This window comes from Cyclopterus lumpus, chromosome 23 (assembly GCF_009769545.1).
Source record: "Cyclopterus lumpus isolate fCycLum1 chromosome 23, fCycLum1.pri, whole genome shotgun sequence".
Lineage (NCBI taxonomy): Eukaryota > Metazoa > Chordata > Actinopteri > Perciformes > Cyclopteridae > Cyclopterus > Cyclopterus lumpus.
This window is the reverse complement of record NC_046988.1, coordinates 7114783-7258961: the sequence shown is the minus strand read 5'-3', so window position 1 is coordinate 7258961 and position 144179 is coordinate 7114783. Positions and strand designations below refer to the sequence as shown.

Genomic DNA, 144179 nt, shown 5'->3' with positions numbered 1-144179 from the left:
AAGGAATATTAAGCTGTCACCCATGAAGCAACATAGGATTCTGAATATCATATAGTCATGTGTATCTTATTTTCAACAAATCCAATGAAAAGGCAAAAACAAATGGTGAATGCAGTATTGCTTGTGTAGCCAAAGCCCAATATAGCTCCTTTTTGTCTAAAAACAATTAAAAACATATAAATTAGCCACAGCAATGCACTAGTTGATATACTCCCCCGTTATGATGAACATTGACACTGAAGTTTATTTTAAATCAATTCCAAATAAACTGGGCTGCTGCTGAGAATATTCTTGGCATGCGAAATTACTGAAAATAGTCGCCAAAAATGCACAATTTGTTCCTGTTTGAGTGATTGAATATGATTACGCTTTTTTTCAACACCAAATTCAAAGCATATCTCCACACGGCTTTCGTCATGAAGATGCGTTGAGCAGGCGGCTAGAGGCTAACAGTGCTAACAGCATGAACAGTGCAAATAATGGAAACAGTGACGGGGCAGACTGTGATCACTTTGGGGGAAAGTGAGGGTGGGCATTACGCTTCCACGATGAAGACGTGTGTCGGGACGGCATCATCAGCGGTAACTGCTGTAGGAGGGCAGTGCAGAGCGACTGGCCATTAGCCACCATGGGATATTCTCAGCTCAGGTAGACATTGCTACACTATGTAATTATATTCCAAATAGTTGTTTGTTGCTATATTAATACTCTAAGTTTTAAATTGAGCACCTTTAAAAAAAAAAAAGATATGTCTTTAGTAGGAACCAATGGGTTGTGGGTGGAAAGCCACAGGTCAAAGAAGACATGAGCACTAACCTGTCTTTTATTGGGATTCTTTGATAGTAACATTCATCCAAAGTTACGTTTTGTCATTCATCGTAAAATTGTTCTATTGCAGGTCTAATGAGACTATACTGCATACCTGAGTAAACTCTGTTACTGTCCTTCACAGTCCCGCTCTGGGAACTCAGTTAAATCCAGTTCTGCTCTGCTCACCAAAGCTGGATTAGGTTTAGCAGAGCAGAAAAAGTGTGGAATCATAAGTCTTGCAGCAAACTCCTTCAACAAGATAACCTTTATAACTGTCGTTGGTTTCAATAAATATGATGTGTTTTTACAAAGGATCAGTACATACATTCGACCTCTGGATTAGCTGGGTGGCACACAAGTGGGCAGAAATATGTGAGTTTCACTGTGTTTTATAGGCATGAATAATAAACTCAGACACTAAGTATTCAACAATTACCACAAAAAGGGTTTCTGTCATTTTCCTGCCAGATGTGTTGTACAGGCGTTGCCTATGTGAAGCATTCACCTCGACACTCAATTATGAGTTTTATGTCAATTATGTCTACAGATGTACTCTGTGAGATAGGTCACGTTTAATTGGCAGAGTTCAGTCCAAATTCCCATGCATTTACTGAATAGTATTATTTCACACACACACACACACACTCATTATTGAAGATTGTTGTATTCCCCTGAAGCGAAGCCTCATCATATATGCACACTTAAAATTCTCTTTAGACACTGCTTCAACAAGTTGAGTCTAATCTCTTTAGAGTATTGTCTGCAGACAGAGAGGGGTGCGTGAAAGCTGGGCATGACTTCATGCAACTTGATTCTGGAAGATTCCTCCTCTGCTTTGAGCTGTGAAGGTGATTGCAGCATTTACATCTAAAATAAACTTGTTTTCTTTAAAGTGTGATGGATACACAGTCATACAAGCGGAAACATATGTCCAGCTCTGATGCATTCAAAAAGTTGCTCAGTCCCATATCTACTCTTTTGACCCCATTCCCCATCTCCCTCTATCTCTGTCTCTGTGGTCCCCGAAAGGTTCAAAAGGCAATTGTAGACAGCTGCTGCCCTTTGACCTTCAGGGGTTGGCTTGTTCCTAACAATCCCACATGCATGTAAAGCATCTCTCCAGGCCAGACACACACTCACCACTCACAGGGTTGTCTTTTGTTTTCAAGAGACATGATCTCTCTGAGCTTCTGTGTATTCATGACATATATATATATATATATTTCTGATATATATTCAATTCAATTCAATTTCAATTCAGTTTATTTTGTATAGCCCAATATCACAAATTACAAATTTGCCTCAGAGGGCTTTACAATCTCTACACATACGACATCCCTGTCCCAGGACCTCACATCGAATCAGGAATATGCAATCTTTATAATCAATACATTATGTATTGTATCTTAATAACATACAATATGTACAATCTGATGTCATACACTTCTTTGTTCTTAGATTTCCAACCATGACCAAAAGCCTTTGTAATTATGTTAAGAAAAAAAAGTCTAAATTGTGGGTCAAAGATTTGTTTGTTTCTATGAGATTATCGACTCATATTTCTACATGTGTATCCGTAGTTCTCTTTATGTTGAATATTGGATTTACTGTGACACTATGTCTTCTTGAGTACAGTGAAGAGAGCTGGTTTTGTTCATTATTTTGACATCCTTTGTGGGCTTCAGAGTGGTAATTGGACACACACTCATGACTAATTCTTGCAGCCCAGACTTCTGCTGCATCTCAATTATCTGCTCTGATGCAGCTTGTCCACACAAACCAGCCCCTCGTGCTGAAACCGCTGTTTTCTTCCGTTGTCATGACAGCTCGTACCTCAGTCGGAGACGGGAAGTCGCGTGGTTTATGAAATGAATTTATCATGACAAAAACTGTCCGCAAGATGCAAAGTGCCAAGTCTGTATGCAATGAGGGTTTGGATGAGTGTACTAGGGTGCGTTTCTGTCTTGTGCACACCTTGGCTTGTCTTGTCTATGTACATCTCTGCTCTGCGTGTGTGCATGTGACTGTATGTATGTTTGTATGTCTAAAAGGCTTGGCACAGGGCAGACCTTTTTGTAGTTGGCAGCAGTGGGCACTCTGCCCAGCTTGTATGGTTTATGGATGCAAATCATAGTTACATTAGCCTCCAGCCAAAGAGAGACTGCCCATCTTCCTGGTGTGAAACTCCAACAAATGTGCCAACACTGACAGCAATAAACAGAAACTGATACAAGCATCAAATACGTCTGACACGAATCGCATGCTTTCAGTCTATCAATAGTTACGTTACTGCCACACAAAAGGAGGCAGGAGAGCAAACGAAATGCCAGCATGAGCAATCTAGCATCCAAGTCTGATTTCACGCTACAGCAGCGGGTGACATGTCTTGATTCTGAAAGTTTAATTGTAAAATGTTCCAAAGTGTAGGTGGTCAAAGTTCAGCTCGGAGTTACAAATACATTTCAGACAAAAAGATTCTACCATCTCCGTGTTTAACTCGAGCTAATGGTCTTACTGTAATATACCCACCAGTTATACGGCACACTGTATAAAGAAATAATCAATTCAGAATTTAAAACTGAAAGCCTCAACTTTACATAATTAAAGTGCCATGTGAGAAATAGCACAATTAACAGAGTGCCTTACAACCAGCGGCTAAAGTAATGTTTGATTCTCATAACCTCTGTAATGGAACCAGTGGAGCAAAAAAAAGAGTAGGTGGAGAAATGAAGATTTCAGAAATGCATTAAATCTGTATTTCATTAAATTAGAAGTAAAAGCTCCTTGAAAAGCTGCCACAAGGCATGAATGGTGAATGACCATGGCTTCTCCAAACAGAATATTAATAGGTTATTATACTCACTTGTACCTCCATTTCGTACATCATCAGTGGCCTCAGCAGCACAACACAGTAGTTATGGAATTGATATGGCTTTTAAAAAAAATGGAACTGTCCCAAAAAAAGATGTCTTTATAGTTCTTTTATTTTCAATCTGCATTATGGAAGAAAAGTTTCATCCATAAGAAGCTCTGGTTAAACCGAGGGTGTATAATTATCTGTGAGGGAGATTTGTCAGTAAAGTTGGGATTCCTAATGAATGAGGACCACACACACACACACCGTCTTAAGACATAAATATTGAGACGTACATACCTTTATGCAGACATTTTAATTCTTATTTTGCCTTCCATATGTTCTCCCACTCAGCCATAGTAATCCAACTCATACATCCTTCCTTCTCATCCCTTGATGGGTTTGCTAATTCACGGTGCTTTTGTTACCTCATTTTCATTCTCCCTCTTCTTCTTTCTCTCGACGCCCAATGCACATGGTTGTGTTGTGGTTAGCCTACAGCGTGAGTTTAATCAAATCTCACTTTGGTGCTGGCACCAGGCTACGGGGGATTTAGGCCCAGTTGGAGAAGGAGAGCAATTAGCTGAGACAAGGCTTGTTAATAGTCCCCATCTGAATACCCCCAACAGGACCAAAACCCCTTCTTTTTTTAATGACACCTGCCGCTGAAAAACAGTTAGGCCTGTTCACCCTTGATGTAACTGAGCCAGGGAAGCTATTAAGACTTAGGTGGTGAACGTTTACAGTGTACCATATTGATGTTGTAGAGATGCCGTTCTTCTCTCTAAAGTGCAATCAGTATCGACACTGGTAGCTTATCTCCACACTGAGGCTCAGTATCAGAGGAGAGCACTACAGAGAGATTTATGAGACACCTTTGACTGTCTGGTGAGAGTGGTCCTGATTCACAGCCTCTCCTGAACCTCCTTAACATATTCTTAGGGTCAGCGGCAGGGCAGTGCCTACCTCAGACGCCCCTGGGGCCAAACCAGAATATACCACCTCAATTTTACAATTTGATCCCCTAAGACTGCAGAGTGAACATTAAGAAAGTTAACATACGTCAGTGGGGTTGTATTTAAAGCATGTACCACTTTTGCAGGAATTGAAACCGTTTCGCTCAATGTGACATCTGGGAAGTATTCTGACATTAATTTCTTATAGCTTTGAAGTTCAATCAGCCCGCTATATGTCTCATTGCAAGAGGAGGATGGAATTCTGGTCCATTTATAGCACATGTGTTTGAGGAAAGGCTTGATGGTCAAGTTTAGCTACTGATTTAATTGTTGCAATTTATTAGATCTGTATGTTCTGTATATGCAAATGCATGCTTTCCAGGTCTTTTTAAAAAAAAACAGATGTAGCTACAGCAGACAAGTCATTAACTAGATGAATGGAGATAGAGACTACTTTAGAAGCCACTGTCATATAAATAGATCCTATAGAGTATGTATTACAATAGCATCATTGCATATGTTCACATCTCTACACCATCTCAATCTATATCGCAGCCGGAACCCACTGTTGTGCCCATCTTAAGACGATGTGTGTGTCTGTGTGTGTGTGTGTGTGTGTGTGTGTGTGTGTGTGTGTGTGTGTGTGTGTGTGTGTGTGTTGAGTTATAGCATGTCACGACTGACAGCTGGCTAAACCCAATTAAACTAGTCACCGCATTCCACCATTAAAGGTGACCCTATGCCCCTCAACACAGACCAACTGAGAGAGGCTTGTAAAACATGACAGATTTATCATCTTGCCGCTCCTTTCAGTTTTACTCTACAAGCTATTTCTGTTGGGTTTATGTGTGAGTATACACACTTTGACGACAGAGGTATGTGATGAATACGTTTGGTGCTCTTATCATCTGATATTGTGCCTGTTTTACGTTAGATGAATACATAATCTCTTGTTTCGATTAATGGAATATTGTGTAAGGGTAGAGTGCAAATCACAGTCGTTTAAAAAAAATTAAATAAGTATTTATTGCCAGATGAAATGAGCAGTAAAAGACTGGGTTGGTAAGGCGTCAAATCTTGAATGCTATTTCCACCACTATGGATTTTGGCTCCACTATGTGGCAAAAAACTGTTTATGGGTAGATTTGCAAATTCTTTACTGAAGGATTATTCAATGTACAGTATGATTGTAGGAAATGGCAAACTTAAAAGCCCTTAACATCATTTTACTTAACTGCTTATTCTGTTACCTTGAGGTGAAAGCTCGGCTTTCTGTGACTGCGCCTCCATTCACTAAATGCATGCACTGTCGAACAGTAGTATGTCAAAGCTCATTAGTAACCTCCCACTTCTCTCTATATCTGTCTCTTTCTTGGTCTATTTCTCTCTCTCTCTCTCTCTCTCTCTCTCTCTGAGCCAACAGGTTGCAGCAGCTTCACCCCCACCCCTCTTCTCAAACTTTTCTGTGCTACACCAGAGCCCAGGAAATAAAGTCTCTGTCATTCACCAACTACACACATTCAGACACACCCACCTCCTCTTTCACGCAGACACACCGATACGCACATTGATTCCCATGTACCATTCAGTCGATTATCTCTGATAGCGTTGTCTGCAGGAGTACAATATCAGTTCCAGACATTTTTTTCCCCTCTTACTTGGATGAAACCTTTTTGTGTATTTTAGGGGATATTTTCCTCCCTTCGACCGTCAAGAGGTCCCCTGGATTAGGAAGATAACAATGATTCACTTGTCTGCAGTGGTAAGTGAGATTGTATGGGCCCACTTTAGGTCCGTAGTCAAAACCCATAACTTTAACTGCACTTTAATATGGTGCTTTACTGAGAGTTTTGAATTCATAACTGCCCAGATACCCTTGTTACAGCCTAAGTGTCTGGACATGGGCCAACACCTTTTATACTGAGCCTTTACTGCTGCTCCTTAAAGTATAATTTCTCCTTAAATAGCATTTCTGTCTGATATTAATGTTTGCTGTTTGTTCATTTTCTTGTTACCTGAATTGCTTTCATGTGATAAGGTACATTAATTTCCTCAAATGTGCCATTTCAATCTAAGAAAATGCACTTACCAACACACAGCCCGTGTCCATGCAGTGCAGATGTCCTGAATGCATGTATGTGTGTGTTTGTCTTTAGCATGAGCACTCCTGCTTCTCTGCAGGAGTTAATGCAACCATGTTTACACCTCAAAACGCAATAGGAGCATAAAAACGAGATATCATTCATTTTACAGTCATGTCAGCTCTAGTGTAGTCATGAATAACAAGCGAATGGCAGGATGTTTGTAAGAGCGTTGTCAGGAGATCAAACTATGTAGAATGAGTTGTGGATTTTTCCTTCCCATGCTTAGACTTGTCTGCATTGGCCGACAGCAAATGCAAAGGAAAATTGAGACAGTATGGTGTGTGTGTGTGTGTGTGTGTGTGTGTGTGTGTGTGCGTGCTTTGATTTCTTTTAGCTGTAGATCTGAATTTCATTGCACCAAAGACGTTAGCTATCATACATTGTAGTCCTGAGCTGTGTCTGTGTGTGTGTCTGTGTCTTTTCACTGTTACCAGTTTCCCACCTGCAGGGATAATCCATCCTGTGAAGTGGTGAGGTGGAAAATGCCATTATGTAGAAATAGCTGACGTGCAGTTAGACTTGCAAGTGTGTGATATGTGAGCGAGTGCGTGTGTGTGTGTGTGTGTGCGAGAAAAGGAGATAGGGAACAGTGAGGGACTATCAGGGCCAGAGACAGTAAACTTAATTTTGCAACATTATTTAATCCTCTCGGGGCGGTGATAAACTAAAGGCCTGGGTCACACAATAGTCTGGACAAAGTGCTTGTGATCCCAGCGTGGTGTGAGTGATGGATGCAGTGTTGTGCACGTGCTTTTTGATGTGGGATCATTGCAGGCATGTAGTCTGACTTGAGCTTATGATCACAAACAAGGGCACATTGAGGTGTTGTTGGAATGAGCTGAGATTTGTAGCATGACTTCATGAATGGCAATGCCTTTCTGTCAGTTGGGAAGTAACTTCCACACAGAAATACCTCAACAACTATCGTATTGATTGCCATGGAATTGTGTGCAGGTAGCCGTGGTCCCTTGTAGATGAAATGCAATAACTTTTTCTCTCTCCCGACTATTCCTGTAGAAATTTGACATTATGTTGGTGGCATAAATAAACATTTTTGCCCAATGATTTGGTGTTTGACAAAATACCTGCAAAACTAACTCCCATCATCCTCATTCGTTCTGTCTGCTTCGTGCCAACTGGCAAATGTTAGCATGCTAACAAGCAAAACTAAGACAGTGAACATGGTAAACATAATACCTGTGGACTAGCATGTCCGCATATTGAAGTTAGCATTTACCTCAAAACACAGCTGTGTCGCAGAGCTGCTGGCATGGCAGCAGACTCATAGTCCTGTTGCAATTTCTGTAGGGGTGGGTCATGTTTTACTTTATTGAATCTTTTCAAAATCGTTTTGAAAACCAAAAACTCTTTTATTTTTTTGCAATATTTTTGCACATTGCTGAACATCAGGCTCTGCAGCGTGCCTCAGGAGACTTCTGCCACCTTTGGCCTATGACGGCATGAAAATAAAATGCTTCCAAAAATAATCTCGTCAAATTTTAGCCATTTGCCTGCTGCTTTGATGAATAACATGTAAACCTATTTCAAACTCCCGCTGTAGCTACAAGAAAGTAACTGTGTACTTCTGCAGTCTCTGTCATACATCAGGAGACCCATTTATCCTCTCTCTGCACTTCACTAATAAGAAGATGCATGCTGAGACAGATCTTAGATATGCATTGGTATGTGAGGGGGGGTGGGGGGGTGGGGGGGGGGGTGGGATGTGTAGTTGGCTGTGATGCATCAGAGTTCAAGCAGTCAGCACTCACTTGTAAACCAGTCAGCCTGAAGCCATGCTGGCTTTGTCAGACTCAGAACAGGTGGTCAAATCACACTGAGGAAACTTATGGAATTATGATTGTTTCACATGTAGTTTTTATGGCTCAATCATAATAATTTATTTTGAGGAAACATTTGAAGTGATGTATTGGCGGATAGCTTGATCAATGTGAATATTTTCATATTGTGTATAGTGAGGGCAGATCGCTCTTTGATAAATTTGCAAAAAAACACATGCTCATGCAGCACAGACACAGTTAGCAAGCTAATGTAAAACACCCCAGCACAAACTATTTCTGAGATCTGTTAATGCGTTGAGTGTGTTGCTCTCTGATTCCTGTTATTGCTGCATGAGTTCTTCGCCATGTAAGTGTTGGATTTACTCTACTTAGGCATTGATTATGCTCTTATGCTGAATGTTGTTGTCGCCTTTTTTGTCGCCTATTGATACATTTCTGTGGCCTTCTGTATTCATTTAACACTCAATTCTTAAGATGTATTGAAGTGTACTATTGAGCAGCACGAATGCTGTAAAGACACACTACAATATGCTAGTATTATTGCAGTATACTTCAATACTTGCTTTTATAACTCACCTTCCAAGGTGCACACATCTCAGGGACAATATGACGGTAAAGCAGCTGCAATGTTTCAATAGGACTGAATTGCATCCACTCAGTATTGTATGCCAAGTCATACAGTGTAGCCTTGGGGCTCATATCATTCATGCTAACCTGTCTGTCAAGAAATAAAAAGAGGATTCTGTATTTCTGTAGTCCAGAGTGTTATTGGACCTCCATTTACTCTGGGACAGCTAATGCTCTCTTTTCGTCGACAGTAGATTGCTGTGAAGAACAACTAAATGTACTCATGTCATTTCTTTGAAAAGCTTCCAGCCTAAAGATCGTCTCCAAATAAAGATCTTCAAAAACATTATCGCATATACAGTATAAGCAGAAAAACAACACGGGGTATACATTTCAGATCTCAGATAATTCACAAGGTTCCTTTTGTACCACAAATTCACGATGGTGTCACACAAAACATAACAGATGGAAACTGGAGTTGAACACTTGGTTGTCCGTTACAGATTTGCCATGGGGCTACATTTCTTTGACCAAGTGCAATGTAGAAAGCACAGTCACACATCAGAAGCGATTAGCCTTAGCCCTGTAGATAATCACCTCTGCATTGTGTGTGCAGGGCATTGCAGGCCCTCAGGGAGATTAGCTAATCCTCAATCTTGGACAGGTGCACATCGGGCAGAGGTTTGACTGACCAGGCCAGATATCTTTTGTACCTGTAGACTCATACAAGAGCTTCCTTGAACCTGTCACACCGCTTGAATTTACTGATGAGGACTGTGTTTGAAAAATAATGTATTATTATTATTATTATTATTATTATTATTATTATTATTATTATTATTATTATTATTAGTGTTATATGAGTCACATATGATGTATGATGAGATCTTTAAGGACATTTGCATATACAGTATTCAAAACTTTAGCTATTCACATGTATTAATGTGTACAAGACCAGAAGTTTGTTACTATTATGTTTTAGTACGGTAACAAAAAGGTTTTTCTCAATTATGAGCAGTGTGGACAGTGCCATCCATCCAGGTCAACCTGCAGGTTGAGTTGGCAGAAACTCTGCCATGTAAGACAGTCATATCGGATTATTGGTGTAATACCTTTTAACGTTCATGTATGTTCATAATGTTTACACTTCCCTATAACTGCCTTTAATAACTGGGTTGTTGACAGTTTCAAATACTTTTTAATGCTTTTATTTCCAAAGTTTCATCGGAATCTATGGTAAAACTGTTAATAATGATTTCCTAAATGGTGACAATAATAATAATTACAGAATTTTAAAAAAATAGTTGTATTTATCTTTAATAGTGTGGCTTATTCCATATAATTGCAAATTATCAGTTGTAGATGGTCAAGTTTCATGAAAGGTTTTTATTGACCTGACCTGACAATGATTATTAATCAGTATGTCTGAAAATCTTCCCTCTATGTACTGCAGGTATGCAAGAAACTAATTTACAAATACAAAATACATGTTACATTTCATCTTTTCATGCCTCTAATGACTATTTTTCCACTCTCTATTCATCTGTGTGCTTTCAGATAACAGGAAAGAAGAGCTGGAATTGATGATTGTGGAGTGGAATTTAAGCAGGGGATTTGTGAAGAGAAGAACTGGTAGAAGGAGGAGCAGGTGATCGAAGGAGGAAGAGTATGGGCCGCTGCTCTGTGTGGATCTTTCTACTGTCCCTTTCTCTCTCTCATCAAAGCGCCACAGCACAAGCTGAAGGTAACGGTCGACAATCCTACATCCGAAGGATACACTCAAACACATTCCTGAATTTGCCTCAAATGATACTCTCCTATATTCTTTTCATATACCGATAAAGCTCCATCAAGCTTTTTTCTTTTTTTTTCTCTTTGTTTCGCTCTGTGTTTTTTTTTTGTGATACTGCCCTCTCGCAACATCAGTCTGGCACCTTCAGTAATTCTGAGTCAACAACATATGTCTGATTGTCAGAAATGTGCACAGATCTGTGAATTAGATGAATTGAAGAAGATTGAATGCTCAGGCCAAAGAGAGGGCAAGTGCTCAATGAACACAGTCTGAGCGAGTGCTCCATCATTAAATCTCCACACATGGATTGATCCACGGGGCGGACACTAACCCCGCTCCACTTTCTCTCCAGACTGTTAAACATCTGCTCGCCTCGTGTACAGTACAGCACTCTGTCTGCCAGCCTGTCAAACCCATCTCCTCGATACAGAACCTTAGCCTCAGGTGCTATTGGAGGTCGCCTAAAAGGTCAATGAGCCAATCGAAAGTTATATTTCCACTACATGGAATGTGGTTGGCAGAAAGTGATTGGGAAAGTTGTTGGGCAGAATTATGGAAGGATATAAATAGCCCAAGGCCACATACTGTTACCATTTAACTGTAACCATTGTTTATTCTTGACAGTGTTAATCCACATGACATCATATATCATCATATGATGTCATGACATATGTCTGGCAACCCTGAGGGCCGAGGGTTTCATAGTCGACACACAAGTAGGGGCATGTGGTCGATTTCAAATGAATGAGCCGACTGACACCTTAAAGTTCCATTCATTATTTATGTTTTAATATCAACAATTGATTAAATGCCTGTGTGAAATGTGAAGAACCTTCAGAGAATGTTCATCCAATTCTACTTCTCTATGGAGCTTTCTAATCTCTTTTAGGTCAGTGAGTTTGTTTTACAGGTAACAAATTGAATGTCAGGTGGCCATAAACACGACTCCAAATTAATTACTCCATGTATGCTGGATGTGTAAATATAATAGACATTTAACATGTCAGCCATAACGACCTGATAACTTAATTTGGCGGTATTGGCAGAGCCGGCCCCAAGCATTAAATGTATAACTTTTACAATATCTTAACTAATACTATTTGTATACGATTATTTCAAAAATATTACAGAAAAGGCCCACAACAACACAACTATGTAGCCTATTAAGTATGCCCTATTTTCTGGCTTGCAAGCAGCATCACCCCTGTGCATCACCATAGTACTTATAAAACAGACTTAAGAAGTTCAGGTGTTTAGGAAATAAGCTACAGCACAGTTTTTGAGAAATACTGTTTCTCTTTTAAATGTGATCTGCACAGCTTAATCTGAAAGACATAAAGCTAAGCAGTGTATTTGTGCGTGTATAAACATAATGATTGTTGGTGGAAGAGGCTGCGATGCGAGTGGCCACCAGCTGAAATCAGGGTCAATTCTGACAAAAAGAGCCACCGCAGTGCATTAAAACCTGCACTGGGCAGCAGTATTATGCTTTAAACATCACACCTACTAATCACCTTATCACGTATCAACTTATGATACAATGTGGCGAACGTCTTAGCAAACGGTTACTGTATTTACACATGCAGCAGTCACAGAGCAACATTAGCATTCACTTGGAGTCATGTTCCTGGTCACCCAACAAGCCAATATTCATTCTCCTCTTATCTTTTCTCTCTTCTCCACCAACTCCCGAGGGAAATATCTGCACCGCTGTGTTCATCTGCTAGTTGTTAACTTTCTTATTCTGTCGTTTGTTGCTGGCCAGGTAGTCTAAAAAGATGCACAAATGCTCATAGGGGTATGCTATTCTATGTATTATAGGGAGTAATAATGCAATACACACAAGGCCACAATAAATCCACAAAAGATTTAGTCAAGTCGACAAAATGATAATTTTAGTTCAGAATCAAGTTGAATCAAATCAGAAAGAAACAACCTATATTTAAGAAAAAAATGACATAATTCCTGATATGTGATTCAGAAACAGCACTCAATGCAGAATTGTTCTCTCTCATTGATCCAAGTGTCAGCCAGCTGGTTAGTGTGTATGTGGTTCTCTCGATAACCGTTCAACATACTGGATTGCATTAAATTCGAATTAGAACCACACCATAAAGAGGAGAGTAGTAGATTTAAACCCCCTGACTGTCCAATAATAATAATACTTCCAATTTATATAGCGCTTTTCTAGACACTCAAAAGACGCTTAACATGTCACTGGTAACACATCTTGGAGTAACAATTGCACATTTGTCACATTTCATTAACATTTTCTCTCCTTCTCTGCTCCTGCTATTACTTTCTTCTTATTATTATTATTAGATTTTCTGCAGCATATGCTCTATCCAGTGAGCTACATCTAAGGTGTAAATCAATGGTCTAACAGGTGTACACAACCTTTGAGATATCAGCATAGATAACCTTCAAGAAAACCATTTCTAATCCCTGAGCATGTGATGTCTTCTTATCCTTGCCTTGTGGTTTTCACCTGCCTGCCCAGACAGACAAACCACTGGATAATTTATCTCGTTTTCCACCTCAGTCTGTCGGTCTGACAGGGACCAGCCTCCAGTTGCTTCCTTGTTCAAAGCCTCTGCAATGTTTTGATGTTTGACAGAAATATGTGGAGTAGAAAATGTATCCCAATAGATGGAAAAGCCACATGTATATTCAAAGATGGTTGGTGGTCAACACAGAATGGTGCGGATCAACATTGTTAAATCCTGCATCAGTGGTTTTTACTGTGTTTTTGCATCAGTGTTAAATCCACTATTGCAAAAATACATGACAATAAAGCTATTTGTAGACAGAGATAGTAGCTCAGCACCAGACACGGATATTTTGTTTTCTTGGTGTGTGGCCAGAGATGTATAGGTGTGTGAGGGAGAACATAATGTTAGGTCGCCATGGGCTGGAGACATATGTCTCCCCCAGTGAATCCTGGGATTCTAGCCAAAGGAAGAAGGGTGAGATAATAGAGGTGGGAAAGCTCTGTAATGAAATAGAGGACACCAGAGAAGCTGAGTTATCACTTACAGAACAATCAGTGGTGCCTATCTCTTATTCACGAGCCTAATCAATGCTGTCGTCATTGTGGTTTATTGCATATGTAATGCCAGAATATTGACTCAGAGGGCGTTTGCACATACAGCAGATTTCTGTGAGGAGTGTGTGCGTTTGCTGGTACAGTACTGTATATCTATGTGGGAATATGTGCAGGGGTGTGCATCTGAGACAGAGTTGCAAGGGCTAATGTGTGTGTGTGAGTGTGTGTGTGAGTGTGTGAGTGTGTGAGTGTGTGTGTGAGTGTGGTCAATGCATCAGCGTACTTTTTTTTGTGCATCTGGCTTTTTAACTACACATTATAACGCATCTGAATCCTGCCAAACGCAGCAGATCCTTATGTTAAAAACGTTTGCTCGAGCGAGGGGACTGACCCTGATTTTTGGGTGTGTTTACCTTATTATTCTAAGCGTTCCTCTTCGCTGTACTAAAGTTTTATTGCTGGAGTGCTCAGAATATTGATAGTCTCTTTGGCTCACTTGTGTCTCATTAAACATTCATGGGGATTTGTGCGGTGCTCTGGCTGCATGACAGAAGCAAGTAAAAGGAAAAATCTCATCATGATGGAACAAGAGTGCCATCTGGTGGTCAGTTTTGCAATAGTTAAGAAGTTAAAAAAATAATGACTTTGAATTGTCCTAACTTATTTGATTGTAAAAGGTTAGGGAAAGAGCATACAGCTATCTGGATTTTTTTAACATGCACCCCCCTGCACCTCACTCTTTGTCATTTGTGCGCCCACTAATTCACGCATTGTTCTTCCCTCAGCATGCAAGACGGTGGGGCAGGCAGACATAGTGTTTCTGGTGGATGAGTCGTGGAGTGTAGGACTGGCCAGCTTCACCAGGGTCAAAGACTTCATCTCAACCATCATCTCCTCCTTCCAGACTAGTGTGATGGGCAATGAGGGGGTCCGCTTCGGAGTCACTGTATTTGGCGATGTGCCAAGGTAAAACTCAACTATAAACACGAGCACAACATATCAATGAGTTACACACAGTACAGCTCCATTAGTCTAACTAGTCGCCATCACGTCCGACTCATTTAACTTTACCACAGGTGATTATTACACCAGAAAGACTCTTTTCTCAAACAAAATGTTTTGTTGACTTCTTTTTTTATTGTATTATACCAGACATTTACATGCTTAGAGGCTAAGGAACCTTATTCAGAGAAGATATACACATAAAATAATGTTTGTATTAGCTATTCCATTATTTCGCTGTAATTTGTTCTTTGTAGGATGCAGATTGCTTTGACAGACTACAACTCACTGGAGGAGGTTCTCAGAGCCATCAAAGACCTCCGCTATGAGGGTGGATCCAGGAGGATTGGCAATGCCCTCCAGTTTCTGGTTGACCCCGTGTTCAGCCCCGTCCTGAGTCGAGACCACGCCCCAAAGGTACAATGCTTCAACCAGGGAGATGTGAAAATCAATCCAGGGTGACTGCGTATATGGATTGCATAGAAAAAGCTACCCTTGAAACATTGTCACAAACTGACTACGCCTAATGTTACGTAATTAGGTCATATCAAGCAGGAGCAAAAGGCAAAAGAGGTACTTTGACTTCTTTTATGCATGTTAATAACTGAAAGGCTTAAATCTTGTTAAATATATGACAAAGTGTGAACACACAAGCAACATGGAAATTATTCAGGATTACAACCCACACTACTCCTTCCAGCTGGCCACTGACGTGCATATATTGTGTATGTTATGGCCTTGTGTGAAAGGAAATGACTAGTCTGTACACGTTCCAAAGAACATTGTGGAGAATAAAAAACAAAACAAACTGGTCTACTATTTTCACACCACTGTGATTTGGATTAAACGGTTGCGCTTGGGATACAAACTGAGAGTATGTCTGGTAGAAAGTTACAACGGGCAGAATTCTTTGCTTACCATTGGTTACACTCAACATGCTCAATCGACTGAATGGCTGTCGATAAAAGGACCACTCGCACCCACAGTGCCAGGCACTCAATACCAATTGATGGTCTGAGATTAACCTGCTTTGCCACGGGATCCTAAATGATTATGCATCAAACTGGTACTGGTCTTAACTTTGGACCCCGACCCAATTGCCATCGTCATCAACTTCTTTAAACTTGTCTCATAAGTGCGTGGTCAAATATCCAATTGCTCTTCCAACAGCTTTCCACTTCTGTCAGCTAAATGTCTCTGAAAGTCGAACACTGTAGTGTTGTCTCAGTATAAAACAGCTGGATAGCGTTCCAATCCCCTCTCTATCTCCGAGTGTGCGTGTGAATCATCGTGCAGCAGCACACTTGACGTGGGAAGGCAGAGAATTGAGGATTAGGCTGATATATTGAATTTTACAGCCAGAATACAAACAGAAAAGTAGCTTCATTTTCGTATCGATCATATCTTCTTCATTGATGGGGGGATGAACTTTGGATGAACTGGTCAATTTTTCCTTGATGGGCAAATTATCAGTTTCCGTTGTAAACCAGCATCATTGAATTCCACTTCTTGAATTATTTAATTACGTATTAAATTATGAGCTAAACCATCTCAAATATCTGTTACGGCTTTTTGAGCAGAGCTCTGATTGCAAGGATATGTTCTTTTTACCCAGAGGAAGATGTGTGTGGAAGAGGGATAAACCTTGCAAACCATAGATGTATCAAAACACACACAAAAATTGTTGTTGACACAAACATTTTCACAAAATGACAGGTATAGAAACCGAGCGTCATGCTGGTATTATATGCAAATCATGAACTTATTGTTGGATATAGATAATTGCGTGAGAAAGATGTTGTTACATTATGTTTAGTGATTTTGCCTACGTATTTTATTTTTTTCTATCTCTATTGTTACAGATTGCTGTTATGATCACAAACGGACGTTCAGACGACCAGGTCGCTGCCGCAGCCAGAGCTGTAGCCGACAATGGGATTTCTCTCTTTGCAGTGGGTGAGTGGGGAAGTTGGTATTGTGAATTCCTTCAACACCCTCACTGCAGCGGCCTCTCACATTTTATCCAAGCTTTGCTGGCTTATCTGCAGTGTTTGTAGTCAGAAATTCATGTCCTACATTTGAATTCATTGGATTCAGTGTGGGTATTTGTGAACGTGTGATAGATTCTTGTTTCTGGGTGTACCCATGCAGGTATATGCACTGTATATGCATGCGCAAACTTAACAACATCTATTAAATATGTATTCGGCTCCTATACTGCGTATGTAAAAGTTCACTTTCTCATACTACGCCTTTCCCCCACTCATGAAAGTGTACTTACACATATCTTTCCCTCTTTCTCCTACACACACACACACACACACACACACACACACACAAACGCATGAGCATACAAGCCAACAACGTACTCTCTTCAGCTGGGAGCGGTGCAATAATTACTGCTCATTAGCCGATGGTGTGGTAATCGCAGCCATTATTCATTAGACGATTCAGTGTCCTCCATCTGCACCTCTGACACTGCGGCTTGCTCCTCTCCTTCATCACTCCCGCGTGCACTACTAGTGCAAAACCAATATGCCTATAGAGCCTGTACACCACTGATAACACATTTGTTGCAAACAGAAGAAAATAAATGCACATCTTGTTCAGGTGCAGATTTCACATAAAGGTAATTGGGAATTAACTCTCCCAGAGTCTTTATCGGCTGCCATAACTTGACACAAGTGCCAAGAAGCGTTTTTAAATGGCTGCGTTTGTCGACAGTATACGTATGTGTATGTGTTTGTATATTATTTTGTACATGCTGTGACCAGGTGTTAGGGGAGCTGATGAGTCAGAGCTGAGGAGGATCGTGTCAGAGCCACATGAGGAGCACACATTAATGTGCACTGACTACGCTCTCCTTCAAACCATCCTTCCCAAACTGTCACGCAGAGTGTGTTTTACTGCCTCTGAACCACCACTTCCTGTGAAAACCTCCCCGCCTGGTGAGTCAATACACACGCAGTATGAAAGCAAAGTCTATCATAACAAGCTTGGATATCCTTTCAAAGATGCCTTCATACTGACAGCTGTTTGCCTTTTTATGTTGATGGTTCATAGCTTGAAGAGTAAAATGTTTAATAGTTTTCTTTATTTCACTCTGCCATGCACTTTTCACATTAAGATGTATTTATCTTGCTGACAAATTTTACATCCAGACCAACACATATATGTTTCTTCACTTCCTTCTTCCCGCACCTTCTCCCAATCCTAGTTGAAAAACGTGTGGTGGGTCCCAGAGACCTGCAAGTTAGCGAGTTGGCCCACAGCTCTCTCAGACTGACATGGAGCGAGGCCACAGGAGATGTCACCGGATATCGTCTCCTGGTCTACCCTCTCAGGACCAGTGGACACCTCCCCCTACAACAGAGACACGTGAGGGATTACGCATATGCATGATAATAATTGAGCTGGACTGTAACAGAACATAGTCTTTTTTTACGACCCAAAAACATCCACTACAATACATCCCTCAATTCTTCATCCTCAGGACTGCACATGACCACAATTGCATGTGACCTTTGTGACCAGCACTAACATGCAGTGAGTCATCTCTGAATGCAGCCTGAGTGATTTGTGAACATTCCACCTGTGTGGCTTTCCACAGCTCTCCACAACAATGCATTAATGGGACCAGTACGATATCCACTTCCCTATCAACATCGGCGCTTCTGTGTTTATGCTTGTGTACACTGTTTCCATGATAATACTGTGGTTATACCCTTGACAGACAGATAATTATGATACGGGACCAAAAGAGGAATATTTTGTACAACATGCCACCTAATTTGAATAAAATGGAGATGATGGTATTGGACAGAAGTGGTTTACTGAGGTAGAACAGGAAGAAGAGATAAACATTTATTACATTTTAAGACAAGATTTATTCTAGTGCACATTTCTGAGAAGTGTATCTCTCATTGCATTGTATCCACTCTCTCTCTCTCTCTCTCTCACACACAAACATGCACACACTCCTTTCATTCTGCTGTCTTCCCTGGGTGTGACAGGTTGATCTGAAGGCAGATGTAAGCACGGCAGTAGTGACGGAGCTGAGTCCTAAAACAGACTATTCCCTTACTGTCTACGCCATCTACCCCAGCCTCATCGGAGACTCAGCAACAATCGCCGTCCAGACAAGTAGGTGTCACGCGCCATTACATGCTCATGCACCTTTTAGAAAATACACAAGTAGCCTACTTCTGCACATTTGTTCAGGATTTACCTTGCTTCACTGATCAACAATTGATCCTTGCCTTGTAGCCCCTTTGCCTCAGGTGTCAAACTTCCGCGTTATTGAGGAGGGCCTGTTCTCTCTACGCTTGGGCTGGACGCACCCTCTAGGGAAGCTCAACGGATTCAAGATCTTCATCCCCAGATGTATGCTAACATTACGCCATTCAATTACTATAATTTGACTCCAGACACATTGCAAAAAAAGTATTACAATGTGTTTGCAGTATTTATAATCAGACTCATATTTTTTTAATTATTGGTAAAATAGTTTGTATTATTGTATTATTCCGGATTGTTTTTCTCTGCAGCCAACCGGCCAGGATTTACTTATGAGAACTTGCTTCCCGGAGACACCTCTTCTCACGTGATTGACAGCCTGGAGGAGGATAAGAAGTATACCATCAGTATTTATGCTGTTTACCCCCAAGGACAAAGTGAAACAGTTTCAGTAGTGGGAAAGACATGTAAGTTTAGACACCAGAATTATACGCCATGATTATATTTCCTTTCCAACTTTCTCACACTCAAGTTATTTTTATTTACCATATATAACTCTACACTGACAGGAAAAGTCAACAATTGCAGAAAAAGTCATGTAATAGAGTATAAGACAAGCTAATATAAAAAAGGAAGTGAATGCCAAGGTGTAGTACTACAATAAATCCACAGCACGGTGCTGTTGTTGTAGAAAAAAGATACGAGCATTATGTTTATTACATTCAGTAAGACTCCTTTATCACAATGTTCATGGTACACAAGAGAAATATTCTCTAAGGCTTTTACTTTGTTTTGAATTCATTTAGATTTGTACGCTTACATTTTTTCCCATTACATTCCTTTAAATTAACCTTTTTTGCTACCACCAATCTGAATAAATATCTTTACTTTCTGGCATTACTATGATGTGATTTAGAAGTGAAATATTGGATTTGTGTGTGTGACTCTGTGTATATGTGCTTTGTGTGGATATGGGTGTATTTCACAGTAAAGCTGGTACAAGTTAAAAAGTTCCTGGTCCAAAACTCCACCACAGACACCGTCCAGGCGAGGTGGGCATCAGTTAAGGGTGCCACAGGATACCGTCTGACATGGGAATCCCCAGGTAATGTTCACTCTTTGTTACATAATTGAATTCAAGGGTGTAGCAAAACAGAAATAACCTTGGTTTGTGAAATATAGCCCAAAAGTGTGACATCAGAGCCTGTGTGCTTCTGTGTGTGCTTCTGTGTGTTTTTCAGACGGCCACATAGAGAACATAAACCTTGGGGACAACTTTAACTTCTACATGATCCAGGGCCTCCAATCGGCCTCTGAGTACACCATCACCATCAACCCCATCTTTGGAGACATTGAGGGGCCCATCACCTCCACCAAAGTCAAGACATGTAACTAGAACGCTTTCTAGGAAGAACAAACATTCAGGCATGTGTTGAAAGTATTATAGACCTAGACTAGATTAGATTTGAAGATGCCCTCATTGCCTCTCTCTGTGTGACAGTGGATAGCAGCGCAGTACAAACATTAAAAGTGTCTGCTGTGAGCACCAGTACTGCTGTCATCATATGGAACAGTGTCCCAGGAGCCACAGGATACAGACTGGCCTGGGGACCCACACCAGGTGATTTATTCTGCCACTCTCTCATTTTCAGTCTCCCTGATTTATTTACGTCATAAATCTGTGTCCTGGTTCTTACCCGTTGGCCGGCAGAACCTGGGGGTCCTGGCTACCTCTCAGAACTCTTGTACACTCTTGTATATATAAATGATGTCAATGGTGTCCTTTGGATAAAAGGTGTTTTTATACGTGTGTGTGCATGTCCAGGTTTGGTTCTAATGCTCCCTTGCCCTGACAAGAGCTTTTTGAAATGCCACCTCAGTTACATTGGACATTCACCCTGCCACAGGGGTGTGACAGGTGGCATGGCGACTCACTTTGATGAAATACAAATGTTGGAGAAAAAGGAGGATGATGTCATTTCCAGAGAAGGGGGCTCTGATGCTGAGCCAGAGTTAAGAGGGAGGCCAGAAGGTTGAGGAATAACCAATTGGGAGAAAGAGTGATGTGAATGTGCTGTCAATGTTGATATCATTTTCAGAGTTTGTTGGCCGGGACCGTCCCAAGCAGTTGGCTCTGAATGGCAGCACCACAGAGTACCAGCTGAGGAACGTAGCGCATGATACTGAGTACGTCCTGTCTCTCTATGTGCTGTTTGGACCTCTGGTGGGACCCGGCATCAGTGCCACCTTCAGAACTTGTGAGTAACAGTATTCAATACGTCTCCCTCCCACCGGAAGTACACTGAGGTTTAGGAGTGATTATAATGGACTTGCACAATACTTCTCTCACTTCAGCAGGTTGAGAAGTTAAACCACTGGAGGTCAGCAAATACAAGATTTCCCATTTTAAGAAGAAATATATATTTAAGAAGTACATAAACACATCCACAGAAGAAACTTCAATAAACAATGGTGGCTCTCAGGCCAAAATGTGTGTAATCGTGTGTTGACAGCAAAACACTGCTCAATGACAGGAACTCGGTTAGAGAAACGTTAGTAAGAAGAAAGTCAATCTGCTTAATTTGTCATGAATCTTTTTGTTGCATGTCATTGATGAAATTATGTAATTAACCCTGCTTTTATATTTTCCTCTGTCTCAGCTCCGTTGGGCTATGTGTCCAACTTCAAGGTGTCGTCGTACACCAGTACCTCCGTAGATGTAGAGTGGAGTCCGATCGTCGGAGCTACTGAGTACAAACTCACTTGGAAGACAGGTGATTACATTTACTCAAGTGTGTCTGCTCCAGCCCAATATGGGGACTATTAACATGTTTTCACATGTCAATCAAACAAACGTAGCCCTTTTAAGGCCTTTATATCCAATTTGTGTCCAAAATAATGAACACAATTGTGTTTGTGTGACATCCCTACTCTGTATGTAATATTGTGTTGTGTGTATGTACTTGCATGCTTGCAGGTGATAGCAGCCCTCAGTCCCATTACCTGGATCGCAGTGTTCTTTTCCATCGTATCCAAGACCTGATACCACAGTCTACCTACACAATCACCATCTATGCAGTTTATGGCAACTCAGAGGGACCAGAAATCTCCCTATCTCAGCTCACAGGTACAGGAAGTGAGGTCTCCCGGTTTGTTTTAATTGATCATGATTCATCTTTAAATCTAAATAGCTCTGTGCAACAGCTGTGCCCCCCATTGTAATTAAATGGGTCGGGAGAACAAAGTTCCTCATGCCGTACTGCAGCACCCTCGTACAGTCTTGGTTTGACTGACAAGTCATGTACTTTGGTCTTCCCATTTTAACCACAGTTCCTGTCGTTGTCACTGTGTCTCAGTCAGCAGAGCTGCTATCACTTCATCAGTGTCAAAGTTAGGGTGTTTCACCAAGCCCCAAGTGCTACGCTTACTACAACGACAAATGATAGGCTGTGTGAACGCCAGCTCATCCAGATTTTAGATTGCCCTCAACTTATTTATGTTTTTGTGTAGATTTGTGTTGCATTATGAGTGGAATTGATTAGGCTGAGTGTTGTGATACTTTTGAAAACATATTTGAATGGTGTAAAATCACCTAACATGGTTATATGGTGTTATTTTGCAGCTGCTGTCTCAGGTTCACAGCCAATCCAGGCAGTGAGGGAAGTGAAGGTTGTGGACATCGGAGTCAACTCCTTCACCCTTTCGTGGAGGAAAACACCAGGGGCTTCTGGGTACAACATCTCATGGATCCCCTTCCTTGGTAAGGGACCACATGGACACTCAACCTTGTGCACTTGCACCCTAATACTTACATACTGTACACACATGCTTGTATGCACCCATGTGTACACAGGCATCTACCTATGTTTGCACAGATTGATGCACACTTACATGAAGGTAACCACAAAATGTATTGTCCCCACACTAAATTTTATTGCCGAAAGATCTTAAACATGTCTTGGATATTAACATAATTTTAAATGTATTTTTTGTTACTACCATTGTGCATACTTGGTAATTATTCATAGTGTCTATTAGATCTCTCTTTGGACTTTTAACTATAGCTGAGCACAGTATTATCTCTACATATTATTATTCCCTGCTCCAGGGGGTAATGAGAAGTCCCAGAAGGTATCTGCCGCTTCCACCACGTACACCATCAACAAGCTGCGGGAGAGCTCAGCTTATAAGATCCAGGTGTCCTCCATGGTGGGCAAAAGGGAGGGAAGCCCAGTCCTGCTCACTGCACGCACCTGTGAGTCCTGCTTGCCCAAAACAATGAGCAGCAGTATGAGATGTTTCAGGGAGATATTTATACAATTATACGCAAAGCAAACAGATATGTCTGTAATTTCGTATAGTTTACAGCCAGACACATCGGATCCACATCAAAAACAACTTCTTTGTCAGTGCTTATTTATTCATTGGGTCACAAAGATCTTTTTCCATACTAACAACCCCCGACCTGTTTTTTATTTTATTTAATTATCCATGTGTTTCTTTCTGTTTCAGTGGATCTTCCAAAAGTTAATGGCTTTGCTGCTCTGAACACCACAGCCAGCAGCACTGTTCTGAACTGGACACGTGTGGCTTCTGTTTCTGGATACCTTCTCTCCTGGAGGCACATCTCAGGTCTGACAAAGTTTCACATTTAATTAATCATCATGTTACCATCATCATTTTTCAGTCGCAAAGATGTTAATTCCCATACAGTGTAAGCTGTATTTAATTGTGCATTTAACCTTAGCATAGGTCCCCAACATGTTTAAAAGTGGCATTTATTTGAAAATCTATTTGATTAATTAAGAAATTCCAAGAACAATATGACTATCGTGTCCTTCTGGGTTTTTATATGTAGTGTGCCACAAATTATTGCAATGTGTATTGAGTCTCCTTTCTTGAAAAAGGAAATATTAACTAAGCCATTCTCAAAACCAATAAATGATGACATTTGAAAAATGACATTTATCAATAAATGTCCAGGTGTTGCATAACATTTGCAGATCTATTCCCAATGAAACACAATTTAATGTTGTTTGGTCTTTTATTAGATTATGATGTATGATGACATATAGATTGTTTTACTTGATTTGACAATCACTGTTTCCATTCATTACTAAGACTAACATTCAGCAGGTTATTAGTCCTATTCCTGAAAAATAAATAATCTACATGATTGCTCTGCACCAATAATTTCTTCTCTGTTTATCTTTTCAGTGTTAGAGACTAAAACAGAGACCCTGGGCCCTGGTTTCAGCTCCTATAAAATCAATAATTTGCTGTATGGAAGAACCTATATTTTTAGCATCAGACCTTTGTATGGAGAAGTGGAAGGCCCTATAAACACTGTGTATCAGAGAATATGTAAGACACTACTTAAATGTTTTTTATTATCTCTGTGAAACATTGACGAACCTCTATCTTGCATACTTGCGATTATATGGAATAACAAAAACAGTTCTAATTGTCGTAAACAATGAACACCACCTGTTTCTTTGCTGAAACCAAGAACCTACTAGAGTTTGATTTAGTTTCTTTTAATCAGTTATGTTATGTCTCTGTGCAACTCAGTGGGACAGGAACCCCCGGTGGTAACAGTCCAGTCTGTTCCAGCCACAGTCCTGCCTCATATCACGACTGCCTCCATCACCAACACCATCACTCACGCAGTCACGAGGCACCCCATCGCTGCGCCACCAACTAAATCCATAACCACCAAGAAGCCTCCAGGTCAGCCAAGTGATCCTGGAGTCCCCTCTCTTCGATTAACTACACGCCGTGCAGAGACAACAGCTCCACCAAGAACAGGTATTGTCTATTCATTAATGGATATTGCTATAGCAGATATTCCATGATCTACTGGGAGAATATTATATACAACAATAAAGGGTGTATACAGTTTCCACATCATATATCATATTTTAGACATTAAATGGTGAATATGTATTTCAGGTATCTGTGTGTTGTTGTGTTTCTTCAGTGTGTGGTCAGACCAAAGCAGACATAGTATTCCTTGTGGATGAGTCCTCCAGCATCGGCGCCAACAACTTTATCAAGATGAAAGACTTCATATTCCGCGTGGCCACTTACTTCCCTATCATTGGTCCTCAGGGCACACAGGTTGGTTTCTCAGTAAAACCTTCTTTGTTTTACATTGTTCCAGCTTGACATTATATATGGCTCTTTGGCCTTAAGTTGCTTTCGATTGGTAGGACAATAATAATTAATAACTGAATTTTAAATGTCACAGCTGTTAGTTAGGACACTGCTTCAGTGAGACTCCTGTGAGACAGGAGCATAATGTGCCATTATTTCACCTGCCCAAGTGGGAAGAATCAGACTCAAACATTTGCAGAAAGGATAAACAGGGCACACTGCCACATGGATGTTAAGTGTAAAGAGTGGCAGCCAAGGAAGAGGCACATACAGCGAATATGTTTCTCAATATACATAGTATGTGTGAGGAGGATGATTAAAATGCAATTTAGAATGAGAGCTCAAAGTCGCAACGCATGCAATTTAGATGATGTTTTGATGATGTGTATTTTCTCTCAGATGGCAGTGGTTCATTACAGTGATGAGCCTCGAATTGAATTCCATCTACACGACTTTAAAGACAGAAACTCTGTGCTCAAGGCGCTCAGAGCACTACGTTATGGAGGAGGCAACACCAAAACAGGTTAGTGACACTCCTTTGTCACCTGTCAGCCGTTGGCAGGCTATTCCTATGACACAATTTAGGTCCTGCTTTTGATGTCACAGCCTAACTAAAACATAACATTCATGGGTTGAAGGTGTGCATTGCTTACACACTATATGATTAATCACTGCAGTACCTCAACACAGTGCTATTCAGACAAGTACATCTAGTCTACCTGCATATAACTGAGTAAAACTCCCAAAAGTGTAATACTTCTGTGTACCATCAGGAAAAGGCATCAGCTACGTCCTGCAGGAACTGTTCCAGGAGTCTCTGGGGATGAGGCAGGATGTCGCCCATGTTCTGGTTCTGATTACGGATGGCAGGGCCCAGGATGATGTGATGCCACCTTCCAGAATTGCACGTGCTTTGGGTCAGTAAAATCATTGGAAAACACTATTTGGAAAAACTCTAAAATGATGTGTCCTGTATTGTAGGAAAAAATGTGCAAATACCATAGCAGTATCATATATTTTTACAAATTAATATATGATGAACAGGACTTTGAATACCTGGATTATCATGTTTTGAGTCTGTTTCTCTCTCTAGGTGTCAGTGTCCTGGCAGTTGGAGTTTCTAATGCAGACATTGATGAGCTGAATAAGATAGCAGCCCCAACCAGCTACAAAAACATCTTCTACTCACCAACCTTTGATGACTTCCCTTCCATAGAAAGAGAATTTATCAATACCATCTGTAGTGAGGAGGTCCTCTCCGAGTTCAAACCTAATGATGAGGCAAAACTATTTTCTTTCTTTGTTATTACACCAAGATACGTTATAGTTCAATCACACTTGTTGAGATGAAATTTCAAACAACATCATTTATTCATGTGATTAAAGCCAACCTCTACAACTGGCACACATGCGTTTTAAGTGATACTCAGCATACTAAAGTTGCACATGTAAAATAAATGCATGTAGAAAACGTGTTGGAGAGGTCGACCGAACCACCTCTGGAGATGGTTATACATGAAAGGTGACCATGTTTTACATAAAAGGGAATTTAATCCATTTTTAATTGACTCACAAAGACCGGAAGGAACACTGCAGCTGATTTGTCTTTATTTTGACGTCAAGCGGTGGAGGATATGACTGTAGACGCTTTACACAGCCATCTCTGCCATCTCTATTCTATATTATGTCAGTTGACCACACTATTTTTAACCAGTCCATAATTAATTTATTTTCCTCGTGTCAATTTGCAGTCCGCTCAGTTGGACACCCCGACTGAAGACCCCGAGGAGTTGCTAAAGCCTCAGGGTCCCTGCTCATCCCAGTGTGTGAAGGTTGGTAGAAACTAACTCATCCTTGTCCACCCCCGTCACAGTCAGCATCATTGTCGACGTCATTATCACATTGTCATATCAGTCACACTGCAACCAAATATGAAAGATGATACAAATCGTGACAAGACAAGAATGTTTCATGTGAATACACATAGATATGTGTATTGCCTTTTGTCCTCAAGCGGGGATTCAACAGCAGCACAATGTGTCTTTTCTGTATTTGCATCCAGGTTTAAAGATCACTGATTTCGATTAATTAATTATTCTCTTGAATAATCCTCCACATAATCACATAATTTGTTTGTTTATCCAGGGTCAGAAAGGCGAAAGGGTGAGTGCACTGAAATATGTTAGAGGTTATAATAAATTGGGAATATACACAAAAGCAGTGTTATTCATATGTTGTGTTCTTGCTCTTATTCGTTCAGGGAGATGGTTCTGGTCTTGGCGGTCTGGTAAGTTTTAGTGTTCTTCTGCATCAATGTACCCTCATTGCTAATAATTTAACTTTTGGAATAACTTGTAGTCTTTGTTTTGACCATGTAGAGATTTCGGCAAAGCCCTGGACAGTATGATCCTTTCACTTCTTCCAAAGGAGAGATGGGAGAAAGAGTAAGAATCAACATCCACGAAACAGAAACACACACATCCAAAACGCACCATTGTCGTTGTTGTCGACATTAATTGTCAAGATTGCCCGACCTTTCTTTTTTATCTTCATCTATTATACATTATATCATACATGCAGCAGTGACAAGCATTGAAACAAGTCCAGTAGATCAAATTATTGTTGTTTTAATTTTAACTTTATCCAATCTGATAGCTGTGACAGTGTGGGTGAGTGTTGTTTTGCTGTGCACGTCTATTATTCTATTTTCCAGCATTTACCATAATGTTTTAATACGACAGGGGCCACCTGCAACAGATGGCATACCTGGGTTGCCAGGACGACCAGGGAGAGCCGGACCCCCAGGTTCTGCCGGCCAACGGGTAACTTAATTCAGAAAAAAACTAAACCTCACACTGACCTGGTTAAAGTTTATTTAAATTAGGTCTGACTCTGAAATTATTTAGGTCTAATCTGAAGTTATTTGTTATTTTTCAGGGCTCTCAAGGCATACAGGGGGATATGGTAAGACCGACATGACAAATACATTTAGGGGACAAAACCTTTTTTATGTGCATTAAGTTGCTATCTTGAACTGAGATCATATAAATGAGATGTTCTGTTATTGAATGTGATCCCATACATTTGCTGCATGTTTCATCTGTTTTGTTTGCCTTTCGACTGTAGACTTAAATAAAGTATAAAGCTTAATTCAAGGAAGAAAAAAAAGGTAGACAAACATAGATAGTCATATAATATTTGTAATATTATTGATCTTTTTCGAGCAACTTTTTTTTGTCCTTCAATGTCTGACAGAAGGTTCAGTTTTATATTTACCATTTTTAGGCATGTTTGCCTTTACTAGCAACAGAGATCACCATAATTGAAACCCCCTCAACCACCAACAAGCCTTAAACAATCTGATTGTCTACACAGAATAATGACTTGTTCGATATTGTTTATACAAATTAATCTAATAATCACTCTTCCTGTGTCTCTCCATGTTAGGGTCCACGTGGACTCACTGGTTCAAAGGGACAGAGAGGAGAGAGAGTAAGTCTAACATGTGTAAATACTTCAAAATGATCGCTTCCTGCAAAGATTTGAGCTAATTGCCACGTTGCCTGCTGGATTTACTTCTGCGAAAGGATGAAAATGATCTGTTGTGAATCCAGATGCGTGCTTCTTCCTTTTGTTACCACTCAGGGAGAGCCTGGATATGTTATAGCTGGCGCAGATTCAAATTTCGTTCCTGGTCGAAAAGGAGAGCCAGGATCTTCAGTGAGTCCTGAAAGAAATCTCTTCTGGAGTTTTGAGTTAAAATCAGGACAATACAAATATGAATCACTGCATGTTACAGGGTCCCCAAGGGCCTCCTGGCGTAATGGGGGTCAACGGATCTCCAGGTCTACCTGGCCAGCCAGGACCACCAGGTTTACAGGGAATATCTGTTAAGGTAATTTGGATCAGATTTTAAATTCAAAGGGAAAATCTGCTCAGTGTGCAAGCTGTGATTGTTTGGGGGCCTTAGCCGACATTGCATTGATGATCTTGTGTTGTTTCATGGTGTCATGTTGCATAAAGTAAAGTCTACAACCTACAGTAAAGAGTATGAAGTGTCACAGAATGCACCAAACACAAATCATTTGTTTTTACTGTTTGCACTCCATAGGGAGATTCTGCGGAGCTGGGAGCCAAAGTAAGTCTCTATTTATTTGTCTTTATAAAAGATTGCGCTGGAAAATTTAAGTTAACGCACAAATATCATGCATCATACATTTTATCTATAATGGGCATATTTTTAATTAATCAAATGTTACCCGCTTTGAAATATTAATTTATTTATTTTTTATCTGATAATACTTCTATTCATTTATGAAAGGGCATACGTGGGAAGCAGGGTGTGAAAGGAGACAAAGGAGAGTCTGGAAAAGATGTAAGCACATTGTCGATAACATTATTAGAAGTGGCAAAAGACATTGTGTAACACAATTGCAAGATAAATCAGAGTTGCTTCCTAAAAGTGTTTTTCTCTCGTCTTTCTTCCGTTCTTGCTGTCGTTCTCTCTCTCTCTCTCTACCTCTCTCTCTCTCTCTCTCTCTCTCTCTCTCTCTCTCTCTCTCTCTCTCTCTGACATGGACGCATATGCAAACTGCTGTAGGGTATTGCAGGTTTACCAGGTCCCATTGGCATTGATGGGGTGCCAGGATTTCCAGGCAAGGGAGGGGAGAAGGTAACTGTTAATGATTAAATAAAATATACATTTTGAACCATATATTTACTTGAAAAGTAAAGTAGTGAGTAGGTAACTGGCCTGATGAATATTCCTTTTTTGCAGGGTCAAAAGGGAATTGGTATACAAGGTATTCAAGGTCCTCGTGGAGAACCGGGAGAGAAGGTACATTGCAATGAACTAAAATGTTTTATTTTGAGTAGAATATAATGTTTTTTTTAGTCAAAACAGTTTTCTGTTCAGTATCCACAACGGCAAAATAGCAGTTTCTATCAACTAAGATATAGAGAACAGGCTTGTTGTTTTTTATGGGGAAGATGTTTAAGGTGGGCCAGGATCACACTGGATGCATTAATGTAAAATCCCATTTTTGTTTCAGTGTTTGAAATGTTGTTTTGCAGGGAAATATTGGGTTTTCGGGATCAGTTGGCCCAAAGGTAAAACAAATATGAAAAATACACTTTTTTTTAAAACACTCTGTGACATGTCATGGTGAAAACCCCAAAACCTGTTTGTAAAATAACACTTGTAATTCATCTTTTAAGGGTTATCGTGGAGATCAGGGCATCCAAGGAATCATCGGACCTCGGGTGTGCTTTTCATCACTATTTTCTGTTCAATAACTAGCAATGAGTTAATTTGCACTCCAATGCATATTTTACATCTTAGTCTAACAAGAGAAAACTTTTTTAAGGGTGAATATTGTGTAAGAATCAATCATTTATTTCTACCTGCAGGGAAAGAAGGGATTCAATGGGGAGCAAGGGAACAAGGTTAGTTCATCCGACACACATGTCCACACTCTCTTCACTCACTAGCCTTATAATCAATAAGATAAGGTAAAAGAATACATTTATTTCAGCCAAAAGTCTGTACTTGTTTTATTAATACCGGCGTCAAACCGGAATACATTTTGGTGTATGAGAATGAGTAAAGTTTTCAGTGTTACATACTTATTTATTTTATCTTTTTAGGGAGAACGAGGAGAGATTGGACGAATAGGACCACAAGGACCGATAGTGAGAGATGATTACATCTTGACATCACACATAAATACACATTTTAGACAAAATGTTCCTTCAAATGTCTTATAACTTACATATTTCCAGCACACTGGAACATGTCACAATGTCCCACTAAACCAACATAATCATAATTGTCACTGACTCACCTGAGCATTTTTAAATACACTTTTTAATTAATTTGTGATTAAAAATAATGCCTGAGGCAGAAGCAATATATATATATATACTAGTGGGGACCAAATAACTGGGACCAAATGGCTGGAAATGCTGTCGATACACAATATAATTAGTGTTTTCTAATGTCTCAAAACAGACATTTAGATTATGATATGAACAAATAAAGAAGCCTTTTTGTTCTGGGGTTTCAAGACTAGGCCCTATCAGAGATGGTTCTGATTACAATCTAGCGCCAAATTGTCATACCTCAGTGGGTCTCTCTATCAAAGGGGCCATTTTCCCTGCATCGGTGATTTTTAATTTGATGCAGTTCATCATTTGGAAGTGACTATCACAAAAAAATGGATGTCACGAGGACCATGTTCCTGTCTTTTTGTAATACAGCTTTGAACAGGACAGCTAATAAAGTTATGGCTAACAGAAGATCGGAGGTAGTGATAGTTTATGTTTATACAGTATTTTAGAGTTTAACAGAGCTGAAAGTAAACAAGAGATTTGATTTGTCGATTGGCACAAAATATAAAGTAACAAAAACGGCAATGTAGAATTCAGAAATATGTTTTTTTTTTCTTTCCAGGGACTGACGGGGCCATTGGGGTTAAAAGGAGATGAGGGTCCAAGGGGAACCCCAGGAGATCATGCCAAGGGCGTAAGAAAACTACTTTACTCATATAAACTTTAGAAATAAAAGAGACTTGAGACTCACAATCTTCCATTTTCCATCAAAACAGATATTTGGCCCAACTGGTAAAAAGGGTGTCAGGGTAAGTAACCAAAGTCAACTTTTTAAACTCTTATTAATCCAGGAACATGTTTTTCTGTGGTAGCGTGCAGCACCGTGGCTCTCTTTATCTTTTAAACACCTCTGAGCTGTGGAGCACCTCCTCTCCATTGCAGGTTGCAATTTTGTTTTACGCACAATTCTTTGCTACTACTAAGGTAAACAGAGATCGAAGCTTCAGTTTTTATCTATCACATCGAATAATAATAATAGTAATTATTTAATAAGATATTTACACTCAAACTCTAACTCTGCTAATCTGATCCATCAGGACTGTGAGTTTGATTTGATTGACACAAATAAACAGCCCCAAAACTAATTCAGATGTTGCTATACTCTGATTGGTGCATATAAATATTTGATATCAGGCTCCACCTGCTGAGGTTTCACTCAACAAATAAGATTACCGTTGGCTCCGGAGATTCTGTGCCTCCAAGAAATATTTATATAATTAAAACTTAATTAGTAAAACATGTCCATGGTCTCCATCTGTTGGTCACTGAGCTGCATTAACTACAGATTTGGGGTTTAAAGTGTTGCTCGCTGGTTAGTTTTTCCCAATTAGTCCGAAGATTTAAGCTAGTGACACAATCTAACCTTGTTAAATGTCACAACTTTTTTGCCTGTATTTATCTTAACTGGTTTGAAATAAGTCATTCAGCTAGAGGGAAGTGATTCTGTTAATGTTTTATGTCTTAAGGTTTTCTCTCATTAGCTTTTGAAGTGGGACTGAACGCTCCACTAAACCCTTTAAAAGTCTCTCAGTCTGCCATTTAAAGTGAAACGTTATTCTGGTGACAAGAGTCATGTTGATTGACGTTCCGTGTTTGTTTGCACGTGTGTGTATATTTCTTGTCTGTCAGGGAGACATTGGTCCAGACGGACCCACAGGCCCCCAGGGAATAAAGGGTGAACAAGGAGACAAAGGAGACAAGGTTAATAATGATAACTAATTACCATAATTTGTCATTTCTGCATGTTGTCATTTTTCAGATAATTAATTATTTTGAGTAGAATAACTGTTTATAAAGATATAGGTGTGGTTTGTTTTGGTGTGTGTCAGGGAAGTCCTGGTTTTGGGATTCCAGGACAGCGGGGACCAAAAGGAGAAAATGGCGATAGGGTGAGTCATCCGAAAAAGTGAAATCACTCATTTAACAGTTAAACCTTGGTCTCATCATATAACACTAAAGCAGAAAAACAGCTCTTTATTGTATTCATGTTTTATCCTTTTACATTTCTTTTACAGGGAAATGTTGGTTTGTCTGGAAAACCAGGACCAAAAGTAAGAGAAAAATTACTTCCTTCTGCTGCTCTAATGAATAATTCTTTTTTTTTCAAATGCAAAATTAATATGATAGCAGTCGCTAGTACTGACCTTCCTTATGATCCTAAACTCTAGCTTTTATGTGATTGCTAAGATGTTGCTGATTCACTTTGACCGCTCTCATCAATCACATTTCCAGTCACAGCAGCTGTTTTCAACAAAAAAGATGTACATTAAAGCACTAATGTTGAAAGTGTCATGGTTGTTATTGCTACTAAAACACAAGTGATGTGTTTGTTCAGGGGCGTGATGCCGCTAAAGGTGAACAAGGCCCCATTGGGTTATCCGGCTTACCTGGAGAACCAGGATTAAGAGGTAAAGATGTAAGTAAATCCTCAGTGGCAGTGGAAGTTTGTTTGTACTCTACAGAACCTTTAATATGTATTTTCCTTATGAGGTTTTATTTAGTAAACACTACATTAGGAGAAAGCTTGTGGTATTTATTAAAATATGAGACAAACACACATTATGTGATGGATGTGATATCTACAGATGAAAACTGGGGCTCAGGAAAAAGAATTGAAATGAACCTTATCATAGTGTCGACAATAACTGTTGGCTTTGTGTGTAGGGGGCACCTGCAGCTAATGGACAACAAGGAACTAAGGTACAGTCATAATTAAATATTAAAATAATATACAATATATTTACTTACTTTAAGTAATTACGTTGTTTTGTCTTTCACAGGGAGAGCAAGGATCGCCTGGACATCCTGGGGACAGAGGAATTAGGGTACCTATTTTGTGTTTTCCAAGACTAAAGGCAAAATAATACACATATAAACATACATATAATACTAAAAAATAACAACAAAGACAAAAACTGTATTATAAAAAAAGTAAAGAAGTTACAAAAGTGCACTGATTGCAGGTCTGACTAATAACCTTTCTACTCACCATCTGTGTCATGAAAGAAGGGTCTCATCAACAGATTATGATTCACTCTGGCACATAAGGGACTAATACATCAATAATATGTTTGGGAGTCGATGGACCAGATGTTCAGTTGAGTCAAAGACATTGGATTTGATTCAATGTGTTCACTGCCACTCAATATACCAACCATGTCACTTTGTAGTACTATAATGCACAGTGGGTTTCTGTTTGATTTGCTCTGTTTGTATTGCATTTCTATTTATTTTAGGGTGCCACTTTGCCATTAATAATAGCTTGTTTCAAAATGTACAAACTCCACTCACTGTCTGCTGGACAAACATCACAATGCAGCAATTATACACACATTTGCTTACATCAGTCCTTATTATACATGTCTGATTGTGTGTCTACTAAGGCTTTTGATGTAAACAGCAAAGTAAGACTATGCTCTTTTTAATTGCTCTTGATCAGGGTCCACTGGGGTTACCAGGGCGACCAGGGGACCCAGGAGACAAAGGAGATACTGGGACGACTGGCCTGTCGGTAAGAATTCCATAGAACGAAGATGAATACAGCATGAAATAAATAGACTCAAACTCATCAATTCACTTCCTTTTCACAGTTATATCTCTGTTGAACAAACTCCTTAGTTGTTGTTTTTTTCCCGTGGAATGAATGTCATCATAAATAACTGGAAAAAAGTCTGCTTAAACAGCAATGTTTCAAGATAACTTGTGATTGTCTGTTTTTGAAGGGTGCTGGTGGAAAGAAAGGCGACAAAGGGGAGCAGGTATGTTTGTATTCACCATCTTTCTCTCTCTCATTGATCAGCATGTTAATGGTTTCTCCTGGCTGACGCCTTCTGATCATCCTTCTGATTCGGACACCATCTTCAAAACCAGCTATCCCTCTGTGACTTGATGATTTCTATTTTAATTTGTTTACTAATTAAGTTGGGCTTTTTGTGTGTGCCACCCTTCAGTGCACCTACTCCTTTTCCTTTGTGTTGTAAATATGGACTCTGTTTAGCAGTGTGACATGTTAGATTTTTAACTCTGTGTTATTGTGCTCTTCTTTTGATTGCGCCGCTGTTGTCACAAAGGGAAAACCTGGACCTCCGGGAGGACAAGTAAACAAACCTCTATTATCTTTTTTTGACAGCCTCTCATCAGTTCAGCCATGTTTGACAAGTGTATTCGTTGTAACGAAGCCTTTCAAGAACAAAAGAAAAAAACTCCAATCTCCCATGAGACCTTGGAAAATTAATTTCTGGTCTCATGCTGCTGAAATTGTTCATCAATTAGGAATTTAACTTTTTATTTATGATTTTGTCCTACCAGATTGGCGCAGAGAGCAACATACTGACCAGAGTTATTAAGGTAGCTTGAAGAAAAACATGCAACAGGCTTTATTCTATTTAATACTTTTTTTTCAACTATTAATTGAACACCTCTCCTCTTCTGTTATCTTTCCCTCAGGGTGATGCCGGAGAGCCTGGTCAGCCTGGTTTGAATGGAGAAACCGGTCTGCCTGGACCAAGAGTGAGTACCCTATCATCACATATCACAAACATATACTTCAAGTTCAGAATCCTGCTGATCACGACTACCATGGCTAGCAGTGCAATATCTCAAGGTATCAGATAGTACTGAAACAATCGCTCCATTAACTGATTCGTCAATTGGCAGACAATAAATCTGCAACACTTTGGATAATTAAATAATTGTTAGTCATTTTTCAAAATATAAATGCCCTTTTTTTCTGGTTCCAGCCTCTCAATTGTGGCAGTTTGCTCATTTTCTCTAATTTATATTGTAATTTTAATGTTTTTGGGAAGTTATTTTGTAGGAGACAATTATAATGAATTATCCCAATATTGATCTCCCTCCACAGGGTCCAAATGGGAAACCTGGACTACCGGGACCATCTCTGGTCTGTTTATAACATTTAGCATTTATTGTGGTTCTATTTGTGTCACCGATGATGTGTTTGTCTTGATGTAAGAAACTCGTCGTTTTGCAGGGTGGCTCTGGAAGAGATGGACTTGATGGTTTAACAGGGAAACCTGGAATGAAGGTAATACCAACTTGTGCTCACAGTTTTATTAAAATCCGCCCGTGATAATTCCATTGAGCTTTGTGCATTTACATGTATGCACTTACTCACAAGACATTTCGTTATAACTGCAGGGAGACCAGGGAAAAAAAGGAGAGCCTGGCCTGGTGAGTTATACCAATGTTTTTCCGTCACTTTATATTGTTAATACATAGTTAAGTATGACAAAAAATGTTTTCCTCAAATCAGAAATAGATTATTTATTTTGACGGATGTGTGTATAGACGTGCCATTTGTGAGTGTTTCTTTTTTTACCAGTACAAAATACTATTTAATACTGTCAAAAGTATATTGATGAAAAGGCTTGTTTTTGTATGTGTGCATGTGAACAGAGGGGAGATAAAGGAGACCAAGGACGGATTGGGATTGCTGGAATACCTGGTTTACCGGGAACTCCAGTGAGTATCACTCTGAATCACGGTGCCTGTGGCTGAAACAATAAATATCCGTCCTTTATGCATTTGTTATGGTGACATAGAAGCCAATTCAACATAATATATCGTTGTTTCAGGTGTGTAATTAGCACAAACCTTCTGCTTTTCCACCATAATAATCCATCTCGATAGTATCTCCAGAGGTTGTTATTGCTTTATTTCGTCTGCTCTACAGGGGAGACCTGGCGTTGACGGGAAGAGAGGCCTGCCGGGAAAAGATGTGAGAGACATTTTCATCAAACAATTATAGCACTGGGCTGAATGCTACCCACTGAATTACTTGTATGCTTAATTTCTGTAACATGTTAACTACTCTGATTTTTTAAATGTCTTACTAAATTAATTATTCAAATTGAAAATGTATTTTCTTCTCACAGGGAGAGCGAGCACCAAAAGGAGATAACGGCAAAAAGGTTACTGACATTTATTGCAACCGACCTAAACGTTTATGAAGCTATTTTTTTTTAATACAATTGTAAACTTTCTTTTTATTCCAGGGGGACCAGGGAGACTCGGGTGCAAATGTAAGCTTTTTTGAGATAAGACAAATTGATATTATGTTCGTGAGAAAACGGATCAACTGATTTTTTCTTTCTTCCTTCTCAGGGTAAAGATGGCAGAAAGGGGGAATCAGGACCTCCAGGTCTGCCTGGTAGGCAGGTTCTTGTCACATCAGAGGTAACAATTACCATCGGCATTGATTTATTAAAGAGGGATACTGATTTCTTATTCAAAACATCTTTCAAAAGCATTTGATTTACACTGTGAATTCAGGATTGTATCCATAATCATTGTCACCTTGGCTCATTGTTGTTTGTTGGTGATTCACAAATATAAATCAGACCCACCTAGACCTGCCAGACAGCTTAAACTTGACTGATGTTTACATGGATCCGTTCTCAGGGCGCCACCATTGATGGCATCCGAGAAGCATTTCCAATCCCAATGAGTCCTCCAGGAGCTACTGTGAGTTTGATGAGAACACATTTCTAGATATGTAGAGCTCATGAATAATGGCACATTAATTAATGAACTGTTGCATGGCATCATTCATATTCTTCCTGCCTGGCATCTGAGTCATCATTCAGTGATGACTGTAGTGATTTTAGTGTGGGTTGCAATGAATCGTGCCTTTATTTGATATGGCAAGCTTGATGTCATGCATTGTAGGTGCATGTTCCCATGTCTCTTTCCGTGAAGGTAAGATGGCTCATATTGAAACTGAATTATGAAAAAACAGAAATGTTGTAGCTTGATTGTCTTTTTGTTTGTTTGTTGCAGGGTGATAAAGGAGAAAGAGGCCTGAAAGGAGACAGGGTAGGGTGTCATTGTTATCACACAAAAACATACGTACATGGAAAGGAACATTACATTATGATCATTTGATTTAATGTCTCCATAGGGTGATGCTGGAGCTCCTGGAAAACCTATTCAGATGAAGGTGAACACAGGGTGCAGTAATCCCTCCTCTGGGCTACATGTTCTGGTTTTTCACTTTGAACATATGTTTTTCCTCTTATTTAGGACATTGAAGGGATGTTTGAAGCCTACGGTATAAGGGTGAGCTCTCAGAATGACATTGTTTACATTTTTGGTTTGATAGAATGTGAAAGAGTATGGTACAGCCCTCGTCCCAGTACAGTTTCACCTTCTCAATGAAAACTCTTTTTCTCAGCTGCCTTTGCTGAAGGCTTTGATTGACAGGCTGCTGCAGGATGGAATAGAGGAGCTGCTTCATGTGCTCAGCAATGCCAAGAAAACAAAAGAAAACACAGAAACTCACACCTCCAACGTCATCACTGAGTACACAGTACGTAGACTCCAGGGAAGAAGTGTGAGTGTTCTTTAAAAAGTGTCATGCATCTCATGTCTCGTGGGATTATAAGACACTTCTACAAAACATCAATGTTTTCAGAACAACGTTGAAAGACACTAGCTGTGCTAACTTACCAATCAGTTTGAATGATTTCTTCCTGAACTCTGATGCATTCACTGGCTAACTTTCAACTTTCATATTTCATTGAAAGGAAAATTAAAAAACGACCAAAACAAAGAGCATTAAGAAACAATTGATTGTTTTTTGGTCTGTTTGTTTCAACAGAGTTCAATGAAGTTTGACCTCACCAGCCAGCCGCTGAAAGAGTTGGACACCCTTGAGGACCCTGGTTTAGATGGACCGTCTTTGACAGTTGTAAGTAAAATCATAAGAAGTCTTTCTGTAGTATGAGATTATTAATCTTGTTTCCAAGACAAATCAACTTGTCTCCTGGATATTAGTACATTGCTATTTTTGAGTACAACTTAAGCGTGAGACCAGCACATTTCAGGGTCATCATACAACACACAGATAAATACAATTTAAAAAGTAAGTAAATAAATACATATTTCCCAGATACTGTATAGCGTGACTCATATGCTTTTAGCTCAGATAGACACTACTAGTCCAAAATACTTTTGGTTTGAAGGACCCTTTAAGTGAAACTACAAAGAGGCCGATTTCATGGACCGCCACCACCCTGACCGGAGAGCAGGAGCTCCACAGGGTTGACTCCAAGTTAAAGGGCTCCAAAGGCAAGATGGTAGATGGGGGCAGTGGAGGCGTGTCTTCCCTCAAAATGAATCTGACAGTAGTCAACTCGACATTCAATTATACTACGACACAGGAGGTGAGGACATTTTACAACAGAATATGCCAACTTTAAATTTACGATTTTACTAAACTGTAAACTGAGTACAATAAACATGTTCGTCATTTTGTGTTTCGACAGAGGTAGTTTTAAGATTATCTTTCAGCAACATGGGATTAAACCGATTTGTGCATATTCAGCCGTTCAGCCGTTTCTAAATGTGAGCGCAGTGGGATCTCAGTGTCCTACATTACTGATAATGTTGACATGCAATAATTCTCGTTATTAGTAACCTTGAAACCAATAATGTGATTCTCATGGCAGGTCTCTGCCTGTGGCTAGCTTTCACGTGCTTGGCCACTTTTCTTGATTTTTGTACAAACCTGACAAAACTCAGGTGTCAGATACAGTTTGAGTTGACATTTATGTTCTGCTGATTACAAAAGGATAAAAACAAAATGTGTGTGTTAGACGGTTTCAGGGTTACCAGAAACTGTGTCGGAGACTGTTCTCCTCACTCAGGAAGACTCCTTGAAGAAGAACTCAGGACAAAAGAAGAAGGACAGGGAACGCGGGAAGGTAGAGCTAACATGGACATCTTATTTGGGACTGCGTTTGACACTGTCTGATCAAAAACATGCATGAGTATTGTTTGATTGATTATAGTTAACATAAAACATAGAATACTCCTTTGATTGTTTTTTAACAGGTTAGAATTATGTTTCTTGATTGATAACTTTAATTTATAATACTTATGGAGCATACTAGTATTGCATGTTTTAGCTCACCCTTATTACTTTTCAAGTATTAACTTATTTCAGTTAATGCCACTAAAGAATGATAATCAACTCAGAGTATAGTTCAACAATGTCATGAAACTGTAGCTGCCTTGAAAGTAGACAAGGCATTTATATTCATACAGCACATTTCATTACAGGTTAACTAAATGTGCTTGAAATTAAAGTGCATACAGCAACAAGTAGCATTAGAACATATTAAAAACTAATGAGATAATCTAATCAATTCATGGAATGCCTCCAAGTATATTTGATTTGTAATAAATGGGTAGAAACATGCAAAACCACCAGTATGGTCCTATACAAATAGGTCTAAACCATTTGATAACTTTAACACTAAGGCCTCCTAAACCTCTTTATGTAAAGGTGTAGCAATTTTTGACATTCATTAACTACCTATTCCTCTTTTAAATATCACCCTCAACTTACAGTATCAACCTCATAATTTCATGCTCAATCATAAACATCTGAAGCATGAGAAACCTTTCTTTTTTTTTCTCTCTGACTGTGAACTTCTTAACCAGGGCAAAGGAAATAAAGGACGACATAAGAGGCAGAGACAACGCCTGGTAAATGTCCTTGAAGGGGTCCAAACTAAACCTGAAAACTTAACTTATCTTTTGCCCTAACTAAACCAAATAACCTACTAACACAGCCATCTCACACAGCAACATGTCAACTGACACTGGCTCTAACATGACATTAACATAACATTATTTGTGTGTATAGCTTTAGTACTAAAACTGTAAAAGAAAATCTTAATAAACAAACATTTTTAATATATAACACGCAACATTTTCATTTCATTGTGTAGGTGGTGTGGCTAGTAAAACTAAAAGCATGCATTTGTCCTAATGTCCTTCTGCTTCTCGTTAAATTAATAACAGATTTGATAATAGTTTTCTTTTGTAATCGCTTGGCATCATCTTCCAGCTATCGACGCAAAATACTTTTTGATGTGTAACAGTATCTTCCTGTAATTATTGTCACTTCTTTTATTTAAAGACACATGATGAGGTCCCACAAGAAGAAGAAGAGGAAGAGGAGTTTTATAACACCGAAGACTACAGTTATGAATACGAGGTAGGCAGCTGCTGCAATGAATCAATGACTAATTCAATAACTGTGGGAAACTTCAGTTTAAAGTGATGATTGAGTCTGTGTGGTTGTTACAGATTTGGACCGTTGTCGTGGTGGGTGGCTTCTTGCTAACAGACCTGTCATGATTAAATCTTCTCCTTTTTTATAGCAGCGTCACATTTGTGCCCACTCTAAATACTGGAGAGAGTTGATTAATGACACACCCACTACCTGAATTAATCATTAAGAATAAATTAGTTTGTGATTACATTACTTTTCTTTTTTAAACAGGGAGAACTTTCCCAAAGTTACTCTTCGGCTTCTCAGGAGAGGAAAGACCACAGACAGGTACATTTGCTTCATACGGCATGTTTTCATCTGTCTCAGCTGCATTGGGAATAAAAGGTTTGGTAGCTCACAAAACGGATGCATAATCTGTAGCCCAGATTATAACAAAAAGTAATTCACTGTTGCAAGACTGCACTCTGATAGAAGGGAAGCAGAGACAGCTGAGCTCAGTTGTGAGAGATAGTAAACATATTGATATTGTTTTTATCTTTTGTAGGAGGAACAATTACCCACACACAGTCCTGCTCAGTTAGAAACACTGGCGGGAGCCTCCAGTCATCCTCTAACATCATCTACAGCGAGACAAATAGATACACAGGTGAAACTACATTTAATGTGTGATTTATTACTCAAACGCAAAACAATGTCTTTACATTGTTTTTATTGTTCCTTACATATTTTATATATAATAAACATATCACACACACTGATGGGAGGTGCTAAGGTGTAACATTCACACACATTCACACACCGAAATGTTTTAACAGCAATCTGCGGTTATTTCTGCATTGATGGATGGGTTTAAGTATATATATATATATATCATTTTGTTGTTTATATAAACGTTTGATTTCTTTATAACTCTTCCTTTTGAATTGTTTTAATCCCCTAGGTTGACCTGCCAACCACAAAGCCCCTATATCACCCTACAGTTGATATAGAAAAGGTAGAGGTACAGCTGGCCTTGTTGGTCTCACATAGTTTTAATCAATGCGGCGCTTCACTTTTGAGGCACTATTTTCACTGTCACAATCTTATGTATCCTTTGTTGTTATGACCAGGATGAAGTGTCACTTCCTACACCTCCCGTCACAACAGAAGAACCAGACAAGGTAGAGCTTTGATTTGATTTGAAAGGCTTGAATCTTAACTGAATGGGTCTGAAGACCCTTGCATGTCTTGGAATCCAAATCTCTTTTATTAACACTTAACACAAGACACCTGAAAATGATGGACAAGTGCTTTCACAAAATTAAGGATGGACTTCACTTTCTCCCTGTCATAATATAATAATAACATAAATAAACCATGCTTTAAGTAATAAGCACTTGCCATCATATTTCAAGACTTTTTCTTCTTTCTACTTCCTCTGAAAATTTCACCAGTGCAAAAAAAAAAGTGCACGGCTAATATTAATACAGTGGGAATGGAAATATACCATCTTAGACATTACTAAAGCATGAGTCAGGAGAACATTTCTGAGCGGCATGCTTTTAGCATGATTTCTCTACCTTGCCTGAATGGGAATGAGCAGAAATAGTGGCCTAGTCCGATTCTTCTGGAAGGATTTACTGGCAAAGAAACAACTCCAGAGAGTTATACTTTTAATACTTTCTCTGTCTCATTTTTTAAACAGGATGTCTCTTAAGTCCCAAGACACTGTGCCTATAGGGTGTTAAGCATTCATAAGAAAGCACACACTCCATGGAGGGTCTGAATAAACTGTTTTGCTGGTGAGGAGCCCTGAACCTGACCAACGTTTCATGAGGAAGGACACAGAGACGATGTCACTCACCCAAACCTATGGCCATACCAAAGTTCATATCTTATATGAGGGCTGTTATTTTGAGTAGGGCTATATAGAAAATCAGGCACTGCTAAAATATATGAATTATGAATACATGTTCAGTTTATTTTTTTATTCTTCACTTTGTTCAGTGTAGCCTCTACAACTCCTAATTTATTTATTAAGACAAATATTTTGTTTGTAACAAATAACACATCGTATTAAACACAAAAGTTGTTTTAAATTTAACAATTTAAATATATATATATATATATATATATATATATACATATATATATATATATATATTTCCTTTTAATATCTCCAAATTGTACTGACATTTTATTTATTGAAACTTGGAAATATGTTGTAGTGGTATCATAATCATATCTGTAGCAAGGTCAAACACTCTTTTCACTGGTGAAAATGTTCTCTGTATTACATTGTTTTGTCTTGTTGTTCAACATCTCTGTGCATGTATCCTTCAGTAAAAAATATTGAATTTACTTTCTAAGAAAATGTGTGTCTTCCTTTCTTACATTTGAACCATGAACACACACATTAGTACAGCTGGTTAATTTGCTCATAAGAAGTTTTGGGGGATTTGACAGGTGCCTCGATTCCAGATCAGGGTGAAGAAAAGCGCCCCTTGGCCCGGCATCATGGTAAGTGTCCATTGGTTTAGTAGAAAACAGATTGATATATAATAGAAAATGGCAGTAAAAATATTTTTGGGATTTTAGGTGTTCATGCCAGGTGCCCCTGGTAGAAGAAGTCATTTCAAGGAGCCACAAAAGGTATGTTTTTCCAGTCTTCAAAATTAAAATGTCCTACATGTCACTCAGATTTCATCAAATAAAGTATGACAATATAATTTCATGGTAACCATTCGTGGACCATATATGTTATTGCCCCTTCATTTTAATTTCAGCATCAGTCTTCTGGAGCTCAAGGTTACAACAGCTGGAATGTAAGTCTGTCATCAACCATTCAAAAAAATAAGTATGAATTCAAATGAAGATGGCGTGGCTCATAAATACACTGGTTTGTGTTAAAACATGTTTTTCTTTAGCAAATGAGGCAAGAACACTCTGACCTTCAAACACATTCCAGGATACAGAGGCAAGAGCGGTGGGAGAAGCAGCGATACAGTGACACAGAAAGAGAGATTCATACAGAAACACAAGGAGGAGAGGAACCTACTGAAGTGGAGGAGTGGGAAATGAAACAAGAGAAAGGAGTAGAGATGGATGGAAATGCAGAAACAGGCCCTGACCCTGTCTACGTGGAGGAGGAGAGGAGTGGAGACTATGACTGGGAGACAGAGGAGGACGTCGATCGAGAGAGAGGAGGAGAGGAGGAGGACCTGGAGCGGGAGAGGGCAAGGATGGAAATGGAGAGAGAGAGGGAGGCCGAGTTGGAGCTGGAGAGAAAAAGTATTGAGAGGACGGAGCAGGAGGGTGAGAGAGACTTGGAGAGAGAGAGGGAGGAGTGGGAGAGGAGGAGGGTGGAGATGGAGAGGGGGAGAGAGCGGGGTTATGATGAAGAAACTGGACTGCCATACCCATACCCTCCAGAGTATTTTTACTTAAAGGTAAAGGCACAACATTTTCAAAACACACTCATCATTATGAAGTACTCAACTTGTGTTTTGCACATTCAAAATGTCCTTTGTACAATTACACAATGCTTCTAATGTACTCATTTATTATGCAATAGGGACATCCAGGTGAGAACGGAACACCGGGACAAAAGGTGACTGAAGATATTTTAGATAAAGCTTTATTAAACACGGCCACCTTTGTAAAGAAAAACACAGTTGGAAATGTTACATTATGAAGAATTGAACATTACGTTGATTTCAGGTATTCTAATCTTACAGTACTTGAATGATACATTATTTTAATGAAATTTAAAACACGAACATGTATGTGTTAAAATGTTGGCAGCATTGAATTAAAGCCAGGATTTACTGAGTCACTTACATCAGCTCACTTATTATACTTATTTAAAGCATCATTATCATCATCATCAAGATCACAGAGCAAGAATGACAGTCGCCACACGAAATGTGTCACCAGTCTATAAAAATGCCATCGCTGCTCTCCCCACCTACCATCAGCACATCAGTAAATGACATCAGAGCTGAGGGAGAACTTCTCTCCCGTCTCGCCTGTCAGTGAAGCCATTTGAGTCCAGGCCTTTGATGTCACCCTCTGCTCTATTTCTGTGTGACTGGGAGACAGTAGATTAAAGCAGACATTAATAATTCCCCTTGTTAAACATGCTGACAATTCGCCTTTTTTATCTTTTATTTTTGCTCATGAAAATTAATGTGCTGAGGTGCACTTTCTCACCGAGATGCACTCTTTTTTGTCCACACTTTTCAGGGGGAAATTGGCGAAGGAGGACAAAAGGTAATTTCTCGTAAACTGTAATTCACATAGTTATTTAAGTTTTTAACATTGAAATCTGGTGGTTGTGCTTTAATGGGAAAGGAATGCCAGTGAAATATGTCATAGACATGTTGTTTTGTGTTTTTAGGGAGAGCCCGGTATCGGCCACAGAGGTCCAGAAGGCCAGGCTGGTCCTCCAGGACGAAAGGTTCAAGAAAAGAAATACAAGCAATCTCTTAAATATAACATCCCTTCTAAATCAATTAATCCCCACAGTCTTTTCCATCACATTATCATTGATTGACTTTGCTTCTCATCGCTGTTTTAATTTAGCAAATGTAATTGGCTCAGTGACTCACTCACTCATTTAAAATTGTGTTTGAGCATACATTGATAACAGAAATAATAGACTTTATTTAAAAACAATTATTCAAAAGTAATAGAAGAGCTAAATTGTTATATAACATGAAACAAGTGAACTTCAACAGTGGTTTTGTCTTCCAAACATTTAATGTGTTGCCTTCTTCTTCTTCTTCCTCTCCCTCTTTATTCCTCAGGGTGAACCAGGTGAGCCAGGGCCTTCAGGTGCTCAGGGCATCCAGGGTATTCGTGGTAACGCAGCCATGCAGGGCTCCCCTGGACTTAGGGGTCCCCCGGGGGACCCAGGAGAGCCGGGCAGGGAGGTACATCATATTTAGCTTGCTTTGGTGTGTAAAAGATGAAGACAGTGAAATGTGAATGAATGTAGAAATGGACAGATATGGTTTGGGTGTTTAAAATAGAGACATAAGAGGTTGTGTGTGTTAATGCTGCAGGGGGACCGGGGGAAAAGGGGGAAACATGGATCTCCTGGATCTCCTGGATCTCGAGGAGCAGCAGGACCTCATGTAAGAAAATACAAACAGCTAAATGATCTTTGCAAGCGTTTCTGATTTGAGAGATTTTTCATGGGACCGTTCACTCAGTCCAAGAAATAAATGTATACTGTAACAAACTTTGCATCATGTTTATCAGATTGTATGTCAACTGGAAAAGATGTGTCATGATATTTCCTTTTTCTACAACTGCATCTCTCTAATAAAGGGTCCTCCTGGTGTGTCTGGAGTAAAAGGAGAAAAGGTGCAAATACTGCATATATGATTTATGCTGTATATTTTTTGATTAGCCCACGAATCAAACATAATATTATGAGAACTTGGTTTTATGTTTGTAGCGGCAGCATACTGTTAACGACATGTTCATGTGTGCGGTGTAAAAAAAACGTTGACCCTGACGTTATAACCCGATTCTGTGTCCTCATCAGGGTAACAGTGCTCCTGGTGAGCCTGGTGCCAGAGGGTTGTCTGGCTTCCCAGGCAGAAGGGTGAGTTGAGCTCAGCTTATTCATCACAGACAAACAGTGAGCAACAGTTTGAACATGTTTAATCTATATTAAATATCACACGCTCACTTTGTTCACCAGTGTGTGTGACAGCTTATCCAATCTGTTCCCGGTTTGTACCTTTTATGGCTTTTGACATATTGAGCAGACTCCTTTCTTCTCTGTTCCTTCCAGGGTGATAAAGGCCCTTTAGGTAATAAAGGAGCTCCTGGGCATTTCGTAAGCAACTTTTCAAAACCGTACAGTATATCATTTCATTTAAGACTATTAGAGTTTCACTTTTGTACAACATCCTTCTATTTGATCCTTTTTCACTAGGGTCCAAAAGGCTGGCATGGCAGCAAAGGTGAAAAGGTGAGCTGTTATTTTACATGATTTGTCAAAACTTTTTTAAATAATCTTTCATTCACCAACTTAATTAAACATATACTGGAAATTATAATACTGGAATACGATGATGTTTGATGCCAATTTGGAGACTGATTTAAGCAGAAAGGACTTTTTTTTAGCAAGTTTTTCGAATTCCTGGAATTTGATTTTGAAAGAGGGACCCAACACATGCAAACCACCTGTTGCAGCTCATCTTAAGGTCAAATTAAAATGTAAAAATTGCATTGGATTGTGAGCACGCCAAAGAGCTTTGGAATACAATTCAAAGTCTCCATGCATATGGCCATCAGTAATGTTTTGGTCTAGTATGCTCTTTCTACCAAGAGACCCACAGTTGAATTCGTAACTATTGCATCACCAGTGCAACACCACACGGTTGGCAGCAGGGAAGATAGTCAATAGATTTTTGGATGAAGCAGTCAACATACATAGTCTGATACATTCATGCGGTTTTCTGACTTCTTTCAGTGTATTCTTCCAAAGGACTGCGACTAGTAACTTGATGTTTTTCTATTTGTAGTGCAGTTTCTGTTAAAAAAATATCTATACACTATGGTGTACATAATGGTGCTGCAATGTATGAGACGCGAGATGATCAATGTACTTCTTGACCTCTAATATTCACACATGACTGTTGTGGTTGTTTGCATCGGCAGAGAAGAGGCCAACGTTGACATTTATATATATATCTAGGTCTTTGTTCAGACTCGATTTCGTTTTAACAGTAGTATAATGATTTGTTTGTTTCTTCTCTACTGAAGTGTCACAACTGAGTGACTCATTCCTGTCAAATGCCACTAAATTTACACCATTCACGACTTTTTGTCAGAGGTGGATTACATTGGACTGGATTCTATTATATTGTGAAGCATTTTTCTTGTTACAGAGCAGCAAAAGCTATGAAGTAACATATGGACTTTTGTTGACACTGTTCTGAAAGCATCTTTCTTTGCAGGGTAATCACGGGTTACCTGGAGTCAAAGGAGAAAGGGTAAGAGGATATCCATGGTTCTTTGCGGTGCTTTGCATGCAGTTTTGTTTGCTGACATTACACATTGTGTATCATATGAGATCAAACAAGAAGTATACAGTATTCATGGCTCCATAAATATCCATGCGTCATCATTTATTGCAGATTACATTTATGTGCAGCTTGTATTCACAATTTGATCATTTCCTATAGGGCAGTCTGCTTCAAATCCAAGGACCCCGTGGATTTAAGGGTTCCAAAGGAGACGCTGTGAGATTAGTTATTATATTAACACAAATTAACACATGTCAATGAAACTTTATTTGTTCTTACAAGGGCTTGTTTCGCTACCCAGGTCAACAAATATATACATGAAATAAATAAGAGAAGAAGAACAAACAACGTCCTTAATGGCAAAGCTAAAACAATCAACTGCACACTTGTATTTAGAAGGAAATGCTTTAATAAATGTCCAAACATATAAACACATAAATAGACCTATGAAGAATTGAGTAGATGTTTTGTTTCAGGGTGAGCGAGGCCCACCAGGTTTTGATGGAGATAAAGGAGAAAAGGGCGAGGATGGTCCTCCTGGCGTGAAGGTAATACATCCTGATGTAAACATTTTGAAACTGCTAAGAAGAAGAAAGTCATTTAGAGCATTGAAATGTGATTCACAACAGTGATGTTATACTGGTCATCATCAATTCTCTGATAGACAATTATCAGTTTGCTTCCTACTTTGATTTATAATAAATGTCACTGCAAAAAAGTATTTTCAATGTATTTTTGAAAGGGCATAAAGGGGGATGCAGGCACAAAGGGGGCATTGGGGCGCTTTGGAGCACGAGGACCAGGAGGCCAGAAGGTAAATCATTTTTCATATTAATATATTGACACAGCAACAACACTAGTTTAACCATGTAACACTTGTACTAGTACTGTGTGTGAAATGTTCTTATTCTCCTACAGGGAGATCCAGGAGAGCCTGGACTTGATGGAGTGATGGTAGAGCTACTATACAAACAGGAGCAAACACACATTCAGTAAATTGAGCCAAAATTCTGTTTAAACTACATGAACTGACACACAGTAAAACATACAATGTGATTTAAGGGTCGCAATGGAGGTCACGGAGATGATGGGGCTGTGGGAGACAAAGGAGACAAAGGACTGCTGGGCCAAAAGGGCAATCAGGTACATTGAAAATCAATATATAACCAAATGTGATCTTTTGGATTAAAGATTAAACTTTCTTTTTTTTCACAGGGTGATCTAGGAGAACCAGGCTTACCAGGAGACAAAGGGGAGAGGGGAGAAAAGGTTGAAGCAGTTATTATTTATTTTCAGGTTCTCTATGCACGCGATATCGCTATATTTTCATTTATTTTACCTGCTATTAAAGGGTTTCAGAGGTTTACCGGGACGCACTGGGAGTCCAGGCTTGGATGGAGAAAGGGTTAGGCCAAAATTAGCATCTTAGACTAAAGTCACACAATATATAACAATGTCATGTGGAGAAATTCTGCCAGTAATCTAGATGACTTTGTCTTTGCAGGGAGATATGGGGTTACATGGTACCCCTGGTATACCTGGGTTGAATGGACTCATAGGGCGCAAAGTAAACAGTCAAGTGTGCACACAATTCTCTTAATATTTTCCCCAAATGTATACAAACTCACTATGCTCATCTGATGATATCCCTATAGGGCGATAAGGGACGGGGAGGCATCAATGGTGTTGATGGTGCTTCAGGAGGGAAAGGAGACAAGGTTAGTATATTACCATCAATATCATCGGCCATTATCCAACACATTTGACTGATTATGTGTTTGTCACAGTAGATTATTGTTAAATTCCCAGAATTATGTGTTTTAATGTGTTATTTCACTTCTTTACTCCATGCAGGGTGAAGCAGGCTTCGCAGGATTTCCAGGGTTTAAAGGGTCTGCAGGGAATCCAGGAAGGGATGGAGATGAGGCACCACCAGCACCTCCAGGACTCCGAGGGGTCACAGGACCTAAGGTACCACATTCCTACCTGTGTATTGAGGAAATATGATACTGACTTGTATATTTTAAACTGCATTAATAATGCTTTATTGTGATGATACGTTGCAAGAAAAAGGAAAAAAGGCTTACTATCAACATCATAGATTACTTACCTAATTATATCAGGTTATCAAGCTGTTCTCTTAATCACGACTTCACTACGTAATTTTCTAATAGTTTTCTATAGTAATAGTTCTCATTTGACAAGGACTTATTTGAATGTTATTTCTCTCATCGACTGTTCATCTCTGCCTGTGTCAGATTACATTTATTAAAATAATGGTGTACTTAATGGTGCAATAAAATCAGTTTGGACGCCAGTTCAATATCGCCAGTTCAGTATCTAAATGCCCTTAGCACAATTATCCTATACTTGTTTGTTAATACTTGAATGGGAGCAGATATGGGAGCAGATACAAACACAGCCATCTGTCTTTAAAAATGTATATTTCTGTAAAAAAGAAAAAAAACATTTTCAAGTAGGAGACTGAGAATGTGACAGACCACAGTGAACAGTATGATGAGGTGAGCTTGATTACAGTCATCACCATGTCTGTCTTGCTCAGAGAGACGAGCAGCATGTGCTCAGTTTAATGTAGCATTGGATACAGCAATGACATGTCCTTCATTAACACACATACATACACATAAGCAGAGGTCTATTTCCGTCTGCAGCTATCAAGTAATATCTTACTCAATTATGTCCTTTCAGCTACAAGACTCTGAACGTCTGTCTACAACAGACATTCAGTGTTGGCAGAGTGTCTGGGAACTTATAATGAGGTCATACAGAGGCTGTAGCTAATTGGTCTGTCTTTCATAATGCTCAGCAGGTTTTGTTTGAAAGAATTTGAAAACTCACAATGTGTTTTCTCTTCACTTTCACTTTCATTTTTGCCAAACAGGGGGACAAGGGGAGAAGGGGCAGATCGAAGCCATGTCAGAAGGGAGGATCCGGGACTCCAGGACTAAGAGGAGAGAGTGTGAGAATCTTACATGGACACACACACAAACACACACACTCGCACACAATATGACTTGAATGTGGTATTAATCTTGGTAACAGCTGGTTGTTAGCTTGGTGGGACTCTACTCTTTTTAGTGGTTTTGTTCAGATTAAAATGCTTTGTACAAATAATTATAGCTTTAAATATAATTAAGCTCATACATTTGTAAATGTGTTTTTTCATGTAGGGCACAACGGGTATTGAAGGAGGAAAAGGGGAGAAGGGGGAGCCTGGACTCTCAGTACGTGTTTTTCACAATCACAAATACACATATTTAAGTTAGCTAAATGGATTAACTTACTTTGAATCTTGTCATTCTTTGTGTCAAGGCTGAAGAAGTGATGGAGATAGTCACCCAGGAGGTGGTAGAAAAGTGTGGTATGTTTATGTATGTGTGTGTGTGTGTGTGTGTGTGTGTGTGGAGGGGGGGGGGGGGGTTATCACATTATTCACTTGTACATTTTGAACCCACTATGTGTGCTTGTACTTTTCTGTACATTGTCCAAGTGTGAATATCTGCGTGCTGCTACAGGCCACATAGTATGTGTGTGTGTGTGTGTGTGCGTGTGTGTGTGTGTGTGTGTGTGTGTGTGTGTGTCTGGTTGTTTGTTGTGGAGCTCCTGTGGCAGCAGCATGGCACCCGTGTGTGTTTTGCCATCTGTTATGTTCTCTCAGAGGAACACACACCATGGGACCAGCAACAGTGGAGCCATTCACATTAAGAATCCACTACACACTTACAAGACCCTTAAAGGACAATTATGTGTATTGTCCACCTTTGTCATTGAAGACATTTCGACATTGTAGATATATTACCTGTTTGCTTTTCAAATACTTATTATTTGCAGAAAGTAAACATGATTTCGGTTCAGAATATTCCAGCAATAACTAATCCACTTGTCGTTGAACTCACTTGTCTAATACCACAATATGTTTGGTGAAAAGACGTTTTTTAACCCCTTTTTGCAGTTTACTGCTGTGGTAAATTAAAGTATAACATATTAAACAAAGTGGTCTGAATGGATAAACTAAGAATCTAAAACCTAGGTATAAAATACCTGAAATGATAATCTGATGATCTAAAGACTGAAAATGGCTGATTTATGGACCCTAACTTTGCCACTAAAAACTCCATTATTTTAAAAGAATGTTGATGTATAGTACAAGATAGAAAATATAAAAAAACACAAGTTCTCATGGTTTTCATGATTGTCTGTATCATGTTTGTATCATTTCAGGGTTGGAATACAAATTCATGGTAAAGTCTGTGGATCCAGATGGAACAACAGCAGTGATTAAGAATAAAAAAGAGCCAGGTGATGTAGTGATATCCCTCACCCATGACCTCCATGAAGGAGGAATGGAGGAAGTGGAAAAAGGAGAAGAAGTGGAAGAATATGAAGACACACTGGAAAAAAAGACCAGTCCTGACCCTGCGATCCTAACAAACCGCACTGGTAATAACAATAATTTCTATGTTACACATCAAAACAAGTAACTATCCAAGTCCATGGGCATCCCAGCAGATTTATAGAGTATGACTGAGTGTGTGTCACAGCTAAATGATTAGGTATGTTATACTTATGTGTAACAGATGTGGTGTTCTACTGTATTAGTGGGGGATTTGCATCAGTAATAATGTACTCTGAGGTGTTTGGAGAAAGAAAAATATCGGGACATGATTATCACCAAATCATCACCTCCATCTCATCAGAATCAGAATCAGAATCAGAATCAGGTTTTATTGGCAGGAAAGTTTGCAGAAACAAGGAATTTGACTTGGTAAGGTGACTCTCAGTGTGCTTACACAAAATATACAACACAATACAATACACAATACACTCTAAAAAGAGTATTTCAGTAGTAGTTGAAGTAACGTAAATTTTTAAATGAGTCTCAATCAGATTTCTGCTTTAGTGAAGTCAATCTACTTTTGTGGATTATATCAATTTGAATTTACACGTTGTTCCCTTAACCTACTATTCTCATTTGAGTAAAAGCACATCAATTAGGTTTCTCTCCAGGTTGTGCGTCTGACGTCATGATACAATACAATACAGTATACAAATATACAACATAATACAAATATACAACACAATACAATACAATACAATACAAACAAACAGTGCAATGGACTAAGGAGTTTAAGAAGTATGTACAGTCGGAATGGCTATATACAGTCATCTATTGTTACTTATTGTGGGACACCTCAGAGTATATTATCATGCTTCTAGTATGGTCATTTGTATGAAGGGAGAGGTTTGATTCAACACTGAGGTGCATGATAATGTAGCCTAAATCATGTTGCTATGGTTACCTTCCATGGAAGAAACATTTACCAAGTAAAAAAGTGTTTTTAAAGCTAAGCTAAGGGTGCTTTAGTGCGAACAGTTCATGGCTCGTGGCAGAGATTTTTTCAATGCCTGGTTGCTTGGTGTCACAGTCTATGTGCTTTGAAAATGTGCTATATTCTGCAACAATGCGATGGAGATTACCTCAACACTGTAGGGTAATGCAAAAACTATATATTTGCAAAATATTGTAAAAAAACTATCAAGTTTAAAGTCACTACTATATGCCAATGAATGCATGCTGAGCAGAGGGATCCAAGAGAAGCGCTTATTCTCGTCAGCTGATTTGCTCAACCCAACCGTTTGCTGCTGCAGCATCTTTATTAGCTATAAATGGTCAATTCCTTGACGTAAGTGTCTCTGACAGTACTGAGTGTTTGTTGTTCATTTTGTGAATACGTTAATATCCAATATTAGTGATGAGGTTTGATCAAATCAGATGAAAAGAGATCAATACAGCAAACAACGTACTACAAACTAGTGGCTGTACATTGGTTTAATCCAGCTCTTTCAATTACTTTTTAATGTTTTTTATTTTCTCCTTCTATCCCTGGTTATATGACTTGTGTTCTGTAATTCGTTCAAACTAAGTCTGTAGGGTTGCACATTTACAGAAAGATGTCACAAAGACATTAAAAAGACAATGAACGCTCCACGTAGCTCAACAACTTGTTGATCATTCTGATTTAAGCTGAGTCAAAAGACAACTGGCATTCATTAAATGTTGATCCAGTTAAACTGGTTCCTTTTTGGTTCCTGATGATTGAATCCACCAACCTGTAAAATATGTAATTTATGTTCAGATTCTCTTGAGGGAGGGACTGCAGAGTGGGGACGGAGGAAGAAAAGAGGGGTGTTTGGAACAGACACTCCTGGTGAGTGCCCAAGACAACTGGTGTTCTTCTTTTCTTTCCCCTCTTTTTAAATTGTATTTACTTGCTCTGTGTCTGTTTCACAGTATATGATTAATGAGCTGCTGGAATGCACATGGTTTTAGAGAAAAAGAGTAACACATATGTAAAACTTCCATTAATATTTGACAGCCGGTGCTGGATTTCATGAGGTGCTTCTTTTGCAGGGAAAGGGTTATTTTTAAATGTACTGAAGAATCTGGTTTCACACTTAACCGTGTGTGTAAGTATAGCAATACACTGATGGCCTCCAGCAAGTCAGATAGCAGTTACCTATTCATATTAATGGAAAGATCTGATGTTTTGAGAAGTTCACTTATTCGCTGTCTCTTGAGAATTAAATGAGAAGATCAATATAGTCTCTGAGTTCACAACAGAGATGTTGGACATGATGGGTGCTAGGCCTACCTTAGCAAAAATACTTTAATCACGGGAAACCAGTACATCCAAAATAAATCAGCTGGGTGGGACTAGAGAACAAAACAAGCAAGCATCACTGTCACACTGGTGTTTATTATCTCATTTGTGAAATATTGTCAGACTACTCTCATATCTACCCTTTTAGTCATAGCTGTGCCAGACATTCTGCACACTACTGGCCCCAAGTGGTCTCTATTTATTTTTTTCCAGAGAGTGAAAGACTTGCAGGAATAATGTAGTCGGTGATCCCACTCCTCAAACACACTAAAACATTGTCTCTAAACTGTTGCAGCTTTTCCAACATCTGAAATTGTGAATGTTCAGCATCTGAGTTTGTAGGTTTTTGTTAACCCTGTCATCTTTCACCTCACATGCAATGTCTGCAGCAGACCGCTGCCTGGAGCCGATGTCAGAGGGGGCCTGTTCAGAATATGTTCTGCTCTGGTACTTCCACCCTCGTTCCGGTGAATGCAGGCCGTTTGTGTACGGGGGCTGTGGTGGCAACAGAAACCAATTTGCCTCAAGACAAGAGTGCCAGAGTTGGTGTGGGATGGAGAGGAGAGGTAGGGGGAACCAGTGAGATGAAATATAGCCTACATCGTAACAATGTCAAATGAGTACAAACACATTTAAAAAATAAAATACAAGTTTTGGTTGTACAGTATGAATGAGAGGATACTGTATAATACAAGTGGCCACTACAACAATACAATATTCTGGACTCCTAATCCAGAATAATCATAGTAACACAAATGTATTTAAACTTCCACAGGTACTGAACTCTGGAGAGGAAACTAGCAAGCCCCATTGAGAAGATCATGTTTGTACATAACTGTGTAAAATGTTATAATTGTGTGTTTTCTATTGGATTTATTTATATATTTCAACAGATCTTGATTTGTTTTATGGACAAATTGTGTTGAAATTCAAAAAGTGAATTTTGTAATTGTTATACATGTTTCTGAAATAGATTGAAATAAGACTGTGTCAAAAGTGATCAATTGTTTAATACTACTGAAATATTAAATCTATCTTTCTTTGTCGTGCTCGTCTCATCTCTCTCTAGTCTCTCTATGTAACACTCAGTCACCTTTCTTCTGTTTTGTCAATTGCCCTGCATCCTGTGCGGTGAGAAGATTAGAAGCTGTAGCTGCTGCCACTTTCATCCCTACATATGTTCCTTTGGCAGGGGGTGTTATGGATCAGGCTGGGAGCCAGATGAGCGACCAACAGGAGGCCAGTGAGGGAGATCACATAGAGACTGTTTTAAAGGACTCTCTCATCAGACCAACGCAGCAGTAGCAGGGGATTCCTGCGTGGGTGTTGATGCATTACACAATTACGTTTTCTTTCTGGCAGTGTGACATGTGAAAATACACGACACAACTTGGATTCTCCGGTTGTCATTGGTTGATGTTTTAAAGAGGATACCTTAGTGTTAGGCATATGTTCAACATGCAGCACCAGCTCCACCCCCAGGTCTCTTAAACTGAAGTAAGGTAGCTCACTGAAAATAGACTATAGTCTAGTATTTCAAACCAAAATTCCATTTGCCTCAAAGTGTCAGATTCTTGACAAATTCTTTCAACAACAAGCCTCCAGAGGCTTTCTGTATATTAGTCACAATCCTGCACTGTAATATACTCCCACATGCGAAGATGCTTTATTGATCTGCAAGATGTGGTTACGCAGTCCACAGTGACAGGCTGTTCTTGCTAAACCACACCCCCTGCCACTTGTAACACTTGTAATGTTAGCTTTCAGATCATTTGCAAATATCTTTATATACGTTGTAAAGGTCAAATATATCTACCTCTGCTTAAAATTTCACTTGCTTCCAAAGAAAATAGATTTTAAATAATTCTGGGTATAGACCTGTTTTGACAGATTCGACAGCAGTAATAATACCCTAGACGTCATTCTTTTGGCTGGAAATGTGATGTCTTTTCATGAAGTGACACAAAGTACACAAACATTAAAATATTTTAAAATGTTAAACTTTTGTACAGCTGCTACACATGTACACTGAGGCTATTTCGGGTCAAATTTTACCCGTATCTATTGAGATGGATTTTAGATTTACCAGTGTGGGTCAAATCAAGGAAAATTGTGGTTTTAGGGAATCTTGAAACTGTGAAACTGTACAGGCCCGTGTTTGTGTGTATTATTTATAGTGGTCACAGAGTTCAAAGGGGACCTTGACCCTGTCACGAGAACTGTCTGTGTTCCCACACCATGTCCAGTTTCCCTCAGAGACAGACACCCGCTGGTCTTTGAAGGGGCATGGGGGAATCTCAAAACAGTTAAATAGTAAAACAGCACAGGAGTGATCATAAATGGTGCATAAAGGGAACAGAAGCCATCGAGAGGTCAGAGGGTGCCTTGTGACAGACACAAGATCTGCACCTACAAGCAACTGCAATGTAGTAAAATAATCTAAAGTAACACATTTTAATAAATTTGGGTTGGGAGGGTGTAGCTCATCTGAGTTTTGAACATTTCATTTTCATGTAGGACAAACGCTCATAGTGACAAACTGTCAATTCAGAAAAAGGTTCAGACAACGTTGGCTCCATCCAAGAATGATTGTACTTGTTATAAATAAGACTTAATACCAAACTAAACCATGGGTGGTCAATACTCCTTCGCACTTAAGCTGAGCAAAATTCTTAACATATCTTGAGTCAAGTGACGAACAAGAACACAATCCAGCAGAGTAATGCAAGTGGAGTTTTTCCATTGAAGTCGAAGAAGAGCAATTCATTCTGTTTCAAAGATCAATTGCAGAGCGCAAGCAAGAGTGGGAGGACATCTTATCACACAGTGTGTCACAGACTGTGATTACTCCTGCTGTTGAGACTTACAGTCATATTAATCCTACAAGGAAGTTGCTCATTAGAGCTTGACCCACCACCGTTTGATCCTCTGCCACATTGGTTACAATGTGTTGTGTGAACACTCACTCTGTTCTCTGGATCTCAGGTTTCTTCTTTTGAAATGAATTATATAAAGCATGCACACCATACTGTGAAAGCCTTGGTGAATGTTGAACCTTTGATACATGTCACATACTGAAAGAGGTGGCAATGGACCTTTTCTATTTCAATGCCATGTTTGAAGTGCTATGTACGAATGAGTAATATCAGGAGTGTTATGCCAATAAAAGGCATAATGATTTAATTAAACAGACTTATCTAATCTAATTGATTAGTAAATGTCACTTTTAATATTTACATTGTAAACATCGTATAATTAAAAAGTGTTACTAAATTGGGCTGCAAGTAATGTTTATTCATATTGTTGAATAATCTGCTGATTACTCCTTTGATTTATTGTTTTTCGATGAATTTTCAGGAAATAGTGAAACGTGTACATTGTAAAATCTTACAGCTGAAGATGATGTATTCAAATAGCTTGTTTTGTCCAACCATCATTGAAAAACTAAAATATATTACATGTACTATATCATACTGTATATGACAAAGAAAACATCAAATCCTAATGGTTGAAGAGGTTGGAAACTTGACTTTATATTTTAATCAATTTCAATTTATTGCTTATCAGAATAGTAGCCGACTGATCCAATTTATTAACTAAGGCGACTCATTTTGTGTAAAAATGTAGTCTTTAAGAAAAGACCATTTGTTGTGCAAATACATGTCACAATAAATCATTCAACAATGTATCCTTCATAGAGAAATAAAATGTATTAAGTCTTCAGCGATTTTAATATGACAGTAAACGAAGTCAGAATTATTTGTCTGTTTGACATGCTTAATGTTGAAGCAAGTGTTGCCTGAATGGTGCAGTTGTCCATGCTTCTGAACAATGAGTAAAGCCCATGGTTCTGCCCATGGTTCTGGCTGTGGTGGTTCTAAATGAGAACTGCGGATGATTCTGAATTGGAGCTCTCCGTAGTGCTGAACACTGTAACTGTCAATGGATCCTGAAGAGGAGCTGTCCGTGTGCTGACCAATGGAACTGTCTGCAGGTCGATGCGCTGCCAGAGCCATATACTGTGATTGACATCTCTACTCCCTCCTCCGCATTCCGAATATAACCTCCGGTGATTGGTTGCAAAAAAACGGCCGTAATTCAAGATGGCGACGGCGAAATCGTCGAACTTGAGGCTTCAAAACCGCAGTCCAAAAACCAATGGGTGACATCACGATGACTGCGTCCACTTCTTATATCCGGTCCATGGTTCGGAATTATGAAATTTCCCATGGTTTTATTGGAAGCTGTCTGTGGTCCTGAGCAAGCAATCTTACACACGTCTTTTTTTAAATGTTTTTATTTGGCCAGCAAAGTGTGAATATGAGGTTTACTGCTGTAAAACCCATCACGTGAAGTGTATAACAGACCACCCAAAAAACAATCACGACTCATGACTGCATGAAAAAAAAAACAGTCTGTCTTTGATGTCTGACCGACGGGAAGTCATATTTACTAACTTTTTTAATTTAATTCACCAATACATGACTGCATCGCGACCAATGGGATACTTCCGAGCAAACCAAAATGTCATCACGATGACGTTGTTGCTGGCGTAGGGCTGCAATTTGATGGCTCCTACTAAATGAATGCAGTGGGAATGGACGAGCAAGACACTCTGCTGGTCAGACAGTGCGCACTGTTGACCTGCGCACACAGTATCTGTTCATCAGGATTTCTTATCACAATTTAGCTTCACAGGATTTCTGCCTGTTTGTTGTTTTTTCCTTCCTTTTACGTTGGTTGACCCTTCTTACTGTATTCGTTACTGTAGGACGCGAGTGGTAAGTTTTACGAACATTATTACTTCCATGTCTGTGCCTTTAAACCTTTGTATTGTGGTCCAGCATCGACATAAAATGTTCTTGTGCGGAGGCTTAAACACTTGTATGAAGACACAGGCTGAACTTGCTCTGAACTATCGATATTTAAACTAAATACCCTCTTTGTACCCTATTTTCTTCTCTTTTAATGAGAGAAGGGATATATAAAAGTTGTATGGAGACCATTTCGCTGTAAATGTAAATGTACATATTTTGACTGTGAAGACTGATTACAGCACATTTTGAGATCCACTTTATTCTCACTTTACGTTTATGTCAATTGCTTTTAGATTAATACACTTTAGGACTGTACAAATAAAATAGCTTGTCTGAGATGTTGTGAAGATGTGAAACCAAATGGCATAACGTGAACATATTTATCTTCACCTGTGTTGGTCCCACCACAGGACACAGTATGCTCTCGTCCCTGAAGACCCTGCTGCTGCTCTCGGTCCTGTGCACGCCGACCTCCAGTCTGTGCCTGCGCCTTTACCGCACCCGCGACGACCTCGTGTGCGACGACCAGATGGCAGTCGGGGTCCGGAGCGACGTGGACGGCTGGGGGTCCCTCCTGCAGTCCGCGGAGTATCTTTCCTCCGCTTTAACTTCTTCTTCTTCTGCCGAATCCAGTCGGGAAAAAAGAACTTCAAGTCCAGCAAACTACCGCTTCGTGAGCCGGACGAAGCTGAGAGGGCAGATGCTCCGCAACAGCAGCAAAGGGGACCGGAGGAGCAGGCTGACCCTGTCCCTGGACGTGCCGACCAACATCATGAACGTCCTCTTTGATGTCGCTAAGGCCAAAAACCTGCGCGCCAAGGCGGCCGAGAACGCGCGCCTGCTGGCTCATATTGGACGGAGAAAGTGAACCTGTTGGACAACTTAGATTGAACAGCCATGACCAGTGTTGGCCTCCTCGTTACTCAAATGTAATGAATCACTTTCTATTCACTTTTACATTATGCTATTGGTATTGATTTGTTTATCCAGGGGGAGATTCTTTTCTTTGCGCTCACACATTTTACAGGTAAAAGAAGCATTTCAAATATATTTGAGTTGCTCTCATGTGAAAGGTGCTTCGAAAGTCTTCTATTATTTATTCCATTCTGGACAATAAATAATGTGAGCTAATGAACCTCTGTGACTAAAAGTTGGATGCTGATATCTGAATTTTTCTTTATATTTGTGGACAATTTAGCGTTAAACTCATAAATTATACAGTATTTGGCTGCAAACATATAGTAAAACTGTAACATTTCCAAAGTTCTTTACTCTTTTTTTTTACTATTTGAAGTTGTATTTGTAGTCTACAGTTACCATATTTGTGGTGGGAATAATACATGTATTTCATATCACTATCAGTAATGTTGTAGCAACAAATTAACTATTTGTAATCAAGAAATAAGGTTAAGAGCAATATGGAGTTATTTTACTTGTATCAAGATTATGGACATTTCCGGCAAGAAAACATGAAACATGATTTCCATTAAGGTGAAATTGTCTTTCCCCTTGGCAGATTCTTTTCAAATCTGAAAAGAAGGTTTTAGGGCTCATTTTCACTGTCATTATGAACAAAGGCTGCAGCAAAGCAGGACTGCTCTAAAGAACAGTCCTTAGATTTAAAAATGTTAAATGTTGGACTAAGGAGCAAAGCTGCTTAATTTGCTTATGAGGTTTGATGTTCAGACGCCTATAATGATTCCAGATTACAGTGTGAAACATCGACAGTGGCGGAAACACCACATTGAATACTGACTCAAATATACTGTACAAACCAACTGCAAGGTCCTAAAAAACAGTAAAAATGCAAGTGCATGAGAATATATGTGGTCATCAGATGTCTGTTATTTTTGTACTCAAAATACAGGATTATTTTTCCGCAAATAAAGCAGATGTAACTAACAACAAATGCCTTTTTTTTATATACATAATTTTGAACAATGGGATCCATAAAATATTCCTATAAATTATAATTATTTTACTATCCTTAAGATTAGAGCCTGTGTGATACATCACCATGTCCAGTATTCATTGCCCAAGTTAAGCTTATCATTTATATATATTCATATATGTATTAAGGAATATCATTTTGCCCCTGATATCACTAGGAGAGGGGCAAGAAAATGACCCCATAATTTCCTCTAATAATTATGATAATTTAATGAACTTGTCAAAAACATCGTAGCCCTGACCCGGTTCAGTTGCCATATCATGTTTGGGATTTTCGTCTCGATGTTGCGTGTGCGTGATGAACCGAGTGGAGCTTCTTGAGCTCCTGTGAGTGGGTGGAGACATTTTACTGCGGTCAAGCCAGCCTCCACTTCGAAAAACACAGTCAAGTCAGCCCGCACGGTTTTTTTCAGTACACGTATATACTAGGCATTACGGTACGAGCGTGTAAAACTGACTTCAAAATAAGAGCAAACTTCCGGTGAACGTGATACGATGAAATACGCCTTTAAATACAGATACAGTAATATATTAAACTAATCATGAATTTTATGAATGATGAATAGAAAACAATAGGAAGGTAACTCTTCCAATATTGGGACATTTTGATTTTGAATTTCAAAATAAAAGATATAGAAAATCCCATTCATGAGCAAACGTATCTCTAATTTCGGACTAGATTTAGAAGAAAATGGTGCATAGTTAAAAACTAATTTCACTTCTGATTCATAGTAAACCATCTCAGGATGTCCCTCAGTGACAATCAGGACATTCTGATGTTTCATTTCAAGATGAGAGCCTGTCAAAATCTCCTTTCTGCGCTTACTTAAATTCAGTTCACAAGACCATTTATGGCTAACTTTAGATAATATTTAAAAAGGAATGGCCCATAGTTATGAACTCATTCCACTTCTGATGCATAGTAGACCATCTGAGGATGTCCCTCAGAGACAATCAGGACATTCTGATGTTTCATTTCAAGATGAGAGCCTGTCAAAATCTCCTTTCTGAGCTGACTTCAAATAAGTTCACAAGACCATTTATGCCTAACTTTAGATAATATTTAAAAAGGAATGGCCCATAGTTATGAACTCATTCCATTTCTGATGTATAGTAGACCATCTCAGGATGCCCATCAGAGACAATCAGGACATTCTGATGTTTCATTTTAAAATGAGAGCCTGTCAAAATCTCCTTTCTGAGCTGACTTCAAATAAATTCACGAAGCAAGTTATGTCTAATTTCAGATTGAGATTTAAAGAAAACAGCACATTGATAATTGAAAACAATTGAATTGAATATAAATATTACTATTTAATCGAATAAAATATATAAAGAAAATTCTATGAAAAAAACAACTTGACACTATGACATATACATTTGAGTTTCAAATAGATTAATAAATAAAAGAGAAAATAGATTAATTACGTAGTATAAAAAAAAATGAGAACACATGTGGGAAATATTTTAGAACCCCGAAAAAAGAAATTACACCATCAAGTTAAAATGTGGTATAGCCATCTAATGGGTGAGTCCCTTTGTTTGGTAAAAAACATAATCTGAAGTGAAATTATATAGTAATTTACCCTAATTTCCTTTCAAATCTTATCTGAAATTAGAGGTAAATTGTCTTGCATGGTTTTTAAATTAGCTCAAGAAAGAGACAACTTGAGTTGGTCTATGTGGAAGGAAATCAAACTTTTGAATTTCATTGGAAAAAAAACACGAAATGTGAAAAATCTTAAATGTCTTAAGTATTTATTTATTTTAATGAACAGACACTTATTCATAATAATAATTCAAGTCAATGGATAGAGCTTTTTACCCACAGATGGTTCAGATGTCTAACCACGGAAAAGGGTTTCCTCTGCCCGTTGAGTCCAGTCTTGGTTTGTGCGTGGTGGGTGCTGCTGTTTCCAAAGAAGAAGGTTAAGTAGGGCGATAAGGATGACACCATGTCAGAAATAAGATACATAAATTGCCTCATGAACTTATTTGAAGTCAGCTCAGAAAGGAGATTTTGACAGGCTCTCATTTTAAAATGAAACATCAGAATGTCCTGATTGTCTCTGATGGGCATCATGAGATGGTCTACTATACATCAGAAGTGGAATGAGTTCATAACTATGGGCCATTCCTTTTTAAATATTATCTAAAGTTAGGCATAAATGGTCTCGTGAACTTATTTGAAGTCAGCTCAGAAAGGAGATTTTGACAGGCTCTCATCTTGAAATGAAACATCAGAATGTCCTGATTGTTTCTGAGGGACATCCTGAGAAGGTCTACTATGCATCAGAAGTGGAATGATTTCATAACTATGGGTCATTCTTTTTTAAATATTATCTAAAGTTAGTCATAAATGGTCTCGTGAACTGAATTTAAGTAAGCGCAGAAAGGAGATTTTGACAGGCTCTCATCTTGAAATGAAACATCAGAATGTCCTGATTGTCTCTGAGGGACATCCTGAGATGGTTTACTATGAATCAGAAGTGAAATTAGTTTTTAACTATGCACCATTTTCTTCTAAATCTAGTCCGAAATTAGAGATACGTTTGCTCATGAATGGGATTTTCTATATCTTTTATTTTGAAATTCAAAATCAAAATGTCCCAATATTGGAAGAGTTACCTTCCTATTGTTTTCTATTCATCATTCATAAAATTCATGATTAGTTTAATCTATTACTGTATCTGTATTTAAAGGCGTATTTCATCGTATCACGTTCACCGGAAGTTTGCTCTTATTTTAAAAGTCAGTTTTACACGCTCGTACCGTAATGCCTAGTATATACGTGTACTGAAAAAAACCGTGCGGGCTGACTTGACTGTGTTTTTCGAAGTGGAGGCTGGCTTGACCCCAGTGACATTTTCGTCGTCAACTCAGCACACGTTGAATTCTTCTGCGGACTTCATCAAGGGGAGCGACAACGTCAAGAAGTACGTGTCCATCGCCTCCGGTGAGTGATAACTAGTAGTAATTATTTTTAACTTATTTAGTTCGCTTTAGCTCACGTTAGCTAGCTCTGATAGTGCGTTAGCTCCAAAGGCTTGCTAGCTAGCTAACGTTAGCCAGAGTGCAGTCACATCCTCATAAGTTACTGCCATCGTGTGGTTCACAACAATCCTCTATTTGGGGATACATACAATTAGTTGAGACTGTAGTTGACTGGGGGTTTCAAAGGTTACATGTTTAGATTAAGTCCCTTATCACATTTAACATACTATTGTTGTTTTTGTTTGTTCAATCTCAACACAGTGGAAGACCTCATGATGATCTCACTGGAGGGACCAGAAGAAGAAGATGCAGCATGTGTAGAATCTGCTGTGAGAAGAAAGCCAGGCGGCCTCACATAAAACCCTCTGAGCAAGGCAGCAGTCCAGACCAGCAACTTCTCCAATGGCTGACAGTGACACAGATGACGATGTTGAACTGGTGCTATTTGACAAATAAGCCACTCATATGTATATGTACATATTTATTATTTGTCAACACTGTACATATAATTTAATATGTTTTCATTTTCTGAAAAAATTTTGTAAATTGAATTTAATTAATCTATGTATAGCCCTTTTATTACGTTTTTTCAAAATTGTTATACATGTTATAATATATAAAAAAGTTATAATTGTTAATAGTTGTTTAAAAAATGTAATAACAATAAATAACCACAAAGAAATAAGAATAACATTTAATATGAATATTTCTGTTTTATTTGTTAAAAAAATCTAAGAAAACACTTTGAATCTGACTACTGCCTAATAGTCTTCTTATTGTCATTTGATGACAGTTGCTCTTATACTGTAAGCCTAAATAAGTATATTTATTATTTTGAACAAAGGTTAAATGTTATTTCACAAGTTTCAAAAAATGTCCCCAATTTTTTTATAAATGCCCCTGGATTTCAGTCAGTGGGGGCAAAAATTGCCCCCGAAAAGAAATTTAAATTTCCTACCCTGGTTCCGCTCAATTAAATGCTATTAACTAGATCACTAAAATATATTCAACATTTATTTTCAATTTATTCGGTACATCCATTACTACAATTTACACCTGCATTGGGCAATCTCAAGACCAGAGCTTTGGTCTGGTCCTCGTCCGGCCAGCGCTCCTCTCCTGACTGTATTGGAATGATTGTTTTTTTGTCGGGTAGTGGAGGGTGTCATCATCAGAGGCCTGGCGGCTGAAATGGACCTCGATCTCATCGTGACTGTGGGCTTAAGCATCACTGCCATGCATCCTAGCCAGGCAAAGCACAACATAATCATCAATGGTGTGATGAGATCGGCCTATTAGGCAGCCTAACAGCTGGGTTGAATAAACTGGGTTGAAATAAGAATAATAGACATGAGACCATCAAGACTTGTACCTTTCCATTTCCTGTTCCTGCTCCTCGATGTCTTCCAGATCTCCTTTTGACAATTCTTGAATAAGTGCCAAGCCAATGCAGTCTCCCATGACATTTATAACTGTGTTGCAGCGGTCTCTGAAAGGCACAGACAACATCAGACTATGAAAGTAGAGGATATATGCTGCTTTAAACTGATTTTGTTTCTTTATTATATTATATAACTTTGCACTTTTAAAATTGTAATTAGCTGTTGTGTAGCTGACATGCACATTAGCTTGCAAATTTATGATAAATTTAGCATAAATACATAACACAAAAATAAAAAAAAAGAAGAAATACTTATCTGACGTGACCCTCGAAATGCTGTTAATAGGTTTGATTTTAACTGTTTAAATTACATTGAACAACAATTACTCAATATACCTCAAATTAAAAAACGTATGTTCATAATGTGCAATTGAATGAAGAAATAACATTAGCTAACATGGGTTAGCATAGTCTATCCCATAATGTCCCACTCACGAATACTACTAACTGAAACAGTTATCATACCAAAAGTATTTTTTTTTAAACAAAGTGACAACTACATTTATGAAGGATTGGCTAATAAGGCCTCCTAAAACTGTTATATTTGAAAGTTTGATGCTACAGGGACTTCCAGATTACACTGTTCAATGCTTTTGATTGGGCGGGGCTTCACGTTTTCTTGCAACCGTAACTTTCCTTACTAGCTCAGATGTTTTTTAGGTTTAAATGGAGTAACCCAATTTGGTAAACCACTAGTTTGGAACTAGATAATAGAGGTCAGGATGGACTTTACACCAAACTTAATAACACATGTGTGAATAGCTGACACAGAAAATGCAGCTGTAGAAATCGATTGATCACATTTTGAACTAAAGATTAGACATACATGAGACACTGTATCACCACCAGAAGGCAGGCTTCATTTGCAGGTAAATAAACCGCAGACAAAACAAAAAAAGTGGTCACTGGTCCTCGAGCTGCGATCCCAATGGCTCTTATGCTCGTCACTGCTGATGTCAAACTGCAGATCAAACACACATACTGTCTTCAGGAAACTGTAACATGCTTCTTCTTTTTTTAAAGTCTATTCTTAAAGACCTTAAAAAAAACACTTGATAGCAATATCAACTTTGTCTATGATGATGATGCTAAGATTTCCTACAGAACAGGAAGAGCAGCTTACGCGATGATAATCAACTTGTTCAAGTCCAGATCGATGTGGTTGATTTGGGCAACGAAAACTACTGCGACCACTTCATAAAGGACCGTTCCATCCATTTTGATGTTGGTCCAGATGGGCAGAATGAGGCGACTGATTCTTTTGTCGATCTTGAGTCTCTCCTCACAACATTGGAAAGTGAGTGGCAGTGTGGCAGATCTTGGAGAAACACAAGGCATCTTTTGTTCGTGCATTTCTCATATGGAAATATTAGAAATGTGAAGATCTCAAATGTGTTACTTGTCTTGGTTAGCTCTGATGATGACTGTACAAATAAGCAGTGATCATGAACTCACAGATCTCTGGGTTACATCATCTTACCTGGAAGAGACAATGAGTGCAGTCTTTAAGGCAGGAAAAACCTCCTTGATGACAGCATAGGGGTTACATCTCGCAAACAGGAAATAGATCAGGGGTAAAACTAATGATCCATGGATTATAAGCCTGAAACACACAATGAATGCACAATCAATACTGATTGTAAAATGATGGGATAATGCAACGACATAGTGCAGCAGTAGCACAAGAGTCAGCACAATGTCCATTATGGACGATATATACCCAGACTTGATAACATTAGCTAATTAGGTTCATTAGTTTTATTGTCGAATTCAACTTAATTTGTCAGAGTGACGTCATTTCAGTGATAAAACCGTAAAAGGTGAACATACCCAAAAACTACTACTCCCATGAACTTTCCGAGTTTGATGGCTATTTCCCAGTCGTCCGCCTCAACGACGATGCCTATGACCATGAAGACCATTCCAAATGGCAAGAAGCTGGAAAGAAAACCATGAAATGAAAAAAATGAAGGCAAGACTAACTGACTGAGCAAACGCAGAAGTCTGAATCGCATTAATATATGAATATATTTTTTCTTATATTATATATAGTTTCTTATATACAAAAGAAACAATCAAAGATGTTCTCATTTCAGTAAGTGGAAGAACTTTAAAACTGACCTGAAACTCTATAATGCAAGTAATATTTAACAGGGGTAGAAGAGTGAAAGATGTGTTTTGTCAGAAATAAAATGTCACTATTTCTAATAATACCGTGAACAAAAAAGACACCACATTCAGCGTTTTAACATAAATACTTACAACTGTTGGATATGTACTGTATTTCTATATTTGTTGGAGAAAGTCAATCATATATTTAATGGTATGCTGTGTCACCTTACCCCAGAATCCAATGGACCACACATTGTGCTGCCTCGTCGAACACAGTATATAACTCTAATAGGACACCTTCACGTTCTCCCATCCTGATGATGCCCAGGCCAATCAGATAAGAACAGGACATCAGGCCCAATAAGTTGGTGCCTTCAACATAATGTCTCACAATTCGCACTTGTGTTGCATTCTGTAACCAGACCAGAAACTCATTATGAATAATAGTCTGAGCGCAACTTTATGTATGAAAGATTATCTCTGCAAATGCTATCTCCACAAAATGATCTTCTTAGTGACAAGGGAAAAATATGTACCTGCTCCAAAGTCAAATGTTGCTCATCCGCCTCAATGTTAAACTCAAACCTCTCAATCTTGTACTATAATAGAAAGAAATAGTGTTCAAATCATAAATTTTAGAAGGAAAGAGAAGAAATGATTCATATGCTCCTATTGAAAAGCACACCTGTCGGATTAAATCCAAGACCGGGTTTTCTGGGATAATGTTCCTGTAAAAAACATGCAAAAGTCACATTCATTGGTGGGCTTGAAAATGTTGGCAAATCACTCAAGAAATGCGGCTTTACCAACGACATGATTTGCTGGAACACCTGAAATACCAAATTATTTCTGCTTAAGAAAAACATTAATGAATGTGAATTCTGTTGTTTGACGTTCCAGCACTTTCTGAAGTGATGTCACTGACCCTAAAACCTGCTGAAGTGGATATGCAGAGAAACCAGAAATGATGTCAAAATATATACTTTCTTCTCACAAGACTAGATTCAACAAGACGTCACCGATAGAGAAGATCTTCTTATCTTCTGTATCTTCTGTATCTTCTTTTCTCATGGCATCCACTCCTGGCTCGATGGACAGAGCCAGGATCAACCCTACAACACAGAATCCACAGTGTGCTGTAGTTCTCTCATATGGAGTAAGAGCACAAGACTACACAGCAGATCAATTTAAATGGGATGACTAAAACATAAAAGTGCTTTACATGGTATAAAACAGTGAAAAGCAAGAACAAAATGATCAACATAATTATATAAAACAAACTGTCATTCACATTTTGATCAAGGGTGTTTGAACACCATACTGTGCATGACTGATATAGTTTCAAGGAAAACCCTTAATGTTCACAACTGTGAACATTAAGTGTTTTCAAAGGGTCTCCACTAGGGGCAGACTCTTTTATTGCAGAACACCTAATTAATCCATAATACAAACTCACTATGAAATGACTTTCGTTGCAACTGTATTGATGTGGGAGAAGATACACATTCATCATTCCTATTGGTCCATTAAGTTTGCTGATATCACATAATTTAATTCAGCCTCGCTCTCCTTCTGCCCTCTCCATGAGCAGCAGCCTAATTAGCCACCAAGGGAAAGCTGCACTCTGGATTTCTTTACCCCAAATAAACTCACTACTACTTTCGATATTAATAGCCCTCGCTAACAGCAGTCATTGTGACTTGTCAAACACAGGTGTAATGCATAATATTGATTAGAGAATTCCACTGAGTTGTTCATTGGCCATAGTATTGCTGCCTGGTTTACTGAGATATTAATAACATCTCCATGTTTTACACGTCAAAATGTCTGCGGTGAGAAAGGTTTAATAAAATATAGAACACATTCCAGAAGATCATCATGGAAAAAAATAGTAAATGTGTCACCTGGTTGAAATAGCTGTATTCCCATGTTGACAGAGGATAGTGAATGAGTTTTAAATAGTACATTTTGAAGCTCAAGTCAAAAAAAAGAAAAAAGGAAGTGTTCAAATGCCATATCCATTGTGTGTTTATCAATAAAACGATATATTTCTGAATAAAAACATTGTACAATATTTCTATTACCCAAAATCACAGACAGAAGAGTCGTTGAGGCAAAATATGCTGACGCCCGTGCAGTGATTTTTCCTGAAGTTCCAAATAGACGAGCAACACCTAGAAAAGACAACATAAGTCACGGTCTGCAGACTCCAGGTTGGAGAGTGAGTTAGGTCATACAGTATACAAGTGTAACATTAAAGGTAATGTAATGGAAAGTGAGGGGAACGCAGTTACATCATAAGGGCGACTGTGGGTCAGTGGTTAGCAGGTCTGTCTTTCAACCAGGGGGTTAGAGGTTCAATCCCTGCCGTCTACAGTGTATGAATGTAACATCATTGTAAGTTGCTTTGGATAAAAGCTTCAGCTAAATGTAATAAGAAAAACAGTTTGCGTAAAAGTCCAATAAGTTAAAAGCGTCAACAAACATATCAATACAATAAGTACAAATTCAATAGAAACATTACAAAGAATGACAGCAGTAAAATGACGAGATCACCGAAAAGAGGTGATTTTAAAGAGATCACTGATTCTGCAAGCCTTTTATCTCCTCAGGGAGGTCTATACAAAGCCGAGGGACCGATGGCTGATAGCAAAAGCACGTCACCTTTAGCTTTGACTTTGGAACAGCCAGAAGGACCCCACCCAAGTATCTAAGGCTGCGAGCTGGCTCACGGACTCAGCGTTCTGCTATATAGCTTGCAGCCAGGCCTAGAGGTGCTTTAAAAGTGGAGCCAGTGGAGAGAAGCCATGATTGGGAGGGGATGTGAAGTTGTTAGTTAAAACTAGTGAAAAGCCTAACTGCTGAATTCTGAACTAGTTGAAGGCGACGGGACTCATACTGTTCGGGGGACTGAACAATATGATTTTTTTATTTTGAGATATCAGGTTGAAGAAAATGTTGTGCCATCCAACAATGTCGACATCACTAAAACAGCAGCTAGACTTCTTGGGTCATAAGGTCTCACAGCGAGGCATATCTGTGTGTCGCATGAATAGCAATAATTGGAGGATTTGACTAATTTTAAACAGGTAATATACTTGGGTGGGTAGACAAGTTGATAAACAGATGGATAATGGACCGATATAAACATTCTGAACCTGGACTCAAACCCCTTTCATTTTAAGATTAGCTGACAGCGGCTGAAGTTAGCTAATGTAAGCAAACTTTAGGTAGGTATTTCTATGTAAGTGGCATGACTGAGTTAGTTTATTGCCTTCATCACTCTTCTATTTGTGTAGCATTTACCATTATCATGTAGTTGTGACTGGTGTCCACAGTGGCTGGTGTTCATCAAGTGGTATTCCCTTGGAGGTTATTTAGTTTTAGCTTCAACTTGCCAAACCACCAGTGTGTTCCTTATAAAAGCTGTGTGCACAGCCTGTTGTACTGGGGCTTACCTGTCGTCACACTTGTGATGAGGAAAGGAGTGGTAACCACATGCAAAGCATGGATTATAAACTCTCCTGGTAAATTGATGTAGAATTTGCCTTGTTCGGACAGAGTGACAGAGAACTTGATGATCAAGCCCAGGACAATACCTGTGAGACAATAACAAAGACATGTGCATTGCTGTCACTGCTTCTTTAACACTCAGTTTATGAACCTAATACATCTAATAATTCAATCGAAAAAAAGTTGTGTTTTGGATGCAATTGTTGGTGTAAAACTAGGTTAATGAACTACAACTCTTAATCATGCAGTTGCATCCTGGTAAATATACCTCTTCCTATTTACTTTCCTAAAAGTATCTTCTAACTTAGTGACTTCATTTTGTCAAATAGGTTTTAAATCTGAATACTTGGTTTTCAATAAGATTGAATTCCAATTGCAGTCTTTTAATATCCCTGACTAAAAAAATAAAAAATAAACTCCTAAATGATTAAATTAGGTTAACTGTGTGCTAAACAAGCCAGGTCTGAGGATACAGACCAGAGCTCGGATTGGTGTTGTGGGTCCAGTGTGACGAAGAGCTGGAATTTGAAGATTGATGAAGATTATTATTTTAAAAGCTATTTGTGTCCTGATTTTGGACTTAAATATTTAAATGTTTTCATCATCTTTTCAAGAATTTGCACAAGTCATTTGTCTTTTGCTTTACCAATGTAGCTTGTTTTTTAGTTTTAATATAACTATTACTCTGCACTGTGTGTTATGATAGTAATTGTTATATAAAACATGTGTGCATAATTGTTCAATTGTTTTGCAAGTGATTGACATGAGAAGAGTTTAACAAAACATCCAGCAGGTGTTAATTAAATGGAAATTAAGGAGATTTTATTGCGTAGTTTAGAGTTGTTGACGCGTGATATCTTATTGTGAAGGACAGAACTACGGTCCCGGACGTGTTGACAGCATTGATGGTCATTTTGATGACCCTGGAACAAAACCCACCTGCGGCCAACGGTTACAACGAGGATAGACATTAGTCCGGTGTTACGGTTTAAGAAGCGACCGTGTTAACTGGCGACTTTGAACAAACGCGTCCGTTGTTGTCGTAGTTAGACAGCTGTTGAAAATAGGAAGAGAACACGTAGCTGCCCTCGTGAATGCCGCATTGTTTAATTTGTATAGTATATATTATTATGTATATGAGAGGGGTTGACACTTCATTACAAAATTAAACCAAGCGGCATTCACGAGGACCGCTATACGTGAAAAGTCGCCAGTTAACGGTCGCCTGTTAAACCGTAACACCGGACTAACGTCTATCCTCGTTGTAACCGTTGGCCGCTTCTCAATATGCGTTCTTGTCCGTACTTGTGTTTTCGTGGACTTGTGAAACGTCATCAGTAACACCGGTCCCGGACAAGAGCACCGGCTGGTTTACCGTTGTCACGGTTTAAAACAGGCGACCCTGTTAATGGGCGACTATCAGCTGTTCAAAATAGAGCTGTACTCGTGAAGGCCGCATTAATTTTTTTAATATCATATATACGATGCTATATGAGAAGGGTTGACACTGTATTGAAAACTATTATTGTATTGAATTATTAGTAGTAGCTAGTAGTAGTAGTAATCGTCGTAACTACCAAAAGTGCATTCGGCTGAAAGTCTCCAGTTAACATGGTCGCTTGTTAAACCGTGGAAGCTAACGTTAACCGGCTTTTTTAAACCGTGGACGCTAACCGTAACCGTAGTGTCCATTTCACCGGCTCTAGTCAAGCCAAAGCTAACTCTAATAATTAAAACGATATTTAGCTCGAAAAGTATAAAGTTCAAGTTTAGTTTAACACCATTAACGCTAAATCAGCTGATCAGTATTGGAATGTTAGCTCAAAACCGTCCGGATCGGGATAGAAATCCGTTACCTAAAAGTGCAACCGTTAGTTATCACTTACCCAGAGCAACCGCTGCTAGATTTCTATCCAGAAATGCACTCCGCACAATGTAATCCCGGCATCTCTTCACACAGCCAAAGCAGCCTCTCGTGTTTTCCTCCTCAGTAACGTTCTCCATTTTCATGCTTTTGCGGTTTGCTAAAAAAGTAACGTTATATAGCGATATATATATATATATATATATATATATATATATATATATATATATATATATATATATATACACACACTTGTGATAGGCTAAGCTAGTACTGGCCGATACATTTGCAAACAAAGTGACAGAGGCTATAAACAGCTTTGTCAAAATACTTCAATACTGTAATAATAAAATGAAAATCATATGGTTTAGTTAACCAAACCTGTTATTTTGGTACTCACCAGAAACAATAATGACAATAATGAAAGCTCAGTGTCATCAGTCGGTTTGTTCTCATAAAACTGACAAATATGATGAGAGTCATGTGACCTAAGACTTTAAATATGACATGTCAATTGCGTTGCTAGGCAACAGCTTGGGTCCAAGTTTTCTTCCTGTCAGTTGATCTCTCTCACATATACGTTATCCACGTCTGAATCTGAAATGGTCGACATACTGTATATTGTATGTGACATAACAACCAGACTGAAATCCGGATGCCTTGTTTAAAGGCAAAGTTTCTGAATACGGGCTGTGTGTATTTCTCCGTGTATTGAGCATTTTGAGCATTTTACAGTACTTGTAGCACTCAGACCTGCTTTATGTTAAAGAAATGTGAAAATCGTGGACAGGGGACCTTTAACCCTGACAGATCTATCTATATATATTGGTGGAAAGCAATGGTTTTTCAATAAGCTCTGTTACAATTAAGAATATAACATTGGAGCAGGAACAATAGAGACAATGTAATAAATTTGAGAAGTTGTGATTTACTAAGTACAAAAAATGGATTTCTCTCTTGATACAATTCAATTTTAGAAGACAATAAGTCTAGTGATTAGATATACTAAATCAAATGGCTTAATATTTTTTAAGAATGACGCCATCACAATCCTGTATTAGTCAATTTCCTAATTTTTATTAATTATGTCAGGTTTCTCAAAGGCAATGTGTCGCAATGTCACCCAACAAGGGGAGGTGTACTAAAAGCAGTATAATAAAACAAATAAAACTAATAATGAATCAGTGCTTTAAAATCAAAATGTACAGTAGAACAGGTGGAGTCAGTCTAGTTTTCCTGGTCGATGAACTGCAGGTGGTTGGGGGCAGCAGGGCACAGCAGGCCGGGGGTTTTGGCCTTGACATCAGCGGTGAGCAGAGACATGCAAATGCGGAACCTTTGAATGAGCTGCACAGGAGGAGAAGACACAGAAGTCAGTCAGAGTACATGACTCATTGCCTGCGAGTACATTTACATGTGTTTCTCTTGAAGCCAAATATCTTTAGTAGCACCGCTGGGAACGTGTACACTTCCTCTGGCCATTGAGGTTGATGGTTTCATAAATATGCAAAGATTTTCAAAGACTAGAATAGTTAAAGAATGTCCATTTTCCATGAAATGACTCAACAAAACGCTGACGTCTTGTTTCAATTTGTGTTTAAGCTTGCAAACTTCTCAAAAGCCCGATGTAAAAAAAGGCAGGATAGACCTTTAATTAGTATTTACACTGGTTATTCAGTATTATAAAGTACATGTTTTCATCAGTGATTTGTGTAGTCGACAATGAAGCCCTGAAGATCTGATCGAGGAACTTGCTTGAGTCGTCTCTGGATCTGGCTTTTATATATATATATATATATATATATATATATATATATATATATATATATATATATATATATATATATATATATATTAGTCGTTAGTGGTAATTGGACATTGGAACAGTCCATGTTATTTGTTTGTGATGATTAAAATATCCTACACAACTATAATATCTAAAATATCAACATTACCAACAACTTGATGAGAAGTTTGTTTATTGCTGTTATTTGCATGTAGTTCTCCTTTCTGAGGCAAGACACACCGCCATGTCGACATCTTGTGGCCATTTGACCTAAAAACACACCAGGTTGCGAGTCAGCGCTGTGGGTGTGCATCCTACAGTCACTCTGCTGATCTGGTGAATTTAAGTGTATGTTATGTATTTATAATAACTTTGCAGGTCAATACTGTCCTACTCTGGATTACCAACCAGGCAAAGTGGGCACAGCTCTGGGACGCCAAACAATCAGGGCTCAGAATGCTCCAGCTTCAATATGGCTGTTAGATTACTTGCAAATTTGTTTGGATACACAAAAATCAAGCATAAACTGAAATAAACAATAAAAGTAATGCATATCATTCCTTTTTACACAGAGCATATTCCTGAATACATTTGTATTTGGCCCCATAACTACAAACAAAACAAAACCAGCCATGTATTGCAGCATAACTGTTGGCTTTTTTTTATCAATGAAGCTGCCAAGCTTAGTCCAATATGAGCTCTGGGTTGGTACTTATATGCAACAAGTAACATACATAATGCACAGAGAGTGCCCATTATGTATGTTTGCTAAATCCTGATAAATTATTTCCTGATTCATTAAATGTTTGTTTACTTTCAGGTCATTTAATTTGATCAATGTAGCGGATCGTGTTGTACAGCATTATGTTTCTTGGTTTCTTGTCAGCAGCGACCCCTGCTGGACGTGTTACGAAACGGTTTTGACGTTTGTTCCGTTGACGTGGACGCACCAACCGGAAGTGAGTTTTCATTTTGGTTACGTGGAAGTAGATTCTCTTATGATCAAGTCTGAGAGCAGTCGTTGCCCTCAACCGTCTGCTTCACACCGACATAATGATTAAAAAGTTCGACAAGAAGGACGAGGAGTCCGGTAAGATTGGATAGCTCTTATTTTTAAAAATTGACAGCTTTGAAAAAATTGAAATAATGTCTGGAATGACAAGATAATGGACGCTTTGGAAGCTAGTTAGCTGACTAGCTAAAGTTACGTTAATACCTGTTCGTTAATCGTTGGTTGCAGGCTAATTTATATTTATTTAACTGGTTATGCAGGTCAACTATAACCCGGTTTACAATTGCATGTTAGTTGGTTACCGGACGTGTTTTATGTCACGGTGATACCTGCTAACACCTTATTCAAGCGAAGCTCAGCGTTAGCATTGCAAGCTAACCAGCTGGATGTTGTGATGTTCGTTGTGATGCTCGTTTTGCTCGATATAAGACGAGTCCTCTCCGAACAGGAGCTTAAAGTTCAGATGGATGAATCGTGTTGCAGTGGTGTTTTTATTTAGATGAGATCTGCTTTCAAGTTTAGCCTACATGTGTTTTAGTTATTGAGCTATCGGTATTAAATACACGTATCGTGAGCTGGTATCAACGTCTTTTTCTGAGTGTTGATTTTGAATATCATTCAGTAAAGTAACACGAGGGTTTAAGCATTATCTTCACAGACGTCTCACTACTGTTTTGACATTTAGGAAGTGGGTCGAACCCTTTCCAGCATCTGGAGAAGAGTGCTGTGCTGCAGGAGGTAAAGTCTGCACTTGATATATTGTTTTAAAACATGCTCTGCACATATAGAAGACAACAAGTGTCAGCCAAATAAACAATGTCCTAACCACTGACATGACGTGTTACTTGTTCACAGGCGCGTATCTTCAATGAGACCCCTATCAACCCAAGACGATGCCTCCACATTCTCACCAAGATCATCTACCTCCTCAACCAGGTACAACGTCGTTTGACAACATATTTGAAGTAGCTTCTTAATGACATGATGGTGTCCGTCCACCATTCTTAAGTCCCCATCACTCACATGTCTTTGTTTATTAAGGGAGAGCATTTTGGGACCACAGAGGCCACGGAGGCCTTCTTTGCGATGACCAGGCTCTTTCAGTCCAATGATGTGAGTTGATGGTTTAGATACTTTTTAGCTTAGGTCGCATATCATCTGTATGTGCAATCAAATTTAACTACAGTAAGTTTATACTCTTTCTTTTTCACTCAGCAAACCCTGAGAAGGATGTGTTACCTGACCATCAAAGAGATGGCCAACATCTCTGAGGATGTTATTATTGTCACTAGCAGGTTTGTACCATGAAGTTAAATCGCTTTGACTATGCAACAACTGAAATCTCTCTCATATATATATATATACATACATACATTGTATATATAACATGTAGATGTCTCTCATGACATTTCACTGTTTCAAGAACAACTTTTTGTAAATGTGGTTTTGTAACTGTTTAGATTTCTTAAACAAGTCTCTAACTCCTTGTGTGGTATTTAACAGCTTGACCAAAGACATGACCGGGAAGGAAGATGTTTACCGAGGACCTGCTATCAGAGCCCTCTGCAGGATTACAGATGTGAGTGCCCCTTTACCTTATTTTCTTCTTTGTCCGGTCTCCCCAGCTCTTCTTCCCTCAACTTGTCATCTCATGCAAGAAAGAAAATATCCTGAGTGTATTATTTAATTATAATTATTTGTTTGTTATGTTGTCCTTGTCTTTTCCACAGACAACAATGCTGCAGGCCATTGAGCGCTACATGAAACAGGCTATTGTTGACAAGGTGCCCAGTGTCTCCAGCTCAGCCCTTGTCTCCTCACTGGTACATTTTCTTTCACATAGCAGTATAAAAACTAATTAAAAACTCTTACTATATTATGCTGGAAAAAAGTCATACACAAGGCACAGTATAGTATTTTAAAAACTAATCATGTAATATTTTGAAAAGTTAATATTATAATATTTCCAAAACATAAAAAATTGCCATGAAAGAGTGATGTTTAGTAAACCTTCTTACTGGATCTGGATTACCGATTTTTCCTGTGTACTTGATATAAAGTTGTGTGATTGTATATCATATCATATTTGGTGGCTAATTCTTTCTCTTTGCATGTTCAGCACATGGTGAAGATGAGCTACGATGTGGTGAAGCGTTGGGTGAATGAGGCCCAAGAGGCGGCTTCCAGTGACAACATCATGGTCCAGGTGGGTAAGATAGACATGCATAAGGACATCTGAAATCATGGTATTTTGAATCATCTATTGTGATTGTGTAGAGGGAAAAGAATTCCGTTAGTTCAGAATACACTGAAGTGTTTAAAACCTTGAGGAGTTAAATTTCATTACTGTTTCTTGTGTGTGTCCTGTATTCCAGTACCATGCACTGGGCCTGTTGTATCACCTCAGGAAGAACGACCGTCTTGCTGTCACCAAGATGCTCAACAAGTTCACCAAGTCTGGTCTCAAGTCTCCCTTTGCTTACTGCATGCTCATCAGGATCGCCAGCAAACTGCTGGACGAGACGGAGGGAGGGTGAGTAGGCCTCCTGATGCTCAAGTAGAAACGTGCAAGGACATCTGGGTACTTGCATTGTAGAGCCGATTCCCCACTGATGAATTTTCTGTTGTTGTCTAATCACTTAACACAGGGACTTAATACGTGCACACTGGTGTTTTTTTTACAGCGTTGTTTCCTGTCTTTATGTTTTCAGTCACGACAGCCCCTTGTTCGACTTCATTGAGAGCTGCCTGAGGAACAAGAACGAGATGGTGGTGTATGAGGCGGCCTCTGCCATTGTCCATATGCCCAACTGTACGGCTCGGGAGCTGGCCCCTGCTGTGTCTGGTCAGTAGGTTACTCTCTCCTCGTTACATAATATTTTTATTTCTAACTGTTTCGTTGACTGAGAATAGAAGGGTGTGTTGGTGAGTCTCATTGTGACTGTATTTGTCTTCCTGCAGTGCTGCAGCTCTTCTGCAGCTCTCCCAAAGCAGCCTTGAGATACGCTGCAGTCAGGACCCTCAACAAGGTACAGCTTCACTCTCCATCCCTCCTGCACATGTTTTTTTTTTTATCATGGTCATATATCACTTTAATTAGTCAAAAGTCATATCACTCAGAAATTGCATAAGTATTAAGGAAGTATAAAAGTAGTTGTAGGTCCTTTTTTACTTCTGAGGTAGTTACATAAGGCATGGTTGAAAGTCATTATTATTATTATTCATCTGTCTTAACACAGAACTGTACGATTTTAAAAAAACAGACAATTACAATGAATTAACCACTCTGACATTTCTTTTGTCTCCACTAGGTGGCCATGAAGCATCCATCAGCCGTGACTGCATGCAACTTGGACCTGGAAAACCTGATCACTGACTCCAACCGCAGCATCGCCACACTGGCCATCACCACTCTGCTCAAGACCGGCAGTGAGAGCAGCGTGGACCGACTCATGAAACAGATCTCCTCGTTTGTCTCCGAGATCTCTGACGAGTTCAAGGTCAGACACTGAACCAGGCCGCACTTAAAGTTGAGAGTGTTCTTGTCCTGCGTCTGGATGTTGTATTAGCTTTGTAACGCAATACTTGTTGAAAGGTTGAGACTGTGTCATGATGAGGTGTTTTTTGTTGTTGTTTTTTTCACCAAGGATTCCAGATGTTGTGACCTTAAAATATTAATTTCCAATATGAGATTCACTGCTTCCGTTCCCTTTTTAATCCTGTTATTTTTGCTCTATTTTCTGTGTCCTAAATCTGTTGCTGGTGCTTGTTTATTCCAGGTGGTGGTGGTGCAGGCCATCAGCGCTCTGTGCCAGAAGTATCCCAGGAAGCACAGCGTCATGATGAACTTCTTGTCCAACATGCTCAGAGATGATGTAAGTGGATCATTAACAGACCACCGACCTTCACACTTTGGTCTTGGGAGCCTTTTTTATTAGTGATATCCTTATCCATAAAGACAAAGTATGTAATCACAGTTGGTCTTTTGGGAGCTTTCATGCTTTTCTATATGTTTTACAAAATATTTAGTATTCAATCGACTTAAATCTGTTTTATAAGTGCCGACATGTGAGAAGAAGGAAACCCAATAGACGAGACGTGTTTTATAACAACAGATGAAAAGGTGTTGAGTCACAAAGTTTATGGTCTTATAAATAAGACTAAAATCTGAAAATATGTCCACCATCCTACCGTGTGGAATAGAAGGGTTCAGTCCAAAGCTTGCGTGTGGGTGAAGGCTATATGTAGCATGTTTACTATTAGTCATTTGAGGCCTATGGTGAATGGTGCAGTTGTGTTTAGGACTCGCAGTGACACACGTCTCCTGTCCTGCAGGGTGGTTTTGAGTACAAACGGGCCATTGTGGACTGCATCATCAGCATCATTGAGGAGAACCCAGAGAGCAAAGAGACTGGCTTGGCCCACCTGTGCGAGTTCATCGAGGACTGCGAGCACACGGTGCTAGCCACAAAGATCCTGCACCTACTGGGCAAGGAGGGCCCCCGCACCCCCCAGCCCTCCAAGTACATCCGCTTCATCTTCAACCGAGTGGTGCTGGAGAGCGAGGCTGTTCGTGCAGGTGAGACAAAGCAGGGTACCGTGTGAGCCTCGATATGTCCCGCAGAGTTGACTCCAGGGGCTGACTTCTAATGTCCAAGGCAGCACATTTGAGACATCTTGTTTATTAATATTCACATTATTTTCATGGCATTTTATAACCAGTTGAAACGTTTGTTTCTTCTTCCACCCTCAGCCGCAGTCAGCGCTTTGGCTAAATTCGGAGCTCAGAATGATGATCTGCTGCCGAGCGTCCTTGTTCTCATGCAGAGGTACTCATTTACTTTCACTTGTTTTTGTGTGACTCTGTACCCTGACATTTCATCTTGCAATATAAAACGTACAAAGGAAATATTGGTCAAATTATTGGTGATAGACACCTTAAATAGTCTGACTTTAACACATGTGCTTGTTCTCACAGGTGCATGATGGACAGTGATGATGAAGTGCGGGACAGAGCTACTTTCTACATGAACGTGCTGCAGCAGAAGCAGAAGGCTCTGAATGCTGCCTATATCTTCAACGGTACACACACACATACACAGTTAGAAAGGTCTAACTGTGTATGTGGTTCATAGGGCTGCTGGTCAAAATGTACAAACCATGCATACTAAGAAAGTAGCTCGCAGGGCAAACGCTCTGCAGGTAATGTCAGAAATGTTAATGTTAGCATCTCCTCTTTTGTCTGTTGTTCTCAGGTTTGTCTGTTTCTATCCCGGGACTGGAGAAGTCCCTCCACCAGTACACTTTGGAGCCCACAGAGAAACCTTTCGACATGAAGAGTGTTCCTCTGGCCACCACTCCTATCACAGACCACAAATCAGGTACAACTACATAGCTATTGACTAATCTGCACACGGTTTTATAATCCACTTAGAAACTAATATAGGCAGAAATCTGATTTATTAATGTGTTGTTGGTTTTTTTCCAGATATCACCCCTGTTTCCAGTAGCAAACTGCCAGATAAGTTGACCCCATCACGCCAGGACATTTATCAGGGTAAAATTGTGAACTATCTGTCCGTCCTCCGATTAAAGATGATGCCGTTGGACACTGATGCTCACCTTCATACTCGATGTAACTGAATAGAATTACAGTCTTGTCTGTCCTCTTTGTTTTAATCGGTCTCTACGTTTCGTCCATTTTACAGAACAACTGGCAGCCATCCCAGACTTCCAGGGTCTCGGGCCGCTCTTCAAGTCCTCTGAGCAGGTGCAGTTGACGGAAGCTGAGACGGAATACGTTGTGCGCTGCGTCAAACACACCTTCGCCGGGCACATGGTGTTCCAGTTCGACTGCACAAACACCCTGAATGACCAGCTCCTGCAGAAGGTACCGGCTGAGATGTGTCATGGTCATTTAACTTTTTTTTGGGGAGATCCAGTTAGATATTTTTCAGATATTCTGTAATCTCTTTATTTGGTCTATTGATTAGTTCTTGCTGCGAATAAAACTCAACAGTCGACGCAATATTTGTAATTGTTACAGGATTTCAGACGGTAGTTGTACTAAAACATGGCGGTGTTTGTCTCAGGTCGTAGTGCAGATGGAGCCATCGGAGTCCTACGAGGTGGTGACCTACATCCCAGCTTCCAGCCTCCCCTACAGTCAGCCTGGTTCCTGCTACACTCTGGTCCGCCTGCCTGAAGACGACCCCACCGCTGGTAGGAGCACTGGGATGGCATTGGGCTAGTGGGAGCAGTGACAGATTGTCAAAGAAACTGATACTATGACTTTTTTTGACTTACAAGTTTCACAATAATATAAATCAATACTGAAAAAAGTATTGACTTATTATAAGAAGTATTAAGAAAATTGTGTCTAGATGTGTCCTTTCTGTCTCCAGTGTCTTGTACGTTTAGTTGTACTATGAAGTACTTGGTCAAAGACTGCGACCCCAACACAGGAGAGCCGGACGATGACGGTTATGATGATGAATATGTGGTACGTAATCAAAGCACATGCACAAACTTTAAAAACAAGGACAATGAGCGTTATTTTGTGCATTTTCATCAATGTAAATGATCTTATTCCTTTGTTTCTTTTTTCGACTGCTCTCCTCGTCCGTCCATCTCTCGCTCGTCCTTCTTGTCGTCCTCTGCCCTGCTCTTTAGCTGGAGGATCTGGAGGTGACGGTTGCAGACCACATCCAGAAGGTTTTGAAAGCGAACTTTGGAGCAGCGTGGGAGGAAGTAGGAGATGAGTTTGAGAAGGAAGAGACTTTTGCCCTGGCGTCTGTACGAACTCTAGACGGTAAGTCAGAAATTAAGGCTGAAATTTCAGCGTTCACTTATAGTTCACACTGTGGACTTGGGCGTTAAGTTAATTACATTTTGTTTTGTGACTCATCTGTGGTCTTCTTGTACAGAGGCGGTGGGTAACATCATCAGCTTCCTGGGAATGCAGCCATGCGAGCGCTCCGACAAAGTCCCCGAAAACAAGAACTCACATGTCCTCTTCCTCGCTGGTGGGTGCTGGCTGTCAGGATGGTCTTTTTTATGTTTCAAGTTGCTCTATTAGATCAAGTTGTCATGCAACTTAAATAGGGTTTGGACATTGAATGACATAACAACAAGTAGCAGATTGAATTTTGATTCAAGTGAATTTAACAATACAGAAATAAGAATGATCATTAACCTTTAGAAATTGTGCACAAATCAGTTAAAAAAAAAAAAAATTCCTTTGATCTAGAAACCCTTTCTATAAAACAATCTAAAGTTTATATAAATTGACGTGCCAGGTGAATCACGGTTCTGGTGTGATTTGATTGGCTTCTGACAGCGCTCCCTCCCCCCCTCCTCAGGTGTGTTCCGGGGAGGTCATGACATGTTGGTTCGTGCTCGCCTGGCATTGGCTGACGGAGTCACCATGCAGGTGACGGTCCGCAGTGGGGAAGAGACGGTGGTTGACGTGATCCTGGCCTCGGTGGGCTAAAGACCTTTCATCTTTGCACGACAAACTTACTACTTCTTTTACACAGCTCTAAAAGTCAAATGTATAATGATATTGTGTTATATTGTGCTGTCATGGACAGCAACGTAAATGTTTTATTACTTTTAGAAAAGTGTTTCTTCACTCTTTCTTCATGCTGTCTGCTGGTCCTCCATGTTTTCTTCTGTCAAATCTTCAATAAATTCTGACTGTTAAAGTACATCAAGTTTCACTCAGATTTATTTTACAAAACTAGTTTTATTTAAAGAAAGGTTGATATTTAGGATTTTCAATGACATCAGGAGAAATGTAGAAAATCATTCAGAAAGAATTCGCTCAATGCAGCTGTGCAAGACAAATGGAGGGAACCAAAGTGATGTCCCACAGATATGTTCAATAATTGCACACGCCAAAATAACTTTCAGTATAATGCTGAGAGATGATCCCATTAACACTGTCGTCATCAGATTAGTCATTCATTTGCATTAAGTAGAATTAATCATGTTTCTAGCTCACATTGGATGTCTTCCATATGTTAATTGACAATTAAAGAATCGACGCTCATCACTTGTGATTAAATCTCAAACTGATGCATAAGCTGCAGCATCATCAGGAAAGGTCTCTGCATCACATGTGACCTTATCACTTTGAATAAGTTGCAAAAGTACCAAACGGCGTGTTAAGAGTGAATTATTTCCAGAACATGGGGCGATGATTTGGTAACCTCTCAGAAAGAGTGAATAAAATTTAAATATGCATTGAGGAAGCCGGTGGGATCTTCCAGCTGAGGATAGTGACTGATGTGTTCATCCAAAATGGTGATCGTCGACCTCTGGACCAGCTGCCTGCAGGAACGAGATACAGGTGTAAGATAAACGAGATTACTGCAAACAAAAGCCCTGCTGACTTTGACAAGATGGAAGTTCAGCGTGTGAAGCGGTTCAGTACCGATTCCTAACGTCCCGCTGCAGAGTGGTTTATGATGCCGACCATGAATCACAACATAGGTTCAAGTCAGTCTGGGGACCTTTGTTGTATGTTATTTTTGAATTTTCTGTTATCTCTCTACTACGATGCCAGGATACAAACTATTTTTTATATAAACTTGCATAATTATTTTCATTAAACTACAATATTTTATGTCTAGTTTTATTATCTAGTGGAAATGTTGTTGGCGCATAAAGATTTTGAGTTCAAATCCGATCCGCCACTCACTTGTAAAGACGGATGAACTGAGGATGAGGGTTGACGGGGTCCAGAGGTCCGTAGATCATGTGCACTGAAAGGCAAAGAGGGGCGTGAGAGGGTCATAGAGGAGAAGATGGAGGGAGGAACACTGAGAAATGGAGTGTTTTTTTGAAAATGGAGGATTATAGAAAAGACAAATTCTGAATATGAGGCCTAAAGTTAAATAACATATATTTCTGTCTAGACAGTTTTTGGTGCAGAAATAATTTCACACACACACACACACACACACACACACACACACACACACACACACACACACACACACACACACACACACACACACACACACACACACACACACACACACACACACACACACACACACACACACACACACACACACACACACACACACACACACACACACACACACACACACACACACACACACACACACACACACACACACACACACACACACACACACACACACACACACACACACACACACACACACACACACACACACACACACACACTGCTGGGTTAATACACCTCCAGGGAGTGTTCACAAAGGAAATAAAACCCTCTGGGTCATTAACAGACGTAATGTCATGACGACACTGAACTCACGTGGGATGATGGTGGAAGTGAGGGTGCCCACCCATCGCTCTCTGTGTTTGGATCTCTGGTTGATGTACTGCAGAATACTGAGAGAGAGACGAAGACAACATTAGTGAATAAAGATGAAGAGCAACAAAGATAATTAAGGCCATTTGAATACAAAGTGCACACACACGTGCACACCTGTCCAACACTAAGTTGCCATCATTGTAGCGTAAACCTGTCCACATGTCCCAGAACTCAGCGTCTGTGGGCTGCGTGTACGGACCGAAAACATGTCCAATCCTACCAGTCAACAGGAAACAAAACAATATCAACAACAAATATATTCATGCACTTAAATACTGGTACAAACATACATTTCAATCTCCCTATTTGAAACAAAACTCTGGTTCTCTTACCCTCTTTGGAAGAGCTTATAGTTGGTGAGACGCATAAGAACTGGAGCCAGAATACTAGAGTCCTTCAGAAGCTTTTGGAGGCAAAACAAAGGATTCGGTGAGAACTTTGACAGCCAATCAACCAAATGTAACCCGTTTTTAAAATATAACATTATAAAATCCCACATGAGCTGAAGAAAACAACGGTGACTCACCGTCTGTAGCAAACGTGGGTAATTTGTTTCTGGGAATACACCTGTTGGAAATAAAAGAGTTAGCACTGACCTGCCATCTACAACATGACCCAAAGACAACAGGCGGCACTGTACCTCCATTGGAAAGACACAGGCTGTTGATGATCAGGTGACCTGTGCGGTTTTGGTCACTTCTGTTTTGGAGGAAAAGAAAAAACACAACAGAAAAGAGGAGTAGTTAGCAATGTATCATTTATACTCTGTTTTTTTTTACATTGTGTATATATATACACATATGTATTAACACACACACACACACACACACACACACACCGGTAGAGCAACTCCAGGGCCACAGTGTCTCCATAGTCATGAGACACCAGATTCACTCGCTGGTTGCTCAGACCCAAGTGAGCCACCAGGGCCTCGACCACACTGGCCTGCTCGAAGATGGAGTACTTGTGGGGTCGCTGGGATGGTCACGCACAGGAGAAGAAAAAAAAGGAGTTGAGGGTAAGAGGAGTAACAGAGCATCATGTAGGAAGTATAAGAAAACAAATAAATATAAACCAAAGACAAAATGTACTAACTGGCTTGTCACTGAAGCCAAAACCCAGGAAGTCCAGTGCAATGACTCGATGGAAGCGCTGAGTGAGTGGCTCCCAGATCTGCATGGACAACAGAAGAACGTGGTTACATGAAGACGTTTTATTTATTTTTTTAAAAAGGTGCTTAGGTGCGTTTACTCGCTACTGAGCGTGTGCAGTGGGTACCTTGTTCCAGTCAAAGCTGGAGGTAGGGAAGCCATGGAGCAGAATGATGACATCAGAGCTTCCCAACGCTCCAAATGAATCTATACCAGAAAAAAAGGAATTATAACAAAGATTATTTATAGTCGAGTCTTTAAAAAAAAAGTCACATTTAACACTTTTTAGTCAACAAATCAATGTCATAATTTGAATAACTTTATTCTTAGAATACTTTTAAAAACTAAGTTTAGAAAGTGCAATAAAACAACAGAGAACTGCACTTCAGTTGTGACAATATCACAATTTGACTGTCTGAGTCGATTTCACTATAATCTGTACTTCTGTCTTGTTGTTGCACTCCCTGTTTGACTGTTTGTATGAATGTTGTCCTGATGTCATGTCCTCCACGTCAAGACGCAGGACACACATGTTTGGTCAGGTGAGCAATTGACACAGAGATCAGATTGTCAAATCTGAAGTTAACTGTACTCATGTGACATCATTTTGGCACAAACGGAACCCCATACACTTGAACATCTCCATGACAACTAGGCACACTGTATCTGCTGATGAAGATACTGTCATAGACTCTTGATAACCCAATGGATGTAATGGTGCAGTACTAATGTGCAAGGAGGCCACATAAACCTCCCCTCCTACCTCTGTAGAAGATTTCCCTGTCTCGGAAGTGAAACAGCTCCCCGGCAGTGTGCCACTTCTGCAGGGAAGGTGACAGATGAGGGGGAGGGATGTGAAGGTAGACGGCCACCAACGGGATGCAGATCAAGCCCACATGAACCCACCACTCTCTCATCTTGAGCTCAGCGGTGGGGGGGGAGTCTCATTCCTGCCTCTGTGAGATGGAGTCACGAGCGACCACAAAAGACAAAGACAAATCTAACGCGCATGACTGAGCTCACGGTCACCCAATTAGGGATTCAACGCGACAGTAAATCAGCTTAAAAACTAAGCAATTTAAGGAGAAAATAGAATAAACGAGAGCCATGCACAGCTCTGATACTCCACCACACGTGTTCTACTGCAGGTTATGTAGAAGACACTGTAGAAGACTGCAGGACTTACAGAAATGTTGCGACTTTGTGGTTAGCAGACCTTCGCCCAGTGTGTCGGGTCCATTACAGCAGAAGTAATGCATGCAGAGCGGAAAGGAACCACAGTTTGCAACAAGGAGGAAGAGCACGGACGTCTTATTCTGTTGCAACTTCCGGGTGCCCCCCCACCCCCCGTTTATCAAATTTGAATAAAGACGTCGAGTTAAATACTGCCAAGTGAGAAATCCTAGCGGCGAACCGTGTTGAGGTCGTTTTAAAACCGTTAAGAAATCAAGACTGAGCGACTCACCTCAACAATACACAATCTTTGTTTAAAGAGCTAAAATATGAGTCCACTGCCCTCTGCTGGTGTGGGTGTGAAACGACATGTAGTGTTGACTTTCTCCTGTACATTTTATCTAGAACTGATATTATGAATAGACTACTTAATTAATTGATCGTCAGAAACAATTTCATAGTCTGTTAATTGTTCAATTAATTATATAGCTGCTTTTATTGTCAATGCAAATCCCTTGGCATGAATTAATTCTGACTTTTTTCGACATACTATACGATGAGCTTGTAATGACTTTATTTAACAGGCTATAGTATACACTATATGTGCACGACTTCTTTTCGACATAATACACTATGACTTTTTAAAAAAACTTTTTTAAACATGCTGTAACTATGAATCTTTCATGATTTTTTGACTTTTTACAACATCCAATACTTTACCATTTAATGCCACCTGCATACATGATTGTCCTTGTGAAAGCTGAGACTACACAGATTCCAACTGCAGCATTAAAAAGAGAAAGAATAAACTTCACTTATACCCATAAGTGAAGTTTGCAGTGTGCATTTGCAGTGTGCCTTCCTCCAGCGTCCAGTGTCCTCTCACTCCCATGTGAAAACACTATGCCTCCATCTAGTGGATGGATCGTGGTACTGCACTCATCCAATGGGTTATGGATTTCTTTGATTGGGATAGAGGTCTCACATAGTATAGACTGTTATATTTTTCTAAACAAAACAAAACCAGTTCTATATTAATGGAATCAGTCCTCTACATATGGTGGCATGCACATACAATTTGTTTTACAGTTACCGGAGAAAAGTTCATTTGGGACAGACTGCTGGCCCTTCTGTGGTTTGGAAACGGGCGAACAGGTCAGTGGGGGTCAAAGTGGGACTGCACTCCATCCTGCAGCACCTCGACCCTGCAGGGACGTACACATTGACTTGTTTGTGTTCTTCAGCCCGGCGCTCAGACACCATCATGACAGACACTCTGCTCTAAACCCACTCAGCTCTCTGTCCCAGCCTCCACCTGTCTGTGGATCACAAACCTCCTGACGGAGGCAGCGGGTGAGGCTGGGGAGAGACCCACAGGTTGTGTGTTCTATCCCCTCTGCTCTTCTCCCTCGGCACCATCACACGTCTGAGCTGCCGAGATGCCCTCTATTCATTTTGGGTATGTCATAGTGGAGCGGGGACCCGCGCCAGAGACCTTATTCACTCTTGAAAAAACATTTTAAGAGATGTGCCGGGGATGTTAAAAAATATATGCATGTTATCACGGTCCATAATTGTACAAAACAAAAATATATGTAAATGCCTTTCAGAAACTGAAATACACATTTCCCCCTCTATGTTGCAGGGGCTAACAGAGGATATATTTAATAGAAGCATGCATTTCCAATGATCTACCTGCTTCACCTCAGACAGAGAGAAACTGGGCCAAACCCACCCTACAAAAGCTGCATTGTGCTATACTCTGCCACCAGCACCAGTAGACACTGCTTCAGTGGGTTATTCAGATAACGTGTTACTATATTTAACAATGGGTTGGCTACTCTGTTACATGGCTATAATCTAATGCTTATATTACGTTTGAAAATTGTGCAGTTAAGCAAAAAAGCAGCTTTCTTGCGTGAAAATCCTCCTTCACGCAAGACCCAGATTTTCTGCAAGATGTTTGCTTGCCTTCACTGCAGAAAGTAAGAGTCCATATGTAAACGTATAACTCCATTCCAATAAACACTGCATGGTAAATGAAAAACATAGCCCTGCAGTTAGGCTAAATACATTTTTTATTTTTAAAAACCATACACATTACTCGACAAGTTTCAAATGTAAATCCAATCACGATATCCATTTAAAATGCTCAAGATAAACAGACATGAAGTACTTTTATTTCCAAATGTTAAAAGATTAAAAAAAAAAAAAAAAAAAATCCATAAAACAGATGGAAAAAAAACATTCATTCCCATTACAGGAAGAAGCTACAGAACAAACTTCTCATATGGATTCTGCTCGCCGTTTCAATTTCTCTTTGTATGCAATAGCTGCTATTTTGTCATCTGTAAAACTAAGTATTTCCCCAGGGGACGTTGTGATTTAACATCTCAAGCTCCTTCCCTTGTCCACTTCAGGTGAAGACGGGCAGCGGGCTGCAGGAAGAACGTGCAGCCCGCTGCCCGCGTCCTCCTGTGTGGCCGACAAGCACCGGCCCAAACATTTAATAAGTGTGGTAATCATATACAAACTAAAGGAGGCTTGTTCTTTCACACCATTTGCACCCTGAGATGAATATTCTAGAACAACACACATTTTAGTGGCCAGAACCCTCCCTGTATAACGTGATTGGTGTCAAATCATCCAAAATTGGTTTAGTACGACGAAAGGTATCATCAGTATTGTCATAAAAATACAAAGGTACACTTTTTTATTATGATTTGTATCAAAATTATTTTTCCCCAAGGAACGCTATGAAATAAAGTACCCTGTGCAGATAGATACCAGTGTATGCCTAGTCTTTATTCTTGAAAAATGCACATGTCCAATTCTTTAGCGTTTCCAGTACATCAGGTGTCAAAAATATTTTACAAACAAATCAAATGCATCAACATTTATCCATGGTGAAAGGAGTCTTATTGACAGGGTTGGGAAAAAACTAGTTTCCTCCAGGTTTTTTATTTTTTTATTTTCTTAAATGTCAACAAACTAGAACTCGGAGGAGTAAAATTAAGTATTCCCTAAGGCATGAACTTAAAAGATTAAATTAAATCTGAAAATAATTCACTTGCTTTTTTTGACCAAGACAATAATTCACTATCTAAATACACAAGGTCTGAAGTTACCGTTCTTTCTTTTTAAATTAAATACTTTTTCTATGCCTGAGTAAACAAATGTCAATATTGTACATTGGCAGGGGTCTAATGTTTTGCTGAGAAACAAAAACAGAAATGAAATGGACCAATTTAAAAAAACAAAAACAACGATGACCAGGGTCCATATTTATCAAGCATCCAGAGAGAGAAACTCTTTCACAACTGGCCAAGTAGGATCAGAATGAGGCTTATTTGGTCCTACGTTCAGCTGTAGGAGTAACAGTGTAATATCTGTGAGGAGTTAAATTAAGGGAAAAAGCATCGCCTAAATGTTATTGGAGCCAAGGCACATTCACGTTCAGTCTATTTCAACTTCTTATTGAAAAATAAATAGGCGCACTGGCTAACTATAGCGTTACTTTGAACTCAAATGGTTGTAATAGAAAAAAGGTGACAAACTTTAAGTCATTTTAGTGTTTTCATGAGCTTTGGCAAAAACTAATTTGAAGCGTTAACATGCATAAATTACTAATACACTCATGAGTGTTCCCTGCATCAAATAATCTCCATCAGCCTCTTTTGAATTTGACTAATAACTACTACAAGACGACATTTTCATTTCACGATACAAAGTGTTGTAAAACCACAAAACTCTACTTCTACTTCCTGCTGAAAGCGACTGTAAGAGGCTTCATCAGGACCGTGTCCAACTCCGAGGTAAGACTTTGTTAAGCTTGATTCTAGGTGTCAGTCTGTGATGCTTGCTAAATACGGGCCCAGATATATTATTAACTCCCTTTAATTAGTGAACCTTTCAACATGTGGAAATCCTTGAACACAACATAATGAATGAAAAGAGAATCCAGAACTCCAGAAGGTTTTTGTGCACATGAAAACTATCGAAGAAATGGAAGAAGTAAATATTTATAGCAATGTTAGTGGACAGAGGCCCTAGTTGTCTTTCCCGTCCCATCTCCTGTGAAAACACCTCCCCTGGTGGACCTCTTTTCTATACAAGCCTTAGTGTTTATCGGTTTGGCTAGAAGGTTCTACATTTATCTACAAATATATAACAATTAAAACTTGCAGGCAAAAATAGTTAAGTTTCAATAGAAACACCCTTTTCTCCTGAAAATACAGCAGTATCTGAAATAATCCTCTCATTCATTTTTTTAAATTTTGTCCCAGTTTTCTGCATCATACATCAGGAAGCTCTTTTGCCTACAAACTGAAAAAAAGTATCTACAAACTTTGTAAACAGACCTGCTTTTTCCAAAAACATAAATAACTCAAAATATTAACAGCCAATGGAGCAGAAATAAGTTTTGAATGAGCAAGGGCCAAAGAGATAAATATACAACACCATTCAGATAAAAGAGAAGCTAAAAGGTTCTTTCATAATTCTTACAGACGATCTTCAAGCCAGGAGGAGGACCTCCCCTTCTCAATTAAAATAATAATAATAATATTAATAGAATAATAAAAACAGGTCACTTTCAATCCGAGTTTAAAATCACCCCTTGTTTACTGAGAAAAACAAAAGTTACCAAGGAGGGAGGGGTGGAGACCGAGTCCTTGTGTTGCAGTGGGGTATGAATAAGAACCAAAAAGAAGAGAAGACCAAAGCATCCACACCCAGCCGTACATTCCTCTGAATGTTTGCTGTTCTTTCAGTCCGGCCCAAGACAAGCTCACTAGACTCCGCTCTCCGTCTCGCCCTCCGTCTCTCTTCTCCAAGTGTTCCTTCGTTTGGTTTGAGTTGAGCTCCTTGGTGGCGGGTAGAAAAGTGGTGGTGGTCTGGGGTCAGATCAAAGGGAGGTCTCCAGGCTGTGTAGGGGGCTCCCCGGGGCCGAGGGGGTTCCTGATTTGGGCCCCTCTGGGAGGAGGTGGTTAATGCTCTCCACAGCATTATTGTTCTGGTTTAGGGAGGGAGAGACGGGCGTGGTGGGGGCGAAGGTGGTGGGCGAGGGTGGCGTGGGCGTGGCGTTGCGGGGGCTGGCGGAGTTGCGCTTGGTGGGAGCGTCGTCCTCTGCGTCGGTGTCATCTATGAGGGGGATATGGGGCTCGGAGTCCTCTATCCGAAATTCAGGGTGGTTCATGAAGTTGTGGATCGATGATCGCGACTCGGGCTTTTCCATCCCCTCATAGAGGGAGACGGAGCTGCGGAATGCATTCACCACCCGGATCTGGAGGGAGGGAGCGAGAAGGGACACGGAGCAGAGTTTTAGTCACATTCAGCAATGACACATGTGCGCTTTGAATGTGAACACCTGCATAACAACAGCGATAACAAAAGAGGTCGCAGGTTTTTATTGGGTCAATAAAAGGTGAGTTTTAGGGGCAAAAATCGGTGACAGGGAAAACTCTCGTGCAGGTGTGCAGTTCACAACGTGTAATACCAAATAACTATGATGTCTAACACAATGTCTGGACTATGTTAACCTCAAAACTATCTGGAAGTTTATCGAAGTATAGCGTGAACAGGAGCAGCTGATATTCTTCAGTTAAATTGATTCAAGTGTAATTTCTGTCTGTGTGTTACTTCATGTTTCTCCAATTCACTTTGTTCTACTCTACCAAATATAGAGAACATCTAAATCTTGACCGTCACCGTATGATGCCACCGTATTTAAACCTAGTTGCGCCATAAAAAGACTACAGGTAGCCGCAGTGTGTGACAGACTGAAAGTTCTTATCGCAGGAAATGGAAAACTTTACCGGTGGAGACAAACCTTATACTTGACTTTGTGCTCTTCGAAAAACTATTCTCAAGGTTCATGTAGTAAATCAGCCAATGTCTTGGGAAGGGTACAAACCAGTGTCAAACCCAATGCAATGTATGTTTCTTTTTTCTTTTGTGAGTACAGTAGTAGTATGTCACAAAACACGTGGTAGAGGCCTGTGTCCGATTAATCAAAATGCAAAACCGAGACAAGAGGAATGCTGCTCTTTAGACAAGAACACATCCAAAGAGAAAAGAAAAAAGGACAGAGGCTGGACACAAGTTTACTTTTGTTGGACATGCTCAGGAAAAAGTGAGGCGAGAAAGACATGACAGGAAGAGACAGAAAGAAAGAGAGACAGAAAGAGAGAGAGACAGAGAGAGAGAGACTGAAACAAGAAAGAAAGACAGAAAGAAAGAAAGAAAGGGATGGTCAGTTACAGCTTATGTTTGTGGAGTAAAAACAAAAAAGCTGTGGCAGCCAAGCATTTCTACAAGCTGGTACACATGTCAAAAACAGCACAAAGATAAAAAACTCACAAACGAGACCAGAGACTTTGAACCCATGCAGAGCGTGGCGCTACCTTGTGTTCAATGGTAGTAAACCTTTGAGTATAGCCCATGACACATTTCACAGAATCTAAAGAAGAATATGTGGGGAGTCAGTGGTATTCATTTTTTTCTGTCAAAACATTGCCAGGTGGACACATTCTGCCAACAAACAATATTCACAGAGAAAAAGACAAAGTTCAGACTCTTATTAAGGGCAACCTGAAAGGAAAAGTTGAGAGTTTAGAAGCGAAGCACCCGTCAGGTCAAAGAGATTTCAAGGCGTCCCACCTGAGAAAGAGACTTAAACATTACTGGAGCATTGCATAATGTTTCAATATGCCAGGGGAAAACAACATTGGATCTGCTGTAAATGTGTCTGGGAAAGTCCCACATGTTTACAATCAAGAGCACAGTCATTTATTCCATTAAGCTCCTTTCATGACATCTGTTAGACATTAAAATCCCCTGCTGGTCAGATGGTCTGCCTGGGAAGATCTGAAAGAGAAAAAGAGTCAACAGCCACACGGTTCTCGTAAGGGCACAGGAGGAAGGCCTTTGGAAATACCATCATCAAATGATCCGTGTCCGCCCTCGACGTAGTGATCTTCTACGCTGAATGGACAACTGGCATGAAGGCTGTCGGACCTTTAAAGAACTATGTGCAGCCAAACACACCAACCGACAGCTGCTCATTTATAGGGTGCTTCTGGAGCCCATCACGTGGCGCCCCTTATCCTCACACACACCCTACCCTCTCTTTCACAACAAACTCCCAGAAACAGCCACAGCTGGAGAAGAAAAGGCCATTATTCCACTGACTGACAAGACATCCACTGACACTCTGATGCATTTTCTCACAGAGGTCCATGTCATAGTTTGTCTTTATCGTTTTGGGCCGTGATCATGGGCATATACTCAAAACATTTACCCGACTAGAGAGCTGCGACACAGACCCATGGGTGCTACAGGGCTACAGAGCAGACTGAGGCAGCTGCAGACAAACCTGGTTACGGTCAAGCCAGAAAATCATTTTTGTCAAATAGATGCACATCATCCCACTCCCTATGAGAGTAAAACCGTTTTCATTTCTGAGACCGAAGCAGAAGCACAACAGAAAACATGATGACACAGAGAAAACACCTCGACACTAGAAGCATCCTGGTTACAGGGTACACATATATACAGCAGTATTATCAAAAGAAATATGGAAGATGTATTTTTTGTGTTTTTTTTAAACAGTAAACAGGAGGGGGGACATTAGAAGTGGCATGAGAGAGTAAAAGTGTCAACGTTAAGTGAGAAGAAGAGTGGAGGAGGAAGATGTTAGAAGAACAGAAGAGATAAAAGTCTCATGCACTAGAGGAGAACACGCACTCACACCCCACAGTGGCAGAAGCGGTGCTGGCGGCAGTGGCAGTAGTGGTAGTAGTAGAAAAGGCTACATGTGTAGGGCTAGAAACATTGGTTACATCGTGCTGTTGTTGGCTGGAGTTGGAGGCCTGCCGCCTTAGAGCCCCCTGAAAGGAAGTTCCACTCTGGAACGCACTCACTACATCCATCTGCAAAGAATCAGACAGCATGAAAGGAGAAAGCCCAGAGGAAATAAAACACAACACAGCCAGAGGAGAGAGAAAAGAGAGAAAGTAATAATAATATTAAAGAAAAGGCACCAGTACGAAAAAATGTCATTCGGAAATTGGATTTAGGCATTACAGTTAAAAGAGAAAGAGGAAAAAGTGATGTTGGGTTTAAAGGCACCGATCGGAGGGAGCTCTTTCACTTTCACTCTTTTCTCTCCAGAATCCTTCCATACTTCCAGCTATAGCCATGCGATTCAGCTGCTCTATTGTCCTTCCCATCCAATCCAATTGCTTTTCATCAGTACCTTCAAACTCGTCGCGTTTTAGTAGATGGATTCAGACCGAGTCAGAAATACTGTCGGCAGAGGAACCTGCTTTAGTTCAGAAAAATTAAAGAAAAGGCTTTTGGTTTTAGGGCACAAGCCATTCTTCAAGAATGAAGAGAGAAAGAACAACACATAGATTTTAAGCTGGAAGAGCAATAGAGTAAGAGGGTTTATGGCTTTTGATTCCCTTGGTGTTTGGGTGTCGTGCTCGGTAGTACGCAAGATCGCCTGTAGATTGTTACCTGAGTCTGGATGCGATTCAGGCCTCGGAACCAGAGGATCTGGCCTCGGCGAAGCTCCCGTTCAGCATGGTCAATCTCCTCATTGTCTTCTAGCTCATCCAGCTCCTCGTCTGGGATCTCCTCTTTCTGGGTGCCGTGGCCTGCCGATTTCAAGAATTTTAAGCGGCTGGTGGGTATCGTAGAGATTACCTGGAAGACATCAGGATTTACGTGAGCAGCACTGACTAATGACTTACGTCACACTCCTCAGAATGGCAAAGTGGCATTTCATAGCGGCAGAACGAGCCAAGTGTTTGGGCAGCCAGTGAGCCTGAAATAAGCTGCCAAAGCTAGATGGGAGTCAGCCAGTTTGATGTCATTTGGTTTGCTCGAAGTCTCCAAGACCCTCCCACAGTGAAGTTACAGACTTACTAGATTAGCAAAGTGTTAGAACTGAGTTACTAAAAGCTGAGGCGCTACAGCCACAGTGGCAATCCTCCAACAAGTTATACACACGTGAACTCAGCACAGCCCTGTTTATTTGTGCGTTGTCAAAATATGCAGCAGACACAATTCTTGATGAATCGACAAGAGGAGTAGGAGTGTGAGCCAACTATAAATACTGTACATCAAACATTTATTATGACTCTGTCCTTGTCAGCAACAGCAGTGAATAATCTCAACCCTCAATCTCTCATTGTCAAGAATTACAAACAGAAAATTATGTTTATAGGGCAAATAAAGTGGAATAATCAAATTCCACATTAGTAAATTCTAAAAGAAACAAACTTTCAATAAAATATGTATATTACATTTGTTCACAAGGAGAAAAAAAAGATCCCATGAATGTAAAAGATACATTGTGAAAAAATAAACAAAAACTAAATCCAAATGTAAGCTTGACTGAAGCTAAGAACTACCATATGAGCCGTTTGAAATTCAAATGTAGGAGTTAACTGTCTCCCCACAGCAACGGAACAGACTGTCTTGTTACACCTGCCACCATTTGTCACCCACTACGCCAACTCCAACACAGGGGGGCAGTGTCATACCATATTTCTTGTCTCCGGCCAACTGAAGGTGAAGCTCAGCTGTATAGTCACATCATACCTGTCCCCATAGTAGAGAGCCAAAGCCTAAGAAAGTGCACCATAGCCACTGGTCTATGGACAGAGCCACGCAGCTGAACGGCTTCCCACCAAACTGCACTATGACGATCTAGAGGAGCAGGAAGAGAGGCGGAATTAATTAGACAACAAACATTTAGATTTAACATTTGCAAGCCGCACGCCTCGTGGGACGGATGATGTGTTTTTCCCATATGAGTCATTCAGCACATTCACACAAACCCTACAAGTTAGCCACAGAGCTCTGCATTCTACTTTACCTGGATAATGAAGGTACCAAAGACAATACTACAGAAGATAAGGTTGTTGAAGATGCCTTCAAAGACATTCCTTTCACCATGGATCTTGCGTGCGTTGATCTCGTTGAAAAGCTGCATCAGTACAAAGGTATTGAAGACAATGGTGTAGTGTTCAGAAGGCGGGGCATGGAGGGGTGTATTTCGGCCGCTGTCTATATCAAAAATCTTCTCTCCTACAGGAACAATCAGAGAGAGAATGTGTTAAAATAAACAGATAAATGTATACAGGAAGTGCACATTAAGTCCACTGGCTCTGTGTACATGAAGAACTGTAGCTTCTTACCCGCAAAGAGCAGAGTAAAGATGATGATTAGCTGGAACACTCCCTGACCCAAAATGTTCTTCATCATGGTGCGAGAGATGAGAGGCTTGTTGCGGCCATATGGCTTCCTTAGCAGCAGGGCTTCTGTAGGGGGCTCTGTGGCAAGAGCTAGTGAAGCAAAGGTGTCCATGATGAGGTTGACCCATAACATCTGCACTGCTTTCAGCGGAGAGTCCTGGAGGCAGAGAGAGAAAGAGAGAGATAAGCACCAAATTAGGTTGAGAAGCGTGGGGGAAAGACTGAGGAATTAAAATAAAAAACAAACATTTCACTGTCCCACAAATCTCAAAACACAATGGAAATTCAGAATATTTATTCAAGATTTGTCAACTGACGTGAACCGAATTGCATGTGGGAATGTGGGATGTGCTTGTCTGCAGTACAACTGTCAGCCATTTGGTTTCTGTACACACATGCAAATGATCAGAAAATGACTTCTGGTTACAAGACAGGATTCTTATGTAAATCAAGACAGTTAGGTCTGAAAAATAAATTGAAAAGTTAAGACATATCTGCATATTGCTATTAAATAGCTACATTAGTCTGTTGAGTGGAAGTGAAAAAAATATTTTTTAAATCAACACGAAAGAACTCTGTTGGTGCAAACCTGTGTGATGCAGGCTCCTGTAAATGCTACGATGACAGCCACAACATTGACAGTTAGCTGAAACTGAAGGAACTTGGAGATGCTGTCGTAGACGTTGCGTCCCCACATGACGGCCTTGACGATGCTGGAGAAATTGTCGTCAGTCAGGATAATGTCGGATGCCTCCTTGGCTACATCAGTGCCGGCAATACCCTGGAGGCAAAAAAGATTATCAAGATTAAGCCTGCATCTCATCACAACATATTCAATCAGTCATCCTTTTCACTAGACCTGTAGTCTAATTTAAAGTTAGTAAAAACAGAGAAAACTCACCATCGCAAAGCCAACATCAGCTTTCTTCAATGCAGGGCCATCATTAGTCCCATCTCCTGTCACTGCAACTACTTGTCTTTGTTCTATCACTGTGCTGTCAATAATACCTGGAAAGGTACGACATGAATATTCAAAATGAAACCTTGAAGCCCAAAATGATAAACTAGTGATAATAAAACATTTTCTCTCAAACCAGAATAATAGACCTTTATTATTATGATTATTATTACCTTTCACTAAGGTGTGTTTGTCTGTGGGGGAAGAGCGAGCCAGTACTCGTAGTTTGGGCCAAATCTTGTCAATGCGCTCTTGTTCAATCTAGAAACATGAGACACAACCTGAATAGAATCCCAACAGAACATTTTCAACAGTCTCTGATGGACAGTATTTTGCTGAGGCCCACCTCTCCTTTTTCATTGCGTATCCTTCGGTTGAACTCTTTGCCCTCCAGGCAGATGAAGTCATCTCCAGGCAGTAGGATGCCACACTTGCTGGCGATGGCTCGTGCTGTGTTGATGTTGTCCCCAGTTACCATCCGCACTGTGATACCAGCACGCTGGCATTGCTTGATGGCGTCTGGGACCTGAAGGAAAGCGAAAAACACGATGAATAAAGAAGTGTTTTACATATCAGTGGGGGTTTTAGAATTAAAGTTCAGGTTTTGTGATGTGGTCATTAGTAACATCAAAATATGCAGCTTTAAGCAGCAGTTATCTCTATACATATCTTGTGTACAGGTTTAGATTTATGTAAGGACTGTATTCTGGAATTTCACGGCTCTTATCAGCCCCTTAAAAACCACAGGAAATTGATTCCAGCAAACAAGTCGGGTGTATGCTGCCTGCCCGTCACCAAATGGCAGAAAGCCAAAGTAAATGAGTGGAGAAAGTTAAGCATCTAGCAAGATAATGACCCAGTTTTAATTCAAACATCCACCTGATAGTCAATTTGATGCGTGTGCCAAAGTGGAGCCACTCCTCGTGTTTAGAAACGGCTGATGCAGCATCTCCTGTCTTTCAATTCTCTTGCTTTACTCAGAAAGCTTTGGTTCCAAACAGTCCAAAGGAGCAAGCTAACCCAATGAGCTGCCAGTATGCTTCTGCAACAGTCCTTGTCTGATAGTCAAATAGCTTCGGAAACCCTCTCCCCCCACAACTCTCTGGTGTTAGAATATGGGGAGCAGTGTACCAATGTTCCTTCAACTTTCCAAAAGAGTAATTCACACCGATCTGTTAACGTCACTCTGTGAAGTGTATTAATGATATTCACGCACTTTCAGTGTACCCACAATCAGGTTGTAAATAAGATGTTCTCTGTACACAGTTAAAGTAAAACAATTGTGATGTAAGCAACCTTACACGTGTAGCCACTAACCTCGGGTCTTACGGGGTCTTCAATGCCCACCACGCTGAGGCAGGTCAGTCCAGAAAGGATATCATTTTCATTGTCCCAGTCAGGCTCCCCCTCAGAGACAGGGAAATCTCTGTATGCAAGGCAGATGGTCCTCAGACCCTCTGAGGCCATGGGCTCGATCACTTTCTTAACCATGTCATCTCTGTCTCGAGGGCGGAACACCTTGGCCTCACCATTTGCTGTCAGGATTTTATAGCACCTGATAGGTGAAACAGGGATATTAATATCTTATATTAATGTAAAAGTGCTGAGAAGCAGGTAAAAAGAATATCCAGATGAAGAAAGGCATTAGGAGAGAGTCGAGTAATATGGATAGAGGAGGAGATGGGTGCGGAATCCTAAATTAATAAAATAATTTAGATGACAGTAGAGAAGACAAAGCGTTGGTGAGCTGCAGTAATAAGAGTTCACACTAAGCCCTCTGTGGGTTAAAAAGAAGCCAGCTTGGTTAAGAGGCTTACAGAGTTGTTACCGGCTCATTTGCTCAGCGCCTGTTTTTAAGTCGCAAAGTAAGGGGCTTGGGTGGGATGCACTTGAACTTCTTAGCTGCTTAAGCCATCACATATATCATTTATTGCAACGTTTGACCTGGGTGGAACAAATAAAATCACTGGAATAACCTTTAATTGGGAAAAATAATGTATGTAGGCAGAACTGATCTAACTTACACATCAGTTGATATTTCATCAATTCAAATTTCACATCGGTATCTTCCGTTTCAAAATCCAGGAGAAACACGGATATAACCATAAACCATACAACGCAATACATACTTACTTTTTTAGGAGAATTTCTGAGGCCCCTTTGCTGAACATACGGTAGCTGCCATCAGCCAACTTCAACACAGTACTCATAGACTTGCGGACTGAGTTGAAGGTGTAGACTTTGTGCAGTTTCTCTTCAGGGATCTCGTTGCGTATAGCCTGGTAGTCGCGCTTCAGGTCAGTTGAAAAGCCAAGCAAGGCACATTCGGTCTTGTTACCCACTTGCCGTGGCAGGCCCCCTTCTTTCTCTGGAGACTGAAGGAAAAGGTGGGAAGACAGTAAGTATGCTCCTAAAGCCAAATTTCATGATGAAACAAAAATTACACATTGCTTTCCTCAGGCCTACCATGATCTTAGTAGTATAGGCGCAATTGACTGCGATACCCAGAATCAGGATGTCTAAAATGGAGGCGGGGATGTTTTCTGGTTCAGGGACCTTCTTGTAGTGCTTTTCAGCAATGAAGGCCTGCACCACAGTCATGCGGTTCATGGTGAGCGTACCCGTCTTGTCAGAGCAGATGGCGGTAGCATTGCCCATAGTCTCACAGGCATCCAAGTGACGTACCAGGTTGTTGTCTTTCATCATTTTCTGTGGGAATATAACATGATAAATTAAACACACCTAAATTCAGTACGACTAAGCAGACATTTAACAGTATATTTGTTGCACTGGACACAACTTTTACATCTGGGGAAAGATAAATGTGTGTAAAGGCTACAAGATTGAAATGAGTAGCTCCTTGATTGGATGAAGCCCTCTGGTGGCTAACAACTTCAGCACAAGGGATCATAGCTTGGCTTTAGGGTATCAGTTAGCCAAGTCTCCTTGTCTTAACAGCCTGGCCGGCTAGTTTTAATAAGCTGAAGTGTAAGCTGGTCAGCATTGGCCACAAGTCACTTGGCTAGGAGACTTTACCTTAACAGAGTATGCCAGGGAGATTGTTACAGCAAGTGGTAGGCCTTCGGGAACAGCCACCACCAGAACAGTGACGCCAATGATGAAGAATTTCACAAAGAACTGAATGTAAATGGGAGTGCAGTCCTTGACCCAGGGCAGATTCTGGATCCAGAAGGTGTCTACTACAAATAGCACCACCAGGATAAGGACAGTGATGGCTGACATAACCAGTCCTGAGGGGAATGAGAGAACGAGAAAGAAAAGAAAGGAGGAGAAAAAAGAAGAGGATCAATCAATCATATCATCTTCATTTGCTAGAGTTCGGCAATTGGACAAATGTCTATCGGCCGAGAACATCAAACATTATAGAACGTTTGAGACATAGACAATAAAATAAGAGGATCCTAGCGCACAAGCACACAGCATTCAGCTGTGCCACAATCACATATTTGTGTCCAACTCACCTGCTTTGCCAATCTGTACGGCTAGTTTGGTCAGTTTGCCCTGGAGAACAGACTTCTCTTTCTTTGGCGGGCCGGTTTTCTTCTTCTCCTCTGCGTCGCCTCCCTCATCACTGTTCAGTGGCTGCATTTCCATTGCAGCGCCGTCCTGTGCTTTAGCTGCAGCAAAGAACACGATAAAAGTTGTTAAATGAAACGACCTGACAGTTGCACCACATGCAATGTCATTGTAGTGGCATCAAGTGACGCACGCAATTTTAATGCATACAATTTTATTTTTATTTTCATATTCAAAAATATTCAAATATTCTAGGATTAATAAAAAGCAGTAGTTGGAGCAAATCAGCATAACCCAAAGAACACACAAGAGCTGCAGCCTTCAATCAACCACAGCATGAAGCCTAGTTAGATTTGCCTATTTGCAAAACCTGAAATAAAAACGTTGCCGTTACACCAGGGAATGAATTAACTGTAACAGAATAGTATTTTACTTTATTTAAATGAAAAAACTATTTGTATTCTAATTTTCTATACTTCTTGTCTTGGTTGTGTTCAGAAGAACATGTTCATCAACAACAGGTTGGGACTAGATCTGACACCAAAGTTAGCAAGATGCTTCAGATTAGTATTAAAAAAAATACTGTATTACACAACAAAGCACTATATTTCAAGGAAAGATTTCCACAAGTAAAAGAGATGTCACAGCACTCAAAGTTTTAGCATCTTTATTTTTGCTTCTCTTTTATCCTATGAGACTTGGGAAATGTCACTGTAATTATTTTTGCAGTGATCTGACTGCACAGTAATTAGCAGGAAGACGTGAAAGTGTAATTACCATACACCCACCTCGAGATTTATGTAAGAACAGGTTAACTAGCTAGTAGCATCAGGATCATTCTGAGGAATTATCTCCTCAATCGACAGCAACCACAGCAGTTGTTGCCAGTTAAATTCCCAAATTTCATCTCTTTCTCAACATCCCTCAGGACCCCCATCCCTCGCGTGCAAAACTGACAGGAATCCCAAACCCACATCTATCCAGGTAACCTTGGAAACGCAAAGCCTCTAATGGCAAAGGAGGGGGGAGAGGCAGCTGACAGGCCGCCAGGGGCCGGTCTCTGTCGTGCCACTCACCACGATAAAATCATTAGCTCTCCCGGGCTCTAGTGCTGTGGGAGAACGGCCACTTTTTGATCTATCATTTTTGCTGACATTATTACTTTTTGGGTGTCATTCCTGGACGTGTTTTTTATGAACATGTCCAATTTGTCAGTGCTGACAGCTCTATTTAAACATGGCAGCTGCATGGTATTGTGCATGAATGCATGTAGCAGGAAGAGGTAGGGCATTAACACTGGGCTACTGCAGCTGCTGTGGACTGCGGCTTGTTCTGCTTTTACATGGCCTGTGTAATCTCAGTCTAAAGGATTACTGTTGATTCCTGGCAGGCAGAGGGAATCTGTGCACCAGGGACTCGCGCCAGGGTTGTGGTCACAGACCCAAGCACAACTGATCATAGAGTCCCGGCAGGACTACAAGCCTGGCGAGCTGGCCGAGTTACCACTAAACAGCCTTATTATCATTGTTGTCAGTCTGAAATTGTGCAAGTCCTACAGTTTGATTCTGAATAGTTCAGATTGGGGCATCAATAGAAATAAAATTGTGGGGGCCAGAGAGAGAGAGATGGGTGGGAAAGCAGATGTTCTGGCTCCAGAATTGTTGCATGGCTTTAATCTCCTCATCACTAATCGCTATAACTGGATTCAGAAGCACCTGCTGTTTAAAGCGCAATGTGCCAGGCAAGGACGAGAAAAGAGGAGATAGAGACAGAAGAGAGGGCCAGATAGTACAATGGGTATGGGCAAGAACAGCCAGTACCAATGAACTAACATGCAACTCGTCATTAATTGCATAAAGCCACTATAGCCAATTCTAAACAAATTGAGGCTTTGACTTATATCCAGTGCTGTTATATGGGAGGGAGCCATTGATACATATGAAGGCTAACACATGAAGGTAAGTGCTAAGCTTTGTGAGGATATATATATATATATATATATATATATATATATATATATATATATATATATATATATATATATATATATAGAGAGAGAGAGAGAGAGAGAGAGAGAGAGAGAGAGAGAGAGACTTTGTGTGTGTGTGTTTATGGTCAAGCAACTTACCTTTCTTACGATTTTCCACAGATCCTTCCTGCTTCTTGACTGTGGAAAAATGCACCGTCTAGTCAGTTGTAGTACTTAAAAAACAATTGGTGGGCAATAAACAGTAAATGTACTATTAGTCAATACTTCAAATAGTATGTATGTATATTTTGTGGATACTTGTCAGTTATCCTTGATAATTCTTGCAAAGCAATAAATCACTGCTATGATTGTATGACAGAACATCCAACCCTATATCAACTTGGACTGTTGGAAATTAGAAAAGGGCATTTTTACTCCCGTTTAAAACTCTTTACCCGAAAAGCCGTCATATTAATCAATAATGAAAAGTAACTGCAGGATCTCCTTCAGCTCAGCCCTGGACCTTGAATCTGCTCTTAAAAGAGGGCCCCAAACTTGTTTAAGTAGCCACACCCGTGTTATTAGTGCACATGCAACTCTGTCAAGTACTACACTTTTTTGCACAGGATTATTTATCCATTTCTGTTTTTAATATAAAAAGGTCTCCATGGAACATGATGGATTTTTATGCAAAATGCAAAAAATGGTGGGAAAAAACTCCACGCAAACAGAACAAGGATGGGAAATAAGGATACTAACTTTTTCTCTGTTTCTTCTTCTCCTCCTTTTCCTTTTTCTTTTCCTCTTCATCTTCATCATCATCCTCAGAGGTCCCAAGTAAAGTAAATATAATTCCAGTTTGAGAGTTGACACCCACAGCAGTGACCAACATTTTCCCTGAGCCTTCCATCACATGGGTGCCTTTGGAAAAGAGGAGGAAAATAAAATGTAAGTCACTGCGGGAAAGAGGGATAGAGTATGTACAGTATGTGATTGACACTTTGCTCACAAGATTTAATTTGTTGCTTCACTTTTTTATTTGGGTTCAGACTAAATGTTGAGCAAGACTCCCTTGCTAACTGAGAAGGTGGTTTAGACACACTTCCAAGTGGCTTATTTAGTTACACACAAGAAGAAAATAGGTTTTCAAATTGAGGCAATAAATACAAAATGAATGGTGCACTTGAAAATAAATAGAGAAAGAAACAGTCACTGATGCAAATGTTCTCCAAACAATTAATCAAAAGCCAATTGTCAGTCTGGGTGAATTAATGGAAATCTGAGGCTACAACAGGATTCTCCAGAGATCTCTGCGTCTGTATCATTTTCAGAACACAGGAACATCTTGTCGATTTATACAGAAAAGGCAAACAACAGAAGCGAACACAAGCTTAAGTCGGACGAAAAAGGGACTGCAGAAGGAAGGGATATAGCCTGTCGTGAGGGAAATCAAAAAGCAGTGTTGGAGCAACACACACACACACACACACACACACACACACTGTTCTGCAGAATTCCTACAGACTTCTTCTAGGGTTCTGAGTGGAGTGAAAACAAAGCTATGGGACAGCACAAACACTGTTGAACGGGCTCTGTGCACACAGACTCTCCTCACAGCAAAACTGAATCTATCACGACTTTACTTATGGGGAGTTTTGCATGGCTGCTAATTGAACACTGAGCAGCAGGATAGGGACCCCATATAACTTTGAATTATAATCCAGTTTGTCACTAGAGCCATGCAAATTAACATCAGAGCGGGAGGTTTGTACTCCACTGAATACTGATGAATTATTGGGGTTCAATCATTTTCAATTTGCAGCTGCAAATGATAATGTCTTGTTAATTCTTTTAAAAATGAATACAAACTAGAAATGTTTCAATTTGTAGTGTTATACATATAGAGTGTATTGGTGATCATTAAATAATAAACACTGCTTTGAAACATAGGTGTCAAATTCAATATGATAATATCAAATGACCTCTGTCAGAATGCTCGTCTATTATAGGAATATTTAAGGAAAGCAGATCAAGTATTTTAAAAACAATTTAATTTTGATATGATGATATTGCACAAAGGTTATCTGTCATTTAATTTAAATTAAGACTGGAGTCCCATACAGCTACACTAAAGATGTGTATCGAATTATTTAAATTATTCTGCTCAGTTTTGCAGATCATTATTAATCATGTATTAGTAGCATTAAGATGCCTGGAAAACAGTCAAAGTGATGTTTTCAATCAAACCTTTCAAAAATCGCAACATTCATTGTCTTCTGTTAATAAACAGCAAGGAGAGAATTTCAATGATTTAATTTATGTGAATAAAAATTGAGGCTTCATGTTACCGGATAACAGCATGGGATCTTTTTGTTGCGTTTTCTTGACAAGGTCCGACTCCCCTGTGAGTGAGCTCTCATCTATCTTAAGATCGTTTCCTTGGATCAGGACTCCGTCAGTGGGCAAAAGGTCACCTGAAACGCACACGCAAAAGACATCAAAGTGAGAATTATTCAGTTCTTTTTTAATCAACCTTGGATTACATATTATTAACCAGCATTATATCCATCAAAGAAACAAGACTACAATACAAATCACTATCTCTTCTTACCATATTTTACTTGTGCAACGTCGCCGACCACAATCTCAGCCACAGGAATTTGGATAACTTGTCCTGCACGGACAACAGTAAACTTCTGCTCCTGCTCAATGCGGCTCTGTAGGCCCCTAAACTGCTTCTCTTTACTCCAGTCGTTGAATGCTGTCACCAGCACAACACAGATAACTGACAGAAGAATGGCGGCGCCCTCGATCCATCCTGCTTCTGACTCATTTTCATCCTCCGCACCGCCAGCTGCCCTTCCACAGTCTGCAGAGGGACAGGGGCCAATCTTAATACAAGTTCACCAACAATTACATGCACACATTGAGAGTAATAAATGCAGTGTAAAACATTAAGAAAAGAGGACATTTCATATGATTTTACCATGAAAAAATTAACTAGATGAATGAGTCAGGGCTAAGCAATAAAAATAATATGAAATAGGATCGTAATGAAGTGATGCTTACGTTCTCTTTCGGCATCTGGAGGTCTATAAAAAGAAAGGCCTAGTGAAACTATTGCTGCCACTTCTAGGATAATCAGTGTGACATCTTGTAGCGCCTCCCACACTAACTGTAAGAAAGTTTTGGCCTTTTTGGGCGGTATTACATTTTCCCCAAACACTGTTTTCCGCTTCTCAATATCTCCAGGCTGTCCACTTAGACCTAGGGAGGGAAAAAAACAGAGGACAAAAACATTTGATTGGTAAGATTTTCATTTTAAACCTGTTTTGGATTTGAATGTTAGACAAACATACAAAGCTTAAATATTCACATCGAAAATTCACATTCTGGTTCTCAGGAGGACAGCTCAGTAAGCTGCACTCTCATCCCTGGTCTCTAAAAACCTTACCCCCAAAAAGAATCAGCATTTCTGACAGGACACAATGGAGGCGACAATGCTGAACAACAATGACACACATTCTTTGGGCATGTCAAATATTTTCACCTCTTTCAGGTGTGCAACAAAAAAAAAGTGAGACCAGAGGTCATGTCTAATCCCATAAACTGCCTTTTTTACAAATACAATGACCAACTGACGAGGGAGCTTGAATCAGCTTTAGACTCACAGGTGCTTATGTATACCACTGTCCTGTCCGGTTATAGAGTCATCTCTCTGACACATCACACGTGTGGTTGGCCTGAGACCCATTCATCCATGTGCACAGAGAGCATTCTGCAGCCGACCATTCAAATGCCTCCACATTCAGAGGCACAGTCATATATTCAAAAGGGCCTTCGCACATTAGATGATGCATGACAGTTTTTTCAGTTCTATTCATGCCGACTGACTGTGTGTGGGTGGCTGTGTAGACTGGATGGAGCTGTGTGTGTGTGTTGTGTGGCAGAGAGATGGTGGAGCAGAATTGGGTGGGTCGGGGTGGGTCCGGGAAGAGTGACTGTGTGAAACTGCTACGGACCGGAAAATGGGGGTGGGTGGAGATTCGGGGGGTGAGGGTGCAAGGGACTGAGACTAATAAAGAGTGAAGCTGCTGTTGGCTGAAGGGAAGCTGCACTCGGAATAGCAGTGTCTTAATGGGGAAGGGGATCAGTAGGGTCAACTTATGGACAGAGAGAGAGAGGGACAGACAAACACACAATAAGTACAAATCACAACACCACATGTGGATAATGAGTCTGTGCAGTAAAAACAGGGAGTGAAGCACGTTTGTTTGTTTGTAAATGAAACAATTCTCTTTCGGAAGTGCTGTCAAACTAGACCAGTGATGGAGGACACTGAAGTAGAGAGTCGATTAACAGAATCTCTCGTCATTTTTCGAGGATATGTGTGTTTCAGCTTCTCAAATGTGAAGGCTGGCTGCTTGTCTTATCATATATGATTCTAACAAAAATATATTTTAAAACGAGCAACATGAATACATTTCCTTGGGCCGCTGGTAAAACAATTAAACAAGAACACAATCTGTAGATTAATCAAAAATGAAATTAATTGTTAGTTGCAGCTCTAGACTGCAGTTAGGTTTTGGATATTTCAGTTAAATTAAACATATTTGTCCTTCCTTTCACTCTAACAGTTTGCAATACAAGAGCACTAGAATAACTTCTATTGGCTGGGTATTATTTTTTAACATAATGTATGTGTATTTTCTGATATCCAACCCAAGCAACCATCAATTCCATCTTCTTGTTGTTAACATTTTGATAGCTTTCTGAAACCAGGTGACATTTCCAGCCCCATCAACTGTTATTATTATTATTATTATTATTATTATTATTATTATTATTATTATTATTATTATTATTATAGGTGCATTTTGAGATTGTCTGGTGGATTGAGAAAATCAACGTTAAAGTGATGGTTACATACCAAATCTGACACTGATGCTTAAATCTGGTTTGAGAGTAATTTTTTTAATTACACTTTACAATTTGCATAATTGTAATGACCAAGATAATATGATACAAATACAGTATTAATGGGGAAGAAACAACAGATTTTCTTTACCAATTAATCACTTCAACAGTTATATATGAATCAATCAGCATGTAAATTGTGATAAATAAATGCAAAAATGTCCCCAAATGGTTGTTTTGTCTAACCTACAGCTCAAACAATAGTATCAAAGTTGCTGTTAATTAATTTTCTATCATTTCAGCAGACTGGTGCATGCCGTGTTGTATCATGTATTTAGATCTAATTAAATGAAAACAAGGTCTCTCCGTTTCATCTTGCTTTACCTATTGCTCACTTAAAAAAAAAAATTTAAAATAATCCTTAATTAATTGACATTACAACCCAACACTAACACATACTCTTCTAAAAGGGGGGGGTGAGAAGAAGGACGATGACTCACACAGCAAATTAAAAAGGCTATGGGGTTTATCCTGCATAGCTGCCTGTTGCTGCTCCCTGGCTGTCTTTCACCGTCTGCTTTGATTCTCTACGCATCTAATGAAAACATGCTGACAGCTAATACCCCATTCAATTTTACACCACATTTTCCCTTTGCATTAGAGCAATAAATACAAGTGACAGAGGACGATCAACACCTCGACCCTCCATTGGATACACAAACAGAAAAATAGGTTGGTCTTGGCCCCTCACATCATTTTAGCACCCAAGTCAAGCAGCTAATCATTAACCATTTAATTTGGATGCTTGTCCCCAGCTGACCCCACCAGGTACTGTCATTTCAGACTTCAGCGAGGGGTCAAGGAGGTACCGGTAAGCCTTCACTCTGGGCCTGTCACAATTGAATGAAACGGGGTCACACTTTTTCTTTTACTGCCGTTACATAACTGTGTGCAGGCAGAGATGTGCCAACACTGTTCAGTACAGTGAGACACTGCTTGCTGGACACACCATTTCAAAGCAATCTCACTTCCAAGAGAATAGGTTTCATGCACATAACACCCTGCTTTGTGTAAACAAAATGTAGCAAAGAGGCAAATCCTGCACTTGTGGTAGACTTCAACAGAAAATCTGAACTTAACCAGACCTTAGATGGGAACTCTTGATAAGAATAATTGCAAAAATGACATTGTGTAGAAGTGTGCACTACTTTCCCTTCTCCTACATACAGCCTGAACGACAGCAGTGACATGTTAAGTGTACACAGAACATTTACATTGTGCTTTTTGATCCTCCACTAAATTGGTTGTTCATGTGTGTTTTGTCAAAACAATGTTCACACTGCTGAAAAGGTTAACCACAAATCTGGGTATGGTAATATGATATTATGCTCATCAGAGTCTAACATGGATAATTGGATTATGGGATTCCCATAACAGCTGCTCAAGTTATAGTATTACTTTTATCATGTAAAGAGCAGATTATTAGGTTTTACACAAAAGGAACTTCTGGGTAGCAAAGTCCACTCAAATGCTAAAAGTGTCCGGTCACTTCAAGAAGGTACATCTTCCACTTTCCCTGTTATTTTAGAAAATCACTTTGGTTTTATATATACAAAAATAATCTTTGAGGTTGTTTTGTGTGGAAAACTTATCTATCATCCTTGTACTGTCTTTACTTCACATTCCCATTTACATGTGATCAGGAAACTTTGCGTCTTGTTGCACATAAGCAGATTATGTGCTCAACAAATAGAACAATAGTGCCAGTAGCAAGACCTCGCCCCCATTATTACTAGAGCATAATCATTTTACCTCCAAAAATACTGTTAAATTGATATTATCGTGCAATTTAACCAACAATTCCACAACCCCCCCACACATCACAGTTTATAACTAAAATTATAAATTGATCAGTGCACCACCCCAGTTCCCACTTAACAGCTCCACTAACAGGTGTCGGGTCGGGCCATATGCTTCATCTACTTACTGGCTAAAGCCCATCTAAGCACATCATTTTGAATTTAGCCATGAAGACAAGCTACTCCGATCCCCTGAATTACTAAGTGTGAACTATCATTTAACAGCTTCTCATTGAATGAAGGAGTGCTGTGTCTGGAATGATAGATACAGAGAGCTTGTCTGCTTTTGAGAATTGCAATTGTACAAGCCTCTCAGCTCACAGCCGACTGGATCAATAGGCTGGAACCCAAATATTTGACCATATTGAAATCGCAATCAACAGGGAATATCTATGAAACGGGAGAAATAGGGGAACACTGTCAATAATATTGATGCCAAATGACCTTGCCCATTTGACAAGTCTCATTATGCTGATAAAACAGAGGATCCCTTTGGAATTGAATACAAATGCTGTTGTGCGAGTAGGGTTTGCTGAAAATATTGATTTTATGGTGTGATTTTATTCATTTTACAAAAATTATAGACGAAAAATTGCAGATGCTTTGCACCTCTGTAATGACTCCACTTCTGCAGGTATCTTTCTTAGTCATTTTTGGGCATCTACGGCCCCTTTTAGCTTTTAAGCATCAACTCGTTTGGGTGCCCAAAATAAATCATCCCCAAGCCTTAACACAGACATCTGGGTACACTTTGGAGTACAATAGTATGACCCTGAGCTGTGACATTAAATGCTGAGAAAATGTGGTAAAAGGATAGGAATTTTGTTACAATACTCCAGTGATTTAGTGTTGCTCTTACAAGCAGCTGGGGGACTCACGAGAGACAAATAAAAAAACCAAGAATGGTCACAACTGATTCAGCAGAAGACCTTGAACAATAAGTAGAAGCCATGAAGTAGCATTGCTTCCCTTGATGTGGGACTTGCCATTGACAAGACCGCCAGCTCTGCCTACTTAAAGGATTGCTTTTTAATACTACACTTTCTCGCTACTTTTTTTCCATAATGCAACTCAATAGAGCCTTTTTACGGGACCTTCCCTGCCTGGTAAACACCCATGTCTTTCAATTTCACTCCCCCAAGTATGTAATGTAGGCTTCCAGTTAAAGTGTGTCATCTCCAAGCCCAAGACAAGGTAACCCTGGTGACAAATCACTGGTGTTATTTTCGCATGCATGTTTAACGAAGCTCGTACAAGAGCCACATTATAAAATCGTTTACCAAAATGAGAAGTACTCCCTATGACGAGTAAACTGATTTTGATGTGTCAAAACGTGGTGGGGTTCCCCTTTATCTGTTTTTTTTCCTAGTTGTTTCGTCGGTTATATAAATCTTCGATACATTTAAACAGAGGGAGGGGAAACTGAGCGTTAGCTGGTACTTATTTTATTCCGTTTACTTACTGAAGCAGAGAAAGCACCAGAAAAAAAAACTGTCTGCATGAACCGAGGCAGAGAACAAATAACACCAGACCACCTGCATTGGGGAGCTCTTTCTTTCCAAAACTCAAGGGGATCCTCACCACTATAGAAACGCAATTTGTTTTGAGAAGTATAGCACACTAGCAAAACTAGGAGGAGAGATATTAAAACACATAGTTGGTTAAAATCAATTCCGACCCTTACACAATGCTGCGTGTCATCCCATCTCTCTCCAGCTGTTTTTCTACCCGTGATTATTGGCCTTCAGGCTTTTATTATATTATTCTACAGCAGGGTTAATTGTTTACATTTGTCAAACAGACTTAAAGGTAAGATTTGAATAAGATTTTAACAATGTACATTACTACAATTTAGAAAGCACAGTAATTAACTATTTTCAAACTCAGAGCACTGTATTTACGGTATGTTAATTATGAAAATAAACCTGACTCACAGCCCAGTAAATTGAAATCTAACTGAACTGGGAGATGTTAGATAACCAGCCTTATATGTTAACATGGAGGATTGCAGTACTGATAACTTACATTAGACCTATTTCAAAAAGACCATGCTGAAAGCTAGTCAAAGTAGAGTGCAACAGAGAGGTACAGTCAAACCTTTTTGGATGAAAAAAAATGTGCTTGGAAATGTGCAGGATTAGCAAAGGATTGGTTTAAGATGTTCGCGAAACGACCAACCAACCAATTAGAAATCCCTTTTCAATTGTCAAGCTTCTGTAATCTTAAATGACGGCTTAATTTCCCAAGCTAATGACGAATGAGCCGATTGAAACTGGAAGTGTCAAAACTCAGTGGCTGCATACCAAGTGGAACAGCACCTTTTGCGAGCGCAAACTAAATGTGGACCTATCCAAGCTTATCAGTAAAGAGGAAAAAAAAGCTTTTTAAAAAGCTGCCATAGCTTTGCAAAGTAGCAGGCCATGTTATGGAATCTAGATACAATGTAATATTTTCTTAAAACATGTTTGATGGTCTGCAGATAAACAGACTGAGGATATGCAGAATACAGAAAGAGTGTACATTTATAGCAGAGGTTGAAAGTAGTTTTACATTCCAAACATGTTTGCACTACTATGCACCTACACAGTCTTTGTGCCATATATCAAAATGCTGAAAAAGGTGATGACAATCCACATTCTTTCTTTTAGCACAGACTAGGTTGAATGAGTACACTCACACTTAAATGAAACCACCAATGTCACTCATACTACAAATATGACAGGACTCTGCGTTCAACAACTAGACACAGCTACATGCATGTTTGGACAGCTCACACTCGACTTCTTCTTTCTCTTCAGTTCAGACATTGGTTTACTGGCCTGTATAACAGACAACGAAAGCAGCAAAAGAGACTGCATGGTGCATTGTATACCATGTTCTCAATTAATTAAAGGTCAAGAATTAAACAGCGAGGTAGTAATTCTTGAATGAGAGATTCTTTGAGCAGTCATATAGTTTGGTATTGAATGCTTTCCTTTTGATACAATGTAGCCCAGGACATTTTTTGTGCTTGCTTTGAGACACTACATACAGAGGACTACTGCTGCTACAGTGAATATGCGGTGCCGTTTTAATCTGGGATCAAACTGAAAATCCCCTCCCATAAGAGTTCAGTCAAGGTCATTCTGGCGATTAGGCGGACTGTCTATAGAGGAACAACTGACAGAGAGAGAGAGAGAGAAAAAATAAAGAATGGTAGAAAAGGGAAAAAAGAGAAGGGCTGTCAACCACCACTGCCTTAGCGAGGTTCTTCTGCAGTATAACTAGTCATTTTTCCCAAACTCCCTTCTATCTTCATGGTGAAGAGTTTGGTGGCGTAAGAGTTACGCAGAGGAGACATTCAAAAGATGAACTCACTCCTTCCCTTGAACATGTTCAAGTCATTACTAACCAGCCTTACAGCCTCCCGTTTTGTCCGCCACATGTGGGACATTGACCTGCCTGCAGCCTGGTGCTGTGCCCAGGCTGACAGCTGGTCTGTCTGAAGCACAGATACACACAGACACGCACACACAGACACAGAGGTGAAAAGGGAGGGAGGGCGGGTGTGAGGGACATATCCACAGGCCTTGAAATAGAGCAGGACTGGCCCAGGTCAGAGCCAGCCTGCCCGGCCACCTGTCTGGCATATAAGTTTTCCAAGGAAGTGATGTCAAGGTATCCACAATGTGGATGATATGGCCAATGACACGCCTCCGAAACTATGTGTGCACCCCATTATCATTCCGACAACACTCGCGACTAGCACCGAGGTGAAAACATGCTGCATTTCATCCAATTAAACAACAGCCATTATATTGAGTATAGTGGAAACATTACTCTACCATCTGTAGGTGATGTTTTTAACCGGTGGCAGAGTCCTTGAGTATCCTCATAAGAATCCCCAATTTTGCCTATCGCCTCTGCGCCTCTCAGTTCCATAAGGGCGCGCAGTTCATTGAGCGTGCAGCCAAACTCTCCATCGTGGTTGGCCTCCACCATGGAGTTCTTCACCCCGCTGTACGAGTTGTTCGCCATTGTCGTTGCTGCTTTGGCTCAACAGTGGGAGTAAAAAAAAAAAAGAAGAAAGTGTTCTCCTGGAAAAGCTTAAATCCTCAAGAGAGCGAACGCAGTGGTAGTTCCCATAAACAGCTGACAGGCTCTTCAGAGGCAGCAGGAGTCATACGGCAGGTAGCAGGGCAGGGATATTACAAAATAAGCCATTTCCCTTGGAAAGCTGAGTTCCTAGTCTTTCATGGTGACTGAGGATCACCCACAGAGGCGGAGATCACCATGAATGCAGATCTGAAAGAGAAACATACAAAAAGAAGTGTCAGTAACCTTACTGATTGTTATTTCATGAACAGCAGGATTCCCCATGCATTTAATAATATCACACTGACAACTCATGGCACAAACTGTCATTTCATGTCTTTTATATTGAGCATATTCTTGTGTTGCCTTTTTCTGACATTTCGTGATGCAATGTTTTGATGTAGCGTGTTTAACAATAAATTAATGTTACCATTTTTGTTACTTCACTTTATTGTATCATATAGCTACAGTACATTTGTTGAAGCTTTTTACTCCTGCATAAAAGAAAACATGGATACCCTTAGACAAAACCACTTGGCTGCTGAGACAATTAGCAAGATATTTGGATTAGCTGTACTTGAGTTGTAATAAAATAATAATAATTTTGTGGTCTGGTCAAAATTCTTATCAGGTAATGTGCACTCTGCTCTCAGTACGTGAGCAGAGCGGCACATTAGCATTCAGTAATCAATCTGCTCTGAGCTGCTCCCAGGGTGTTTCCTGCATAGAAAACGTAAAGATACTGTCGTCCTTTCCCCTTTGCAATGTTCATCTACTGTTGATAAAAACCTCTGGCAGCTGTTTCACACAGAGCCACGGCATCTCCTTGTTTCTTCCCTTTTGTGTTTGTTGGATTTTAATTGATTTACTGTGTTTGATTGTAATTGCTTAATAATAATACTAATGACAAGACAGATAACTATTCAAGATACGTTTAACTGTGATTTTTTTTCTGATAAGGATGCGCATTAAAATCACTTCGTACGCATAAGATGCTAGATTGGTCAGAACTAATTTGCTGGTAAATAGGCAACCTTACTAATGGACCTTTAATGGAAGCAAGCCCAGCAAACAATGAGACAAAATTATACCTGCTAAACAAAAGCAAGCATATTGTCATATTAATTTAATTTAATATTTTGTGTCTGATATGATTGCTAGAAAACTAAATACAAGCTCTAAATGCATGTACTCTAAAAGGAGGATCAGTCGGCGCTGCAACCTACAATTATAAAAGCACACCACTCACCAGCAACATTCCGTGTCAACTCAGTCGACAAACAGGCTTTTTTAATAAATGGTCTTTGTTACTATATTGTCTGACACGGCAAAAACAAGCTTTTCCTCTATTTTCTACTGTGATGTCACCAGGGCTTTTTTCTTGAGGTGGCCATATAGGCTTTGTTGAATACTGCATTCTGATTGGTCAATTAAGGCATCCTACGGTCTGTTATTTCCTGCATGGCAGACCTCTGCTCTAAACAGACCAGCTGCTATGAACGCATTTCTGATCTCTGTCCAAGGTGAAAGGACTCCCTTTCAGCGGAAGTAATAATATAATTTTTAAACCAATAAAATATGTGATCAATTTTGTGAAATTATCGAGTAGCCATGTAAAAAAACAGAAATAAATTGCTTTAGAATTTTCCTTTTTAGCTTATTACCAACTTGATTAGTACGGTTACATATGTTGTCAGATATATATTGATCATTAGAATGTTTTAATAACCCCTCTTTCTCCCCCTTCACCCCACAGAGGACTTGACCTCCTTTGAGAAAAGCAAAGTTTAGTGATTTTTCAATACTGAGAGGAAAATTACAATTACTTTACATGGCCAATCTCCATAAGAAACAGCAATTTAATTTTCTAGTACATGCTTAAGTAAAGCATTACAGTAAAATCCTTTCAATAAATACTTAGAAGATTGTATCACAGTAACCCGCCATGTCATTGATTAAAAAACAAAAACAATCTGAATCCTCAGAAGTGTAACTGGTGAGGTAACATATTAAGCAGGCACCAAGTGACTGAATACCTTAGGAAAGACCTTCTGTTTAATCTAATTAAGACTATCTGTGGCATTTGGGAGCTCCATGGTCCTCTACATGAGAGAGTCCATTGTAATGAGAGTCTGCTGTCCATTCAGCTTTAATCAGCCAACACAATGAGGCTAATTCATTTATGTCGTTGATAGGTTGATAGGAATTTGCCACGGTGCAGCTCAGACTGAAACACAGAACTACGAGAAAGAAAATTAGAAAGGATGAAAGGGGACAGGTGGCAATATGTTTTAAAGAGGTCTCTAAAAAACACGGAAGACTAGGCGGAAAACTATAATTCACACTGCACAGGTAACCTGGACTCAGCCATGTGATCCATAAAAAAAAGGCACCAGTGCACGCCAACGGGGACATTTTTGCGTTGCCGTTATCCCAGTTGGGGAAGTTTTACTCTCCTTCTGCATTTCCGGCTATAACAAATACCAAAAGATGTTTGAGAGAACACAATTCATCTGTCTTTACACCAAACAGGACTTCAAACATGCAACTCCATACTAACATCCAAAACTCAAAATATGTCAGAACTTTGAACTGGGACGCCGATGCAGAAGGAGAGAAAATGCTGCATTTATTATTGCTCACTGCACAAATGAATGCTTGCAGCTTATTCCATTGAGTTTCTTGGAAACTATTCTGTCACATGTTGAGATTCTATTTGGAGCCATCTGCCATGGAAAACAGGACAGAATTTATTATTTATTACACAGCATAATTACAGGGCCGGTTGATTTACTGAAGTGGGAGAGATCACAGAAATCTCTATTTTGAAGAGAAAATACTTCTTTACCTCTTGTACTGACCCCAGGTTTAGGGGGAGGGGAGGCCTTTCTCACAACACTACGATGGCACTACTGCACCCATTATTTCCAATGGGTTGAGCGGTTAATCATTTCCCATAAAACTGTTTCTTTCAAATGAAATTAAGAGAAACAAATGAATAAATGAAAAACTCAATAAAAACGACTTGTTAATTTGTAATGGATTCAGCACCCTATTACCAATTCACAGCGAACACATCCTAACACCCTTTCACTACTAAGAACCAGTTTTTTGTTGACCAATCTTTTGAATTCCTTGTGCCCAACTGAAGCCCTTTTTCTTTTGACAAATTCCAACAAAAGGACAAGTGTTTTTCAGGAGTCATGTGTTCTTTTTGTCATCTTACACCTTGCAATGACATGCTGCCTTGCAATTGTTTAATTGGTCTCTATATGATATATCTTCAAATAGTAGGAACATTTCACTTGTCTTTGATACCACATGGGCAGCCTATAGTAATGAATGTGATTCTCTGCCCTCTCCATTTCCCTGTCCTCGTGTCTTACTCTTTGAGTCCTCTCCCACATTCACACCCCCTAACCCCACGAGCAGCAACAGCGCCAAGATGAAGGAAGTGCCAACATTTGCTGCGCTGCGACAGTTTCGGGTTGCGGAGCAGGTCAGATGTCACAACAGTGGAAAATCATTGTGATTGGATCTCCAAGCCAACAGCTGGCATGATATGGTTGAATGACAGAGGCTAAGGTTAACCCTTTCCACACAACGGCAGCAAAACCAGAGCTCAGCGTGAATACAAGGTGGTTTTACCAAAGGACCAGTGTCTTGTAAGTGACAAGTCTCCTCTCGACCGGAGCTATTTAAGGCTGCTATCACACACATGCACACCAAGTCCCCCAGCAAAAAGGTTGCTGCAAATGGAAACAAGTGGATCGGAGAACAGTGGTGGCCATCTCAGAAATATACACATTTCTTTGTTTCCACGCTAAGGAAACCCTCTGGCAGTTTGTACACCTCTATGTGCCAACAACTCGATGCAAGTCAAGGATAGCAATTCTAGGGATCCCTCTGCAATGGAGCTGCCTAATGTGAGGGGTGGTATTTTTAGCTTCCCCTAGACTACCCCTTCCCCCCACCGCTAGTCGTTGCTGAACTGGGTCAGGCCATGTAAATGTGGAGGGTACAAAGCAGAGACACCCAGTCCTCCTTGTGCTGCATGGCTCGGATCTGAGAGCACTACTTCACCCTACGGACTGGACCCTCTACACGGCTCTCGAAGACTGTCAGGCTGCCAATTCCAACCAACAGTCAGAGGTGTCACCATCAACATACCTTTCCTCTTCAGCTCTTCATGTATGTAGGAATACGGAATGTAAAATGATAATAAACCATAATTGTTTGACTCTGATCTAAAAGGTGCAGCACACACAAACATGTAGTCACTGTACATCATTCATTTTAAAAGAATACTTTTGAAACGATAGCTTTATCCGATTTAGTTCATAATTAACCTTTTTTTAAGTCATTTATTTATAAATAAGTTATATTGCACATCCAAACTAATGTTTCCTGCATGCAACACTGAAGTTGTTTTATGCTACTAAACAAATAATTTTACTTTTGAACCTTTTTGCAAAGAAAAATGTGTTGGTCCTTTTTTCTTTTCAACAAATTCTTTACAGGAATAATGAGAGAATACCAGTGATATCTTTTCCCAGTTTTTCTCACATGGAATAATACAAAAGGAAAGTTGCATCACAAAATCCATGCAAGTGATTGTGTCTCCTTACATCACAGAGGAGACGTACATTCTAGCTTTTGGTCCCCAAAAAAGGCACATTTTGGGGGGAATCGACACTTCGAGAATGAGCAGCATGTTGCTGCAGAGTGCAAATAATTACATTGTCAAAACAAATCCATGAAAAGGGCCTGTCAAATAAGATTAATTAAAGATCTCATTCAATCCCTGCATGCTCAAGTGGGGACTGAGTTGTCCCTTTTATGTGAGATCTTGTTAAACATGACACACACACACAATACAATATAGCTACTGTGAAAGCTGGACTTTTTATGTAAACCTTTTTACTTAGCATTTTAGTCACAAGTGTATAGTATGTCAGTGTTTCTTCACATTAGTACAACTTTCTAATCTTTGTGACAATGTCTGTGAAAATGGTGAGATGTCATATGGCGTAATCATACAAAACAATTTACAAACACTGCCGAGTCCTGAAAGACTATCCTGTAGTTAAAATTATGACCAACAATGTTTTTTAACTAGCATTGAATATCGTATTAAAGATTTGAAGTACCAACAAATAATTTGATTTGTCCCAGCCTTTCAATGTGGTAGAGTCATCTTTAAAACGTGACTGTGATAGTATTATAATTTTATTTTTCCTTTAGAAGAAAGGATGGCCCGAGGGATGGTTTTATTTCGTTGTTACAGAGTCCTTCATGTCCAAAGGATGGAAAATATTCAAAAATGAAGCATCTTTCATCGAGGCACTTTGAAGATGAGAGGCTCTGTGTTCTTTGTTATGTGTTATTCTACATAGCAGCTCAGTGGCCGGAGGTCATGCCGCCCTGCCATTTGCTGGCACTGTCCGACCTTGCGGCCCTTACCATTACAATTTCAGGATGCACTAGAGTTGAGCATTAAAGTCACTTCACCAAGACCTGTGGTAGGGAATGCAATTTGTAATAGCCAAACGCTATCATAAACTAAAGTAGAAGTAAATTAAGTCTGAAAGTAAACGCTGGCACTTTTAAATTATTTTAATGCAAGCCAGCCAAAATTGTACAAATGTTTAGTTTTTTCTTGTCATAAAAATGTTTCACTAGTGTTTTAAGACTGAATAACAGAGGCTACCGTCATACATCAGGAGGGGTTCAATCTTACCATCGTCACTGACAAAGAAACTGCATTCATTGCGACTAAGCCACTCTAATAGTAGTGTCACCAGAAAGCCCAAGACAAAATTGTCGGAGTGGATTTGTCTATAGATGGTGAGAAATGTGCTCTTAAGATAAAACAAATATGTTGTGTGTGTGTGTGTGTGTATATATATATATATATATATCGTTTTTTGTTGTTGTTGTATTTAGCGAAACTGAAGTAACGTCACCAAGATCTTGACAGTATGCTGAATATTACAAAATAACCCATGACATGGAAGATATTTCAAAGAAATATTTAGAGACCTGCATGGGTTGAAATTGTTCACTCATTAACTAGACCAGTATCCTTATTATCAGGCTGCTCTAATACGTCTCTTAAGTCCCTCCAGTTAATTCAGAATGCTGCAGCTTGTGTACTCACAAAAACTAAGAAAAGAGATCACATTACTCCTGTATTAGCTGCTCTGCACTGGCTCCCTGTAAAATCAAGAATCACATTTAAAATTCTTCTCCTCACCTACAAAGCCTTGATTGGTGATGCACCATCATATCTTAAGGAGCTTGTAGTATCATATTGCCCCGCTAGAGAGCTGCGCTCACTGAATTCTGGGCTACTCGTGATTCCTAGAGTCCTACAAATTAGGATGGGAGCCAGAGCCTTCAGTTATCAAGCTCCTCTTTTATGGAACCAGCTTTCACTTTCAGTCCGGGAGGCAGACAGTCCCCTCATTTAAGAGTAGACTTTAAGACTTCCCTCTTTAATAGTGCTTATATTCTCAGGTTTACCCTGGTCCAGCCCCTTGATATGCTGCTATAGGCTTACAGGCTGCTGGGGGATGTTTTAGGATACACTGAGCTCCTCTCTCCTCTACATCTCTTCATTGCACATTACTAACTCTATTTCTTCCCTGGAGTCTTTGTGCCTTCTTGATTTTACAGGGTCCATTGGACCTTGCTGTGTCTGAAGCTGGTCCTGGGTCCTGACTCCTTGCCCCTGCATCCAGACCCTGGCCTCATTGGTCCGGCCTCCTTTGCGATGCCTCCTGCCTCCGTGGCCCTGCCTCCTGCACGCTCCCTCTCCTCTCTTCTCTTCCTCCTTCGTTTTCATGGATTGTGGTCCATGCCTACTAATTATTCATACATTTCTGTCATATTCATTGAATGTGTTGTAACTGTGTAATGCTGTTTATCTGTACACATGACATCTATTGCTTCTGTCCATCCGGAGAGAGGGATCCTCCTCTGTTGCTCTCCTGAAGGTTTCTTCCCTTTTTCCCCTGTGAAAAGGTTTTTTCTGTTTTTTTGGGAGTTTTTCCAGATCCGATGTGAGGTCTTGGGACAGGGATGTCGTGTGTGTACAGGTCGTAAAGCCCTCTGAGGCGAATTAGTCATTTGTGATGTTGGGATATACAAAATAAACTGAATTGAATGATGGCCTTTCTCCACTGGCCTGGTGGCAGGGTTTCAGAAAGCTGCTACAATGACAGTTTGGATGTGTGGAGAAGATTACTGAAACAACTTTCCAATCAAGCCATATTTTATATATCTAATTATGCTATTAAGTTTAATAATTTCCTAAATAATTATTTTTCAATTCCTTGGAAGTATTCAGACACTCATAAGACAACTTTTTTAACAACTACATCTTCTACTCTGCTTAAAAAAACTACTTTTTGATGTGTGGCATGTCAACTCGTGAAGCCCAATGGCTTTTCAGAAATGCCAAAACTAAGATTAATGTCTGCAAGACTGACGTGTAGCATAGTTAACCCTTCTAGCTGTCTTGATGATTAATGTATGATATTTAGCAGTGTGTGCCTTATAATTATATTAGTGTCAGTTTATCCAATTAGTTGTACCTTGTTTTTTGCAACTAGGCTTATTTATATTTAGTCACACATGTAGTACATTTCTACTGCATTGTATATTTGCATGAAAAATAGTAATGAATGATGTTTGGAATAACCTTGGACTTACAATCCACACAGAGAAAGTAAGATAAGCAAAACGACATAAGTAAATAGTACCATAAATATGTTGTAGACTTTATTTAGCTGTCAATGTCACCTTAGACTATTGACCTATCATGGCTCGTCTCTAAAATAATGTTTAATAATAAGCAGTAAAATTGTCAGCAATTGTTGTTATTAACAATATTACTCTTTATTTGGATGCTTTGCTTGTAAGTGACTGAAGTGCAGAGCATGACAATGAACATATCAAGCTGCTGTAAAGGGGTACTCATCCGTGATGAGTTAGGGACAGACTTGACAGGCGAGAACTGCCTGGAAGAAAGTGTACTCAGGATACTACATTACGCAGTGACTATCGCTATGTGACTACTAAAAACTCCCGTGCCATGAGTAGCAAACCACACTTATTTTAACAGCAAGCTATGATGTTAATTAGTAGAAATAAGACTCTCCTGCATGGCTAATTAAACTTGTGTACTCCAAATAGAGAATGAAAACCCAGAGTCTGAAAAGAGAGTCTTGAAAGGTTGTAAGTCTAGAAATGTAACACAATCAAACTGAACCACACAGCCAAAGAGGTCAAGTGATCTTGCCTCTGAGATACTACCATTTTCCAAAACTAGTTTAAGAAATACTGACTCATATCCTTCAGGGCGAGCAGTACAAGCAATGGTTTGCCATTATGAAAAAAGCATGGTATAGCAAGGAATAAGAAAGGATATTTTTGGCATTCTTGAGTGACAGCAACAGTCTGAGTTCAAAGGGCTCCGACACAGCAACAGATAGAGTTCGATTGAATCAATGAACAAAACCTAAATCTCTGTTTTGACATGAAATATCACTCATTACTTAAACCGGAAAACAGAATTCAGACATTACTGTTCAAAACGGTAAATGAATGCCACAAACTGTCAATACATTAAGAAAATACTGCAATACGGTAATTTGACTTTAATGCTTGGCCATGTGAAAGCGTTGCTGACCATATTGCGTAATATATCTATTATAACTATACTATTCTACAGTGACTGGCACACCGTGTCTCATTGATTCACAGGCTATTTCCTTAAACTCAAATGGATTTAGATAAAACTACAACACTTTTTTGCAAACCACTGCGGGATCACAAGTCGTTACACAAACACAGGAAGACACTGCTGGCGCTGCAGCAAACCGGGTGCTATTTAATTGGATATGGAGTGATCCCTTCAAAAAGGTGCTCAGCAGCTGCACTCCCATGTCAACCTCGAAACGTGCAGGCAATATTACCGGGTGCTACGTTGTATTCAAATTGTCCATTATAAAAGGTCACGAGAGCAATATTATAGGTGATCAACTTACATTAGGTGGAACGCTTAGAGAATACGTGATGCATTCCGTTAGAACGCATTAAACCCCGGATGGTATCCAACGAATGGATGCTCAACTTTGACATCACGAGGAGACGCTGCTAGTCGCTTCACAGCGTCACTGATATTCGTTAAATTAAACATGTACTGTAGCCAGTCTCCAGTGACGGTCAGTCGACACAATAACTTAAATGTGCCCACACGAGTGCCCCTGTGTGAGCTCCCCGAATAGTCCGCGTGAGCGAACGCAGGGCGTAGAGTCCGATACTCGGAGAAGACCGTTTTAACCCCATTAACGTTATCTTACTGACTTGCCGCCAGTAAAAGGTGAGTCCACGTGACGTTTAATAGCACAAATGACATCTCTTAGAGCGCGCGCCGCCGGAACTCTGGGATTTAAACGTTCAAATGAAATGCGGGTAACGTTAACCTTCTCGTGACGGTATACGAGGTCCTCGTTCTAAATTTGCCACCGAATCTTCACGTGCGGTCTCCAAATGATGAGGCTCGATGTCTAAACCTGCACGATAGACTGTCGCGTGGAGTCCAAACGTGCAACAAAAAAAAAAAGGAGGAGAAAAAAAAGCCTTCCAGGCTAACGCGTACAGTGTTAGCCCACTAGCTCTCTGGGGTTAGCTTATGCTGATTGAAAAGAAGTGAAATGCACAAAGGGTACTTCTAAAAGCTTGACAAGTCGGGAAACTTAGCCCAGAGTAATGCACTAGTCAGTGTTATCTTGGCAAAATTAAAGAAAATCCGGTAGCATCCTGACTGACTAGGTGCCTGGGTTGGAAAAAAAGAGACGCCCAATGTCAGTATCTCTTCAAGATATAACATTGGCTAACGATGTTAGCTTGGTTTAAAGCTAACTAACCAGGGCAGCTACCCACCGGTGGCCGTCGTTGATCTTTGCACACATAGATGAAGACTTCAACCGGTATGGGGCTTTCTATGCAACATCTATAACACTTGGAAGCAGCTCTCGTCTTGCGGCATTTTGTCGCGGTAGGACAGATATTACAAAAAAATACTCACTCCGTTCTCTGAAGAGCACCCCAGGTCCCTTTCCCTCTGTAACTCCCCCTCAGTCTCAGAGACTAGACTCTCTCCCCTGATCTGAGGTACAGTCCCGCCCACTGCGCTGTCACAACCACAGACGAAGTCTCCAGCCAGAACAGTCAAGATAGATACGCTCCCACTTGAGAAACATGGAAACCCATGTCGACCAAACCGGAAACCACGTGACACGTGCGTAACACTGCGCTTTAAAGGTTTACTAATAACGGTTAAAAAGCTAACTCATCTCAATAATCCCGGTGATTAAAGTCGTCGTTCATAAAATATCATCTCATCATACAACAGGTGCAGACCGAAGTACCTGTGTTTTTTTTAAAAATAATTCAATATAATGAGATGTGTTTCTCTCGTAAACGCTATCATCACTTTTACATGTGAAAAAAGATATAGGACACAATATTAGACACGACCAGCTCAAAGATATCTTGGTTCCGTTTCTCTGACGTAGATTTTGACGAAGGCGGAAATAGGTTGACGTGAATCATCTCGCCTCGCCTGGTCCCTTTCTGTCACAACACCGCCGGGGACATGTGATGCACGTCAAAAGGAGGATGGGTATGGACCGCTGGTGTGGATTCCCATTGGCTTATCCAGCATATCAGTCGCCTATGGAAACGGTTACGTCATGATCCCCCCGTACTCCCTCTTTACACCCGTGTCGATTTATAATAACAGGATTATTCAACAGTTCAACCCCATCATATGATGCAGCCTGTAAAAATCACAAACCGAAAGCTCACTGCCGCATCGTTTTTGCTGTCTCCCTGCCTGAACTCCTCCTAGGCTGCACAAGGCTCTTCCCTCAGTGCCTAATCAAACCTGACGTCATTCTTTCCATGATGTTGCGCTTTTTTTCTTCTCGTGCGGATTCAATGCCTCTATTCTTTGCAATTCTTTAGTCCTGTTGAGAACGAGCCACACACTTGGCAATCAGCCTTCCTATTACAGGAGGCGACCGATAGTGAAATGCAATGAACGGGCTTTCATTAAAACGTAAGCAGAGGTCAATCTTTTATGTTACCATTCCCTTAGACTTACAGTAATAGTAGTCGGTGCAAAGCCCAATAAGCAGAAGTCAATTAATTAAAGATTCAAAGTTCAATATGTGCATGATACCAGTTGCAGCATTTTTTCAGTCAAGGTGAATAATACATTAGACATCTCTTTGCACGAACCAAGTCAGTTCAAAACACAGCCTTTTTTCTGTAGTTTTATAACTATGTGATGGACCCTATGTTGAAAAAGACACGAGTGGTGCAGGTGATAAATAGAAAACAGCTTAGGTTGAGGTCAAACCTCAATGTAATATACTTGCTGTCTTGACATAATGGGATTTATCATTAACACAACCGGCTCAAGTGCACAAGAAGCTTTTCTCCCTTCAGATTTTACAGGGGAAAAGTTCAACACGTTTATGCCCTGCGTGCAATTTAACTTGAGTTGGAAAATGTTTTTTCAGAACTTGTCGACTCAGATCTTTGTCAACGATAGAAAAGATATTTGGAAAGGAAGAGAAGAAGCAGGGGGAAAAAAATGTATGTAAGTTGACTTATTTGGTTAAGTCAAAAGCAGAAAGAGGAACAATCACTCCAGATAGATAGATAGATAGATAGATAGATAGATATAATATAGTAGATATTTTACCCTGTATTCTGCAATATGGGACATTTTATTGTAGTTAAACATGTTGTATACATTTCAACCAATGTTTACAACCATCAGTAAGATGATGCAGTCAGTCGAGTGTGTGGGTGTCACATATGCTTCCCCACACCCTTCAAATATTTTTCACTGTCAGTCAATCTTCTGCTGTCAAACTTCAAACTAGAGCGTTTGCACAGCAAGCGCTTTCAATGCTGATGCTTTTCTCGTACATCCAATAGTAACGGGTCTCAGCTGAGCTGGGACTGGCAAAAAGGCTTTGCACCACGGACCTTCAAACCCCTGAAATGCAGAAGTTGACAATACCTATTTTTACGGCAGCAATCTTTCCAGTTCACTGTCAGTGGTTTTGGTGGCTTCCTGATTGGTGGCCTGCAGTGCTTTGCGTTTGGCCAACCCTGCAGATGTCCCTCTAACATGACACTGATGCCACTCATTTTTCTCTGTCTATCTTTGACTGTCCATCAGTCTGTTTATCTTCCTTCCTTCTTGTTAAAATACTGCTAACAAAAATGTAATGGTAGGAATGTTAATATAGCTAGCCTAGCTCAATCTGGCAGTAACTAATAAACCTGGCTAAAGATCACTAATTAACAAGTTATATCTCCCTTGTAGAATTGATACAAAAAAGCGTTGCTGGTTGTGTAGCACATGAAATGGCCAATTGTCATTTTTACAATTTGCTTCATGCAAGATCTAATACGTTCATTTTTGAGCCCGAGAGGTGGTAGCACGTTTCCAGTCTTTGTGCTAAGTTAAGCTAAGCAGCTGCTAGCTGAAGCCTTTGGTTTAATTTATAGATACGAGAGTGACATCGATCTCTCCATTTTACTGTCCATCAGAAAGCGAATAAGCACATTTCCAAAAATGTCAAACTATTCAATTAAAATGCATGATATTTAAAGACAACAGTAAGTATGTAAAACCTGAATAAATCATGCCAAACGGAGGAGAGAGAAGCTAAAATGTAAAGTAAAAACAGCATCCTTCATGCAGAACTTATAGATTTTTCCTGACAACATTTTCCTTCTAGTCAGTGGCTGATGTGCATTCTGTATCTAAATATGACAGAAAATAGACAGTATTCTGCTTTGTGTCATCAGAGACTGTTTGTTCAGTTTAAACCACTTAATCTGCGCTTCAATCCAGTTAAACACTTTGGGACCGCAGAAGTGATCAAGATGGTGAAGCCCCACACAAAGGACCTTTCAGCTGTATACACATCCACACAACATTCTGTGGGCTGTCTGGTCTTGTGACTTGTTAATAGAGACAATTAATCATCTACTTATGCAGAAGAAAAAAATATAGAGGGTGAGCAGAAATCTCAGGAAATTAAGCATTGCGTATAAAAAACTATTTCAAGTTGTTTTTATCTTAATTTGGAGAGACCAATCATTTCCCCAACAGCTGTTGTCTAAGTCTAGCTGTTGACTCAGTTTCTCAGTGGAAATTTGCCATATGCTCTGGAGCATCTTGTGAACTACTGTAAATGTCAAGTGTCATTAGTCTGTTTGCATGCTAATGCGTTGTTCCTGTTGTGTTGAGAATGCACTCATGATGAGGCACGCCAAAACTTTCCCAAAAGCCAATATTGCCTTCAGGGTACCTTTTTGCATTTATTAAAACGCACTCGAAACAGAAACACATAAGTCATTTAGGTTGAAAGAGGACACATGGTTTCACAGAGAAAGAAAACAAAAAGTGTGGCCAAAGTGTGCCCAAATTTGAGAATAACTAAGATAGCCTTGTTTGTGTGTATCCTGTGTTTGTGCTGTGTGTGTGTGCGGGTTCATCCCAACATAGAACTGTAATTACTGCGGTAGAGCTCCACACACTAAGAGACAAGATGACTTGACAAATAATTGCAGGTTCAGTCGAAGAGTGTCTAGCAACTGGCATCGCGTGAATGCGTCTGCTGTGAGAGAGGAACTTAGTTGCGGACTCTGCGTCTTATCACAGTTTTAGATAGCGCGCTGCTGTGATTAAGACATTTGCACAAGTAACTGTGCACAATGGAAAAGCCAAACTGAATGGAAACAATAAATCATGAGCCACAGAGAGATTATCAGTTATTTCCTTAACAATTTTTAAATAAACATACAACTGCGGTGGAATTGCTTATGGTGCACTCGTAGATCATGTGCCTCTCGAGCCAGGGCAAGTGGAAAATGCGAACATTACTCGACTTTCACAACCGGGTCCTATCAGGAAGGACAGGCTTGTATGAATATTGCTTCCTTTGGTCAACCGATCTTTCAACACCACTTTGCTTCTTGAACATACGTTGGATTTTCCACTGGCTCAGCACATTGGTAAAGAGTTGGACATGGAGGGGGAAGAAGGGGGCTTCCTTTTTTTTTGAAGAGGAAGAGGAAAAATTGTGTTGCATACTTTCGAGAAAGACTTCTGATCAGGGGGTGATGACGTGTGAGAATTTTCCAATTGCAAATTAATTAAAAGTCCTGTTGGTAACCAATTATGTGCTTGTATTTCTTAGTTTGGAGAATGTGTGCATCTCCATTACCGTAATGTTATTATTCCAGCAGGACAGTTGCTATATCAATCAGACAAAGTTTATATTAAGGACGGGCCTCGCACATTGTAATAACAAACCTTTCTTATCTAACGCGTTATTAGTCTGCCACAATTACTGTAATCACATTTGTTCTGAAATCCCCAAGAGGCCAAACATTGGTTTATGTCTGCCGGAGGAATCATCAATTATATGATTAACATTCACACACTCTGCTGACTGGCAGAGCAACTGCAGGCACAGACGCATGAATTACACCTATGATGCAGGTAAACATCTATGAGAAGTTCTGAAGTGAGACCTTGTGAAGCAGCAACAGGCACAAAGGCCGCTTGTTTGAAGGAAAGCTGAGAGAGAGGTGGTGGTGGAAGGTGCAGTGGTGGTAAGGAGGGGGTCTATCGTGACTGAGCTGCTCGCCCTAGGCTTGTGCATGTTTGTGTTTCCAACTACCCCTGGAATTTACTGCAGGCACTGGCGAGGGCAGCCACAGAGAGGTGAATGGCCAGTAGGATAAAGGCCAGAGTTGTTGGGAAAACAGCAGTGGAGAGAAACAGAAAAAAAGGGAAACAGAAGTTGTAGAAAAGGAAGAGAAAGATGGAGCAAAAAAAATGACAGGGCAGACAAGGAGTTATTGTAAGAGTCAGCAAATACGTGTGGACTGGAAATAGAGATGGTTAAACAAAAGCAATGTGTGTGCATAAGGTGTGTGTGTGTGTGTGTGCAGGGAAAAAGACAGTGGTCTTACTCAGCCCTGAGCCAGCAGCATTGAGATTATCTGGCCAAGTTTCCACTCGCAAACAATAATTCACCTCAAGTGCCCATTGAGGTTAGACTTTGTCAGGACAGCAACCCACCCAGCCCAATATAAGGGTGTGTGAGTGGACGAGTGTATGGTTATAGTATGCCTTCACCATATAAACTTGTGTTTGTGAAGTCACAGTGGAGCCATAGAAGGGTGTTAGCAGGGTTGAGGGGGAAGTGCCACTGCCTTCTAGGACATGTTTTCCATGGCCTGTTTTTCGTTGATATCTTCTATATTTACATTTAGCTTGGCTAGCGGTGGAGCTGGAAAGTGTATTTCATTCAGGCCAGTGAACATTTACATGTCATAAAATGTAGGGCATATAAATAGTCTCAATATAATTATGGCCAAGGCACAGAAACCACCTGAGATTTCACATTTAGACTCGTGGAAAAGGCTGTTATGAGAGTCCAACGGAAATTAACGTGGAAAATAAAATATACCAGACACAAATATTGCTGTCAAACACTGGCTTTGTGTCCGTTTCTGGCAACACCTAATGTACACTTGATGAGAAAACGTAACAGTGTAAGGTGTTTAGACGTGATTTACTGATAGAAGGGACGGTTTATACAAGAGAAGAAATGTGTGTGCCTGAGTGCAGCAAGACAGACGGCACTAGTTAGCTCTCTGCCAGAGGTGACTTTGGACAGGCAGTAATTAAGAATCGTTTTTACCGTTAAGTTGTTCGGTTAGGCGTAGAGCCCATCAGTCCTATAAATGTGCTGCTCTCTCCCCCCCAACGTGTGTGCAGTGCCACCAGGGCCAGGCAAAACAATTAATGGCAACTTAATTACAGTACCACATCAGATTTTTGCTTAACCCACAGAACGTGCAGAGAGCCTGAGAAGGGGCACACTAATAGGGCTTTCTTCCACAAGCCGGTGGAGAGCTTTTGCAGTGTCCAAAGCAGAGTGGCATGGACTGGGCACAGATGGGGCATAGAGGAGTAGATGCAATGGGAACTCAGTGCCCTTTACACCCTATTTCTTCCCTTTCACATGTGGGGTTTTCCCCTGGGAGGGAAGGAAGGCAGGGCGAGGAAGAGACGAAGAGAGGAAGAGAGGAAGGGAGGGTTACAGACATCACGATTCTTGGTGCAATAGAACCCTAGAGCACATGTGAGCACACACTCATGATGCACACACAAACACACCTTGCCCTGCAGTAGATAATGGCCTTCACCTTCCTACCATAGAGAAGAAAACAGCATATGTGTGACAGAGCGGTGAATGGTTTCAAAGAGAGGCAGAATGCGATGGGAATGGAATAAGAAGAAAATCAGGTATTGTATTGGCACTCGTATAGAAAAGAAATCCACAAATACTCAGCATAACAAGTAGTGTGAAACAGCTTTTAGACTACACATGTAAAACTGACGCACTCACAAGACAGGCAAAACAAATAGGGAGGATCTTTAATATGTGGTCAACACCAGGCACGCTCCATAAAAAAACAGTCATACTTATAGGATTAAAGGATTTCAAGAACTTCAACTTTTACTGCGCAAAACCAATATGGCATGTTGCTCCAGACGAGATGTAAATGTGGGTAAAATCATAGCCCTGCTTAGTTACATGTAATGTCCCCATCATCATTACCACAGGCACACCCCCTTTACCCCGATTTAGAGCGAGAGAGAGAGAGAGGCAGATCCAGTATGATCCTACCATTGCAGATAGATATGTCAAATTACCAACTATGGAAGAAGAGTTTAAAGCAATTTTTCCACCCTAACACAAATTGTCAAGGTTTCAACCAACTGTGTCCATCTCTTGGCGCATGACTAATAATTTAATGGCTTCAGCTTTGTGGTTTGGGCGAGGATTACTACTCTACTCTTCTTCAAAAGGCCCACTGAAAGGGAGCAGATCAAATCTCAGTTGCCTTATAGAATGATCACACTGGTGCTGACCTGGTTCACTACAATTGAGGAATTCAGTTTGGTCTACTTTGGTTGAAAAAGAACACAACGTGCCCTCCAATTAAATTGCAGAACACACTGACATGGTTCAACAAGGCTGTAGTTCAACTCCTGTGATTCATAACACGTGTAATGCCGAGCAGTCACTTCTGTTCGTTAATTACAAACATTCTAGGATTTATTTAGCCACAGATGACCTTATCGATAGACTGCGTGGTGAAGGTTTCCCTTTCATCCATCCTGTACAGAAATGCTTCCTTGCCATACTGCACCATTCATTTAACGTTCTGTTTGTTTAATTGGACTAGAATATGTCCTCCTCCCCTCTTGTTCTCTAGCTTTCCCTCTCCTCTAAAGTCACAACCTTCAGCTGCTGTATTGGGGTTAATGGAAACTTTCCTCTTTTTAGTGTGTCATGTGAAGGGCAAGGCAGGAGGCTTCCGATGATGTGTGAGGACGGCATGTTTGTCTCAGCTCTTTTGGTGGGCTTTCTGTTTTGTTTTTGTTTTTGTGTGTGTGTAGATGAATGACTGTGTGTATTCTGCTTGGAGAGGAGGCATCCAAGTTTGTTCTCGGAAGGCTTTCGACACCTGTGATGTAAAGACTTCGCCTCATTTCACTGATGAGCGACACAATGACACAAGTAACAACTCCAAATTGTATCTGTGGAATGGCTCACATTCAGACGAGGATCATTACAGTTTCTCTCTCCATCTACAAACCTCTCCTTGGTATTTGTTAGATGTCGGCTGGTGCAGTCCATCCACAAGACTTGTCTATGCAAAATTCCACTCCGATCTCCAGTATGTGAGTAACCATAGAAACAGACTGGCCTTTGTTTCTCGTGCTCGGGAGAGTGTCCTGTGAGCTGAACTGAGTAATACTGCTGTGGCAGATGACTGGTCCACTCACACATTTAGTGTCAAAGGGAGAAAAAAAGGGTGAAAATAACATGAATAAAAGGTGTGACATTTTGAAGGGCTGAAGATAATTTTCCATCAACTCTTCTTTCTGATAAACTATCAGGAAAAGACTCTTTGTACCAGTCAAATCCATGAATTATGATGTTTTGGATCTAATGTGATGTAAGTTTGGCTATGTCCAAAGTCAAGAAAATCTGCCAAGCAGCACCTCAAAAGTACACTAAACATGCAATATCGCATTTGTTTAATCTGTAAAACGATCAAACTACTATATCTTAAACACTCCATCCAGTATGTTAGGAAATCCAGCCAAATACATAGTAAAACAGCAAATTGTCCTATTGTGTGCGTATAAAACAAACAAGATAGGAGGTGTTAAATAGTGAGCTTAAAGTTGATGGCAGGCAGATGTTGTCATTTTTGGAAAAACCAATGTTAGTTTTCTAGGTTCTAGTCTAGACCTTACGTTAACCTGCTACATATTTACTGTAGGGTATTATTATTACCCCTCTCATGTCTTTGAGAGGGGTAATAATAATCCTTATCTGACTTACAAATCACATTTCCTAAAATGTTGAACTACTAAGTCACAAGCCAATGGTGAAATTCACTTTTTGGGTAATAGACTTTTGCCTCACTTGAGTGACACAAAGCGTATTTGGAGTAGTCTACTACTAGCCTAGTTAAGGGCTGCCCTACTTTCAGCCCAGTTAAAAAGACACTCAGAAGAGTCAGTCCCTCCATGAGAACAGAGTCAAAATATGTAATGGCAATTCTGAGCTAACGCTGGAGCTACTTTTGGCCTGAAATAAAGAGGGAAGAGCTGGCAGAGTTTTCACAGAGAGCCAGAACTGGGATTGGATATATTACATGAATATATCTGACAAGCTTGTCCTGAGTGACTTACAGGATCTTTCTCAAGAACACCTCGACAGGACACATGGCTGTTAATGAGCATTGACTGCAGTTGTAGAGATACAACCTGACAAAGAAGTTATGGGATATCACTGCATAATAAGATGTTTGTGGCAGTCTGTGGCAGTCTGGCCTCATTTATTTCTCCCCAAACTAAAAGCCATACATACTGTAGAGTTGTAATGTTTTTTATATATACTTGCACATGTAAATAGGAAAGTCCATGTTTTAAATTAATACATAAGAAAGATATGATAATCAATAAGGGATATTATGAAGAATATTCTGAAGGAATGTGTTTGGGAAACATGGGAGAAAAGTCACTGTATAAGTATGTTACTGTAAAGGTGTAATCACTGAATAAGTATTATTGTAACTGTATGCTGATTGTTTTATGGTTATCATAACTATAAAGATGACTCAGGTATGAATGGAATGTATTGATCCAAGGAGGCGTAGTCAAAGTAGTGGTCTCCCTAAGAGACTGGAAGATAGGCATTTATTTTGAAGGAGCCCATCTTACTGTTTAGGGCCAAAAGGGAAGAGATAGGGGAAGTAGCATCGTGGTTTATTGCTTAGAGAAGTCCGTCTCCTTGTACTCCGGCAAATAGCATGCTGTGTAGTTGAGGTATATGCATGCATACCTGATACTAACCAATAGAGAAGCTGTATGCTCAGTGTATGGATTGTACTTAACCTTTCAGAACTCTGTAAGGCATTTGTCCTCTCACGTAAAGGCGGTAGACAGTTAACTATTTTAACAGATTTTGATTCATATAAATCGTTATTATAGCCTGTGGACCCAACGACACGTGAGCTCGCCCGGCTGGGACAGAAATATATGCTTATGATCCTTATTCTTTTATTAAATACTTTATATTTTAAATTACTGGTCTCAGGACATCTTTCAAAGCGTGGGAAGTTCAGAATTTCGGTTGAACTTAACAATACCATAAACAGGTGAAATTAAATAAAGTACAACAATATATGCTAGGGTTTTGTGAATGTGAGACTTAGTGTTAAATATAGTTAAGTCACTTAACATGCCAGTATTATTTTTCTTTGATGGTATGACTCAAATATCAGACTTTTGCCATATTATGTGAGAATTATTCTGCTGAATGTGTGACAGTGTTTTAGCTCTCCTTTAGTACCGCATATCTAACTGTTTCCAAGGTCTGTTTGGCAAACATTAGCCAAGACCGTTGATGTGCTCCAGGCTGGAATGAAACATGGGTTCTTACCAGTTTTCTTCCCAATGTCAAACAAGTGCCTCCTGACTGTCAAATCCAGGGGAGCAGTGACTAAATACATTCCCCAGAGCAGTAGCATCGAGGAACTCTTTGCTATAAAAGGGAAAAAAAAGGACAGAGAGGAGACTCTGGTGTGAGGCTGCAAGTCATCATTAATGTTATCATGCGGAACATAATGTCCGATGTGCTCGAAGCTGGCACAGAGACAGTTTTAGTAGACGCTAATTGCTATTATTATGGATAGACTCAACTGATAGGAACACCAAGCCAGAAAATAAATGCAAGGGCTTGTTTTAGGAGTGGTTTTAATCACTGCATACATTCCTGCTTGTGTATATCTTATCACCCTCCTGTTGAATAACTGTTCTGCGTCATTTCAATCCTCCACTTCCTTCCTCTTGTTTCTGCCTCACCATCGCGTCTCTGCTCCATCTCTCCAAGAGGCCGTCCCCGTTTATGTAGGTCACAGCCCAGAGCGATGATAAAGAAGCTCCAGGGTGGTGGAGGTTTCTGGCAGGGTGGCGATGGTGATTGCGATGACAGTGGCGTTAGTGCTGGAAGGAGAGAGCATCGGGAGCGTCGGTTCTGGAGCCATGTGGCATTGTACCTGCTCATCTATAATGGATGGGGGCCAGCAATAATGAATGAGGCTGGTGAGTAACCTGAGGATGTGAGGGACATGGAGACTTACTTCGGCCTCAGCCTCCTTTTCCCCATCCTCCTCCTTCCCCTGTTGTCAGCCAACGAACCTTCTTAGAAAACACGGAACATGATGCTCACCCGGAAACGGCCGCATTGAAAACAAACATGGCGGCACTCAGATAAATCCATATTCACACTCCAACAAACAAGCTGGCCGGGGTTACATTTATGAGGGAACACTGCAATTAAGACAGGGGAGGCGCGGAATTAAATAGAAGTGCCACTGTCTTTATTAATTCACGATCTGATGTTCATGTAATTATTTTTTGTGTGCTAAAATATAAATTGGGCGATAAGTGGCTATAATTTTGATTATAATGTATCAAATGACAATGTAAAAGGAGTTGCTTGTTGTGATGAATTTACAGAGGATTATTTATAGTGAGTTTCAGTTCAGGGCCCGCTACTGATTTTTTTTTTTTACATTTTCTGGTGCAACAGGCAGCTGCTTTCAGCCAAGAAGCTCTGAAAACCCACCGTACACTCCTACTACACAGGACCAAGCAGCTGACACACACAGTTATCGACCAGCCGATGAACCCAGCAGAGCATTTAGCAGCGAAGGAGCCAGATATGTTCCTCAGCAGTTGGTAGAGACCAAAAACAGAGCTGAAAGAGTGAATTCCACTTTGTTGTGGTTTTTAAGCTACCCCCCAACAGAAAAAAAGAAATTAAATACAAAATGAGTACACACAAAGGAGACCCAAAAGAAAATAAATCAGTTATTGCAAATCTCAATCTTCAGCTTCTGATACTCAGTATATGAGGACATTAAATAAATGCTAAAAAACAAAAGTTTGGATAGTTTGTATGAAATGCATCATAAAAAGTGTATTTTTAGAGCTTTAGCCATGATCCATCTCTTGTGGGTCCCCAGACTGGGAATTGCAGTAGTAAATCCTTAAGGCAGCCTTCAATTTAGCCAATTTACTCTTCATAACTTAGCTTATTTGGCTGGGATTAATCAGCCTGTGATCCACCAGCTAAGTATTAACTGTCCATGATGAGATCTTTGAGTCAGCTGGCTCCTACAAAGGGAGCACTGTACCCAAACAGCTGTCACTGCCCACACCAGCCCCACAATTCACTGCAGTCATTCGAAATTCAATACCACAGGGCCCATCCCACCTTACAGTAGCAATCAATGACCGGCACTTTTGACAGGCGACACTGCTGTCTGCTGAGTAGAGGGTGACAGATGGGAAAACAGGGATGGCTCTGTGTGTGTGTGTGTGTGTGTGTATGTGTGTGTATATGAGGGCTGGTGGGGAGACCAGTGTGAACCAGTGAGGCTCACCCTCAGTCACACTGACAATGGCATGCTTAGTCACCTGATGGACTGTGAGGAAGAAAGCGTGTATGTGAGCATCGGAGGGCGTTTCAGAGGCCGATTGACTCATGGCTGCACCGAGGGTGGGCTCCCAAAAAGACAGATTGTACTGCCCTCTGCACTCTTTATCGTTCCTCATTCCCATCCTCAACTCCTGCAAATATGCACTCCATTTATTTAATTAGAGCCCCCTCGCTTCTAAGTGGCTGCCGATTGATTTCTGCCGGTGCACAAAACTGGAGGTAATGTCATCGGCGAGTGGGGCAAGAGCGGAGGAACCTTTAGGTGTGAAAGTAAAAAGGATTTCCAACATACTGTGATTACATAGCAAAGCTTGGGGCTGTGGGTGTGTAGGCGCAAATTTGCCATAAAATTGATCATGAACCCCCGGCATAATACGAGCATATGAATTGTGAGTCAGTCTGAGATAAATAGGTGTTGTTACAGAGTGAGTGTGACTATCAGGGAAAATGAGAAAGAGATTTGGGAGAACAAGCGGATACATTCACGGCTCAGTGGATAAAAAGCAACCGAACTGAGAAAGCTGTGGAGGAGGACTGTGACATCTTAGGCTCGTAACTGAAAAAACTAAAAGATTCACCAAAGCAAATGTATGATGTGCCTAATGTGTTATCTTGTAAATGAGAATTTAGCATATTTATGCACAAATACCTCCCTCTGTGCATGTTGTCTGTGTGGACCTGGGAGACATCATGTAGTCATATGCATGTAACCTCTACGTCGATGTGCTTCAGGCTTAATAAACTCAAGTCTAATACATTGTGCAACATTGTTTGCCCAAACTTGACAATAGATTGCTGATAGGTTCATCAGCAAATATAAACTTGATAACAGCCATGCAGGCACCTGAACTGTCCACATGTATTATGAGGTGTACTTGAATACAGCTACTGTTTATTCTAATTAATGAGTTGAAATCTTTACAAAAATGCAGTGAAGTCGGTAGAATTGGTAACTTACAGTAAGTAAGTATGTGACACAGTCAGAGAAATGTCTGATTACCAACTCCCACAGCTCTACTTTTCTATATAATTGCAATCAAAACAGAAATAATAACCAGCAACATAGCAGTCCTCAGATTGCAGACTGTGCCTTATAAACCGGTGTGCCAAATTATTACTATTATTATGTGTTCCTTGCTTTCTGCCATTCGACCGTGTACGAGGGCTGAAAGGCCATATGTGATTCTCAGTGCATATGGACGCTCTTAAATTCAAGAAAAGGTCAACAAACAGCATAAATATGAAACAGCACTAGCAGCAACACTATACTTAGAATCTGGCAGTATGCAAAGCCTTCTTGTTGTTTGTGTGTACCGTGTACATCAACCATTTCATTTTCCATGGAACAAAAAAAAAAAATCCCTGTTAAATTTTCTGCTGTGGCGCTGACAATGCAAGGCCGTGAAATCCCACTTCCATTTAACACCCTCAGATTGCAAAGTCACTGTCATGTCAGAGAAAGGATTTCTGTAAATCCATTTCCCAATGTCTTGAATGACACATTGTATGGCTGCACCCCAATGGACCTCTTGTGATGCATTTCATTAGTACTTTAACTGACAAGACTCACAACATAGTACTGTTGCGTAGTGCCGAAACCCAAAATGCATTGTACACCATCTATTGTCATTTTGAAAGCTTATTTGAGTTCTTGGAGCATCTACGTTTTAATCATTGCTGGCATTGACTCAGACATCTTTAGTTGGCCAGTTTCCATCAGCGGATTACATTTTTTTAATATTCAATTCAATTCAATTCGGTTTATTTTGTATAGCCCAAAATCACAAATTACAAATTTGCCTCAGAGGGCTTTACAACCAGTACACATACGACATCCCTACCCCAGGACCTAAACATCGGATCCGGAAAAACAGAAAAAACCTTTTCACTGGGAAAAAAGGGAAGAAACCTTCAGGAGAGCAACAGAGGAGGATCCCTCTCCCCAGACGGACAGAAGCAATAGATGTCATGTGTACAGATGAACAGAGTTACAGAGTTACAACACATTCAATGATATGACTAATGAATTTTGAGTAGTAGGTATGGACCACAATCCAGATTTCCACAATCCATAAAACAGAAGGAGGAAGAGGGGGGGGCATCAGCAGGGCCATGGCAGGAGGCCGGACCAATGAGGCCAGGCCCTTGAGGCAGGAGGCACAAAGACTTAGGGGAGGAAGTAGAGTTAGTAATGTGCAATAAAGAGATGTGAATTCATCCATAAGGAGAGAGAAAAGAGGAGATTGGAGCTCACGCCTATAGCAGCATATCTAGGGGCTGGACCAGGGCAAACCTGATTCAGCCCCAACTATAAACACTATTAAATGTAGTGACTGTGTCTGCCCCCTGAAAGTGGAAGCTGGTTCCATAAATAAATATAAAAGAATATAAAAGCGGAGTGCGCACTCTGCACATCTACCTCTTAAATCATTAAAACTGTAGTCACCATGTGTTATTTTAAATGATTGCATTTATTGAGGAGCTGCAAGTGACCATTATTTCTATTAGATATTATTCTGTTGATTTTTGTCTTGATTGATCAATTAATTGTTTTGTCTATAAAATGCCATTCATGATGTCTCAGGGTCCAAAATGATGCCTTCCATTAGCTTGTTTTGTCCAACAAACAGCTAAAAACCCAAATATATTCTATTTACTGTAATCAAAAAAAAAAAAAATAGCAGCAAATCCTTACATTTGAGGTTTTGAAAAAAGGAAATGTTTGGCATTTTTACTTGAAAAATAAAATGTACATACTTGCTACATTTGCTACATACTAATCATACTCCTCCTACTCCCCCTACTACCACTACTACTACTACTACTACTACTAGTGTAGTCTGTTTTCTTTGTGAGACCCTCTACAGCAAAGTCTGGATCTGTAATCTGTGTGCAATATGAGAACCATCAACCTGTTTGAAAATATCCATTAGCTGTTCTAAATGAACCTATCTAAGACAAACTATTCCATCGGTGGTAAAGTCTTTATTTGGCCCTGAACAGATGAAATATTTTATCAGTCTGATTAAACAGGAAGATGAAACATCTCTCATCAATCGGATTGGACGTGACACTGGCAAGGTCTCTCTGATTGGATGTTTAACTACTGACAGTGATTGATGAGTCATCACAGGCCAAATAACCCACCGGTGGTGGGAGAGTCATGCACCCTTGGGTCGATTCCTCCTCAGATGAAACACCAGCTGACTTGTGGGGGGTAGACACGAATGGGGCATCATGGCTGGGAATATTTGAGTTTAAATCTAAATCTTTATTTAAACATATTCATGGTAAATGACAGCTGTTCTCATGTTGGAAATGAGCATACTTATGCAGCCCCTGCATATATCCACTCGGGGTTGAACATGTGCACTGAAATACACAGACACACTGCTGCTTACCCGACAGGTCATTTCATTTCAGTCGTAAGAGACGGAGTTTAACTGCTCCCTGAACATCCATCTCAATACAGCAGCCCAACACACATGGATTTGATGAAAAAACAATGGAGTACAATATAAATACTATAGTATATGAGTATGAGTTGAGTGCATCTATTACAACCAACATCTTGCACTGCCAGATGCCGATAAGCAACGCTGGAGCAAATCTGTGATATTTGAAGATCATAAAAGGCTTTCAGTGCTTGTCTGTGTGTGCTGCAATACTGGAATGATTATGATTAGCAGAACAACAATTAATTCATTATTCTGTGTGAAATATTTAATCTTCTCCTTGCAATCTTTCACGTTCATCGACACAGACTGAAAGTTTCGGGAAAATGAGCGAAACAGATTGCCTGTGAAGTCTTGCTCACAAGTTTTCTGTCTTCAAAAAGATCAAAAGCCATGACAGCGTTTTTGTGTCAAACACAGTTGCACCCCAACGTGGTAATCTGGTCACATAAGACACATCTTGAGAAACTATGTTATTGTTATAAATCCGCCTGGTTAATTTTTTTATATATATAATGCCCCGATATGCTGTGGCTGCATCTGGTAATCCACAGTGATGTGATTGCTGACTACCTCAATATAGTGACCTATTTTCTAGTAAGTTAACACGGCTGGCATGCCGACACGGTTTAAGTGATAATAAAAACTCCATAACTAGACGTGTCTCTTGTGTTGCAATAATGTAATATTTGCTGTGTGTGTGCATTTGTCTCAGTGTGTTGGTTTCCATTTGGTGACGTGTAAGTCAAACACAGCTTATGGCTTCAAGGAGGAAGGGGTAGCTTGTCCTTTTTTTGTATGCGGCGTCGCCATGGCAACACAACATGAAGCTGTGTGCCTGTAGAGAGGATGCAACCCCTGTGATAGAATCAAAGGTAGCGTCACTCACTCACAACTTCACAACTCTCACAGTCTAGCGGACACACACACACACACACACACACACACACACACACACACAATGTTTATACGTCTAAATGCAGTTTTTTTGACAGACGAAGAACAACCCTGGAAAGCAACAGGAGCGCTGCTGTGTCTCATTGGGACACGGATGTAACAGGATAAGGGGGGGGGGAAGTTGGACCTAACCTTGAGCACAAAACACTTTATAAATAACTAAGAAACACATGCCCATGGCTCATTAACATTATCATTCCAACACACAAGTATGTACACACATGCTAGTATGCGCACACACACACACACACACACACACACACACACACACACACACACACACACACACACACACACACAGGACATTCAAGATACGAATAACTGTCAACATGTGTAATAAGAATCAGCAGCTTCAGAAAGAGAAACTCTGAATATTTGTACAGTGTTTGTGGCCGCATGTTCCACACTAACAATCCCCCGATATATAGAACATTATAGAAAGCCATAGTGTAGAAAATGATAAACACTGGATCAGAGCACACAAATTTGTTGATCCTCAAGATGAAGTCACTTGGATCAAGCCAAAAAACCTGATCAGGACTACTTTTAACTTGTGATAGACACAACTGCCAAATGTTATCATGAAAGGAAGGCAAAGTAAAAAGAAGTCCCTGTCTGTTTTCATATAAGATTACCACATCCGTGCTAGCGGCTCTGTGAGGCACAACTGTTAACATGTTAACGCAAAAATTGCCATCCATAAAAGCAAAGCTGCTAAAGGGGCTAATTAAAACATCTATTGGCTCACAACTCTAAAACAGCAGATACTCAATATCAAACTACTTTCTTTATTGATTGTCATTATGTGTGTTCTCACACATAATGACAATCCATTCCTGAAAAATCTGCACATGGTATAGATGCCATTTTCTGAACAATAACCATTCACCTAGCTGTGCTGCAAAAGGGATGGACACTTTGTACAATAATGAGGAGAATGCCACTAATAAGAGGGGAGGGAGAGAAAGGGGCTCTAGTGGGGATCAGTTTGTGGCACATAAATGCCCCCGTGAGCAGCAAAATAAACACAAGTTTCAGTTTATCGAATGTGAATTGACTCCGATGGTGAGTTGAGAACTGGAGAGGAGATGGTGCAGCTGGGGGATGGGTGGTGGGTGAAGGAGAGGCCAAATGGGCACACAGTGTGGAGGTGGAGGTGTAACATGGGTAATAATGCGGAAGACACGTTTCTTCCACTTCAACCGTCTTCATCTCTCAGGTTGACAGGCTGACGTCTAAAGATGTGAAATAAACAATCATCTTTTTTTTTCTTCTACCTGAGTTGTGAAATTAATGCGTATGATAATGCCAAGTGTGCGTGTGTGAATTGTACTCATCGACTGAACACATTTGAGACGTTTCCTTCCAGCAGGAAGCTGAGATACTACAGATATAATACAGACCTCGATAGACAACAGGTGTTGTAAATCAAAAGTGCAATAGATGTAAAAATGACAACTCATCTTCAGATCTGGAATAGCGAGACCTCCAAGCTGACATATTACTCGATTCGTTTGACCAATAGTCCAAAACCAGTAAAAAATATTTTGTTCAAGGTAGATTAAGAAAACCAGCACATTTCAGAAGCTATATGTGGCATTTTGTTTACAGATCTCCTGAACAATTAAACAATTATCAACATTGCAGATTTAATTGAATTTGATCACCTGATTAACATAACGACCACTCTATGGAGGACATCATTTCCAAAGTTTGCTTTGTGTATGAATGCAAGTTACATTCAAATATTTTATGTTTTTCAAATATACTATACATATTTTAGGAAATCCATG

At 40.0% G+C, this 144179-nt stretch overlaps 5 protein-coding genes across 6 annotated transcripts; 2 read left to right on the top strand and 3 right to left on the bottom strand.

The window, feature by feature from the left end:
* Window positions 1-59614: 59614 nt before the first annotated feature.
* ucn3l (urocortin 3, like) lies at window positions 59615-61721 on the top strand. The gene is made up of 2 exons (XM_034526618.1): window positions 59615-59782; window positions 60229-61721. The coding sequence occupies exon 2, from the start codon at window positions 60237-60239 to the stop codon at window positions 60684-60686; it is 450 nt and encodes a 149-aa protein (XP_034382509.1). The 5' UTR covers window positions 59615-59782; window positions 60229-60236; the 3' UTR covers window positions 60687-61721.
* Window positions 61722-65983: 4262 nt separating this feature from the next.
* Window positions 65984-73838, bottom strand: LOC117726509 (excitatory amino acid transporter 3-like). The gene is made up of 11 exons (XM_034526827.1): window positions 73715-73838; window positions 71774-71914; window positions 69310-69427; window positions 69001-69043; window positions 68852-68914; window positions 68546-68727; window positions 68034-68141; window positions 67684-67806; window positions 67327-67521; window positions 66135-66251; window positions 65984-66005 (listed from the first exon to the last, which is right to left on the bottom strand). Exons 1-11 carry the CDS (start codon window positions 73836-73838, stop codon window positions 65984-65986), a joined length of 1236 nt encoding a protein of 411 aa, XP_034382718.1.
* Window positions 73839-76415: 2577 nt separating this feature from the next.
* copg2 (COPI coat complex subunit gamma 2) lies at window positions 76416-84201 on the top strand. Its single transcript, XM_034526534.1, has 24 exons — window positions 76416-76568; window positions 77176-77228; window positions 77346-77426; window positions 77532-77603; window positions 77706-77785; window positions 77994-78069; window positions 78221-78313; window positions 78610-78696; window positions 78866-79023; window positions 79202-79335; window positions 79452-79519; window positions 79802-79990; window positions 80270-80365; window positions 80826-81069; window positions 81244-81319; window positions 81469-81572; window positions 81746-81871; window positions 81979-82047; window positions 82199-82380; window positions 82583-82712; window positions 82895-82992; window positions 83163-83301; window positions 83417-83515; window positions 83852-84201. Exons 1-24 carry the CDS (start codon window positions 76532-76534, stop codon window positions 83980-83982), a joined length of 2622 nt encoding a protein of 873 aa, XP_034382425.1. The 5' UTR covers window positions 76416-76531; the 3' UTR covers window positions 83983-84201.
* Window positions 84202-84225: 24 nt separating this feature from the next.
* Window positions 84226-88479, bottom strand: mest. The gene is made up of 12 exons (XM_034526198.1): window positions 88201-88479; window positions 87778-87970; window positions 87142-87221; window positions 86959-87036; window positions 86702-86838; window positions 86504-86562; window positions 86390-86430; window positions 86196-86266; window positions 85978-86079; window positions 85804-85880; window positions 85195-85258; window positions 84226-84824 (listed from the first exon to the last, which is right to left on the bottom strand). Exons 2-12 carry the CDS (start codon window positions 87929-87931, stop codon window positions 84707-84709), a joined length of 981 nt encoding a protein of 326 aa, XP_034382089.1. The 5' UTR covers window positions 87932-87970; window positions 88201-88479; the 3' UTR covers window positions 84226-84706.
* A 2492-nt stretch (window positions 88480-90971) lies between these two features.
* On the bottom strand, window positions 90972-126311 carry atp2b1a (ATPase plasma membrane Ca2+ transporting 1a). Of its 2 annotated transcripts, XM_034525740.1 has the most exons (22): window positions 125863-126311; window positions 115517-115976; window positions 107986-108183; window positions 107528-107785; window positions 107265-107390; window positions 105676-105837; window positions 105076-105114; window positions 102893-103048; window positions 102447-102661; window positions 101877-102119; window positions 101544-101785; window positions 100728-100965; window positions 99757-99936; window positions 99584-99671; window positions 99354-99460; window positions 99042-99233; window positions 98396-98609; window positions 98074-98285; window positions 97797-97904; window positions 96708-96896; window positions 96029-96118; window positions 90972-93471 (listed from the first exon to the last, which is right to left on the bottom strand). In XM_034525740.1, exons 2-22 carry the CDS (start codon window positions 115707-115709, stop codon window positions 93094-93096), a joined length of 3828 nt encoding a protein of 1275 aa, XP_034381631.1. In that variant the 5' UTR covers window positions 115710-115976; window positions 125863-126311; the 3' UTR covers window positions 90972-93093. The 2 variants fall into 2 exon arrangements, with proteins under 2 accessions (XP_034381631.1, XP_034381632.1); XM_034525741.1 differs by lacking the exon at window positions 96029-96118 and having other exon boundaries at window positions 125863-126309.
* Between the last annotated feature and the right edge of the window lie 17868 nt (window positions 126312-144179).

Coding starts and splice junctions, on each gene's coding strand:
- ucn3l (XM_034526618.1), top strand. CDS start 60,237: ATGCTCTCGTCCCTGAAGACCCTGCTGCTGCTCTCGGTCCTGTGCACG.
- mest (XM_034526198.1), bottom strand. CDS start 87,931: ATGAGAGAGTGGTGGGTTCATGTGGGCTTGATCTGCATCCCGTTGGTG. Junction 86,267..86,389: donor ACCCACGTTTGCTACAGACG/GTGAGTCACCGT, acceptor TGCCTCCAAAAG/CTTCTGAAGGACTCTAGTAT. Junction 84,825..85,194: donor CAGTTCATCCGTCTTTACAA/GTGAGTGGCGGA, acceptor TCGTTCCTGCAG/GCAGCTGGTCCAGAGGTCGA.
- LOC117726509 (XM_034526827.1), bottom strand. CDS start 73,838: ATGAAAATGGAGAACGTTACTGAGGAGGAAAACACGAGAGGCTGCTTT. Junction 71,915..73,714: donor TCTAGCAGCGGTTGCTCTGG/GTAAGTGATAAC, acceptor ATTGTCTCACAG/GTATTGTCCTGGGCTTGATC. Junction 66,252..67,326: donor AACAAGTTGATTATCATCGC/GTAAGCTGCTCT, acceptor TGTGCCTTTCAG/AGACCGCTGCAACACAGTTA.
- copg2 (XM_034526534.1), top strand. CDS start 76,532: ATGATTAAAAAGTTCGACAAGAAGGACGAGGAGTCCG. Junction 79,520..79,801: donor CAGTCAGGACCCTCAACAAG/GTACAGCTTCAC, acceptor TGTCTCCACTAG/GTGGCCATGAAGCATCCATC. Junction 83,302..83,416: donor GTCTGTACGAACTCTAGACG/GTAAGTCAGAAA, acceptor CTTCTTGTACAG/AGGCGGTGGGTAACATCATC.
- atp2b1a (XM_034525740.1), bottom strand. CDS start 115,709: ATGGCGAACAACTCGTACAGCGGGGTGAAGAACTCCATGGTGGAGGCC. Junction 98,610..99,041: donor CAGGAGCCTGCATCACACAG/GTTTGCACCAAC, acceptor CTCTGCCTCCAG/GACTCTCCGCTGAAAGCAGT. Junction 98,286..98,395: donor CTTTACTCTGCTCTTTGCGG/GTAAGAAGCTAC, acceptor TTGTTCCTGTAG/GAGAGAAGATTTTTGATATA.